Genomic DNA, 117,462 nt, shown 5'->3' with positions numbered 1-117,462 from the left:
TTGGACATGCCCGGAACACCTCCCCAGGGAGGCGTCCAGGAGGCATCCGAAACAGATGCCCGAGTCACCTCAGCTGACCCCTCTCAATGTGGAGGAGCAGCGGCTCTACTCTGAGCTCCTCACCCTATCTCTAAGGGTGCGCCCAGCCACCCTACGGAGGAAACTCATTTCGGCCGCCTGTATCCGGGATCTTGTCCTTTCGGTCATGAGCCAAAGCTCATGACCATAGGTGAGGGTAGGAACGTAGATCGACTGGTAAATAGAGAGTTTCGCCTTGCGGCTCAGCTCTTTCTTCGCCACAACAGATCGGTATTTCGACCGCATCACTGCAGAAGATACACCGATCCGCCTGTCGATCTCCCGCTCCATCCTTCCCTCACTCGTGAACGGGACCCCAAGATACTTAAACTCCTCCACTTGAGGCAGGAGCTCTCCACCAACCTGAAGGGGGCAAGCCACCCTTTTCCGGCTGAGAACCATGGCCTCGGACTTGGAGGTGCTGATTCTCATCCCCGCCGCTTCACACTCGGCTGCAAACCATCCCAGTGCATGCTGAAGGTCCTGATTTGAAGAAGCCAACAGGACAACATCATCTGCAAAAAGCAGTACTGACAATTGTTTTATTAAATTTGAATGCAATATAAAGTTCTTCTAGAGGCGTTTCTCAGTAGTAGTCTCAGACTTTATATGCAGTATATCGGCCTATTCTGGATGGATCATTTCTCTGGATATTTTCACCCTTACAGACTAACAAAGTCATGGATCTGAATGATAATGGCACTAATAAACCTGGACCACACTCTTATAGCACACCTCATGGTCAACCTGCTCACAAATGAATATGCACAGTTAACACCTCCTCCTCATCACTTTCATTGTATACTGTTTATATATTTTGTTTAATATAGTATAGTATAGTATAGTATAGTATAGTATAGTATAGTATAGTATAGTATAGTATAGTACAGCATAGTATACACTACACTTCACTACACTACACTAGAATGCCAGGTTTGTCTAGCTAAATGCTATTGTGTATCATATCACACGGAGCTTTTTTGTAAATACAGATTCAACAGTAAGTAAATGTTTACTGGGAAAAGTCAATGCTGTAGTACGCAAAAGACGAATATGCACATATGTGTATAGACAGTAAATTTATTTGTGTAGCAGTGTGTTACATGTAGACTCATTTATTACATAGCTACAGAAAATAGCCACAAGTCATTTGTTAATTCAGCAGATACTGCATGTCATAGATAGTTATGAAATATTAAAATTTTGATCATTGGTATAGATTTTTGCATGTTATGGCTCACATGATAATATAATATTTAGAAGTTTAGACATTTACTGAGAATCAACTCATTGGATTCATTCCATAAGCATTGTGTATTTAGTTATTTATCAAATTGCAGACAAATGTACTTACTCTTTTGCCAAAATATGTGCAGTTTTCAACAATTAATAAGAAATTCAAATCTGATGCGAACAAGAATGTAATTGTTTAGATATCTTAATGTATCATTCCAATAGTGGAAACAGCAAATGATGGATTCAAAAAATGCAGCTAAAATACACACCTGAGCCGAGACTCAGCTCAGCTAGTTAGCCATGCTTAAATTTGATTATTTGCTGCATTGCACTCTTTAGGTAGTAAAAATCTCTAGGCAGCAAGGTCAATTTCCTTCTGGCACTACAATCAGTGACAGCTGAACAGCATTTTGTTTAATATATGAAACCATTCCCCAAAGTAAAAATAAAACAACATATTTATGAAAAAACTGTAACTGTTCCAGGCCTCTTGTTCTGATGCTCTTGTATGGTGCAAAATAATAATAATAATAATAATAATAATAATAATAATAATAATAATAATAATTATTATTATTATTATTATTATTATTATTATTATGTTCTAAAAATATGTGTTCAAAACTGTCAAAACAGATTAATATTTTTTAAATGATATCTTCAATGTCCTACTTTATTTACAGAAAAATCACTGGTAAAGACTTGTATTGAAACTGTTCAAATATTTAAACCTGTTTCGAATTACACCAGAGAAAGGAAAGACCACATAAGCCACATTTCTGGTTTGTATATAGGTCACTCAGGTGGTGCTGCTTCTCCAAAACTACTGAAGAAAAAAAACTGGGGCAGAATAAATCTGCAAAAGTTCAAAACTGGACCATACAACTCCAGAATTGAACGCTTCTCTCTAGAGGACTGACTAATATCTGCATTTAATTGAAAATCTGACTTTGATGTAATATCTATGACAAAGGGAATGGATGTGCTAATGAAAAACTTTTGAGTACAATTTCAATTGTTGCTAAGTTGTGAATGTAGATTACCGTGAAACAGAGAACATGAGCTCATTTCCATTATGCTGACCTGCCACTAAAGAATATGACAACAAGAGATTTATAATAATCTGAAATTGTGAATAATAACTGGACATAATAATAATAATAATGATAATAATAATAATAATAATAATAATAATAATAATAATAATAATAATAAGAAGAAGAAGAAGAAGAAGAAGAAGAAGAAGAAGAAGAAGAAGAAGAAAATTATTAATAAAAATAATAGAATTACAATAATAATAATAAGAGGAAACTGTAATTTATATGGCAGCATTTATATATTAAAATGCAGGTCATAGTGCTTGGCAATGAAAATAAGAGCCAAAAAACTAAAGCATATGAAGCCTTTCGAAAGGGGATTATATAAATAAATAGAGTGGGGGAAAAAGAAGGTACACAGTATGGGAGCAAACAAAATGAAAAGCATTTCTTTTGTGCTTTGTTCTTGGATCAGAAAGTAAACTGGTTTATGTTTATGACTTTGTCGTGAAGCTTATTCATTTAGACAATCTGACACGAAAGAAAAGATTAGTCTATTTAGATCTTTAAAACAAAAAATGGCTTTAAATGTATTCTGTATTCAACAGGAAGGCAGTGATTTGCTGTCAGCACTGCAGTAATGCGCTCATTCTTCCTTGTTCATGTAGGGACATTACAACTCTAATTTTCTTATAGACTGTAATTAGTTTATAGCAAGTAAGCAATGCCAAGTCAAGTCAAGTCAAGAAATCAAGAAGCTTTTATTTGTCATTTCAACCATATATAGCTGTTGCAGTACTATAGGATCATGGTGCTACATAGAACAAAGACAGAGCTATAAGGACTTAGTAAGTTAGTCCCAGATACATAAAGTGCATCTGTGACAAACAAGACAGACAAGACAGTGCAGTTCAAAAAATTACGAGACAACAAATTACTAGACAATACACAAAAGACAATAAACAGAAACAGCGCCCACCAGTGTAAATCAATATTGCGTGTGCAGAAATACTGGAAAAAACACAGTATTATAGCAGCAGTTACATGAGATATTGTAAAGTATTCTGCAAAACAGCAATCAACTGAAATGTGAGACAGTGGTATAGAAGAGTGTATTTTTTTTTTTTATAGGAAGAGTGTATATTTTTTGTAGGTCTGTGCAGTCCACACAGTTGATGTGCCTGTGTGTGTTGTGCTCAGTACAGTTCAGTTCAGTTATTAAGGAGTCTGATGGCTTGTGGAAAGAAGCTGTTATACAGTCTGGTGGTGAGGGCCCGAATGCTTCGGTACCTTTTTCCAGACGGCAGAAGGGTGAAGAGGGTGTGTGAGGGGTGTGTGGGGTCATCCACAATGCTGTTGGCTTTGCAGATGCAGCGTCTGGTGTAAATGTCCGTGACAGAGGGAAGAGAGACTCCAATGATCTTCTCAGCTGTCCTCACTATCCGCTGCAGGGTCGTGCGATCTGATATGGTGCAGTTCCCAAACCAGACAGTGATGCAGCTGCTCAGAATGCTCTCAATGGTCCCTCTGTAAAACGTAGTCAGGATGGAGGGAGGAAGATGTGCCTTTCTCAGCCTTCGTAAGAAGTAGAGAAGCTTCTGGGCTTTCTTGGAGATGGAGATGGTGTTGAGTGACCAGGTGAAGTTCTCAGCTAGATGAACACCAAGAAATTTAGTGCTCTTGACGATCTCTACAGATGATCCATCGATGTTCAGCAGAGAGAGCTCTCCCTGTGCTCTCCTGGAGTGTATTACATGTATTACAATTATCCGGACAAGAGAAACCAAAAGCAGAAATAAAATTTTTATCATTGTGCAGTGTGAGATGATGCCTGACTGTCAGCAAAAATGCTGTTTTTGTTATCAGAGACATAAAAACAGGGATCTCGTCCAGGTCTCGCATTTGAAAGGTTAGACATATACACATTATGTGTGAATGTCAGTAGTATCTGTTACTACAATGCGAGTGTATTGCAGCAGCAGTGTGTGTTTCAGTCTAATGGGATGTGTGTAATCCTATGAGCAATGCACTGAGCTGTGCACGCTATACACCAACTGCAAAAAGTCAATAAAGGCTTTTACCTCATTCTGTGCACAACCATATATAAATCCACCTGAATAACTTCATGAATCCCTAACAGTGTTTAAATCATTTGCAAAGTCAATTCAGATTAATTCAAGTAAATGATGAATTATAATTCAAGTGAATTCTGAAGAAATATTTTAAAAAGTACTTGTTTCTTTTCTTTTCCCAGTTATTTACTAATTTAACAATAAGCATCTTAACAGTGATTAGTGAAGTTTTACACAGTTTTACACAGATCTAAACTGTAGGGGATAGGTCATGTTTTGTGCATGAAATCTGCTGCTTTTGTTTTGCACTGAAGTGACAAACCTACTAAAGCTGACAAATATGAAATGTCAGGCTATTTGGTAGTACCTCAAGTACAAAAGGCTACAGCAGGGGGCAGAGCTTTTTTCACAGAGCCCCAGAGTTATGGAACAGACTTCCAATTAGTGTTCGAGACTCAGACAAAGTCTCGGTGTTTAAGTCCAGGATAAAAACACATTTGTTTAGTCTAGCTTTTTTTATGTATAGCTTTTCTTAGGTAAAGGAGTAGATCTGGAGGGTTCATAGGCATAGAGCGTTTGGTGAACTGGGACGTCTGGATGCTGTCGGCTTGCCACCCTCGCAAGTCGATCAGGTTTGCAGACTGTGGAGTGGTGGGACGCTTTACATTCCAGGAAGCCCTCATGTCTGTGTCACCTTCTGGCTCTAGCTTTTTAGTTATGCTGTCATAGCTAGACTGGCTGGAGTCCCTGTCTGCACTTTGCGTCGAGCTATATATGCCATTCTCGAGCTCCCAGTGTTCCGAGTTCCTAGCCCGATCGTCTTTTCTTATGGAGCTACTTCATCATGATGTTCTACCGCTGGCTGGAGTCTCGTCGCCTGATGGTCATCTTGCCACGGATTGATCTACATTGTCAGCCAGTGTCATGTCATCCATTGTTGTGGATGGAGGCACCCGGAGATTGTTATGCCTTCTTTTGAACCAATGTTTTGTCAGTCAGCTGTATGGTCTGGTCTTTATCAGCAATCAGGTCTGGGGTGAATTCAGAGTTTGCAGTGACCCATTAGTTCCTCAGGAGCTCTCGGCTGCACTGTTATAAACTGTTGTAGAAAGGAATTTATTTATATTTACATTATTATTTACCTTCTGAGCCTGGTTCCTCTCAAGGTTTCTTACTCATATCACCTCAGGGAGTTTTTCCTTGCTGGCTTGCTTATTAGGTATAGGGAAAGATATGTAGTATTAATTTTAAAGTTAATTTTAAACTTTGATTGTATATATTAATTTATTTATTTTTATCATTTTTTTTCTTATTATTATTATATATATTTTTTCTTTTTTCTCTCTCTTCTGTTTCCATACTTCTGTAAAGCTGCTTTGAGACAATGGGAATTGTTAAAAGCGTTATACAAATTCAAATAAATTTAATTGAAAATTTAATTAAATCTTCATTGACTACATGGCTGGATTAGCAATAAAAGCATGTCCTGTTTTTGTCGTGCCAAGCTGTAAGGCCAACTAACAAACAATAAGATAATTATAACTTTTATTTGGTGTAAAAAAATGCAAAAATTCTGCTATAAAACTCTAAATGACGAGTATCACCCAAAGGTCAGAATGAGAAATCTGCGTTTAAAATGAGTTTTGAGTTTTTCTAGTTTAATGATCTTGCCGCGGTCTTGGAACAAACAGCATTGTGTGTAATAAGCACACTTTATTTGCTCTTTTGAGACTTGTTGTGGTAGGTGGGTTGGTCAGAGAAATATTTAAACTATATACATTTAGGGTTAGTTTGCCCACAGAACCTTCTTTTTTTATTTATGTGGCCAACAAAAGATGTAGACGCACTTAAACTTAACTAAAAACAGAGAGCCAGTGAGCCAGTGGATTCTGGATAATGACCTCAATAAGGGTCTATTTATGGAAGGCATTTGATTGGTTCATTGCAGCAGGTTGATGAGGATGGCTCAGTGGAAATACTTCTTAAATTAGCTTTGATTTCATGTCCTTGGCCATTTAAAACCAGATCCTTTCTAGAATGTACTCATTTTGGCCTTACAAACGACCTGAACTAACTGCCTTAGAGATGTCTAAAGCTCCTCAAATTTGATTATAGTATTAAATAATGCCATCACTGTTGTTTATTGTATTTAGGGTTTGCACATGATAAGTTTATGCTCTTTGTTTAGGACATGTTCAGGGTTTTTAGATGCTCAGGGTTTTTAAATAATTCAGGCAAAATTATTCTGTAAAAGGTATCAGGTGATACTAATTTGGCCTTGAAAAGATAATACCAGCCAATACTGGGGATTGCAGGATACATATTGGTCCATATTGATGAGTCATTTTTAATTTTATTTTTTAAAAGCAGCTCCTATATGAAGATATGATTAATTACACAGAGATTTGTATAATGGACATATCACAGAGATTGTTTAAAAATAACTGTAAATGTTGTTTTCTGTGAGTAGAAGTTGACATCCACAGTCTCCAGTGTCCTCTTCAGGCAACATCACACCACCCTGTACTTGATTAATTTCCTCTCTCAGCATGCCCTATAGTTTTCATAGTGTACATGAACATATTGTATTAATTTGAGCTGTGATGTTAAAAAAAAAAAGACAAGCCAAATAAATAATTAATCTAAGGTTAATAAGTGCTATTAGAATAATATAATTTTAATAGGCTTACTAAAAGCACTATGTAGTGGACAAGTATACCGGACACAGCCCCCGTTTCCCCCTCAGTGATGTTGTGCGTCACTCTGCACCTCTGCCCCTTTTTTAGGAATCACTTCACTGTGAGTCGATTCCTTCATTCCAGCCTACAAGATTCATTTGAATTGAACTATGTGGCGTTTCACTATTTTGATTTGCCAGAGTGATATTATAAAGAGTAAAGCTGTAACACATTCATGACTTTCATCTTTCATTCTACATCTACAATTCTGTCAAATTAATTTATTTTACATATTTAAATGTGAAAAACCTAAATATTAATTTTTATGTAAACTATTGAATATCAGGTAATGTCTTGGTAATGTAAAGGAAGAGCAGATTATATATATATTCATACTGAGCGGATAATGCACTGTAAACAAATAAAAGACCAATACTAACAGGAAGTTGGTGTGCATAGTAACTGGGACCTTGCAGGGCATAACAAAAAACATGTGAGTAGGACGTTTTTACTTTCATGAAGATTCTGGACAAATAGTAACTACATTCACATTCACATAACACCATGGGCAGAATCTTGGTTATTTAAATTAGACTGCAATTTTGCTTATGTTTTAGAGAACAGAACCAACCACATTTACCAGAAAATATTGTGAACAGATACAGACAAAATCAATGACTGCATGAGTTGAATTAAAAAAAGTGTTATCTGCACATCTATTGAAGGATATGGCAAAGGTTTAGGAACTTTTAGATTATGCTGACAGGGCTGGTGGTTCTGACTTCTGGGCTTTTTTACCCAGTGTTACAGGAGTAGAGTCAATATTCAGTTTCATTTTATTTGAATTTCTTTGGTTTTAAGCTATAAACTCCTTGTGTTTAAATCAAAATACAGAAATAAATAGTTATAGCACTAAACAGACACAGATAAATATTAGAGGCATTGCATTACAACCTTAATCCAGCAATAAGAGTTACCTTGATCAGATTTCTAATATCAGTGTTGTTCATTTCATCAAGGAACATTATACAACACTTTATAAAATTCTGACCTGCCAGAACTTTCTGCTGGTTTAATTTTTACATTAAGCTTGGCCAGGGGATCTGTGATAATATAATTATTATAATAATAATATTATGCACATTTAAATAGAGACCCTAATATTTATTTGTTTGCAAAATAAATCTGTACTAATGGGTCCCTATGCCATTATTTTAAAGGTAAAGGAGTTAGGGTTTGTCATGTTCATAACCTTATTCTAAACTCATGGCACAACACATAGATAGATAGATAGATAGATAGATAGATAGATAGATAGATAGATAGATAGATAGATAGATAGATAGATAGATAGACATGCAGACAGACAGGCAGAAAGACAGACAGACAGACAGACAGACAGACAGACAGACAGACAGACAGACAGACAGATAGATAGATAGATAGATAGATAGATAGATAGATAGATAGATAGATAGAAGGACATGCAGACAGAGAGATAGATAGATAGATAGATAGATAGATAGATAGATAGATAGATAGATAGATAGATAGATAGATAGATAGATAGTAGCTTTAATAGTAATTTAAATCGATAATTTTAATGTTATATAACTACATGATCCACGTTGTATCTGGTATGACTGAAACAGTTTCAACATAGTTGTATAAGTGTATAGTTGTAATAGACAAGAGGCAACAATGACCAAAGCTTTTGGTTTATTCGTGAGTGAGAGTCGATTCTCTTGAATCGACTCGCATATGTGAGTCGTTCATAAGGTAAACGGTTCGTTCGCAATTCGCCCATCATTGGTGTCGTTTTTGTTTTTCCCATAGAGGCGATATGGCAACACCCGCCGCTGTTAATCCGTCTGGTAAGTCACAATTTTGGTGCGATCTTGTGTCAAAAAGGGTTTGCGATTCAGGAGAATGGAGTTCGGTTGATCATTTAAACGTGTTTTGAAACAAAAGGGAGCGAATCTTCGGCGTTATTCCGGCTCTTAGCGCCAGCATCCCCCTTCCCCCACGGAGCCTTTAGAGCACTAGGCTGTATTTCAGCCTCCAAATAGATGCTATTTGTATCTTGTGTACGAGTATGTCATGTCTAAAACGTGATCCCTCTATTCTAGGTGTATGTAACACGCTTCATTCATGCTTGGCTTTATTTTGGTAATGCAAATGAGCTGAATTGATTTGCACGCGAGTCGGTACGTGCTGTGATTTGATACCATCCTCTTTGTATCAGTGCAACCAAACTTACTGTTACACTGATGTGCTTTTCGCTCGTGTATTGCTTAAAACTCAGGCTTTGACTTTTGCACGGCGGAGACTTAGAGGTTTGCTTCGGGTTTTGCCTGTTGATTGCATCTTGAACACAGAGAAGCTGAATGTAACGCACACCATGGATGAACTGGAGGAACCCATGGTTGCCAGGTGTTTTAAACCCACCCTTAACGGATACAAATAATCAAATATAAAAAAATAAACATTCTGCACTCGTCATTCCAACACTCTCGATCTGGCAACCCGAGCAGGGTTTGATTTTTAACTTTCAATTAAGTGTTTTAAAATTTTAGGCTGATAATTAAGTGTGTATATTCAATAATGTATCATTTAAATTAGTAACAAATGTCAAGTAAATAATAAAAAATAATTATTTAAATTATCACCACCAATAAAAACTTTGCTCTCAAACCTCAGCAATGTCCATTGCTGGACTTTATTTATTTGTTTGTTTGTTTGTTTGTTTGTTTGTTTGAAGTTTACAGATAATGTCCTGGAAGGTCCAAGAAATACTTTAGGTTCTGTTATCACTTATGTAATATAGACAGAAAATATAAATTTCTTAGAAAACAACCAAAAAAAAAAAAAAGAATCAGCATTGCCTCTGATTACAACAATGCATTGACCTTGAAACCTACTTCTAGCCCTTTAGCTTTACTATATTATTGCTTAAAAGTTAAAAGTTTAGATGTTTTTAATCTGCATATCATTAAGCTTAAGATCATGTGTCAAATGATAAAGAGAACAAATTAATATACACCTATGATTAAAATTTGTTCCAGAACCTTTGTCTGAGCTGCTGATGTAAGGAATGAATCAACACCGTCTGACTAAACAGTTTGATCATTAAAACGGTGCTGTGTATTATAAATACTGTGCTGAGTTCAAATCCCATCATATCAAGAGAACTACTTCTGGGCCTTTGAAGAAACACTGCAAAAAAAAGAAAGAAAGAAATAGAAAACTGCTCAGCTTCTGCTCTTGGCTTGGATTCTTCCCAGTTGTACTTCTGCCAAATGAATAAATGTAAATATGTTCACAAAGTCATTCTCTGTTTGGATTGTAAAGCACCATATGTTTCATTTTCTCAGAAGTTTAGATTGGGTAAAACCTACATGTCACGCACATTCTTCTCAATAACTTCTTGGATTCTTTAGATAATTATGCAGCGGTAACAACTGTAAACAACTGTATATGTGACAGCCTTTTGGTTTAAGATGTGGTCATGTGGCAAAGTGCCACATGTCTGGATTTATAAAGAAAGGAGGCTCCGTTGGCTGCAGTTCAGCTAACGCATTAACGCACCTGATTCAGCTCACGGTGAATGAAATGAAGAGAACGTGTGAAAGCATTGAAGAATCTGAAATAAGCTTTGCCTGCTAGACTGTAGTTTTGTCGGCTAAAATCCCAGGACTGCCAGAGAACCACTTTTGCATGGAAAGGAAGAGACAGATGAATATGGTCTAATTAATTGAAAATTCTTCTTTATTTATACACTGACTGTGGCTCTGGCATATTATCATGCTGTATGTCATGTTGGTCACGATGACGGAGGCGTCTGTGTAGGCCAGTCCTATTTTTGTCTAATACAGTGATGTGGTAGTGATATAACACCCGTAGGATCCAAAACAGATCGATACAGCCTTGTTTTTTTTGTGGTTTTATTGATGGGTTTATATATTATTTATGCAAAATAAAATGTAAAATGGTCCCAATTTTCTTGTTTGACTCTAATATACCTAAGATCTACAGATAATAGTGTACATTACACAGATCAATTACCAGTTAAGGATAATATCTGCATTCATGGAAGGTATATGCGGTGTGATGGACTGAGGTGATAATCCTCTAACTGAGGAGATTTTAAGTGTGTTGGCTAGACAGTGCACAGCGATACATATTTACTAGTCGACACTTCATTTCAAAATTAGTAGTCTTTTATTGTCGTTTTTTTTGTAGTTAAGCCTGAAGTGGACAACATATTTAGAAAGTGTGTACTTTGTGAGGGGGAAAGTCAAATTTTGTAGTATCCAGTTAAAAATGTATCCGGTTGTACTACCTAGTGGAATCAGTGCTAGTCTAACCTGGAATTAGCCTTCTAGCTAAGACAGTAAATGTTTGCAAATTAGTGAAACTTACCTCAAGATGCTTTAGACTGAATTTATGCCTTCTACTGTACAAAGGCAAAGCAGAGACCATGTGCTATAATCATTGCTTACTTTGCTTAGCATATATTAGCAACGTAGAACTAGGGATGCATAGCCTTGTTCAAACACACACATATAGCTATATTGTATATTAGCTATATGTGTATTGTATATAGCTATATTGTATATTATAGTGCTAACCACATTGTGAAGCATGAGAAGGTGATGAACTGATGTTAGTGCACTTATTGGTTGTTTTTATTTAATACTGTTGAGCTTGATTAGATGTTGAACTGATATGGTCAGCTGTAGAACAAAGCCCATTCTATTGTATAGCATATAGCCACTAGCTGGTTTAGAGAAAAAGAGACCTGTTGCATTTGTTTTTGTAACGTAATTGTTCTTTAAAAGTCAAAATAAAAATGTAAACAAAAAAATAAAATAAAATGAAGGGCTTTATTTTTTGAGGGTTTTTTTGCTATTGGAAATCATTAGAAGTATTCAATTTCAGTAATACTCAAGTAAAATATAAATATACCAACGGTATATCAACAAAGTAGATCAACATAGTAGAGTTATACCCAAAAACAAATGAGTAAATTGTACAATTATTGCAAAATGTGTATTTATTGTAATCAAAATTATATATTTAATGGTAAATATGTTTTGTGTTTATTCACTTATCTTTGCTTTTGCTTGCCACTGATCAACAGTTAAATGATAAAACAGTTAAACATAAAACTAAAGCCTTAAGATACTTATGTAGAATTGATATAGAAATTATTGTTTAAGGGTTGCGGCCATTTGTTTTTAATTTTTTTTCCTTAGCTTGAGTTATCTATAGACCACAACATGTCATTCTATACAACCATAATGCCTGGTACTCCTGCCCAAATCCTAAAACAAACCCTAGTCCACCATTTTTATGAGTTTAGAGATAGGTTCCCAGGACTGCATCTGGATTTCAAGCAGCTTTCATCCACGATCATCCTCTGGATGCTAATGGATTTTGGATTTTTAAAAAATTGCAAAAGTATAAGAACTTGCTTTGGGGATTGTTTCATGCATGAATGCAATATACCTGCAAGACAAATACAGAAGTGCTGAACATTCTGGAGCGCTGAGCATTCTTTTCTGTCTGTGGCAGCCAGGCTGATTGCAGTGCGTTCAGGCTAATCAGCATGAGCTGTGTGTTGACCCGGCACACTGACGAGGTTCACTGCCTGCTGGATTTACCTCAGTTTTCTAGAATCAACACTAACACCGTTGCTCAATTCTGAATCTTGAATAAATTATTTATTCTTTGCTGAGTGTCTTGCTGTGTACATGTAAGTCTACTTTGCCAGTGAATTCAAATCCAAAAAAGACTTAAAAAATGATGAAAGAAGCTTTTCTATTTTAGTAAGATTAACCACATTCTAACACTGACAACATAAACAACATGAACAGAAACAAACCACAAACTGGAGGATGAAAGTGTCAGTAGCACAAAGCACTACGGATTCTTACTGATCTAAAGAGCATATAAATATAACAAAGTTCAAATTGCTTTTCATAAGACATATGATAATTATACTTTATACAATATTTATAACCCATGTCCTTTTGTAGGAAAGTAATTATGGGGTGGTGTGTCGCATGTATTTGACCAGTAGCCCACATTTGTTCAGTTTACGGTTAAATATGATGTGCAACATTCATTAAAACAAGGTATTTCCTGTTATTCTTTATGCTACGTTTACACATATAGACTTTTTTGACCAGAGACTTTTCAATGAGAGCTGACGACTTCCTGTGACATGAGCAACAGCAACCTTTGGAGACAAGATGTGGGTGTGAAGTTCACAAAAAGTTTAAACTTCATGCATATATAGACAGACTTGGTTCAGCAACTTGTAAAGACTGTTTATATATATAAAGGCAAGATAACTGAATTGGAAGGCTAGTTGCTACTAGCCACTACTAAAAGTTGTGCTATGGCCACCAGGCATGTTGGTGTACAGCCAAGGGCAACTTGCAAATCCTTGTATGTGTGAACCTGGCATTATGTTACAACAGCTATACACGTGTCATTTGTTTAACAGCCTTTCTCTTGAAGTTAACCAACACAGCTTATGTTACAGTAAAACCACAAAGCAGCCCCATACTTAATTGCAGCTTTAACCGCTACATGGCTCTGAGATTGGAGACTCCTTCCAAAAATGCTGTGTATAAACAGAAATGCCAAATACACACATTTCTTTTCAAATCTGTGTATATGAAATCAGCTCTATACTATGATAAAATATTAGAATGAGTGTATTAAAGATGGCAGTCTAAGCTTCATGATCGACATCACAGTGTTATAAATAATACACACAATATTATCACACTTTATCACGACTTTAAATTATCATGACCAGACTGCAAAAATTTCAAGTTAAACTCTAATCAAATATATTTACTATTTCTTATTACAGGAATGCAATAAACCAAGATTATTAAACCTATTTCAAGAACTATATGACTATTCTTAAATTTTAAGTTCTTTCAGTTCTAGAAATATGCCGAATTATCTGCCAATAGAATAATAAAATGTAATGCTTAAAAACAGTAACGTATGTCTAGATTTCGGTTTAATAATCTTCTACTTGATTTGGTTTATTGTCATTTTAAAATAGAAAATAGTAGATACGTTTGAATAGATTGAAGATATCGAAGAAGTTGCTAAGGTGTTATTTTTTGCAGTTTACTCCTGCATTCTCTTCTCTTCCTGTCGTCTGAACCCCCTTACTTTATTAAATAAAAGTGATCGTCTGAAAATGGTAACGAAGCAGTAGAAGCAGTCAGTTTTATACAAGATTGTGATGAGGCATCCTGGTTTTCTTTATTCTTGTCATCCGCCATTTGTGCTGCAGTCCTTTATAGTACATGAGACTTCTGAAGATCTAATCATTTATTAGAAGTGTTTTAGAGTGCGAGAAGGTTGCATGTATCCTGAGGCTAAGTCGATAAGCACAGGCTGAAAAGTAGGCATAAGGAACACATGAAGCAGAAAATGAAACACCCGCACATGGATTAAAGCTCTCCATCACTACGGCACATTTCTGTTATATTGATCTTTCAGAGGTCATTTTGTTTTAGAGCAACACAGCCGTTTTTCCCAAAAAAGAGTTTTACATGGTAGTGGAGGTTCTTTTTGCCTTGGTGATTTTTATCACATTTTTTATCGCTTGGTAAAGTTTTGTTCACTTTTTTTTAAACGTCCACATTTCACCCGAATAACGAGAAGTTCTTTCTTCGTTTTCCTTTTTTTTGGTTAACGAAGAAAGAACTTCTCGTTGTTCGGGTGAAAAGTGGACGTTAAAAAAAAAAGTGAACAAAACTTTACCAAGCGATAAAAAATGTGATAAAAATCACCAAGGCAAAAAGAACACAAAGTCATTCTGAGTACCTTATCTGAGTACTACTTTAAAACATTGTTTTATTTTTAATTTATTCTCTTTTTTTCCCCCCCAAATCTCCAGAACGCAAGGCTTCTCTGCAGCACTTAGCTCTGTCCTTGGCTTAGTTTGCTGGTGGTTAGAGGGAAGAAATTGGCCATGTCCAAAATTGGGAGATAGATGAGGGTATGAAAACATTCTAACAGTACAAAGTAAAAGGGTAATTAGCAACAGAAGAAGAAATATGTCTTTTTCTACATTTTAAGCTTAATAAAATTACCCCGAATTACATAGCAGGTGTAATATTCGAACTTGGCAGAAAAATGAAGGTCAGAGATGTGTGGAATAAATTTCAGTTTTACATACGCAGTAAACTACATGAAGTAAATTAGAAACACATCCTCTTGGGTCAAAGGCAAAATATATTGCTATTGTTTGTAAAAAGAATAAGTTTAATCATTATAAAAATCATAATAAAAGGAGAAATGAATTTGGATTGTAATGTGAGCTATATGACAGATTTGCATTTGATTTGCAATTTTTTTCCTTTATGAGCAGCAAAGAAATGAACACGTCTAAAACGATTTATACAATATATGTTAATGATCTTTGGACTTTGGAAAAATGTATTTGTTTCACCACATGGATGTGAATAGCAGGAGACAGGAGAATATTTGCTCTTTAAGTCTGTCACCACTGCAGTTTTCCGTCTGATGATATCAAGGGGGGAAAAACAGAAAATCAAGGTTGGGGGAAGGGAGAAAAAAAAAAAAACGTGATTAGAAAGCGTCCTCTGTTTTACGCATTTTGTTGAAACCATTAACGAGGTGAGTTTTTTCCCGCACCAGCTCATTGGAAATGCAAATGATGCGGGAAGAATAAGGAATGCAAGTCTTATTAGCACCTGGTCGAGGCCCCCAGCCGGCGAGCACGATTAGGAATGCGCAGGAGCATTCTGGGAAGAGTCAGCCGTCGACAGGGGGACTGAAGGACACTGTGTTTAAAAGTCAGCCAGCTCGCGTATGCCTGCTCGGCTCGAGCAACCCGGAGACCTAGGCATACACAAGCTCAAACATTAAGCGTGTGCGTTCCTGTTGTGAACATTGCGCCAAGGCTGTGGTTTGCGATTCTAGATATTATTGATTAGCTACTGTTTGCTGACCGTCTGAAGCTTTCTTTCTGAAAGGCCCGGCAGCTTGTGTAACGTTATAAACAATAGAGCGGCCTGTCCCTGGGATTTGCACTCTTTACTCAAAAGGCCTGAGAGTGTTTAAAAAGACATCTTATAAAAATGCATTCGAAAACATAACGTTAAGAAAATGTTACGGTATTGTAACCTGTTCATTAATTTGCTGTATGTTCGTTTGCTTTTTATGGCATACTTTACAGCAGCACCATAAGTAAAGCGTAAGTGATAAAGGTTGATTGAATGATCCTAATCATAGTTCATGCCATGAGCCAGTAATTCTTGGCATGTGAGAGTTAAATGTAAATGACTGTACATGAGCTAAATATTTATTCGTGGCTAAAATTATTAGTTGTGAATCTTTCTCAAGATGCCGTCATGCTAATGGCAGCCTGCTGCATTAGCTCTGTGATAACCAATTTACCCAGTGGAGATAAAATCTATCAAACTGGGAAACATTGTATAAGCACAGCGAGGAATATTCCTTTAAATTAAAGCACAAGGCCAAGGACTGTCTCGAAGTATGGTGTGTTTATTTTAAACAGAAATTTGGAAGCAAAACATGAAAATCTGCCAATAAAACCAAGCAAGATGAGTTTGCAAAGTTTAAAAGAGCAAGCCTCACAGAAACTATAGGAGTAAAAGACACGTATTTTACATACAAACATTCACTTGACGTTAGCCTGCTTAGCATCTCCGGGTGTAGTTGAGGCAAATAAATTAGATAGAAGAGGGTCAGATGATATTTTTAGCGTATGGGGTACATTAGAAAACAGTTAGCAAACAAGCTACATGTAATGATGTAAAGATGTAAATTTGTAGATATTTGAAGGCTGGGTTATTAGCTGTGAGTAAAGAAAGACTTCTCTGAACTGTTTCGCAATGTATACAAGTGCTAATAGATAAAGCTTTTCACAAGATGAGCTTACAATTGCTTCTGGACACTGTAATTGTGGCAACTGTGCCTTGACACAGCATTGATTTGGTTCATATATTCATGCTCCGCTTCATCGCTTGACTGGTGTTTTTTTTCTGTTGAAAAATTCTGTCAATCAGCCATGACACTCTATTCCCGAAGCAGTTTTTTTTAATAATGAAGCGGTGAATATTCATATACAGCGATTCACAGAGGAAACAGAGAGAGAAACACGCATTTTGATTTCGTTGGGAATATCATCATGCGCTCCCATCAGAGTTCACATTTCACTCTGCATGAGCAATGACCTGATCTGCTGGAGAAGACCTGAGGGAGTGCATGTGAGAGCACGTAGGACCGCTCCGATCTGGCTCTGCTGAGGACAGGACAAGGCCCCGCGTTATTATAATTGCCAGAGGCATGGATTTGAGGTTGCAGGGCAGAGGGTCAGGGTAGAGGCGAATGAAAAGGAGACAGGAAGCCGTCCAAACCTTTCAATCTCACATGATGGATTAATGAGTTTGACCTGAGGATCTCATAGAGGTCAGGAAGATGTGCAGGGCACTGAGCAATCAGAATCCACAGGGAATATTATGTGGGTTTTTTGTGTCTGATTATGATTATGCACAGAGTGACACCTAATCAGTCCCTTCCCCAGTTTTTGTGGTTGTTGCAACCAAAAGTCCTTGAATTTCATGCAGCTCATTTTTCTGTAACACTACTTGAATTGGCAAAATTAGGAAAGGTGTACAAGACAGTAGTGAGGCCAGCAGTGAGGAAAAGACATGAGGCAGAGACGGCGGTAGCCGAGATGACGATGTTGAGGTTCTTTTTAGGAGTGATGAGGATGGACAGGATTAGGAACAGGCACATCAGTGGGACAGTGCTGGTTGGCTGTTTTGGGGACAAGGTCAGAGAGACTAGATTGAGATGGTTTGGACATGTACAGAGGAGGGAGATGGTCATATTGGTAGTAGGATGTTGGAGATGGAGCTGTCAGGTAAGAGGTCAAGAGGAAGGCCAAAGAGGAGATATATGGATGTGTTAAAAGAGGACATGAAGGCAATTGGTGAGAGAGTAGAGGATGCCGAGGACAGAGTTAGGTAGAAACAGATGATTCGCTATGATGACACCTAACGGGAAAAGGCGGAAGTAGAAGACTTGAATGGGCAAAATTGCTAGCACGGGATTCTTCTTTTAAGTTACTGCTGCTCTGAATATTGTGGAGTTTGTTTTATTTTGTGTTAATATCTGCAGTTGTGAAATCCTGAAAGGACTGAATAAAAAGCATAGATGGTGGACAGTACCATGAAATATCAGGGTTTCCCGCAGCACTTTGCAGTTCAGGTGGCCCGCCTAACTGGGAAACGGTCGTTTTGTGCACAAAAGGCCGTCAAGTGTGTCTCGGAGAATAGCATGGACGCACTTCACACCGCGAGCGGGCACGCGCGGCACACGGCCGAAATGAGAGAAAGACGTGGTCCGTCACTGTCTGGAGGATAACTTGCCAGTTGACAAAACGCGTGCCCGTGAGAACTGTAAGTGGACTTATGTTTTGGGTTTATTTAAGCCTGTTATTGTATTAGTCTATAGTTATTGCAAATTTAAAGTAAGTTAGCTGGTGATTTTGTTGTTCGAGTTCTTCACATGCTAGCTAGGTTGCACGTGCCTGTTTTTAATAATTGTTAAATGTAGTACAGAGTCTGTGGTCTATGTCACAAAGAACCCTGAAGTCTGAATGTTGGCACTATACACTCCTGTGCACCATTTCAGACGGACAAAAAAATGAGCTTCTTAGAACAAGATATACTCAGTGTGAAAGTTGGAAACTGTTATCTAAGCAATTTGAAACAGTTAGCAGCGGTAAATGAAGTCCTTAGATGTTTTTTCGACATGTTCTGGAGAAGGTTAATTTCCGCTGCTTAATTTCTGTGTGGCTTTAATGACCTCTTTCTGTGAATGTAGGTGAGTCTTTCCCATGTTTAGTGTAGAAACTTACCAGGCTCTCTAGAAAAAGCTTGCAAGACTATTAATGCCTTCAACCAGATACTGTATCTCGTAGTTCTTGAAATTAACAACTTGGAAATCCTCCTCGAGAATCTGCTACAACGTCCTCGAATCCGAGTTCCTCCGGCTTCAATAAGTGACTCTGAATCAATATGGCTGCTCACAAAAAAGTAAATATTACCTGTAAATTAGTTTTTATTATTATTATTCTTAACTGCTGTATAGTTTGTCTGCTTTTTTGTTCTCCTACCAGGGTTAGCAGATGCGCAGCATTTAGCGGTTTTGAATCGAACTCTGGTGTGTTTTCCACTTCTGCACTTTTTTATAAAGACAAGTAAGAAGTCGGCAGTAACACTCAGGTGCACACTAAAACATTGGGTCTGTGAAGGTTGGTTTGATCAACTTTCTCTCTATCCCCCCCCCCCCCGTCCCCCCCCGTCCCCCTGTGGTTTGTTCTTTAGTTAGGATATTGTTTGTGTGGTTCTTTTAATTATATACTGTGTGCAACCAAAGCAAATGAACCGAATGTGTCAGTTTCACTGTACTTTAGACTTAAACTTGGAAACCGTCTTGTGCGCAAGAGACCTAAAACTGAACTACAGAGTTTTTTCAAATTTGTTGGCTGTATTTAGTTGCAGCCGATGAGGCACAAAGTGAACAAGTGTTCACATGAAACCTGAAATTTAAACCTGAAGAGTGGTTACAGGTCTGCTCGTGCCTGTGTATATATTATGAGAGTCTGGAAAATTCAAATACACACCACATAAAATATTAATGGGGATTTTGTGCATTCAGAGGCAAGGGGTAGACTTGGATGGCCTCATTAGTTGCTTTTGACCTGAGGCAGTGCAGCAGTATGAGCTTTCCTGTGACTCTTGCATGTGTGTTTCGTTAGAGCTGTCAATATGTTTCCCAGAACAGTAGTTTAATCTGTGATCAGTGTGTCTGAGCATGCACTACATCCACAAGAACCGTGGTGTTAATGTTGTTTCTTGGTGGGGGTGGGCTGGGGTGGGGCGGGGCATGGAGAAGGGGTAGGGTGCCTCCAGCTAGCATACGTAATGAGAGCATAACTGCTGAATTCTCTACCGAATACTCTGTTGAGTTTTCAGGTATCCAGTAACAGCTGAGTTTTAAATATGCTGGAAAAGTTACGTGTTGCTCCGTAGTTATGTTTTGTTTTAAGCAACCGATTGCTGGGATTTCTACACACTTCCCTGTTTGCACATATATACCAGCATGCCTGAAATTGTTTGGGTAGTGCTGCCATGTCCACCGGTCTCTATAGCACTAACGCAAGCCTGCAGGAATTCAGCTATAGATATGTCAAAGGCCTCGTACCTTTCAACGCCAGCTAGCACACTTATATTTCCAGAGAAATGAAAATACTTTGTAAATATGTTTGCAAACTGTTTAATGCTGTGTCTTTGTTGTTTCTGCTTCAGAGATGGGCACAGATCTTCCTGGGCCGGTGACCATGGCAGGTGCTGTTGCAGGGCAGGTGAGAATGGGGGGCAACATGCCAGGACGAGGGGGCAAGAGGAGATCAACCGGGTGGGTAACCTGTCTTTTATTTTTTGAGCTTGTTGACAGTGATGATGTCATGATGTGTGTTGATGGGACAGCCATGATTTGGAGTCAGTGTGCTGTAATTATATTAGACAATCCCTCCACAATTTTGTGTTTGTGCAGTTGCAGAAAGTAACGTAATGCAGTTTTTGTAGGAGTTTGCAATTCTTTTAAATTACAGCAGATTTTCCTCAGATTTGGGACAAGGCGTGCCATGTGAGCTCATCACAACACATTCAGCCAAAATCCTCTTTCAACACAGAAAGCCACATCGAAAAATCCTGTTCTTGCAATTTTGCCAATTCAAGTAGTTTTCCACATAAAAAAAAAGAGAAAATCTTTGCAAAAGAGTTGCATTGCAAATATTGACAAGCTTCAACAAATTCAAGCACTTTTGACTGTAGTAAAAAAAAAAAGTGAAAATACAGGAAGGACTATATTAATATATTTAATATCTTTATTATTTAATTTTAAGCAAAACAACTGGCTCTTAAGTTTCAAACCTTTTCTATCAACTGTAATATTGTATTACATTGATTATGCCATCATTTAATAATTAATATATGAACATATAAAGCTTCTGAGGGTCCGTATAGGTCCACTATCAGTCTAGCAATCGGCCCCATGTATGGTCTGTCTGTCCACTGAGATAAATCCCATGCTCCTTTAAGATAAATTTACATTGTTACAGCACACAGCCATTTCCTCCAAGTCTCCCAGCTCTGGACAACATAAAGCAGCTGTCCACTTTATTTAACAGCCTTAATCGAATCAGAGGGAGATACTGCTGCTTGTTGGATCTCAGTGGCTGTAAATCTCATCATCACCAGCTCCGTTTAAACACTTCATTCCTTTAACCTGATGAGCAGTGTGTCCTAAGCCTCAGCAATTTAGGCAAAGACAATTTCTGCACACTGTCCAATCTACCAAGCCAAGAGGATGAGGACTTGCGTGTGCTTGATTTGATGCGTAGTGCCAGCCTAGTGATCGGATTGTGCAATAAAACAAATTTGAATGGTACTTGCAGTAAAATCAACTTAACTAAAACTTTATTGCTGTTTTGCACTGAAATAGCCAACAGATGCAGCTCCATCACGTGGCATGTAAGGTTGGAATAAATTCAGCCAATCAGAGGGCACGTTGCTTAATTGCAGGCCCACATGGACAAATGCCGGCAATGACTATTTTTCTGTTTTATTCAATTTTCTTTGTATGGATGCTTTTCACAGTGGACTCAAAGCAGAACACAAGAAATATAGTACAACAAAAGTTCAAGATTAATATTAGACTTAAATGTGTTAGTATTTATCATATCGTATTAAACACATTTAAGTCTAATATTAATCTTGAACTTTTGTTGAACTATATTTCTTGTGTTCTGAAACAGTTTGAAACTGTGACGTGTTGCGTACTTGTGAGAGGGAATTATATAATTCAAGGACCATCACCTTTGCAACCCTTGCTCTGGATGTGGAAGTATTTTAGTGAAATATGCCAAAATGTGTAGAGGTCTAGATCACCATGTGAAAATGGCCGTAGTTCAGTTACTCTTTAGTTCGGTTTTCTGAACATCAACAAGCTCTTCTTCTGTGACAGATCCTCTGTTTGTGGCTTATCCAGTCACATGCGTTTCTGTAATTGATCATACCAGAGAGATGATACACGGCTAAGACATTATCCCAGAGCATCTCGTGATGAACAGACAAAGAAGTACTTGTTTATATCCCACTTTCATTTCTGTGTGGCTTTAATGACCTCTTTCAGTGAATGTAGGCGAGTCTCGCCCATGTTTAATGTAGAAACAGACCAGGCTCTCTAGAAAAAGCTTGCAAGTCTTTTAACGCCTTCAACCAGGTACTGTACCTCACTTTATATCTCTTCTCAAAATATGGTGACTTTCTGACAAGTGCAAAGTTCCACTTTTGAATGATGACTGATACAACACATCAACAGAGAACACATTGTCTTCAACAGTTCACCAAAACACCTCTGATGTGATGGACAGCTAGAGAACTGCTCTGTTACCGTATAGATGTCGGTATTGGTATCGAATCTTACACGGAGCTGTAATTTCCCGATCCTCGTCGTACATTGCATAATAATAATTATGATTTGATCCATTTTTTTGTATATAAATATATATATATATATATATATATATATATAAAATCCAAGTATGAATCACACTGCTTCCAGATTGTTGCTTGCACTTGATTCGGTGGATTAATCAGTGTGCAGAGAATTACTCATACACAGTTTTATAGTCCAAGAAGCAAGCAGCACTAAGCCTACGTTTTGAAGCCAACGCATGTTGAGACAGAACACACTGAAAGAGGCTGAAAGTGTTGTTGCGACGTGCCATATGGCATTCACAACATCCTGTTCAATCTGAACAGTTGCTTTTATTTCTAATAATCGTGTTAACTGAGAAAACACTCATGCACACTGTTTCCATGGATAAACCGCTTCAGCCACAACTGCTGCCACCCACATGCTGGCAGCAGTGACACTATTAGTCAGTGACAATGATGCTGAATTCTACACTACAGCAACACGGTTTTGTGTGTGTGTGTGTGTGTGTGTGTGTGTGTGTGTGTGTGTGTGTGTGTGTGTGTGTACATAAACAGCATGATAAAGAGGTCTAAGTGTTTTACACGCAAGCAAGTATAAAGTCTATGATGGTAACATTGATGTACTGTGCCATGAATATAGCAACGGTGGACAAGCAGAAGTCACATCCATTATTATTATTATTATTATTATTATTATTATTATTATTAGTAGTAGTAGTAGTAGTAGTAGTAGTAGTAGTAGTAGTAGTAGTTGCCTAGTAGACAAATAAGTGCAGCATTTAGAAGATAAAGGAAAACAAGCCCTACTACATAAGTTTTGCACTGTTTTTAGGCAAATGTCACCAAAATTAGTGGAGGAGTGTCTACGGTAGCAGAAAAGGTTCAAACAGCACAAAAGTGGTTTAATCGATGTACAACTTTCTGTAACGTTTCAAAACATCAGCAAATACACCAAAAATTTTCCCCTCTATCCATGTCAGTGATCTTTGTTGACATTTAATAAAAAAAAAGTCCGGAAGCCTTTTATACTTATAAATATGTTCACACAGTTTTATTTCTTGCATTGCAGGATGGACTTCGATGATGAAGATGGAGAAGGACCGAGCAAGTTTTCAAGGTTCGCATTACAAAATATTGAAACATCTTTTTAATCTTTACATTTTAAACATACAGACAGAGTTTATTTCGATTTTTTTTCCATAAATGCAACACTATGAAAACATTTTAAATAGATCCACAGCACTAGCATCCCATACCATGAACCATGTCTTGTCTTTGTTATTTTGCATCGCTTTTGTTCTGTCATATTTTATTTGAGTTTTCCCCAGTGTGTCTCTTTCCCAGATTGAGTTTGTGTCATTTAAAACCATTTAATCATGTTTTTTTTCCCTGCCTCATCGTGTTGTTTTTTTCCAGTTCATGTTCTCTTTAAAGGACGTGTGTCTGTAATTCCCCGGAGTGGAGACACTGCCCTCTGCTGGCCGAGCTACAGCTAATCCCAGCCCTGTTCCTCTCTTCCAGTATCACTACTATAACCCCAACACAGCCATGCAGCCTCGAGCAATATTATAGCAGACAAAATTAGCCAACATGTGCCAGTATTAAATATGCAAATTTTAATATTGCAGTAATTGCCTTGTCACAGTAATCATGCCACTGCTCCAGATAGGAGGAAAAAAGAACATGAAACACTTCTCATCAGTCAGGTTTCTGTTGACTGTTAACCAAATGTGTTTGCTAATCAGAAAAGTAAACATGCGTTTCTGAAACTTTGCGATAATTAAAATGTCTGCCTAGTCCAAGAAAAATGTATGGTGCTTGTTTAAAAGTGTCCCAAACGAAGGGACACCCAAAGAACACTATTCTTATGCTACTTTCTTAGACCTTTATGTGGGACTAAATGTGACTAACATCACATTTGTCCGTTTTAATGCCTCCATCAGATCTAGGGTTAGAATATAGATATTATTATTCCATCATCATGGGGAGTAGGGATACAGCCATCAATCTATGTTTTTAGTTTTGTCATTGATTCTTTTGACACCTTCGTTTGACATTTTTTCCTCACGTACATACAGTGCATACTACATATAAACACACATACATACATACAATGCATACATACACATACATGGCCGTAGTTTTATATAGATATATAAAATAACGCATGCATACATACAGTACTTTTTTTTTTCATTTTATTTATTTCAAGCATAATATAGCTAAGTTAAATCCTTTCTGTTATTCTTACTTATTCCTTTTTTTCTTTCTGTTTGCAGGTATGATGATGAACAAATGCCTGCTGATAAGGAACGTTATGCCAGGTAGGGCAACGTGGCTCTAAAATTCGGTCACTGAGACAGAGGCTCTAAAGCTGAGCCCAGCCAACACCGCTGTCCTGACAAGAAGTCATGAAATTGAGCGAGCGATCAGAGAGATTGATTGAGAAATATATTTAACATTTGGACTGAGACTATAATACAGCTTATAAATGAGGCAGAATTCAAACCAAAATACTGGTTACCAGTTCCCTGACAGGAGAAATGCGGACAGGTCTGCATATTAGTGGAGCAAATTGATAAAAAGCACAATATTCTTTGGTATATTTTTTTTTTTTGTAAAGATAAAGTGATAAAAAGAGAAAGTGTTCTAAGAAGATATAACTAAAGATTTGATTAGGAGGTGCACTAATGTTTGCCTGATTGCCAGATAGATTGAAAGCTTGCAGGAATAGTTCACAAGGCATCTGGACTAGACTGTGAAGAGATTTTCAAGACCGGGATCCCATGGGAGGAGGAGGAGGTCTTTACTTCCTTACTGTTTTGATATTCCTTTCTTTACTTCTCATGTGTCATGAGAGATATTATACATCCCTTGTTTGTGGATATCACTGCGATTCCTCTGTGGATTCGTCTTGCCTAGTGAATTATAAGGCATCCTAAATCAGCAAGGGCTAGTGGTAGCCTAGTGGTTAAGGTGTTGGGCGACCAATCGGAAGGTTGTGAGTTCGATCCCAGGTCCACCATGCTGCCACTTTAAACAAGGCCCTTAAACCTCAATTGCTCAGTTGTTTAAAAAAAATAATAATAATGAGATACTGTAAGTCGCTCTGTATAAGAGTGTCTACAAAATGCTGTTATTTATAAAGGCATAAAATCCACTTCACTTGGATGTGGGACACAAAACAATAGTAGTTCATTTTATTTTACGGTTGATTAAGCCAAATATTTATACTGTTAAACTTTTTTTCCAGTTGTCATAATATTTTTTGTAGCTTTTTGTCTTTATGCAGCCAACTCTGTCCGTGTAAATACATTCCTTGTCTTTAATTATCCCCCAGAGCTACATACATCCATTTCCCATGGAGCCATCACACTCAGATGACTAGTACTACAGATTTATTATATTTCTTTATTGGAGTTCAGTTTATGATTCAGCTTTGAGCGATTTCAAAACAACTATGTGCTCTTTAATGAATGTCTGAGATGAAGACTGAAGAAGGATAATGAACAGTATGAACAGTAGGTACATGGTGATTGATTGTCCAAATTAATGAGGGAATTTCTTGTCTTCACATTCTCAAAAAAATGGGAACTGCAGACTAATGCCAAGATCTAAGACATGCATTACAAGACAGGTATTATTCTTATATATATATATATATATATATATATATATATATATATATATATATATATATATATTCTTGCTTTTAACAGTATACAGATTTAGCTCTCTATCGAGCAAGCCTAAGGTGAGAAACTCTAAGGTGAATAAAACAGGTATCAAAACCCATTAGTGACATTAAAAATCCCAGTTGTATGTTTGCTTGCTCTGTTGTATCAAGCTATTTAGAGCTATAAATAGTAAATAGTATAGTATATAATATATATAATATTATAAATATACTATATAATAGTATAGCTAAAGTTCTTATTGGTATTTGGTTTATATTTGTATCTTCTAAGTGTTGTTGTCCAATGCTGTGCTGAAGAACAAAGCTGGGGCAGTCGTTATCTGATGCCCCTAGAGCAGAGAGAGCTACAGGTCCAACTCAATATCCTGACATGTGGCAGAGCGGCAGTGCAAAGAACAACACAGTTAGATAACAACACAAATGAGTTAGTCCTCATTTCCTCAAGAGGGGGTTATGGATATTATTTTTTGCTCTTTCAGGTTCAAGGTAATGAGTAATGATATGAACATGAGTCAGTTATAGATTTCCTTGCATTCCAGTTTGTGTTAAATAAGTATGAATGAATTAGGGACTCATTCTTTACTTAACACCCTCAGGACAGTCAGACTTTTCCCTGAAGATTTCATGACTAATGAAATTATTATTTGATCTGTTATTACATGCATATAAAACACCAGCTTTTTTCCGCTTTCTCTGTGCAGAGAGAACCACAGTGAGATCGAGCGACGCCGACGCAATAAAATGACGCAGTACATCACCGAGCTGTCGGACATGGTGCCCACTTGCAGTGCGCTGGCACGGAAACCTGACAAGCTCACCATCCTGCGTATGGCCGTGTCACACATGAAGTCCATGAGAGGAACTGGTAACACGTCCACTGATGGAGCATACAAACCCTCCTTCCTCACTGAGCAGGTAGGCAGCGAGGCTTCATCAACACACAAATGAGTCTTTATTTTTTGCCAATTTAGACACCAAATTAAATTAAATTAGATAAACAAAATTTCAATTTATTCAAAAGAATAAATAATCACCTGTTTCAAAGCTTATCATATTCTCTGTTGATATGAATTAAGCAGCAGACAGAAATGATGAAACTTAAAGAGAGGTCAAAATGCTGTGGGCTGCTGTAAGGAGATGCAAAGGAAACAAGCACAAGTAGCACGATTGTCTAATATAGAGCTCTTTATGTCCCTTTATCTTCAAATTCATCATTCCAGTCTTTATTAAAGTAGAAAACTATAAACACCTAAAAAGTAGATGAGGGATTCATAAAAGAAAAAGATTCCTTCCTCAAACCACACAGGTATTTTAGTTACTGATGGTAAATTAGTTCGTCTTTAGGGTCCTCTTTAGGTTTCACCAAGGATATTAGCTAAAGCTAAATAAGAGCAGCTTTCTCTCTAATCTCCAAAAAGTAGTATAAAATGGTAGAAGAGTAGAATATTCTAGAAGTATTAGGTAGAAGATAATGTGAGGTATAGCTGCTTAAAATCCTATCTGAATAGTCATAAGAAATGGTTTTGTAATAATAATATTATAATTGTTTAAATATAAAAAAGTGGGGTTTTTTTTTTTCATTTATTTTTTATTTATTTTTATTCATTTTCAGTCTAATATTTTTCACAGTAAATTAGCCTAAATTGCCTTAAATATGATGGCAAAGCAACAATAACCATGTCCCTGTGACATTAATCATATGAACATTAATAGTATTGACATTTGGAGTAAAATCACTTCAGTCTTTGAAGAATCATAATGGATTCTGACAAACAGAAAAGATGGGCTTCTTCAGCACAATTGTACTCATCTTCCTTTTCATTTATTTATTTATTACTTCTTCTACTTCTTTATTTATTTTCTTCTGAAAATGCTTTCTTCCAAAACAACTTGCAGTTGAGATTAAACAGTGAACAGTAACCAATGAATTATGACTGCCTAATATTCTGTCTGAACTGCTTAAATGGCAATCATAGCATGTGTATACTTACTGAACTGAACCTAAACTGTGGTTGCGTTTTGTCCTGCAGGAGCTGAAGCATTTGATCCTGGAGGCAGCTGATGGCTTCCTGTTTGTGGTGGCAGCTGAGACAGGCCGTGTGATCTACGTGTCGGACTCTGTGACCCCCGTGCTGAACCATCCACAGTCTGAGTGGTTCGGCAGCACCCTGTATGAGCAAGTCCACCCTGACGACGTAGACAAACTCCGCGAGCAGCTCAGCACCTCTGAGAACTCCATGACCGGTGAGACACTTAAAAAGTTCCTCAAATAGACATAGAATACTTGGAGGAACCTCGTTAGGTCTAGCAAACAAAGCAGTGCCAAAAACAAGTGTTTTACGTTCGCTGCCATGCTGCCAAATAGAGGACAGGAAAACCGCTATTACACTATAGCACTCATTCATCCATTCCAGTGTTTGTATTTTTCAGCAGCTGATCTGATGGATCATTATCTAAAGTTACTATTATGAAGAATTATGGAACTACAGTGAATTTAACAGCAAAGGAATATAGTTATAAAAGTGCACGGAATGCAAGAATGGACCTGCTGATGGGGATTCTGGGAGTTGAAGGGCCTTGAATGCGGACTAGACAACAGGCATGCAACAGAGTAATGTTTATTGTTTGACCTATAATAGCATGTTTTATTCCCCCATATACCTGAGCAAATGTGTACTTTATTAAATTGATCAAACTTTTTTATCAGGTTATAGTTTACACATCCACAAACAAGTTTCTGTTAGCACTCAATTCCAGAAGCTGAAATCAGTTCCCTCATTGGCCTTTTTTTTGCATCTTGTTAAGTTACAGCTAAAGCTAGCAGTGTCATAACGAATGCTTTTGGTGTCATTTGACGTTGACTGGGAAATGGCTTACACTTCAGGGTCAGTAAAAAAAAAAGTCAGTGATCAATTTGAGATAATACTACCTTTGAAATATTAACTACTTTGTATGTGTAGTATGCCGTTTCGGACATAGCTAGTTATGGGGTATAAGTGAAAATACTTATATTACGGTTCCCTTAATAGATATTATTGAATATATTAAACTGTGAACTTCACATGAATCCACCATCAAGAACATTTAAATGTATTTTTTGTAATGGTTATTATTTTTTTGTCTGTTTGATTTTTAGCTCAGTGGATCAGTTTCAAATACTCAACAGCTGATTTATCAAGCGTTAGTCATTGAGTAAAATGAAACTCCTAATGAACAACATGAACATTACACCATATGCAGTGATTGTGGTTGTTTACTGACTAAATTCAGAACGCAGGGTGAATAGCAATTTTCATTATATAACAGTAGCGAGACCTTGAGTTCATTTAATTCTCAACATGTAGAATTATGTAGTTATTTGCTTCCTTGGTACTTTGTTACTTATGGTCCTCCACCTGTTCCAGTTTCCACCTCAACACCAGAGACTTGCTTGTTAGACTGATTGGCATCTCTAAAATTGTGTAAATGGGTGTGCAAGTGTGTGAGCGTGTGTGCAATGGTGCCTCGGATGTGAGTGTTTGTACTGTATTAGAGCCTGTTCATGGTGTTCAATCCATCCCTGCCTTATTCTCTGAGTCTCCCAGGGTAGACGCCAGGCGACCAGCAGTACAATGATAGATGGATGGAGGGATTTTGGTAACAATTAAACTTGTAGTTTGACAAAACTGATCCAAATGAAAATGAAGGATGTGGTTTTGTTTCAGCATGCATCAAGATAAATCAACTAAACTCTCTGAGGAAGTGTAATTGTGCTTCTTGGCAGTTGTGGTCAGTGTCCAGTCCAATCTGAGGTCTTTTGTTGATAATGGTTTTTAGAGCTTGAACTAATTTGAATCAATCATTTTAGGTAAATAATACATTGCACAGTAAGCTTTCCACGAATAGCTCATTTGTTCATGTTCTTTTCGAACAGCTTGGGACCTTGGTGCGTTGTTTGAGATCGGAGCCTGTAAAATATTAGCAGGCAAGAATCATTCTGACACACTTCATTGCCTGGAAGCATAAATACTGCTGACTGCTTCGAGCTTCGTGTCTGACGGGAACGATCATATATTTCACATGTCCTCACCAGAGGGCACTCTAAACTAACACATTTCTCAACTCTTTCTCTCTCTCTCTCTCTCTCTCTCTCTCTCTCTCTCTCTCTCTCTCTCTCTCTCTCTCTCTCTCTCTCTCTCTCTCTCCTCCGCCTGCAGCATTCTCTTAACATCTAACCATTTTAAAGAATAGATCTGCTTCCTAACAAGCAAGATAAATTCCAATAGCGCTAACTTGCATTATGCAAATGTGATTGTTCTTGAGTCTGAAAGATTTCTTTTGCTACTTTTAATAGAGAATATATTTATCATTTTCTTTAACATGGCCATTTGAGGTGGCCATGATGCTCATCGGTTACAGTGCTTTATATATTTATATATTATTACAGCTTATGTGTAATAAATGCTGTATTAACAGTCAAATGAACAAGACTGTGGTGCTGACTGAAATCAATACAAGTGCACCAACATACATAATAATTTGTCCAGAAATTTACCCTAAATGAATCAGACAATGGAGAGAATGTTCTCATTGGTGTAATAATCTCAGTGATTAGTTGATGAATGCTTGTCCTGACAGAATCTTGATCCTGCCCACTGTTGTGGTTAATCTTAGCTGTCAAAAGTTAAATAAAATCACATTTATATTTTGTGGTATAGGTAATTCTGTTATGGTCAGTGGGAATGAGCACAATTAGTGCCATGGTTTGCATTTCACTCTCCAGTTCAATTCATTCATTCTTATTCACATCTGTCACATCATGCTCTTTTTTTATTTATTAAAGATGTTAATGAAGCCACAGGGTCATCATAAAATAAGTCATTATGAAGCACTATAGATCAGGCATCCTTTTTCCACGGAAGTCCTCTCATTGAACTAAGGAGGGGTTTAATAATACGCAATGAGCTTCCATTCCCCACGCTCCCCGAATCTGCCATTATAACTGAGCTGCCAGGTCATTCACATGAGTGCATTTTAAGAATTAGTATATGATTGTCATTTGATACACAGTTTTGAAGTGAGTAATGTAATTTTTACATGTTCATTGTTATTCAAATACTTTTTTTAAGTTATTGGTCAACTGACCTTCTGAATGTATTTTTGATCCTTCAGTTAGGTGGTTTTCACATTGCACATGTTTCCTACAGCCCCCACCGACCCACCCACCCTCACACACACACACACACACACACACACACACACACACACACACACACACACACACACACACACACACACACACACACACACACACACACACACACACATTGTCAGTCTGTTTCAGACTCACTATCAATACCTGGTGCCTTTTTGTGTTCATTTTGTATCATCACAAATTTATCATCATAAATGTGCACAACTCCATAAATGTGACTCACCCTATTCTTTTTGATTTTTATTTTGGTGCTATTATGCACAGTAAGGTCATTGATCTTACCTCCTCTATGTCCCACAATGTTTCCGTGCCACTCATGGTACACGTGTGTTGTGGAACCTGATTCATGATTGGATAAAACACATCCTGATCAATGTAGCATTCAAATTCACAGGAATCGCGTGAAAATTTCGGTGCAAACAAACTCACACCACCTCCTATGGGATGTCTCAGGTCCGATACCACAGAATGCTTCAAAGTTTACATGGTAGCTTTCATGTTACCACTTTTTCATGCACACCAGGCTCTGTTTCAGTTTCCGTCATACACTAAACATTTTTTATATTTATATGAATAGCACTGTGTAAAGCATGTTCGCTGTGAGAGCCATTTCAGCACAGTTTACTCAAATCTTACTCAAGCTGTGTAGCTGTTATGGACACTGATTAATTTCATTTAAACCTGAGACGTGAGCTGGCTATTTATGTAGACACATTTTCCATTATTGAAGTCAACATGTTATAAAGGCCAAATTTTAATATCCTCTGTGTTGTATGGTCATATTTAATTCTGTTTAGTAATGATTGTATTTGTTTTTGTCCCGGTTGTTGGTGTAGATTTGTAAGATAAGACACAGAGCTAAATAGCCTTGTGCATTGTGGGTAATGATCATTGAGAAACTAAGGGGTAGCTGTAACCTAGATTATTCTTATTCTCAGGGGTAATTTGATTGAACTCAGCTTGATTATAGTCTCTTGTGAGTTGATGAGGCTCTTGCTTTACACTGCTGGGGGTCTGGATCTCTTCTGAGACAACACAATGCTTGTGATAATGTGAAACCTGGTGATATGATGCATCAGCCAACGTTCCGGGGTGATGCAGTTTAGAGCAGTTTCTGTCCAATATTGTGATTTAGGAATTGTGCAAGTACTTATCAAAGAATACATCTTAATAAAGGAATGGCAATTGAGAAATGGGATGCCATTTTCATTCACCCTGATTAACCAGCACCTTTATTTGTACTGACGGACAAAGAGAAGCTTGGGGAGATGGAGACACTGAAATAGAAAAATACAGAGTGCCAAAGAAAACTGGGTTAGTCATTTTTCTAATGAGAGTATTGGAAAAAAGGGTTCATAATCCCTTTTGTTAATGAGGCACAACATATAAACATTTGTATATTTAGATGTGCTAATAGAATGACACCAAAACAGCATTGTTGCAGTTTTGTTTTGGCATCTACAGCAGTGGTCCCGGACCTTTTTTTCGTTGCGGACCAGTCAATGTTTGATAATTTTACCTCGGCCCGCTGGGGGTGGGGGGTGGCGGCTATACAATTAAATTAAAATGAATCATTTTAATTTAATTGTATTTAAACATGCCTTTTTAACTCACTACAATGCTAAATCAATGAGAACCCTGAGCTTGTTTCTTTGCAACGAGACGGTTCCATCTGGGGTAATAGGAGACAATGACACCCGAAGTGTGCTGCTTATGTCCAGTTTATTCCGTTGGTTTGTTTTGGTTGCTGTCACTGCAGAAAACCCCGCTTCACACAGACAGCATGTCGGAAATGGCAATAGGGATTTAAGTGCTGTGGTGGCAATCTCAGGGTATTCCGCCATGACTTTAATCCAGAACACCGGCAGAGTTTCTAACTTTCTAACGACGTCTGTTTCGTGCTCATTTTTGCTAATTTATTGGTTAAATTTGAGCAAACACAATATACACGTACACCAAGCACTGTTAAACACGCTCAGCTCCAGACGTCACCTAAACCCGGACCGATATCATGATATTTTGCGCATGCGCGGTATTGGTGCGGCTTTAGGTGACGTCTCTCAGCTCCCGGTTAACCTCTCTCCATGGAAAGTTGCACAAACCCGAGAGAAATACACAACAGTAAATAAAATGGAAATAATTTAATGTTCTTGGGCGGCCCGGTACCATTTGGTCCGCGGACCGGGGGTTGGGGACCACTGATCTACAATGTTTGTAGTGGTCTGGGGAAACCTTGAACCACATAGCTAGTACAGGCTTTCTGCAAACATCATGTTCAGTCAATATGGAGGCAGGTTTACTAACAAAGCTGCAAAAATGGCCATGAATAAGCTGGTATAAATGTTGCCACACTACCAGCACATACTGATTGTGGTGCTAATGAAGCTTCAGTGTTGGGTTTGTTGTAGCGCCATTTGGCTTTCCCAAAGACTTTGTCTGAATGTGAGGCAACACACACCACTAATTGGTATAAATGTAGCCTTATTTTTCTTGGTCATTATTTTTAAATTCTACTGTTGTGATAAACACTGTATAAAAATATGTAGGAAAGTATTTCAGTTTGGGATTCAAAACATTTTCATAGTAAAAATGTTAAAAGCTCATCAGCTAAAGGACTTTTTATCATGAGTAGGTAAGACTTCACTTAGAACCATTGTATGGAACCCCAGTGTATGTGGGTGTGGAGGAAGACTCTAGAGACAGGTACAATGTTAGCTAAGCTCCAGGCTCACGTTTATTATGCTCTTAGCGAACTTAAAAAAAAAAACTCAACAAAATCATAGTTCAAAAGAAAAGCAGCTTTCATGCCATCAGATTCACACACACAAACACACACACACACACACACACACACACACACACACACACACACACACACACATATGTGTGTTTGTGTGCATGAGTGTGTGTGTTGCATGATCTGCCCAGATCAGACACTCTATCTCTCTCTCTCTCTTTCTCTCATCACTGAAAGCACAACGATGGTCTGACCTGCCTCCCTTCTGTCCATACACCTAGCCACTCCCCCACTGACACATAATGATAATACTAGAAATTATACTTGATACTTGATGACACTTCCTTGAATCGTGATGTAGAATAGTCAAGTAAAGAAGAATAAGTTTTTATTGTCATTCCAAATATATATAGCTGTTGCAGTACACAGTGAAATAAGACAACATTTCTCAGGGACCATGGTGCTACATAGAACAAAGACAAATCTTTGGGGACTTAGTAAGATGTCCTAGCCACATAAAGTGCAAAAGACAAAAAAGACAGCACAGGACAAAAGACAAAAAAGACAGTGCAGGACAAAAGACAGTGCTGCAAACAAAAAATACAAGGCATTACACAAAAGACAATACACAAAAGCAGTGCAGACTATTGTAAATACTGGAATGAACAAATTAGTATTATAGCAGCAGTTACATGAGGTATTGTAAAGGATTGTGCAAAACAGCAGTCGATTGAGATGTGAGACAGCATGTGCAAAAGGTCATTGAAAGCAAAAATGCTCTGTGGGAGGAATGGGATGAGAGAGCATCACGGACATCTCTGAAGTCATGTATGCGTAAGAGGGCTAATCTCTTTTCCTGTGTTTGAGAAGATTGAGAAGATTTGCTGGCTGGCTTCATGTGTCTTGGAGGAAACATGTTGGTCTTCATCCTCTCAGGTTGCTCTATGTGTGATAGGAGAGGGCTGGCTTGTGGGTGAGAGCCTGAAGACAACTAATGGATTTGTAAAACCCACAACAAAAAAAAACATTCTGATGTTATTCATCTCAATGTTTATTTCATTAGATTGTCCAGCCTGAGTATACTTGTAATAAAAGGAACTGTGTGTGTCAGGCTTTATCAAGAGAGACGCCTCGATTCATTCTGTCACTGTCATCTCTTAACTTTTGCACATTACACACGGTTTTGAATCACCGCAGCATATCATAAACATTGAGATGAATTTCCAGCTATAAAACTATCTCTAAAACTATCCATCATCACTTACCGACAGAGCGGTAAATTTCACAAACATCCCAGCTAAAGTGTGTTATATTAGATGATGGGCATTGAAGAATTTCCCTTCATGTCTGAGGGGAGAAGAAATTAATTCTGCTCACCTCCATCTTTCTAATGTTCTTGTAGCCGGTCCAGCTAAAATATTGAAAAGTTCCTGATGAGGTTTTGATAAGCTCATATTTTTCAGTGATAAAGCGAGCAGCAAAGAGATTTTTCTCTCTTCCCTCTCCATGGCTAATGTGCCTTTCAAAGTTGAACTGTTATATATTGTTCTTGCATGCATAATTGTATTGCGCAATCTGCTGGTTAACGCTTGATTTTGTCTGGAGCGTGAAATGATGGTGAAGTGCTGAGTGGAGGCTCAGCCATCATCAATCAGGCCAAAACATCAGCATCTAATGGTGTAACACACCTCACATTCATTCCTGGTACGTCCGCTCCAGGCTGAGCATGGTACTGGTTACAACACTGCTTTGTTTTCAACACTGAAAATATAATCATCCAAAAACAAAAAACATCAACCCCCTAAACTGATATACACATTTCCATGACGTGTCCTTTTTTAATCCAATTTGATTGTGCGAATGTTGAATTACGATATAATTAAATCACGCGGTAATTGGGCAAACATTGCACAAGTATTAGAACCAAGTATCAATTATGTTCTTGTCTGGATTAAATGTAATCAGGTTTATGCTCTTATATTTAAGTACAATTGATTAATTGAGGGTTTTGCTTCTACAAAATTTAGGCGGAAGTGATTTACAATCATTTGTCACCATGAATTTTCTAGTGTTTATCCTTTAGACAGTGATCAAGCTGAAATACATTTTTAACATGTAAACTTTCACAAGAAGCTGATGAATGTGGTTTTCTATCACATATGAGCACATTTATTTAGTTATTTATTTGTGGTGGCAAACTTTGTGTGTGTGAGAGAGAGAGATAGAGAGAGAGAGTGAGTGAGAGAGAGAGAGAGAGAGAGAGAGAGAGAGAGAGAGAGAGAGAGAGAGAGAGAGAGAGAGAGAGGTGTCTTGCCCTATTCCCAAGACCCTATTGACCCCGATCCACTGTAATTCTAAATCTAAGAAAAATGGTTAAAAAAAACTTCCGATATAAATAATAATAACTGATACTTGTTAGCAATATGCATAATATGTGTAAGGCCATATACAGAAAGCTAAAAGGCATGGCTCAGAAACAAGGATCAGGAATACATAATAATGTCTATTCTTTAGGTCTGTGTTATTTTATGTTGCACCTTGGTCCTGGAGAAACGTTTCATTCCATTATTATACTGTATCAGATATATATGGTTGAAATGACAATAAAAGCCTCTTGACTAACACTGAACACAATTTTGCACAGACACAACAAGGACAAAATAGACAAAATAATCAAGGGCCAAAACAAAACAGGTAAATACAAACAATTAGTAAGCAAATGGCAGGTTGTATTGCTAAAACAGGAGCAAAACAAATGTGAACCATAACACAACTGATGCATCTGTTCCAGTTTGACTGTCCGTGTCAGGATTGTGCTGTGAATGATCTTTTGTTCAAGTAATATCTCCTCACTGCTGGTCCTGTGGTGGCGACGAATGGGGAACAGTATAGTGACGAGCCTTTTGCAAATGACTCCCTGAGTCAGCACTTTTTTAGGTGAAAGTTGAGAACTTTTTTTTTTTTTGTAAATGCAGGCAATTAGGTTATTCCATTTATCAGGATAAGTGGAAATGAATCTTTTTAATGACGCCCAGACACAGCAGGGAAAATAATGTTAACGCAGAAATGCTTCCTCTATTTGTAATGCTTTGCTGATTTTGCAATTACTGAAATAGATTTTATACAATGAAATACAAAGTAGTGTTGTTTTGTTCATTTGAAGGGAGGGAAAGACTTTTTAAAACAATTCCAGCCATAATTAGGCAAAGAAGAACAATCACATATATGGTGGATATTGTAAAGTTTTCTGGCTTTTGAAAAAAAAAAAAGCAGTGAGCCATTTGGTAGAATAAAGTGCCATGCTTTATTGGTGAGCTGAGCCATATCTCTGTTGGTGTTTACGTTGTATTTAATCCTGCCTAGTACAGATAAAAATTTCTAAGCCGGACAAACTTAACAATGTTTCCGGTAGCTTTTTCTTTAACTTTGAAATTGTTTCATGAAGCCATACTCACCCTTCTAATGAACATCATACAGTATCATGAGCCTTATTGAACTGCATGTTACAAAACCTGTTTCAATAATTGCAATTTAAAAGAGCCAGAATTCCAGAATCTTTCTCTCTTTTCATCTCTTTAAATATGTGCAATTTTAATCAACTCTCATAATTACACATGTGTAACATTTCCCCCAAAGTCATTTCCCAAACTAATTTAATTTAGAAACATTATTCTTTGTCAAAATGCAATCTGGTGTTGCTTTCACCAAATATTAGTTCGGTGACGAAAAGAAACATTTTGTCCATTGCTTGTTTTGCCCTCGAAGGGCCCCGTTACGCTTTGTTGTGTTTCCCACCCTTTTATCTGCTCGACACGTGTGGAAGACAAGTTCTGCCTAAATATTTTCCCTAGCTGTCTTTTAATGCCACGCAATAATTGCTGTTTGTTTCTTCGTATCTTTCTCTGGATATAGAGAATAGCTCTTCCATGGAAGTGCACGGCAAAGCCAAGAGGAGGTCATGTAGAATGAGTGTAAGCTATTTACACCAAACCAAAATGTCCCATGAAGCCAAACACGTTGGCAGAGGAAATGCTTCCTCGAGTGGAAGGGATTTGACCCTTTTCTCTAAATGATTGCTGCTTTGCTTGGTCTTGTTCCCGATGCCATCTTCCAGGCCAAACTGGCACTTAGTCCTTTCCATTTGAGACTAAATCAAAGCGATTTAAATTATCAGAGCCTGTGACTAGGGGAGCTGAACCGGTCATGGGTTGCAGGAGGTTACACATTTCAGCTGTGCTTTTAGCTCTCTCCATTTCCCCCCTGTTTTTTCCTCTTCCTCCTCTGCCAAGATTTTCACTCCAAAGTAAACTTCACCTGCAGTGCCTCTTTGCTGGGAACAGTGGAAGCTCTTTGGACCCACACCACACCATAAAACAACAACTGAGCATGTTAAACACGAGTGCTGCTTACTCATCCCACTCCAAACAGACATGGGTCACAAGTGACGTCCAGACAAACTTACCGTAACCACAATCGTCATGTTTTTATTGTGTGAACGGGGAAAAGCTTGTAGATGATTAAAAGCTTGTATTTATTATTGCGAGGCTATTCAGGTTAACGCAATAACAGTTTGTTTATGCTCGTCATCTCGTTCATTTGGAGAATTTATCTTAAACCTCAGATTTATATAAACCTCCTGGTTTCTTTTACAATGAACCACACAACCTCTGTTCTGCCGCCGCTCTTTTTCCAATATTTATCTCTTGTCTCTGTTGTCCAAAAATAACACATTTGTGTGTAATCTGGATGGAGGCTTTCTCTAGAGCGTCCCTCAATGAGCTTATTTTATGATAAGCTCATATTTTTATGCCATTTGAACTCTGTAGCAAGTTCCCATCAGACTGCTGTAAGTCATTAAAGCCAAGTGTGTTTCCACGTAACCGAAGTTAAGAGGTCAGAGTTATTGGACAGGTTACACGTGGCATGTCTGAATTTCTGGGCAGCAGATTGTGTGGAAAATCCCCTTTATGCCATGAGCAGTTTAGCACTGTTGGGCTGAAAATGTGGCCCAGTGTATCTGTTGTATATCATTCAATGTCTGCACACACACACACACACTCGGAATTAAAATAAGAAATCAGAGATCCTTCCTTGTCATAGTGAACAAAATGGTCAGAATATTAACAGTAGAAAGAAACAAGATGATATCAATGCAAAAGATTGTATTTCCATTTCTAAATGTCATATAAATATTATGTAATAAGGTGCACTGCAGCCCAGAGGGCATTGGCAGTCTCTGCTCATTATTGCTTCCTGGAATTCTGTATATTTTTGTACATTCATTTATTTTTCGGTATTACTTTCTTCTGGTCAAAGTCATAGTGGCTCTGAAGCCTATACTGAGAACTCTGGGTGCCAGACAGAAATAAGATATTAAAAAAAAAAAGATCAGCCAAATGGTCTGCAGCTCCCACTCTGAATGTGATAAGTATTCTCTAATAATTTGCAGCTTTATTAAATTTATTGCAACCTTTTGTCTCTATATATTTAAGAGCTTGGTTCCTACACTTCAATACAGGAAGTATGAAACCCTGATCTGTAAAATTCTTATCCTTGATCTGCAGAGAACTACGTCTTTTACTGAAGATATCAGTAACTTACTCTGTGCTTGTTGTTTGACATTTTGCACTTTACAATTCTTCCTTATTAACACTATATGAAATTATTGTGAAACAATTCATTTATATATGAAAGTGTTTTTTTCTATATTAACAACTTACACATGGGTTTCTTCAACTTACACATTGGTTGAGGATGTTAGAAGGGTGTGTAGCCATTGATGATTTCTGAGGAGACATTTATTTAGCTTTTTTGACAGAGTCTCTTCTCCACTACCCAAGCACTTAAACTGTCAGTGGCAAAGCTGTATCTTCTCAAGAGCTCTACATCTTTAGGACTGAGGGCTTTGTGCTTTCTCGGTAACATGCCAAGCTCCTTTATATCCCATTAACCTCAAGAGAGAAGAAAAAGAGACCTGAGAGGAAAAGGCTATAGAAATATGTCTCTTGTAATGAAACTATTATGACGTAAAGAACATGTATGTATAAATGGATAAAATGCAAAATAATTAGTTCCTTACTTATTAGGCTAGGAGTAATGTTCATCTGCAGAAATGGTGATGAAATAAGAGGAAATTTAAAAGGATCATGTGCACATTGCTATTTGTTGTTAAGAAGGAATACATTGAAGCAATTAGCTGGAAATTTCTGCTATTTCTATCTTTATTTAACTCTATTTATTTGTGGAGGAATGCTAATAGCTTGTGGAGGATTTAGTGTCATCGCTTTAGTGTAGAAAGCTGGTCGGTGGGGTGGGATCTGGAAACAGCTGACAGCTGCTTGTTTTTGGTAACTTCTATCTCTTTCTCTCTCTTTTATTTTTAACCAGGTTTTCTTTCATTTGTTTATGGAAATGGCTTTAGACTTAGAACATAGACGCTCGCCAGTCCTGCAGCTATGACTATTACTTTGTTACTCAATAATAATAGCACATGATTCACCGACTGCTGGGTTTGACCGGGAGACATGTTTGCATGCTTTGGTTCTCAGTGGTGTCGCTCTGTTAGCTGTTCTAAAAAGAAAATGCATTCACGGAGTTATTTGAGTGCAAAGCCTCCAGTAAAGAACTAAAATAGTAGGCGTCAGACAGCATTGTAATGATAACTTTATTCAGATGTAGTACTTCCTGCTTGTTTCATTCAGTGTGTGCATGTGTGTGTGTTGCAGGCCGGATTCTAGACCTGAAGACTGGGACAGTGAAGAAGGAGGGACAGCAGTCCTCAATGAGGATGTGTATGGGCTCCAGACGCTCCTTTATCTGCAGGATGAGGTATAAAATTCAAAGCTGGGATCTAACAGATCCTCTTTTACAGGACCTTTCACAGCCACGTCTGTAGGAACTTTCAGAGCCATTTTATTCGGAACTTTGAGCTCCACCATCAAAAGAACTTTCAGAACTACTATTAAAGGAAGTTTTTGAGCTGCTTACTTGGGAAATTTTAGTGCCGCTTCCCTACGAACTTTCAGAAACAGTCTCTTAATTATTTTCAGAAACAATTTCTTCACAATCACATTCATAGGAACTTGAGAACCATTTCCCTACTTCTGTTATTCACATAGTCTACTTCAGGGGTTCTTCTTTTATCATTTGTATCATCATTTAACTGTAAATTACCTGGACACCTATTTTACATATATATGGTCAGCTATTTTACATATATAAAACATTTTTGTCTACTTATTAGATCCATACAGTTTTTCCCAGTTTTTACTCAATAGGAACACAATAGGTCCTAACGTGTTACTTCACGAGATTCTTTATTTCTAGACTGATGTTAGGATAAAGCTCTTTCAATTCAAAGGACTAGCCAAATTACTTTATAATTAGCCATCGTGATGTTAATATAAGAACTTTTATAATGGTTAGTAATGGTGAGAATAAAAATGAAAGGTATCTGAGAGAAATCTCTGCCTGATACACAATGCGCTACACTTGTCTGTCGACTGTATAGTTTAAAAGATAGCACCCAAGACCCATAAGGCACTATGAGTGTGACTGTTTAATGAACAGAGTGTGGGTTCGGACACAATCTGTGATTCTGCTTCATAACACCTCACATAATCTATACCCTTCTTCGCATTCTGATAAGATTCTCATGGTTTATGTCAATGTGTAATTAACAGGCATCACAGTGTTTTAAATGCACATCACTCTTTTATTTTATACTATCCAACCATAGCCATTCCTACTTGGAAAAAATAAATTACCTGACAAGGACAACATACAAATATGAGCCATATATTGCCCCCTTTATTTACCCTTTTAATTTTATAACAGCAGTTAAATTGCTAAAGCTGTGATGCTGACTGATGTTGTTCTTGCTTTATGCCTGCACCTTCAGAGTTATAAAGCTTCTTACTTTCTGACTGCTCCGAAAGTCAAAATGCTTTCATTAGAGGAGATTGAAAATACAATCAAGTAATTAGCCACAGAATCTTTTGTCCTACAAAATAGGTTACTTTTAGTGTCTGGCCTCTTCGTGCTTGTGCATATATATATAGCTTCTTGAGGTGTAAAGAAAAAGTAATTTGTATCAGAAAATGTGCACACAACAGTTGTAAAGAGTGGCTATCAAAGACATGCCACTCTCCTATGGTTTTGCTCATCAGGCTCATTCTGTTCTGGAGATTTATGCCTGTAAAGGTGCCAACATTTTGCTGTTTGCTCTGTAAGAAATAAATGGCTGGTAGCCTTCATTTATGTTAGCTTTCATCCTAAGTGCCATCTACCTAGATTAGTAGCTGTTTTATGAGCAGGTGACCAGATTAGCCCCTTTTGCACAACAACCTTAGAAAAAATAAAAAGCTACAAATTCGGCACGGTTTAATTGCTATGTTGTTTTCAGGGATAAGAACCTGGAATAAAATCAAATTAAATACTTCACTAGTATAAGTGAATTAAGTGAAACCTGACTTTCTGTACGTGGAAGCCTGGACTGTTTTCTTGTTTGCTTCCTTTAAACCTTGCTTGAACCTTCATGTTGTCCAAAAATGGGTTCTAATATACCAGTGTTGCACATATCTAAGGCATGACCTAGCAGTGTCTCAGTGTTTATCCCCCAAAATATGTCCCAAACAATGCTTTGTTTTTCACAAGAAGATACAGATCCTCAGGAAAATTCCTGTACTTCCCACAGAATAATGAAGAGGTATTTTCTGCTCGCAAGCCCTCTTTGAATAATGGCTAGCTTTCTGTTTTTGTCTACAAAGACACGTTGTTTGGTTCATGTTCGAAATCAGCCGTCGTCTCTGTTTATTCTGCCTGTGTGTTTTTACATACTTCAGCATGAACTAATAACTGTCAGAAACGTCATCCAGGAATGTGCATGCGTTTCAGTTTTTCTATTTGTGTCTGTTTGAAAATTAGAACAGTATGTCAGGGTTGCGATGGTACGTAGCACTGATGAGAAACATACGTCCATAACAAAATTCCTTCTAATGACTGTAGACTGCAAAGCTGTAAAGAACAGAAGTGATTATGTAATGTTTAGCCAACTGCATTTACTCATCTTGAGTAGACTTCAGGGAAAAAGAGATATTTTTTGTTTTGTTCTAGATTTGTGCACAAGGACTGCTAAATAACATGTTTAGCCCTGATGATCAAAGGAAACACTTATGTTACCTTGATAAGGGTGACCTTTTGAATGGGAAATTCCATGCGTGTGGTTCAAATTATTCCTGATGGAAATTTTTTCGCAGCTTAAAAAATATTCCCAAGATGTCAGAGACCTCATGCTGGTTCGCATAGTGAGTCATTAGCAAAGACAAGTAACATAAGCGTTAGTTGGTTTTAACGGGATGTGGTTTAATAATACATGTTCAGAAAGTCCTTTCTCACATTGCATTGCATTGCACTGTAAATTCCCAAATGGGTCTCAGGGTGTATTCAATCAACCAAGGTACAGTACAATTATTTTGCTTTATAACACTATAGCTATTGTGATACTGTCTCAATTTCATTTTTTCAGTGTTTGATCCGTACCTGTTTGAGACGGTACCTTAATATTGACTTTTTAAAAATTAAATATATGATAATAAACTCTTCATAAATACAGATAAAATGTCTTTTCTCTCAGCCCCTCTCTCATTCATCTTATAATGACATGATAAATACTGCCAATAGAAAAGGTTTCATGGAAAAGCCATTCTCAGGAATGTACTATGTGGGGTTATATAATTATTACTGGAGTGCATACTTAGATTATGTTCGCATCATTTTGTAGAGACCCTTATCCAAAGCAACTACATTTGGCAGCTTGGTGGTCCTGAGATTTGTGCTCACAAGCTTTCAGGCAAACATCTCAAAAACTGAGCTACCTATTGTTAGGGATCAGCGCGGATCCGTTAGGGATCAGCGCAGACTTGGTGCCATGTGCGTTTGTTGTTTGTTTGTGTCACGTGATTGCCCCGTCCACGTCTGCTCCTCCCCGGTCATCACACCTGTTTCCCTTTGTGTGTGATTATCCGTGTCGCTATAAACGTGAGCCGCGTTGCATTAGGCAGCGCGGCTTCATTGATAATATTGTTAGTTCCCCTTGTGTTGTGGTTTATGTTTGTCTTCCTAGTGTATTAAACCCCTTTCATTTGAAGCTATCCTGCGTACGGGTCTGTTCCAAGCCACCACTGCCAGGGTATTGACACCTATCTTGTCCACCTTATAATCTTTACTCCTTATCTTTGGGGTATTTCTGGGAGTTTAGACAAATCCATGAAAGTTTTTATTTAGCATATATTTATCCTCTCAGGGTTTTCTGAAAAAGGGCCATACCTCAAGGAACCATGCAAGGAGTGTATGCAGTATAGTAGAAGTCCTTTGCATATACTGTACTTTCTGGCCACATGACAGCATATGTGTGTCTTCTTCAAGCTGTTATCACAAATTTGGAAGCACAACAACAACTGTCTAGACTGTATGCAATAGCAATTAAATTTCCTTAGGTGGCCTGAAAACAGAGCACCGAACCCTGGTCTAAACCCCAGTGAACATCATTGGGTTGAACTGAAACAGTGACTGCTCACCTTTTCTCACTCTGGTTTCATTAATGCTCTTCTGGCTGAATGATCACAGATCTCCAGAGACATGTTTCAAAATCTAGTGGAAATGCTTCACAGACCTCCATTTTGAAATATGTGAAACATACGTGTGATAGCTTGTGACTACACACGTTTGGCTATATGGTGGATTTATCAAAAACTTTTAACTAAACTGGAAAGTATGGTGCTGCGTGTTTATGTTCTTGCTGTGACGAACTTGGGTTTCCTTAGTTTTCTCGTTCCTCTGAACTAATCCTTCATCTGCCAAATGTGGTAAATGTAATCCTAACAGCATATCTGTAGGTGGATCTAGGTTTTCCTATGGGTCTTACTCATGACCCCAGTAGGGACAGCATGGTGGTGATAGGAAGGATTTGAAATGGCATCCACTGGCACTGGTACACCTTCAGCATGCAAGGATCCTCTTAAATGAACCTGGTTTCCTTCAGGGGACGGTAAAGATCCATCCATCCATACCGTTTGTGCATTTGTGGTGTGTAGTTGATAGCATTTTCATGCATTCATGTTGAAAAAAATGAAATAACAAAAAATGTAACCATATGTTCACCGTTTCTGAGCTAGCTCTATGGAATTAATTTCCACATTTCTACAAATATCTGTTTTTTCCAATGCTTGTGAGTGGGTAAACTCTTTCCAATGACTTTGGTTTTACACAATTTGTAGTCTTTCCTGTGTTTTAAATAAAAAAGCACTCTGTAAGTAAACTGTTTCTTTTCTTTTATTTCCTGTGATTTCAGGTGCGGCAGCGCTCCACTGGATCACATCTCACTCAACCGCCTGTCGAGCATGAGGAAGAGATACAGGCAAGCATACAAACACGCACTCTCCGTCTTCTGTCACTCCAACTATAACTATGACATGTTACTATAGTAATCACGCTAATAATAGTTATTTTATTATAAGGATATACACTCTGACTGCACACTAGGAAACAGTATAGGACACAGTAATGACATGTTTTGTGTAAAAATCTGTAATAAATGAGGTACTCAGGTAAAGAGCGAATAACATGGGAGTAATCTTTACACAACCTGATTGTTACACTCCTACCTCAGTTGCCTGGTGTTTTCAATTTCTAATATATCAGCACTATAAAATGTTTTTTTTAACAATATGAATAAAAATAGCTTGGAATAGTTTATATACAAAGCGTCAATATTTGTAGTCAGTACTTTTCTATAATGGAAAGCATACGAGGAAAGCATTTTTGCTTTGTTGATGCGAAGTTTAATCCACTGTCCATGTTCTGTCTTTTGTAAATTTGCCCTTTTGACTCATCATGTTTAACTCTCATCTGTCACACACATTTCTGACAGAACCCTGACTCAAGGACATACACATTTTCAGCCCACAAAGGCTTTGGAATGCGCTTCAATCTCAGCCAAAGATCTCAGCCCATATTCCCTAAAACAAATTAACACCAGCACCGAAGCAGAACTGCTTTTGTCCGAGTTATAATCAGGAAGCTTTTAAAGTGAATGTAAACCGAATTTCATGTAGATACACATAATGTCAGTTTAACGTCCATCCAGTCCAGGAATAATCCATCAATTATTCAGTCTGATCAAAATGTCCGGCTGAATTATTGATGAAAGGCGTACTGCCAAATGATTTCAGAGGAAATCAGATGTTTAAATTGCCATAGCATGTACTCTTTGAGGAGGAATGTAGGTGATTACAAGCACCTTTCCAAATGAACCTATATAAAATATTATAAAGATTTCTTTGGAATTTTTTTTTTTTTGTATTCTTGATTTTTGTCTGCTTCAAAAAAAAAAAATACTGCTGGCAGGCACAGAACTGGTAAATGCAAGTTGATGGAGTTTAATGTTGCTTTATGCATAGGGCGCAGACACATTAACCACTCGTAACCTTCTAGATTCTGTAAAACTCTCCCATCAACCACAAGGTCAGGTACGGTTTAGCACATAGCAAACCATAGCAACAGGATTTCTCTGCACCTGCGTTTACCTTTATGGATGATTTTAATTTTTTTTTAATTGAATTGTGTGCTCTTTATTCTGTGAGGTTTTATAGATTTTTTTACAGCCATATTTCAAATCACACTTTTGGGATCCTTTTACTATTAAAATATAATAGTACAAAAACACAAAAATATAATAGTACAAAAATACAAAAACACGTAAAAAATATATATTATGCTACGGAAAACTACATAATAGGACAATAAATAGAACGTGTATTTTGTATCAATTCAATAATTATCATGCATATTATCTCAGAAATAGGGAGACATGCCACTGTGTTTAGTAGTTGTCATTAATTTCAGATTAAAGCAAGAACTTGACTTGTTTTTGAAGAAAGATGTGAAGTTTTGAAAGTGAGCACTTCCGTGGCTGCCTAATACACACATGCTTGTGTATCAGCAGCTTTGTAGGAAAGAGTAATCCTTTTATAATATGCATGTTGTGTCACAGTGCAGTGAAACCCGTGTCTCTCCTACAGGAACGGACTCGGACCGTCAAAGGAAGGCGAGGCTCAGTATTCAGTGGTGCATTGCACTGGCTACATCAAGGCTTGGCCCCCGGCAGGTATTTACTGTACATACACACAGCATATCTACTTCCAATTCATGTGGCAAACCAGTGTGTATCTGTGTGTGGGTGAGAGAGGGATGGAGGAAGGGAGGGGGAGGTAGGGTTGCCAGAATATATTTACCGTTTTCAAAACAGTCATGGGTTAAAACATCACAGACTGTGTGATTATAATTATATGTACAATGGTATTTATTACAAGAACAATTGGCTTAAAAATATCCCAGTTTTTGAGATGGACAGTCTGGTAATAAATGTAGTGTTTAAACTGTATTTTAAACACTCACGGTTGATATAAATTTGAAACTAAACACATTTCAGTGGCAAAAAAAAACTCTCTTAGATGATATGAGGAAGAACTCTTATTAGGAAATGGACTCAAAAGGGAACATGTCCTCATCTGGGTGACACTGGATAATGCAATTATAAAAATGTTCCTTCTGTAAATGTGCACTACATGCTCAAAAAGTGCAATTCTGTCACCAGGAAATTCATTCTACTGCAGCTTTAACACAAAGTTTATTTTTGCTATTTTCCATGAAGTGTCTATTTCAACTGGACACTTGCATGCATGACTGTCCAAAAGATTTATCGAGCAGATGTTCAGAGTAAGCTTAAATATTTGTTTCAATCCGTCATCTGCCTTGAAACATCTAAACTAATTTAACAGTCAGTTTGTCCGCATGTCTGAAGTCTTACATTGGTGTAGATTTCCTTCTCTGCCCATTTAACTCACATTAGGTTTTCACAGAGACTGCCACCCCACTGTTCATTAATATTTCTAAGCAACACACACACACACACACACACACACACACACACACACACACACACACACACACACACACACCAGTTCATTAACATACATTATTCCACAGTGCTGTTGAATTCTAAACTCTGAATGGTCAGATGGTGTAGATTAGTTTTCTATAACAGCAGCTCTGACAATAGTGTGGAGTTAAAGAAAAAACACATCTTTATATTAATTTGCTCATTGGGATACGCTATTGTTTTTATAGTAACAGCAATATCACAGTGGTTTGTATGCCTGTAGCTCAGTAGAACCCGGATAACAAATGCATAAGCTTAATAATAAAAAATGACATTGACCTGATAATAAGCACATACTTGTAATACTAGTCATATAAGGCTTGTCTAAAACACACAATCCTAATCATAGAACCAATTATAAACACAAAATAATATAATACTAATAATAAAAATATGAGACATGTGAACCAAATAACAAAAACCGAAGTCTAATAATAAATGCATAAACAACTATATTACTGTAGTAGCCTCTACTACCACCACTACTACTAATAATAATAATAATATTTGACACACAAGCTTAATAATATATCTTATCATAAATGGATTTTAAAAAGTTATATAACAAAGAACAATGTCATTGATCATTTTTTAGGAGGCATTTATGTATTTGTTTATTTATTGGACAGAATAGATCTTTATTGTCATTAAAAAAAAAAACTATGAAAAACCATTTAACAGCTTACAAAAACTGCAAATGTAAATGAGGCATACATATGAAACAAAATAAACACATAATATAATAGCGTAATGTAGTATAAATAAGCAGCATGGTGTTAGTTTAAAGGTAGGGGTTTTATTGCACCTTAGTTTTGGGATTGAGGGAAGGAGGAGGGTTTCTGTATTCGACTGCCAGTGGGAAGACATTGGTTTTTAATCTGTTCTTTATTATTATTATTATTATTATTATTATTATTATTATTATTATTATTATTATTATTAGTCTGTATTACTTCCCATAGGCAGGGGAAGAATAGGTGATGTCCAGGGTGAGTGGGGTCCTTTAGAATACAGCTGGATCTGTGTGGAGTCGGATTGTGTATATATTCAATTCAATTCAAGTTTATTTGTATAGTGCTTTTTACAATGGGTTTTGTCTCAAAGCAGCTTTACAGAACAAAAACATAGAACAAAAGGTAAACATAAAGAGAAATATAGAGAATTAATATAGAAAAATTCAAGATATACAGTATATAGTTCAGTGTGTATGTATGTATGTATGTATGTATATGTATTTATCCCCAATGCGCAAGGTTGAGGTGACTCAGGCAGCAGTGGCAAGGAAAAACTCCCTTAAATTGGTAAGGAAGAAACCTTGAGAGGAACCAGACACAATATATCTCTGAGGGGTTGTAGTGTCATACTGAGGAGATGCTCTGCTGCCCTCACCACTCACTGCAGCTCCTTCCTGTTCTTTTTTTGGAAGGAGTCTCCAGTGTGAATAATTTGTCAGTAATTTTCTATGCCAAAGTCTTTATGCCAAAAGCCCAGTTTCTCTGTAGCATGAAAAACAACCTTTTATGATAATTTTTTCAAGAGGGAGAAAAAAAACGACAGACTAGTAACGGAATGACTTCCATTCCAATGATCTTGTGGCTGTAATATAAGTGACTAACTACTTTTAAACTAGTAAAATGTATGATGTTACTTTCCTGGATACCTAAAAATGCAATTATTGACAAGTTACTGTGGTATAAGAGGAATAGCAAACACTTTGGGTGGTTACAGTAACTGCTCTTCTCCCTGGATATGGAAAGTTTTGTTTTTTTGGGACAAATAAAAGGGATTTATATGGCAAGTTTTCCATCCCCTGTCGATTAGTATGAATCTTTTTAGTCTTTGTCTGTTGGCTAATGCATACATGAAGCTCAAACTGCAAAAAAGTTGTAGTGCTGAAGTCTCATTAGTGTTCGATCTCTTAGATGCAAAGCTACACAGCGATGTACAGCTAGTGGCTAGGATTGACAGACTGCCAAAATGAAATGTACAAAAAATATATTTAAAAGTACTTGAATACAGAGGATTTTGAAATGGAAACTCCACAGTAGGTATCCACATGTCATCTTTTTATAGTGTAATCCCCTAAGACAGAAAAGAAAGGCACCTTCCACAGTCAAACACTTACCTTAAAGCACATGGAAAAGACAGTATAGCCGAGTTAATAGACATGCAAGTGATCTTGCAGGTCCACAAAGGAATTTGGTGTTAAATGACCGAAGTCTTTGGATTAATCTCGTATCCCAGAGTTCATTGAGACATCTGAGGTTCCCTTTAGCCTGTGATTGTCATCAGCATTGTAGCAGCAGGTGTAGAACGAGAATTGTGCAACGTCCTAAAATCGAGTTCGTCGCTTCGCTTCTCGTTCCGGGTGTCAAATAAACTGCTCATATGCACGTGTGCCTGCGTTTCATTACATTAAACCCACATGTTTTTCCTGTTTATGATTAAATCTTAAAATAGCACATTCCTCTAACGGACTGTCATGTCTGCAGGGAATCATTTTTGTTGCTCAGATGGTTTCCAATGTTTTTTTCTTTTCTTCACCCAAAGGAAAAAAGACCTGTTTCTTTATGACAGGAGACAGCTGTGTTGTGCAGCTTAATTGAGTGCAAATATTTACCTCCAGAGCAATTCGGACATCAGGATTTTGTAATCTGTACTTCCCGTGTAGCGTAATTTGGAAAGTAACTAATGATCGGAATGATTACTACAGCAATAATGAGAGATTTCCTGCATAACGCAATGTTTAGCACAGGTTATTGAGCACTTGAGTCCACATCACACGGCAGGGTCTCATTGCTATTCAGCCCTACAACTAATGCCAAGTAGGAATAAATACCAGTTTGATGTCGTCCTTCCAATTATGGGTGAATTGGTTTCCAGTCTGTTCATGAACAACGCTGAAAATACCACTTTGTTGTTTATTTACAAAAGAGTAAGATAAAACAGAAACTACCATTTTCCAGTTTTTATTTTTAGAGAGTCTCTTCTTCATCCGTCTCCTCCATTATGCTGAATGCGTTCCAAGTGATGCGTGTCCAAGAGCAATTTGTTTGCATTTTTCGAACATATTGTTCTGATGATTTATTTTTTTCCTAGCTCCAGGCATTTCTTCTTGAACAACTCTCCCAATTTAATACTTAATCTCTTCAACGTCCATGTCAGCAGATGGGGTTAAAGTCTCCCTCATGAGTAGTACACATGATGTTCATTCAGATTTGTTCAAAATCAGACATTATACTAGCTTACAAGCTTAAACCCTGCCAGAAACTCTCAATCGCAATGAATGCTGAAGTGTTCATGGTAAATATTGCATCGGACAATTTGTTTTATTTGTACAGGAGAATCGTTGATCGGTTCTGACATGCTGTAAGACAAGCACGGTCGATGCACCAAATTAATTGGATTAGAATCAAAATGCATTATTATTAACATGGTGACTTTTTCTAGGAGACGTTGAACGTTGTTTGGAAGGGGCCTCCAGTGTCAGTGGCATTTAGTATTCAGAACTTTGTGTTTTGGGGGGCACGGTGGCTTAGTGGTTAGCATGTTCGCCTCACACCTCCAGGGTTGGGGGTTCAATTCCCGCCTCTGCCTTGTGTGTGTGGAGTTTGCATGTTCTCCCCCTGCCTCGGGGGTTTCCTCCGGGTACTCCGGTTTCCTCCCCCGGTCCAAAGACATGCATGGTAGGTTGAATGGTATCTCTGGAAAATTGTCCGTAGTGTGTGAGTGTGTGAGTGAATGAGAGTGTGTGTGCCCTGTGATGGGTTTGCAGTCTGTCGAGGGTGTATCCTGCCTTGATGCCCGATGACACCTGAGATGGGCACAGGCTCCCCGTGACCCGAGGTAGTTCGGATAAGCGGTAGAAAATGAATGAATGAACTTTGTGTTTTTTTTAATAAATGGATGAGCTGTGTTGTCTTATTCATTTCAAGAGAGAGAAAAAGGAGGCTGGTGAGGAAATGACTATTTATAGCTGTATAAATAATGAAAATAAAGGTAACAATCAGCAGTTCAAATACATAATTAAATTGAAAAAGTCTAAATCATTGGCAAATCGCTGCCATATAAGAGTATAAATAAGAGAGAATAAAACATGGTTATTAGAACATGGTTATTAGAAAAAAAATCTATTTGTGGCAATGGAATTATTTTTTTCTCTTTAGGATCATGTCATCAGTACTGTAATATGACTACTACTACTGCTAAGAATAAGAATAAGGATAGTGTGGTCAGAGATTACAGCAGCAGCTGTTGTTAGTGCATTTTCATGCTGTACAATTTCATTACTATAAGTGAAGAACTTACCTTAAGCATGTAAAACCTACTAGTAAACGTTGTACAAAAATTCTGAAACTTAAGCTGTATGCATTATACTATTGTATGTTTTATGATCTTCTGCCTCCAGTTTAAAAGACCTCGTTCATGGACTTGGCTTATATTTTACTGAAATAACGTGGCTCAGACATTCCTGCTTAAATGTTGGTTAAATTGGAAGCCAGTGATTGTAAACAACAGTCCTAGTTGTGCGTAGCTCAGTCCTAAGCCAAATTCTGACTGGTTCAAATTCTAAACCTTTGTCCGTGGGCTCAAGGCTGGTTTACGCAGAAATGTACACAACTTGTCATCTTGTCTGGTGGGTGTTCTCCATGTATTTCATTGTTCTCTCATTACTGCTCCATGTTGAAAATTTAAATCAAACTAAACCAAGATTTATATAAGGATGTGTCCGGGTTTACACGGCCACAGGCTGTTGCAAACGTTCTTGTCTGTATGTCGCTGGTGTTACATCCAGCGATTCGTTTGCCAGGAAGCTGATTTCCAAATAGGGTTTGTTGTGTTTGTCTCCTGAAAACAGGCAGAACACAAAGCAGATGATTTTCAACAAAAACAAGAAGCATTGGTTCTTGTTTAATGAAAGTGAAAAGCAGGTCTGCAAGTGAAAGTTATTTAGAATTTATCTGGTGTTTTTCATTAAGCATCTCCAGTATTATTTCTCGGCGAGGCAAAACACGAGCAATCATTCGATCGACAGCTTTCATAAAGTGGCATCAGAGCTCATTTTTTTCACCATATGCTTGTCAGCAATGGGCCATTTACCTGAGATGTGTGTATGTGTTATTTGAAGGGCATAAATGAAGCATGCCCAATTTGTCTGAATTTCATTCTGTCTGACTGGTGTCTTTTTCAGGAATGACAATCCCGGAAGAGGATTCAGAATCAGGCCAGACAAGTAAATACTGCCTGGTGGCAATTGGAAGACTTCAGGTAAGTAAAGAGATCGTAGCAGCTGCTTTAATAGCCAAGTCTTTCAGCGATCCCAGGATGATTGGGCATCACTGAGACAGAAAAATTATCTTCAGCACCGGGACACCATTCACTATCGTACATTGCTATTGTCAGTATGTTGCGCATACATTTATTTATTCTCTATCTCTCGTCCCTATAGAATCTTACCGCAAGGATGGATAGCAAATTAACGCCAGCTGTTGTTTTGGAGCTAAACACAGATCTAACTCACAAGAACGTTATCTGTTTAAGCTGTCGAGTATTTGGCAAATATTTAATGTAACTTGACTCTAGTGAATAGAATCGTAATCAGAATACATTTTTGTTATTAATCTGAAAAGATTATCCAGACTGCATTTGCAAATGTAGGTTAAATACGACTTTATGCAGTTCATTTAGTTCATAATGAAAGAGGAAGGGTTTTGAAACGGAAAACCGGTGATTTATGTTTATAGTATTTGGCAGACACTGTTACTCAGGGTGACATGCTTTGAAGTCTTTATCAATAAATACATGCTGATAACGGTTCACTAGGTCATGACTAAGACTACCATTAATATGCTAGGAGGTAATATAGTAGGAACAGCACACAGCCATTAGACACCGTTTGAAGACAGCCAGTGACTGTTCAAACAGCATTGGGAGGTTCTTTGCACCTCCTAGGTGCCAAAACAGATACAGAGAGAAGAGTCTTGATGCTTGTATCCCTTGTACTGTTAGAGATGGTGGGATAATTCTTGCGATGCTGGAGGACTTGGAGCCTGGTGCAGTACATAGTCCATGAAAAATTGCAAATTTGGCCAGAAGAAGGGTGGTACTGTGTGAGTTTGTGTGTGACTTGGTGACTGAGTTACTGTTACCACCCAAGAGTCAAATAATTTCCAAGAACAGCACGTCTTAAAGTGTTTTATTCCTCTTACGCCAAGGCAGTTTGTGGACACTGACCATGTTTTGTTCATTGAAGAAGGAGTCATTTCTTTTTATCTATTAATGTTGTGCAAAGCCTGAGGTCTAACACTGGCACTGGAAGCACGTTCTAAAAATGCTAAATAAATGTCTGTTCACTGAAAACTTTCCCATGTCAACAATTAGACATGTTTTAAATACATTTATGTGAGCACCCACCATAAGTCCTGGTGAAGGAGATATCGCTATGGAAACATGTGATTTGGAATCTTTCCATCTTTCTGCTGACCAAACAGCATTGAGATTCAACAACACTGTGGTATTATAAAACAAAAGAAAACACAAGGAATAGTAAGGAAGCTGGGGAAAAAATGTAATTCTTGAGGTCACATGGTCCAGCGAGCATGTGCGTTAGTGCGTGTATATAGGATTAGACTAATGGATGAACGTGAAAGAGCTTCATCTGCTCCTTTCATCTCGTTTCATCTTGTTTCAATCTTTTATCTTTTGCTCCTTGCTCTGAATCAGCCAGGGATGATTAAAGCCAGAAATTCGTATGGCAAAACTATTTCTCAGACTTGCATTCATATGGATTCAGTCTTGCAGAATAGTATTTTGATGGCCTTTGATAAATATCAGGGAACATGTTTAACTTATTTTATTCTTTTTGTCTTTTATTCAAAGGAAAGGAATTAAGTAGTTTATGAAAGTGCGTGATTTGAGTGTGACATGACAAAATGGCCGTAAAGGGCAAGGGATGTCAAACATTATAATAATGAGAAAAAGAAAACAGTTCTAATAAACAACATTTGTACATTTGATGGAAAAAAGGTGTAGCAAAATGTAGAGTGTAATACCACTGTGTTGAGACATTGTTATCAAAGATGATTTCATTTGCTGTAGCTTGTGATAACGAAGGTCAGTTACTGTTACCCTTAGCTAGTTCACATAACATCAACAATATAACAAACTACAGTGCCACTGTTGAATTTTGGAATCTGATTGGTCAGAAGATGCTGGTCATTTTTCTGTAACAGAAGAAATGGTTTCTATAGCAACAGCTCATTCCCCAGGACCTGTGTGGCAGACCCACATAAATAACATCTAATAAAAATGTATTTAAAAATGTTTGATCTCACAATATTTATAGAATTGTTGATGGGGTGCAGTCCTCGCTTGAGAGGATGTTATACTTTTTGAAGTAACTTCCACAGAGCTAGGCAAAAAAGAGCCTTGTGTCTTTTTATAGCTGTTATAACAGGATGTAATTTGCTTTGTGAATGTTCCACTACACTGGATTAAAAAAAGGTACAAGTCTAAATGGATAAATTATATGACATGCCATACTTTAATACAGTAAATTGCTCTGGTATAGAAGGAAGAAAAGTTTTTTTTTGTTGGTTTTTTTTTGTGGTATGCTGTTATAGGACAATAATCCAAAACAATCAAGAGGTCACAATCAGGAAGTAAACATATGATGCCAAAGGCTTAGTAACGTCAGCACGGCAAAGAACCTGGACATATACTTTGTGATGCACAAAAAACACGAGTTTAAATGAACAAACTAATCAAGGGGTAAACTACCGTTGACGAGACATGAGTGCAGACAGGACATGAACTAAAAGAAAACACGTGGTGATGTAAACAAAACAAACACATGGAAACATGCATATTAGCGCTCGTAGCACTACAGGGAGATTTGTGACATAACTTATTTTTGGGGCATATTTTTTAGCTAAACTTATGTTGGCATTTAACAGAGAAATGGAAGAAATATGCTTTTTATTTTGTAGGTTAGCTAATTACTTTGTACAAACCATAACTGGATTTTAACTTTGATAATTTTGCAAGGTTAAGTTGTGAAGCTATGGGCTAAAAGTGGCATCTGTTACATTAATGTTGCCTTGTTGTGTAAAATGTATTAAAAGTTCAGTTAAAAGTTAATCACCAACTAAAGGCTGTTAATAATCTTCTGTGTTTTTTCCTCTTTTGTAGCTAGGATAATTAATGGGAAATAAATTCCTCTACATTACATGCAAAAGTCCTGAGACCTTGATGATGTTGCATTTTCGGCTAGCTCATGGCTTGTTGGTTAATGTTAATAGCCAAATAATAGCTCTTGTTTTGTTGTGCTGGAACCAGATTTATTCAGTAAAAATGATAATGATGGTAATTAAAACTAAATGCCCTGAACACACAGTATATTGAGTGCGTCAGAGATTTTATTTTTTTTTTTAATGAAAATGGATTTTCTTTCTCCCCCTCAGGTGACGAGTTCTCCAGTCTCCATGGACATGAACGGGCTCTCTGTACCGACAGAGTTCCTGTCTCGTCACAACTCGGACGGCATTATTACCTTTGTGGACCCCCGCTGCATTAACGTGATTGGCTACCAGCCGCAGGTGAGTACACTCCATTGGTCAGCAAAGCACTGTTTAACATGCAATTAGTCTGAAGAAATTTTATAGCTCTAACAAGTTGAAATAGAGAAATCTAACAGCTAGCTAATTAGTTATTGAACTTCAGATGAACTGACACGTGTTTTATATAGTTGTGTCATATCACTTCATATCAAAGCCGTTTTTTGAAATTCAAATACCATGCTGATCCCCTGGGAAGCTGATCCGCCTCGGTCTTTAAGATATTACACTATTCGAATACTAATATTAATAATTACTTATTAAACATAATATTCGGCTCAGGATAAAGTATATTATCCTCACACATAAAAGACTGAGCAAAAATCAAGCATTATATAGTTAATACTAGCATGTTTGCACACCTCTGTTCAGTAGTTTGAACTCTTAGAGTATTTGTTCAAGCAGAGAAAATCTGAGGGGAAAAGAAATGATGGCTATTGCAGATCATATTTTCAGTCCTTAAAAAAATAAATTCTTTAATGTTATTCTAAACAATCATTAAAAAAACAGAGACGAGCCAATGGAGCCATTAAACTTTAACTCTCAGTTTATCCAAATTCTGTAATGATCGGAAACGAACCCAGTCCAGAATATTCTCTGTATTGTGCTTCAGGCTTCATAGGACCCTGTGAAACACCCGGAATCTTGTATGTCTCATCTCTTCATTTGCTAAACTAATGTAATAATGTCATAAATTCCTTCTGCTTGATTCCCTGCATGGGGAGTTGTGTTTTCTCTATGTGCTTTTGTTTGGCCTTATGTCTTTGTTTTGGTTTTTGTCCCTGTTTTATCATTGGGTTGTTACCCATATGTGTTCACCTATTTTGTGTTCCATTTTAAGTCTGTCTATCTATCTATCTATCTATCTATCTATCTATCTATCTATCTATCTATCTATCTATCTATCTATCTATCTATCTATCGCTCTCTCTCTCTCTCTCTCTCTCTATATATATATATATATATATATATATATATATATTATATATACTATCTATCTATCTATCTATCTATCTATCTATCTATCTATCTATCGCTCTCTCTCTCTCTCTCTCTCTATATATATATATAGATAGATAGATAGATAGATAGATAGATAGATAGATAGATAGATTATAGATATCCATCCATCTATCCATCCATCCATCCCTCAGATATTCTTAATAGCATATGAGAGTTAGTTTCTGCTCCGTGTTTTTTGTGTATTTTCAGAATTTGTCACGTGTATTAATGCCTGCTGTGGTTATTACCTTTGAGTTTTAAATTTAAACCAAATAAAGAACATGCTTTGCATAACAAATAGCATCCTGTCTCACTGGTTTGTGTGGTATACAGAAGATGGTTGTGTATTGCAAAATAGTAGGTTCTTCAGTTTGAGGCTCTTTCAAATGAATTTGCCAAAATGATCGCTTGATAACCCCCACAGTAACGTGCAGTCCTCACTGACAGTCTACTGACTTTTTTGTATCTTTCCGTCGGGTGCAAAATACAGGGAGGCAGCAGTTCATATAGATTAATTGGAATCTGCAGTGGATTTAGACTGAAAAATAATTCAGGAAAGGTGGATGCACTAATCAGTGCAACTGAAGGGCAGGTATTAAATAAAAACTCAATTAAAATGGCAAAATTGATTCTTGATAATGAAAAATCTATCGTAATTTTGCCTTATTTTATCAATATGTTTAGTTTTTTACCTGCACACCCACTAAAGTATATCAGCTTATGGTTCTTGGCAAATCCAAGCCGCATTACAGTCTCTAAATCTTTTGGTTTTTTAGAAAATACCTATTTAACACTTGGGATTTTAGCTTCATGTATTGCATATATAAATTATTGGACATTTGAAGATTGCTTGTTTATCTGACTGTGTTTACTACTGTGTTTCAGGACTTGCTTGGTAAAGATATTCTAGAATTTTGTCATCCTGAGGATCAGAGCCACCTAAGGGAGAGCTTCCAACAGGTACGGTATTTTCTTTTCCCATTAAAGTACAAATTTTCTTCAAAGTGGTGAGGAAAAGGTGCAGAAACTTTATCTCCTACTAATGTGATGCCTGGTGCACTTGTCTTTCAGTTATTGTTCGGTGTCCATAGGAAGGGAATGGGTTTGCTTTTGAGTTTGGTTCCTCTCAAAATTTCATGCTCATGACTTCTCAGGAAGTTTTAACTTGCTTTTTGTGTGACCTTTATCAGCCAGGGCAGTGCTATGTAGAAATAATACAGAAATACCGATGTGTGATCCACATTGAAGAGAACTATTCCTTACCCACATTGTCTACAACGACCAAACAAATGTAATAATAGCACAGATATTTTTGTGTTAATGATATTGGAGGCAGAACTAAAAGTTTGTTATTGTCTACTGTTAGATAATTGAATTTGTAACACTAGTATGTATCATAAGATGTAGCCTAAAGTTATATTAGCTACAATTGTTTTGTAGCTTGTTTTGGTGTGTGCAAGCAACTGATGTAAAATAATTTATAGATTCCCTACAGATACTAGATTCCCTAAACTTATCATTTGGACAATGGTTCATCCTGGTTCTCACACTGTTGCCCCTTGTGAGTTTATAGACATGAAGTGGCTATTAGACACCATACTGTCCTACTGAAAACCGTAATTCATAGCATACGACCTTTACTGTGACTCAGTAGAGCTCATGCATTTCTGCTATCAGGCGCCCACTTTGATTTGAGTTATGTTCAGAAACCTTCAAAGTGACATTCACTGTATGATCTGATATCTCTGTCCTCTGAAGTGGTGGATTTGGATTTGTCACATTCGCCTATTTGATGTTTTAAAGCACAAACTGAGAGAAGGCGAACAGTAGCAGTTTGTGCTCAGAGAGGCTGATCATTATGCAGCTCAGTGACATTCCAGCTCAGGAAGATAGACCCATGGTGGCACGATTGGGAAAAAGAAGTGATCGTGATTAAAGATGCTGGCTTTCTTTTCTTTCTTTTTATATTTCCTTCATTAGCTTCATACAATTCATTCTCTCTCACTCTGTAGTTGCTAATTAAACCATTGTGGTTTCTCGTATACTCAACATGACCCTTTTGTTTTCATTCTTTTTTTCACTGACTCCATCGTTTGCCATTTGTCTCTGTGTTACCTTGTGGGGTTTTCTCACTGATCTTAGCTCCTAAGCTGTATGTTCTGTTAGAGCACTTTTCCCTGCTGTGTTGCTTTTCTCTGGAACTTTGCAAGAAATCCTGGCAGCTTGTAGCTTGATGAAAAATAGAGTTTATTTGCTGACACACTGGGCCAGCAAAGGAACTGTAATGTGGATAACAGTGCTGCACAATTTCTACTGACTTCTAATAGGCAGGTGTGAAATAGCACTCACAAAATACAGTTTATGCTCAAGTCTCACCCTTGAGGGCTTTTCACACTTCAGACAGTTAACATTCGAACAATGTAAAGCCCAGCTAAAGAAATCCTGGGTTTTCTTCTTTCAAATTGCCCATACTTTATCCAGGGTTAACTTTTAATCCTGGATATAATTATAATTGACGTTTCAGACTGTATAGAACATGGCTGCTTTAATTAATGGCTTGTCTTCGACAGGACAGGACGTTCACAGTATTCTAATCTTTTTAGACTTTTTAAATTTTGTCATATAGTTGACCAGTTGTTTGTTGATATCCAACTACCACAAATTTTTCAGTGTCTGGTGTTTCTCATTCACTATGGCACACCCTTCCGTGATGTTTAGTGTTTTTTGTCATCTGACTCTACATCCTGGTTTTCATGTGATATGAGGCATATGCTTTTTCGTTTCTCATTGGATTTCTGCTTCCAAGCATCTAGCTTTAGAGTCTGCTTTCTCAGATTTTCATTCCAATCTAACAGGAGTCACATCTGATTCCCCCTGTTTAATCAGCTGATCTTTCAGTAGACTCAGATGTGGCTTTGGCTCAGTTGAAATAAAACCTACCGCCTACACCAGCACTTTCCAGATAATATTGGACACCCCTTCAATAGAGGAATCAGATGGTCAGAGCTCCTAAATCAAATACCATGATACTGAATATACAGTTTACAAGAGATAAAGCAAGACTACAGTTTATCTCCGGTGTTCAACTCAAGAGTTTCATCTCAGGTGCAAGATGAAAATTATTGAGATTTTTTGTAAATTCATTAAGCAAAAAAATATATTAATTGACTTCCTCAGACTGATCACATGGTGCAAGCTTTTTCATGTCACCAGTTCTCTACTCTACTATTATGCCCCTTTTACACCAAGGCAGTTTGAGTGCTGGTTCAGAGCCAGAGCCTAATTTAAAATCAGTTCTTTCTTTTTCGACACCCAAAGCACCGGCTCTGAACCAGGAAAAGTGGTTCTTAAGCAGCACCAAAACATTGCTGGTCCATATTTAAGAACCGCTTGCTTACTGTGACCAACAAGACAAAAAAGAATGTAGTTAGCGCCATTTTTACATCATTTTAAATCAGGATTCGCCACGTTTGGATACCAGTGTAGGTTCGCAAAGCCATGAGCATTAACAGTAAAGCAACATCCCCCATTGTTGATGTTGTGTTTGTGTTTGTTGCTGCTGCGCTAACGTTGCTGTATAACGTTATATACAGTGACGTAAGACTTAGCTCTGTGATGGCTCGCTGGCCAATGGAAAAGCAAACCAGTTCTTAGAAGGAAACAACTTTGAACTAGCACCAGTACCCGGTTCTTTCTGGTGGAAAGGGGGCATTAGTTTCCAAATACCTTTAGCAGGATTGGCTTAGCCTATGAATTTTATGTTATAAAGGTCATTGTGACTCAATTGAAAGCCCAGATAAAGCTCAATAAAAGTCACCAGACTTCTAAACTTTGTTTTCACTAAATTAAAGCCTTGTGCTTGGCTACTGACTTGCAACATTACCAGGATTAGCAGCAGTGAGCCTCATTTTTCAATCTGGATAGGAACAGATTTATTCGTTATTCATTCAGATGAGAATTTTACGCAGGATATTTGGTCATGCTAAAAATTGTCAAAATTCATAAAAATGTTTGGATTCTGCTCCTGAATGTGAGCAAATGTGTTAGAATTTGCACGGATACTGCACTTTTATTATATAGAGTTTGCTTATTTTAATTAAAACTAAATCATGTTTAAGTGTTTGGAGAGCTTTAATATTAGAAAAGCAAATGTTTTATCATTCATTTTTATTCTTTTTATTACAGGGGCATACATAATTTGTTTCAGGCAGTTTAATCTTTTATTCACTACAGACCTTCAAAATCTTTTAACAGTTTCCAACTTCAAGCATCGACTATAACACTTATAACAATCATTTCTGGAGGAGATTGTTGACAGATCTATAAAGGTTGATCCTGAGATATAGTTAAACACCAGAAATCTGCTCCTTGATTGATGAGCAGTACACTGCTGCTGTTCATAATAACAATTAGAAAAAACAGCAGATGTTTTTTTTTTCTTTCTCCGAGGCCATTAATCAGTTTCTTTGCACTTGCTCTTCCACTGCATATTTATGAGTTTATTTAATACTGTTCCTATAAAAGAAACAGAAGCAACATGTTTTTATTCATAGTGTGTATAAGGTTATTGAGGCAACAGATGCGGAGTTGTGGAAATGCATGTTTCTTTCTCTAAATTTTTTCCCACTCACCATGTTTACATGTTAAAGACCTCAACTGGTAACATCCAAAAGCTTGAAGTTTTCTGAGTTTTTAAACTGTTATCCACATGATGACAGTTTGAAATCTTGAGGCCGCACACTCGTACACAAACCACATTCTTACACTCGCTACACGTCACAGCCACGTACATCAGGTACAGAGCTTTAGTAGATGTTTCGAGCTACTTCTACATGAGCTGGCAATTAAAGACTTTATCAGAAGCGATTATGTGTTTTTCTTGGCATCGACTCTCAAAATCTCTCATCTCATAATCGTTGGTTATTTTCCCTGAACTTGGACAGACTTGAAGTTGGAGACTCCTTAAAGTTCTGTGCTTCTCACAGCTCATTTCAGGTACAGAAAGAGAATCAAGAGGCCATTATTTAATTTCCCAAAAGAGTCACACTTGCTGTTAACTTCCTGTTCATCAGTTTTGTTTTGTTTTAGTTGGTAAAGCCAGGTTATTACTATTTTGCTGTCATAGACAAAAATTGCATTTCATGTGAGAATAATTCAATCTCTAGTTGAGATCAGTGGCCTTGAACACATCATAGTTCCATTGTGACCAAAGAGAGCCAGTAACATCTCATCACATCTCACACATTCATGGTATTTGGCAGATGCCCTTAACCAGTGCGATGTACAAAAGTGCTTTTAAGCCTTTATTGATGAGTACGTTAACAATGGTTCACTGGGTTACAAACTTAGGTTATTATCAACCTGATACTTGAGTTTTTATTTCTTAATTAATTGATTGATTGATTGATTAATTAACGTGTGTGTGTGTGTGTGTGTGTGTGTGTGTGTGTGTGTGTGTGTGTGTGTGTGTGTGTGTGTATATATATATATATATATGGGTAGTTGACGTGACGGCTTTTTCACTGTCACAGAAGATAAAACATAATTAATTTCACATTTTCATAATTTAGAATACTGTAAATGATTAAACATTTTCTTGTTTTATATGAATTTGTTGGTTTAATACCCAAGTTATTGTTAGTTTGAGCCAAATCTCAAAATTGTCCTATGGTGTGATGGTAGACAACATTATTTCATAAATATTACATTTTATAAATAAAGAAAATAATGTAAAAATCTTAATGAACACTCCTGGCATAATTGTGCAAGTGTCTATTTCACTAAGTGGCCATCACTTTTCATATACATACATTTCTAAAAGTGTAGGAATTTCATAAAGTTTGTCACAGAAAAAAATGTCCTTTGGTGTTATGCAAAAACCTAATTTTAATTTGGGCAATATCATGGACAACTACATTTAATTGAAAGACCCCACTCAAGGTCATGTGACTGAAGACCCCTATGAAGGCCATGAGAAGTGCACATGGTAAGTATTTCTCTCAGAATTGTTTAAATATTTAACTATGTTTTAAGACCACTGAAGTTGTTAAGTTTTTTGTCCTTTGGTGTGACACCATTCATCTATTCATGGTGAAAATGATTCTAATTAGTACTTTCATGTAAAATAAATATCACTTTAAGAAAATAATGTTTTAATAATGTGAACAATTCTGTCTCAAGTATTTATTTTATGTTATTTAATATAATTTCTTAGTACTTTTTTAAATGTCACACCATAGGACACATTTACAGTATTGTTGAGTGAAAAAGTGAAAAAAATATGTGAAGTCATTGACAAAATGAGTGACCAGTACTATTTTCTGAAACTTCAGTTTTCATACTCCACAAATATATGTAACTTACAAATATATGTAACTTATATGTATCTTAAAAAGTTATGCTTTCCAAAAAAAGTACTTTTTCTTGGTCATTTGTCAACTACCCATATATATATATATATATATATATATATATATATATATATATATATATATATATGACACATAAAACAAACGGGGAGGGGATAGTACTAATTTAAGTGTTTTAGTAAAAGGTAGGTCTTCACCCGTTGTTTGAAGCCAGTTACTCAACTGTACGGACATCAAGGGGAAGTACAGTAAAAGAGTCTTGCTGTATATCTACCTCTTACCCTGAGAGATGGTCTGACAAGTCGAGCAATGGAGCAGCGTGAAGAGTGATAACAGCTTTGAGCTAAGAGGGAGCTGGTCCATTTTTGCTTTGTCGGCAAGCATCTGTGTTTTGAATCTGACACGTGCAGCTACTGGAAGCCATTAGAGGGAGCACAGCAGTGGTGTGGTATGTGAGAATTTAGGCAGGTTGAAAACAAGTCATGCAGCTGCATTTTGAATCATTTGCAGAGGATGAGTTGCGTTCATATGTAGTCTTGAAATGACAAGAGACTGAACAAGTACCTGAGCAGCCTGTGTGGACAAAAATCACCAAATTCTTCTGATGTTGTAGAGAAGAAAATGACGAGCTTGTCACATTTAGCAGCCTGCGAGGAAAAGGATAGTTGATTGTCCATGGTTACCTCAAGGTTGTGACCCGGGATCGAAGGGGAGATCAGGTATGTTATGTAGAGATATTGCAAGATACTGACCAGGGGATGACTCACCTGGGATGACCAGCAGTTCAGTTTTGCTTGGATTGAGTTTCATTTGATGAGCTGTCATACATAATGATTTGTCTGCCAGACATGCTGAGATCTAAGCATAGGATGTGATATCTGAGGGAGGAAAGGAGAATTTAAGTTGAGTATCATCAGCATAGCAGTGGTAAGAGACTCCGTGTGAGGAAATAACCACCAAAAGAGTGAGTATACAGGGAGAAAAGGTGAGGACCACGTTTTTGAAAAGACAAAGGAGAAATGACACCGGTCTATAGTTACTGATGTCTGATGGATCCAGAAGGAAGATGGACTAGTAAGATGATCTAGTGTATAGTGGAAGGGACTGAATCCAGTGGGCAGGTGGTAGGATTGCAAGACTGGAAGTGCTGTAAAATCTCTTCCGCTGCTACAGTTGAAACTTGTGACAGTGAAGGAGTTGGGGAATCCTGGCTGTGAAATGTAGGTATAGTCGGGGCAGAAGTGAAGGTCTGGCATGTTTTCTCCTTGTAAAAGTGAGCAAAATCTTCAACAGTCAGGGAGGATGAAACAGGTGGAGTCGAGTTGAGTAGTGAAGAAAAGATGTCGAGCTTATGATTAGGATGGAGACATTGTTTTCAGGTTGTACATGCATCCATTGTGTTAATTAACACAATGTAACATTACATTCTTGGCCCCATGTATAGTGAGGTACAAAGTTACCCCACAGGCAAATGCACAGACATAATATTCTTGTTAATTTTGAAAAATTGCATTCTGCATTGTCCACTTTAACCCATAGAATTCATTGCTTGGTATAACATTGCTAAAATTGTAGCTTGCTTCTGTTTGTCACCACATTTTCTGCATGCACAAGCCTTGGATTGCTCTAAATGATGACTTAAACAGAACATAGTGATTTTTTTAATCTCATAGATTGTGACAGATAATCATCTTAAACCACTGCTGAAAACACACACTGTAATACAGGCTTAATATGACAATAATGAAAATAATAATGAGGGACACATTCAAAATGGGATTAGAGGTATTAATGTTGGAGCCCGAGCAGAAGCGCGGAACAACTGAAACGAGTTTAAATGGGTAAGAGCTGCGGGGAAAAACTGGGGCACGAACAGGAAGTAAACTTTTGTGAGAAACAGAAAGGCTTTGGTCCATTGATCAGTGATGAAAGGCCTTTATGGGCCTTCAAATGGATGTTTTTGATGGGGACACCTGATAGAAAATCACTTCCCCTTAGGTTCTTTGCACTGTTTTATATGGAATTGAAAATTGGCCTGGTGGATTCGTATAAAAATGTAAGTCAAGTTCAAGTAGAAAAAAATAAGATTTGCTTCAGCAAATAAGTTATTGAAGTAGGTTATGAGCTTAGCATATGTGTTTGGAATTGTTTGTGTTTAGAATTGTTCAAACTGTGAAACTGCTGAAGTGAACTGTGCCTGGTAACTGAATTTGGTGGAAGTGGAAGTTGTTTTTGCTGCTTGGAGAATTCTTAAATTGAGATGCTTGTTTTCGTTCACATTGTCAGCAGTTGTGCAACAACGAAACGCTGACATCAGTCTTAATAAACGACTTGTGATGGAACTATGGCATAATCATGACCACTTCAAATAGACAGCCAAAAGGACGTTGCAGATAGTGACTTTTTAATACCGTATGTATGTCTTGCCATTTCTTTAGTTGGGTTTAGTCGGCTGGCTGCCTTTATACTGGTAATGGATCTCCCTGTGTTAATCCTGTCAGTTATTTGACATTCTGTGGATTACGGTGATGAGTGATTATTATGGCAGCCTGGGCTATTGCAGTTCAGTGGTTAAGGTCTTGTTCTTGTAACCACAAGGTTGTGAGGTCAAACTTCAAGAGCCCTGTGTTAAGCCCTTCATTCTTAACTGTTCTTGTGTTTCAATTGGATTCTGCCCCAGTCCAGTTGCTACCACATGAATAAATAGAAATGTACTAAATAAACTCATATGAAGAGCAAATATGTCTTACTGACTCTGGCTTAATACTGTAGAATTGTAACTGTTAATGACAGTTTGATCCTTTTTAAAAGACTCATCTGAAAAAGATCAGAATCTGTTTTTTGTCTTTAACGTTCAACCTATGGTCGAGAATAGCACATGGCATCCACTCTACTCTCTCTGTGGTGTTTTTCTTTGTGGTCTGAGGTGTGGTGAGCCGTTTGATTTGTTTAATCAAGGCATTCCTCGAAATGCAAATGAGCTTTGTTTTACCCAAGAGAAGCTGCTTTGCTTTCTTGGAAATAAAAAAAAACCCAACAGTCTCTCATCATCATTTTTCTCTTTATTTATAGCAATAGGAAACATAAGCTGCTTGTGCTGATGTTCGCGGTCTCTAGACGGAAAGAATGCAGACGTTAAATAGTGCTCCGAAGTTACTAAGTTGAGATCTTGGATCAAAGCCAAGCAGTTGTCATGGGTTGATGCAGGGTCATGTTAAAGTGGCATTTGTATGTAGAACAAAAATAAAACACAGAGATTAAATAAGTGCATGGGTCTTTGATGGGTTTTTTTTGTATTTATATAATATTTTTTGGTTAAGATGTTTTTCTGGGATCTCAATAGCTGCACTGGTACCATCGCACTGGTATAAAAAAGTGTGTATCAAAATGTTAGTTGACATTTAGTGTCAGTTAATGACAGACAAGATCATATGACTTTTCTTTGCCACTTTATATTTATTGATTGATAAAGGAGGTGTGGCTTTTGTACCTGTCTCTGTGAAGGAGGTGTGCCTTTTGTACCTGTCTCTGTGAAGGAGGTGTGGCTTTTGTACCTGTCTCTGTGAACGAGGTGTGGCCTTTGTACCTGTCTCTGTGAAGGAGGTGTGGCCTTTGTACCTGTCTCTGTGAAGGAGGTGTGGCTTTTGTACCTGTCTCTGTGAAGGGGGTGTGGCTTTTGTACCTGTCTCTGTGAAGGAGGTGTGGCCTTTGTACCTGTCTCTGTGAAGGAGGTGTGGCCTTTGTACCTGTCTCTGTGAAGGAGGTGTGGCTTTTGTACCTGTCTCTGTGAAGGGGGTGTGGCTTTTGTACCTGTCTCTGTGAAGGAGGTGTGGCTTTTGTACCTGTCTCTGTGAAGGAGGTGTGGCTTTTGTACCTGTCTTGGTGACTGATATGTGGTCTATAACTTTCAACACAGTAAAGAAGGTGTGGCCCCAGTGCTTGTTAGTCCCGGTGAAGCAAACATGGCCTCTGCGTCTGTCATTTCGAGTAAAGAATATATGGCCTCTGTTAATCTGTTAGTTCCATCTCCTTCTAGTCTTCAAAAGAAAACTCAAAACACTAATTTCCTTTTATACTGAAGCTTTTTACATGAAATGGAAACAAGTTGCATCGTGTCAAAGGACATCATGTCATGGTAAACAGCTTTTTGTCATATGTATGTATAAATATGTATGTTTTCAATCTACTGCTTCAACCGTATATTTGTCTGATCATTAGTAATGGGATGACATTGGCCTGATCTCTTGGTATCTGATAGTTTTTTAGATATTTTCTGATAAATCCCAGAACATGAAAACAGGTCCTGCAGATAATCACAAGATGCACTAGATCATTCCTATGATGTGTCATTTAGCAGCAGAGGTAGTACTTTTAGTTAGTTTACTTAGCACAGGGATATTTTCTAGTATAAGATTCTAAATGTTACTTTTTCTCCACTTTTTAAATCCCATTTTCCACAAACCTGGTCTAAACCTGCTTGTTTGTTTTCATGCATGTTTTTAATGAGATATTTGTTCTTTTGTTACTCCACAGGTTGTGAAGCTGAAAGGTCAGGTCTTATCGGTTATGTATCGTTTCCGGATGAAGAATCGTGAGTGGATGCTGATCAGAACCAGCAGCTTCACCTTCCAGAATCCATACTCGGACGAGATTGAGTACATCATCTGCACTAACACGAACGTCAAGTACGTATTTTTGTTTTGTTTTTTACTCACATTCTTGTCTTTCTTGTGAAAAAGAAGGGCTTGAAGTTTGTTTCCGACAGCTTGAAGGGTGTGTAACAAATTATGGCTCTTGGTCCTCTTCCAAGTGGACTATGTTTTACTTTGTTGTTTAGTGGTGACACTTTTATAATTGTCTGGACCAAAAGCTCTACTTGTATACTATAAGTAGGTCATTCCAAAGAGAAGACAACTAGAAAGATATCATTTTTGGACAGTGTTAGTGGAGTCATTGGTGCTAGTTGGGGAGCTATTCTCACTTTTCACGGTTGATAAACTAGTGTGTAGTTATAAACACAAACTATTGAGCTGTCAGAAGAAATTGTGCCTCGGGTGCCCTTGTCCTTTAGCAGTTAATGTGCAAACACCACAAGATTCTCTCTCTCTCTCTCTCTCTCTCTCTCTCTCTCTCTCTCTCTCTCTCTCTCTCTCTCTCTCTCTCTCCTCTTATTTTCGTTCCTTTAAGCATCCCTAAATAAAATTCTCTCTCTGTTGTCAACAACTTAAGTACACTAGATTATGAGCCAGATTCCAGAAGTTTGTTTTTCTTCCACGGTGCCTTGCTTTGAAACCAAATCTGCATGATTTCTCCCAAGCTGAATAACACGGGCTGTTTTGAACAGTGAGTCCATCCAGACATCCTCATCCTCCATAACGGACATTTAGGAGGAGCTTTCCATAATCAGTGCCAGTAGTCTGGAGCTTGCACAAAAACAGTCCAGTGCGTGCTTCGGGGTGGAACCCCTTACATAATGTCAGGTAATATTTAGTTGAAATTGATTTATTTGGGTGAGTTAAACACACCCCCTTATTTTTCTTCACTCTGGGTCATGTTTGCTTTGGTCCCTCTGGAGCACACGTTTCTTTGTTACATAAACAGCAGAATCTCGCTTTGACTCCCTTACCTGTTAGTTTCCTTCTACCATAATATACCTCGGAAAGTATGTCAAATTATTAAATAGCATATTGTAAGGCAGTGCATGTCTCTGTGGAAGGAAAAGACATGACATTTAGACCATTCACTCACTTTCTTTCCTGTAATGTGGTTAGTGTGTGTGGGAAAATGCCTGAAACTAGAACTTCTCAGACTGGAATAATTAATATTTTACAGTCCAGTATCAGGGCTTCAGTCCAGTATCAGTGAGTCTGTGCCTACTGTAGCCTCAGAGTCCTGTTCTTAGCTTACAGAAATGGAAACCAGGATCATTTTTGCTAACCATGTTAGCAATGAGGGCTTTTTATAGCTACTGTCAGCTTCCTTCTCATGTCGAATGTACAATATGATTAAATAAGGCTCTTCTGTATTTTAAGCATTGTACCTCTGATTGGCTGAATGAATAATTGCATGATTGAATGTTCATCCAGTCAACAAGTGATGATCAGTGATCAGATGATCAACCTGATGGTCATTAAGTGCATTTAATGTGTTTCAGGGTGGACTTTTCCTTTATGGTGTTATATATGAATGGGGTAGCATACTTACCCCACCACTAAACAAGTTACGATTGTAAATGTTATATATGCTAAAGTAGTGTCTGGTAAAGATGCTTGAAATGGCCACTGTATTGATGGAGGATACAGGAACATATACAGGCTAGGTGGTGTGACGCACTAAGCCAACTTCAAAGAAATAACAAAAACGAATGATGACTGATATTTTCCCACACTGTCTCGCTATTTTTAATTCCATTTAAAATGGTGGGAAAGAAATCTGAAAAATGCATTATCCCAAATGCTTTAGCCTTTTTAAAAATTAATTAATTTGTTTGTGTCTTCCTTTTTTTCTTAATAATATTTTTGAACAATTCAATGCTCTGTCTGTGTGGAAGCCAGGGAAAACCCTTTTCTAGCATTTTCTACCATATACAGATTATATTGAAAATGAAAAACTTCTGAATGTACCACATATTTTAAAAGCAGCGCAAAAGGGAGAAAATAACATGTTTAACCCACATCCCCCGAGATCAAGCTTACTTGCAGCATTGAAACACATGCCTCATCATGCTTGATAAATTCGGCGACTTATGTTGTATTAGCTAACTTCCTTTCATTGATGTCTTTAATTAAAAAAATGTTTGTCCATAGTGTTGCTTTGCTACTCTTCTCTGTTTTAAGGATGGTACGACTTTGCAGGAGCAAAATAAACATATTGACTGTGTATTGTTATAAAATTAACATACATTATATATTGTTATATAAACTCAACTCGATTTTCTTTGTATTCCACAATTCAGCCACGTATTTTTTAGGTACTTTACTAGCCGTTCTGTCTTAAAAACGGTTTGTGTTAAACTACTAGCATAAATCACTACAGCGTATCGTCAAATCATCGCAGCCGTATGTTTCTCATACGTCTCATTCACAGTACAAGGCTTTGGATGTTCTGACTTCTGGCTAGATTTCTTTCATTTCTTTTCTTTTGTTATTCAACACCAGCTTATCTAGTGTTCCTGTGATAATATCACTAGCTTAATATATTAGTAGCAAAAATGGCTGCAGCCATGAAAATTCGAATCTTCCTGCAATCAGATCAAATCAGCTGTGTGGGAGTATTTTATTACCTTAAAGAAGCCAAAGCTGAAATTAAAGCTGATAGCAATCCTTTCCTCCCCCACTGGTCTTTCAGTGTTGGTACTTTTTCCATCAGTGCTGAATAAGCACAGAAAATCTCTCACTCACATTTCAGTACCATGAGGTATTGAAGGATTCAATCTTTTAGTTCTCTTTTCCCTTTTTGTTCTTTTTCATACCCAGGGACCTCCATCCTGAAGAAATGAATCGAAGATGATAAGCATATATATTTGTATAAATTGTTTAAAACTTTCGCTCGAGGATAAAACTCCAGCGTATCATGTTCAATTCAAGACATATCTACCAGAGTGCTGTTTGGAATTTAAAATCGATTTGTACTTTAATGCTTACTACCTAACCACCTAAGCATTTGCACTTTAATACTTGGTTTGAATGTGGTAGCATAATGTCATGTTTAAGTGAAATTCTCCTTGTGTGTAACAAAATGTCAAACTACATCCATGTTTCAACATGAAAATTAGCAATATAGAACAATAAATAAACAGTAGAGTTCTGTGCATGTGAACTTTATACCCCGGTTTGTCTCTCTTCAGCAAGAAGATATCTAAGGTCGGTGGTCACGCTGATGGCATCACACATTTTCTGGAGTCAGTGCTTACTGGAAACCACTTTGGTGCCAGTTCTGAGTAACACCCTGATAGCTACATAAAATATTGATGTATTATTTTATCATATGGTGAGGCATGTATCTAAACAAACATAGCTAAAGATAGATTTTAACACCACTGAGAATACATTAACACATTCTGTTTGACATGAAATGCACTGCTCAGTATAGAAGGTGAGATATGTCAAGGAGAGATGCACTAAATAAGCAGAATTTTGTGGACACTTGACCATCACACCCACAAGTGCATTTTTGAACATCCCATTCCAGCTGTTATAACAACCTCTACTCTTCTGGAAAGGCTTTCCACTAGAGTGAGGCTGTGGGGATTTTTGCTCTTTCAGACATACAAGCATTACTGAGGCCAGGCTCTGATGTTGAGTGAGAATGCCCTGGGTTCGGTCGGTGTTCTAGTTTAACTCTGAGGGGTTCAGAGGGGTTAAGGACAGGGATCTGTGCAGGACGCTCACAATCTTTCGTTTCAACGTTGACGAATCATCCGTTCATGAAGCTTGCTTTGTGCACAGATGATTCTGGAACAGGTTTGGGGTTCTTTGTTTTGAAGGGAAATTCTAATGTTTCATCCTACAAGATTGTTCTCAACGGTTGTGTGCTTCAAACTAACTTTGTGGCAACAGTTTGGAGAAGAATCTCTTATAAGTGTGACAGTCAGGTTTCCAGATACTTTTGTAAAGTGGTGTTTTGGTTTTTTTTTGCTTGCTGTGCTCACTTCAGTTTCTTTCACTTCTGAACCGATATGCTGAGCTGAACAACCAACCAAAAGAGCTCCACTTCAGCTCTCTATCTGTGTCCTATTTGAGAACGCAGTAGGAAGCTCATAAGCTCACACTGAGAGTGAATCGTAGCAGATCCATATGCACTGATGTCTAACTGATACACTGATACACCAGAGTGATTCCTTTACTTAACTCTTTCAGACCAGATGTGTAATCTCCATATAATCCAGCAAGATTTCTATGTAAACATTTACATTATATTGAATTAGTTTAGCTTTTTTGGTAGACGTTTTTGTTAACGACTTGCAACAAATCACAGGTATGCAGTCAAAGGCCATACTTAAAGATATAGCAATGGCTTTCTGAGAGTAAGTTTTAGGCTTCGCATACTTTTTGAATGCAGAGTCCTAACTAATATATTTATATGTTTCTATGAAAACAAAAGAAAATTCTGTTAATTAATTATTTTATAGTACTTGGTAATAACATCACAATGAGCATTGCCCTACCAAACATCAGCTGAAGAGAAAGGGATATTTAACAAGACAAGAACTTCATGAGAGTGCTCATAATGTATGATCTGCGTGTCTTTGACCGTGGCCTGGTTGATTTGAGGTATTTCAGAAACCGCTGATCTCCTGGGATTTTTGTGTGTAATATTCTCTAGAATTTATACAGATTAGTGTAAAAGGCAAAAAATAAACACCCAGTGAGAGAAGAAAGAGGGCAGATGAGAATGCCCTGGAAGGCTAGGGTAACTAAAATAATCACAGCTGTGGTGAGTAGAAAAGCATCTGTTTTTCTAACCTTTAGTTGTTGAGTTTTAGTGAGTCTGCACCCGTTGTCTCCAACCAACCAAAGATTCTTGTTCTTGGTTAACAGCCATGGATCATTATTTGGATTTTCCACTGTTGTTGCCCTTTAGGCTCAAGATTCAACTCGTTCTGCTCTCTGAGATGCTAGCTCATTTATATTAGCTGCTCCTGACTTGTTTTTATTTTATTCATATTTTTTTTTAATTAGACTTACACCTAATAGTCTGCTGATGTTTTATTTACCACTCTTGTGAACGCAGGTAACAGTTTTAGGCTCTCTGACTCATTCCACTTGATATATTGTGTGTGTGTACTGGCAAAGACCAACACAGTCCTAGACTTGTGCAGACAGGGGAAAAAATATGAACAATATTCACATTATTTATCATCTTCCACCTCAGGCTTACTCTCTGATAATGAGAAATAGCTATAGCTCAGTGTCATGGAGCGAGAGGGTGTATGCAGTCAGGTTTATACAGCTGCTGAGACTGTTTGCCAAGGTTTACAGGTTTAGCAGATATCATGTAGAATGGCACCAAACTAGAGAATAATGGAGATTAATATTACATTTGTGTTTATCATTGGCAGAAGGGTATATCCAATTGAAATGAAATTACAAATGAGACAGAATGTAATGCAAGCAGTTGTTTTTTTTTTTTTTTTTTTGGGAAATGGTAGCTAAAAGGAATAGGTTAGCCAAGCCATATTTGGTTTCTGTTGTTTACGTTTTAGCACTGAATTTATGAGCTCTTGAATCTTCTAACAAGTAATTGATGTTTTTGGATGATATCATCTAAAATCTTTCTTTGTTATTCCTTTAATAAATATTTTAACCACATTCTCTTATTCGTTAACGTCACATAGTCTGGATGATGTCATTTAGGACAATGTCTGACTTATTGTGATCTATAAACATGAACAAATATTCAGCTGTGGCTGATTAATGGGGGGTGTTTTCATTGTCTCTGACAAAGTTTAAAAGATTTGTAAGTATTTACATTGGACGGTTGTCTAGCGTCATAGCTGAGATATGCAGGTGTGCAAGTAGATTTTCTGGCTGGTCTGTTCAGATTATTGAAAACACATATGTGTAGCTTATACGTCAGACTTCGCTCGAGTGGAGGTATCACAGGACTGCATGTCTCATAGTTCTTGAAGGTCAGCTCTAGGGGATGTTATAGAAATTTTGCTTTTATAATAATGTCCACTGGCTAGAAAGTGTATAGACCACTGCTTTTAGGTGGAAGGTGGTTGCTTAGTTAGTCATGAGTTCAAATCCCAGGATCACCAATGTGCTACTATTGGGCCCTTGAGCAATGCCATTAACTCTCAGCTACTCATTTGAATAAATGAGATCAATGAAAGTTGCTCTGAATAAGGGTGTCTGCCAAATGCTATTAAACACAAGGCTTTATGGACGGAAGGAGCAGTTTTGTTTTGTTTCATTTTTGTTTTTTGAATAATGTACACTATATGGCCAAATGTTTGTGGACAACTGACCATCACACTCCTTTTGTAGACTTTGTAGATATGTTATGGAATTGCAATTTCCCTTCACCGAAACCAAGCGGCCCAATCCTGTTCCAGCAGCACAGTACCCTTGTACTAAACCAAGCTCCATGAACACATGTTTTGCTTTAACTGGTGTGAAAGAATTCAACTGTCCTGCACCGAGTCCTGACAGCAACCAAACTGAACACCTTTGGGATGAACTGTGACACCAACTATGTGCCAGGCCTCCACGCCCAACATCACGCCTGACCACACTAATGCTATGGATGAGCAAAGATCTCTAGGATAATGCTGCAGAATCTAGTGCAAAGAGGTTATAACAACAAAGTTTTTATAGCACCCCTTCGGCCGACCTTTAAGGATGAGATGCAATCTTGTGAATCAGAGGATGGCTAAGAAAGCACCATTTTCAGTTCACTACCAACACGTGAACTCTGGATCACATCGGATTTGATATTGTTCTAAACTACAGGCCAGTATTATCTGTGATGAATCCCAGTCAATAATCACTGCAGCATTCAGCTATTTTGTAGGACAGAAGATCGAGTTGCTATGTTGCAGCTGACACTGCAGGGAGGATTGTGCAGACTGAATGGGTTGTGCCATGGAATTCATATGAGATCTTGGTGTTTTTTTTTCTAATGCATTTCTGTTTGTTCTGGGTTCATTTTTAGGTATGTGTATTAGAGGAGGGGTGGTGTTGAATTTGATTACAGGAATTTCCTGGACTGGAATAGTAGAGATAAATTAATAAATATATTAAATATGGAAAACAGTTTGGGAAAATATGTACAGGTCTATGAGCAGTATCTATAATAGTGCATTTTTTAGCTCCATACCAGATATGATCCGATATGATGTGATTTGTTTATGATTACTTTAAATCGAAAGTGTGTGTTAGTGTGCGGATCCGGCTAAATTAAGTTTCCCATAAGCAATGAAATCATGCGTTGTCAAGAAACATAATATTTTTATGTAAACTACAGTATACATCATATTTTTTGTTTAAATCAGACTGCTCACATATTCCTTTTTTTTCCCCATTGCTTGGATTTATACTCATGTGCAATATCTCTGGAATGGCAATTAACTGCTGAATGTTTGCGTTTGCGAAACTAAAGTGGAGTAGGTGATACTAGGCACCGTTTCTTTGTGGAATCTGATGGATGATGAGCCCAAAGATCCTCCCAGACTTCTCGAGGCACGTGACTGGATGAATCTCAATCTGAGCTTCGCATAGAGAGGGGGATTTTCTGTGAAAGCGTTCATCACCCCGTCACTGATTATTTTCTTATAACAGCACTGCCTGTAGCATTTTATTCCTTACATAACATTTGTCCAGGCATTAAGAATTGGTGTAACACAAGGGCTGAAGGTAGAGTTTATTAGCCACATTTGAGGTGGCACATGCACTCTTGCCCTGCTTAGGGTGTGTTGATTTTTTTGTTTTTCTTGCACTTTTTGAGTCCACACAGAATGATGCAACTGCTTATAATAAGCACAAATGTTTATTGCATAAGGTATGTGACTGTGTCAAAATCCCTTGGTCAAATTATCTCGAGCATTTGTTCTACCTTCCTGTTGTTCAGAAAGAGGATATGTCTGAAAGCACTGCATACTTTGATACTTTGTACTTTGATCTAGTTGGGAAGGGGAAAAAAACCCATCAAAACGAAAGAAGCCAGAATGCATAGTGTTCAGCCAGCAGCATGAAGGGGTTCTTAAACGGCTTTTGGTTTTGCGGTGGGTGTAAGAGATGAAATGGAAGTGTGTAAGAGATGATGTTTCAGCTGTATGTGGGCAGGAAGGCGTCTTGGTGGCTCAGTATATCAGCAGAGATGCCGCTGTTTCGGTTTAGGCCGTGCAAAAGATGGAGTTGCGTTCCTGCTGAGAGTCTTAGCGTTACAGCAGCTTCACAGTGAGACCTGCTTACTGTCTCCCAGCATGGCACTGATGCTCCCACACACACACACACACACACAGGCATAAACACTGTTCTCCTTTTGGCTCTTTGTCTCAGAGGTTCGTCCAGATCAGTTTCACTTGGAGCCAGCTTTGTCGATGAGACATATTAGTTGTCGTACTGTCAGAGAGTAGAAAAAAAAAAGCTTGGAAGTTTGGCATGATATTAAATGCATAAGCAAAGCAAATCCATTTGAATTTTAATCCCTTTTCAGTACATGTAAAAAGTGTATTTTTCTCTAGCATCCTAATGCAGAAAATGTTGTAAGGAGTGCATCTTGGAGATATGGAGATGCTCCTGGGAAAAAATATGGTAATCAACACCCACTAGTGATTGATGTAGCACAGCATGATTGACATGGTGCTAAAAGTCAGGCTCTTGCAGCATCTTCATGAACTACGACTTCCCATGGTCCTCCCTTGGTAAAAGTTCACACCAGCAAGCTAACATTTCAGATATTTGCTGCATCATTACCTAAACTCTTCAAGAATCACAAACCAGTAAGAAATAACAACAGTAACAGCACATCACCTAGAATGTTTCCATTTGTTGTGTCATTCAGTATATATTATATTTATAGTTACCTTTAATGCTTTTTGGCTTTCTCTTAAGGTTAAAATGACTAAAAAAGTTTGACAAAATTTGTCATGTTACTGGAAACCCAGAAGTCTCACATTCAAAATTTTGACGAGTTTTTTGATTTGATTTCTTGCAAATCTATTCATCAAGCTATGCTATTATAGAAAATCGAAACAGTACACCAATTGTATGGAAATGTTCTGTTTGGCTAGCATCTTTACATGCTCAAATTTAAACTTATTCCTAGCAAAAATAGTGTGTTGTTTCAGTAATAGTGGCCAGTGGTGGTCAAAGTGCTGAGCTACTAACTAAACCTCCAGAACTGCCTGAGAACCGGCGATGCTCTCTAGATGAAGGTCGGGATGGACTCTGCTCTGTAGTTAGATCGAGTTTTGCTTTAGCTGTGGATAAATGCATTATGAAGAGTAAAGTTATTTGACAGCTTTGCGGTGCACTGCACTGTATTTTGAATCATTTGTCAGTCTTTTCACCTCACTGTGCATCTCCGTGCCATCATTAGCTAGCTCAGGAAACAGGCTTTGATCTCAAATAACGGGGCTCCAGCTCTGCAGTTTCTGATCACCAGCGGTGTCACTGTAACTGATCAGATCATGTTCAATGAAAAACATTTAGTCACTACTATCAAGAAGAAGAAGTAAACAACTTCTGGTGAACTCTTTCCATATGCTTGGGTCATTAGGGTCAGAGGGCCATGTTTTTCTCACTTTTTTCTTTTTTCTCTATGCATGCCTATTGTAAACCCACATGGAACTCATACAAACTTTTTGGACACGCTGTCAAGATGCTGTGTCCTGCTCTCTGATCCCTTGTTTTCTATTTCACTCATTCTTCTTTCTCTCTTCTCTCATGCAATCTCATGCAAGCATTGATTAGTAAGCATGACTGCAGTAAGTGCAACATCCTACAGAGTACAAAATATAACCATGCTAACTAAGGTTATAATAATCGGTGATGGTGTTGTTGAGGAGATGCTGATGCATTAAATCTTAAAGGGCAGGCTGAAATGGATACAGAAAGAGTTTATTATGACAAACAAAATTGTTAATCGTTTAACACCGACACATGGCTGCGGATGCAGTACTCACAATCTGAGTACAATGTGTTGATCCATAGATTAGAGTGGCAAGAGCAATAGCCTCAGGGCAAACAAAATCTGTCACGCTGAGAGATGCATTTTGAACACTTGGAAACAAGAGAGTGGTTGTGGAAATATGCTTCTCCTCAAACAAAGGAATTGTCGTATGTTGCTTCTGCCCCCATCTGTTTCCATGACAATCCACTACTTCCCATCATGTGGTGGAATGTAGCACCATATGATATTTGGGCCTGGCGTCATGCCAATCACCGTTCCCCGTCTCTCATCTCATGAGCCCCTGTCCATCCAGACACCCACACACACCGCGTTTTATGAGCTTCTATTTTCACGCTGAGATAAAAGCAGCCGCGCCTTATCCGAGTCATTTTTCATACCGTGAGATCACAGCAAGTTTTACTTATTTATTTATTTATTTTGTCTTGGAGAGGAGGCTGCTTCAGAGCTTGGGCTTTCTCTGGAAACTTGGATGTGCTTGTGTTTTTGCTCTCTCTGATTCATCTTTTCTTTTTCTCCCTGAGGTTCAAGTGGGGTTCAGTATGTTGGGTGCTATCCATGGAGGTCCATGTTCCTTCCAGGTGACCCAGTGTCCTTTGCTGTTTTTTTAACCCCCTTCCCCTCCTGGCATGCATTGCCTGTCCTTACGGGTTCATGTTGGGTCTGTGTCTGTCTTCAGGAGGAAATGTAAAAAGAGCACTTGACATTATGTGGTTTTGGAAGTGCACCACTTTTTCCATCAATTTGAATACTTGAGTTTGTCATCAGGTGTTTCGATCTGCAGCGTTTTAGAATTTCTGTACATAGCTTACGGTTGTACTTCAAGAATGCATAGATTTTTTTTTCTTCAGTCAACACTGTGTATCCAAATCTGCTCAAGCTTTGAAAAGTCATAAGTGTTTTTCTTCCATTTGGGTTTTTTTTTCCAGATGAGCCTCCAGAATGTTCGTGAGGAGACAGAGAGAGCGTTGTGGTGTTATGGCTAGTTTATTGTTTTTGAATCATGTGGTGCACAAATGCAGTTTTTGGCTCTAGATGAAAAGTCTACAATGCAGTTACATTTGTACACTTACTAATACAGAGATTTATTATATGCTCTAGAAGTAGATTTATGTAAATACATTACTACAATTGACCTGGAAAATCGGGTTATTTCCATGCCGAATTTATACTTTTTAGTGTTTCCTGTACTTTTCTTCCACATATAAACCACCATCTGTTTGTCTCTATGAATGAGTCATGCAGATACCAACATTTTTGTATTTGTTACCAGATTCTGTACAGAATATTCTGTTGAAGGCCAAACCTTTGCACGCCTGCCCGGTTGTGTAGTCACCGATATGAGATGTTGTCACCCTGTGTAGTGTGTCGAGGCTCAATAACTCTGAGATGACCAGGATCTCGTATTCTATTCTTGTATGTGAGGCTATTGAAACATGCACAATGTTTTATTCACAGTATGTATGTTTTTTCCTTCTGGCTGAGGTCATCAAATGCCATAAGTTCCAATTGCAATGCTGAGCAATTCCGATCAAACTGGGAGCTAAATCTCTCCAGAACCAGTGTGACTTTTCACACTATTTGCATGAGTGTTTTGCAGCTATAAAATAAAAAGCTATGATATGGGCTGAGCTGATGGTTCAGTACGGTTTATGCTTTAAAATCAGCGAAACAATACACACTAAATGCTTAAAACATACCCAAAACTTAACCTACAAGGCACCATGTTAATGACTTTTATCGATATTAATGCCTTTCATTGAGCTTGTTGGTTATCAATTGTTTTTTTTTCCCAACAACTAGATAGGAAAAATCACAGGATAGCTGACATCCCCCCACATCTCATTAAACATGGGCTAGGGTTAGGACAGGGCTTAAAAATTTCCAGCATTTTCTATCATTTTATCATTTTCTATTCAGCAAACAAGAGGCTGTTGTGGATAAGATACTTTAGCTGCTAGAACATAAGCAATGACTAACACTAAAGCTTCATCACAGATGCATCCATAGCCTTAAAGTGTCTTTTTATTAATAAATAAAAAAGATTTGATTGTAAGTTAGAATTGCTGTGGGTTAAGCAACACCTGTCTTGCTCACTTATTTTTGCTATATATTTGTTATGGAATATGAAGCCATTTACCCATTTGAGTAACTCAATAGTGCCATGTTATAAGACTGGATTATATATATAAAGCCATACAACATAATAATCTTATATAAATCTTTATTTGGCAGATTCTTTTATATAATGCAACTTGATGGCTGTGCAGTGGCAGCTTGAAAATTTTGGCTTGGAGTTGCTTGAAGATGACCTTGCATGGCCTTACAATCAATAGTCCAAGAACATCAACACTGAGCCAACACTGTGTTGGTTTCCCTCCCTCGTCATCACTAGAGCTAGAATAAATCCCAAAGCCATTCATTTCATGTCACTATTGGACCATTGGTGTATTTTACACATAAATACACTGTTTGCTACATAATTTTTAGTCTGCAACCCTGCTGAGCAAAGCACAATCCATTTCCTACAGGCAGATTAACACTGAGCCAGGTTCACCTCTGGCACACTTGCCTCCCTTTGGGCCATGTCCTATCACTGCTACTGTTAGCTGAACTGGGACCCAGCACTGTCCTGCCAACTGCAGATGATTTATTGTTATCAGACAGCTGAGGTTATAGATAAAACTGAGCCCCATGCTGGGTCTACATAAGGAAATCTGTATTCTGGCTCCTGCCCCAATGTCATGAAAATCATAGCTAGCAGGAGAAAGCAGTCAGAAATCAGATTTGGGATAAAGCTGGACTGTTGCCTCCATGTGTCTGGCAACTATAATATCTTCAATAAAAAAAAAATCTTCGAATTGGAGAGATACTGCCAACATCGTTTTAGTGCTCATGTGGAAATGTGTTTTTTTGGTAGAAGCTGTGGATGTTCTTGCCTGTGGATCCTCTAAGTTGTGCTACAGTGGTAATGAGTATGTTTTCCTGATGGAGAAAAAAACACCTTGTGGTATCAATCATTATTTTCGAGAGATGTGTCCATTTACCCCCTAATGTGGACTGTTATAGGATTTTTTTTCCCCCTCAGTTACTATGTTTAAAGTTCAGAGTTTTGTCACCTCTTTGGTGTGTGGAGAGCTGCAGGGATCCCACAGAGCAGGTCTGATTCTCATTCTGTTGCCCCTTTCTCCACAGACACACTGCTACAAAGAACCACCTTGCATTTCTACGGTGGAATGCATTTGTGCAAAAAAGATAAAAGTCCCTTAGCTCCTATTCAGTTCATTGAGAGAGTGCCAGTTCAATGGTTATTTCTTCCTCAAGCCAATGATTGATCAGTAAAAAATGAATTCTATTCAATTCAATTCAAGTTTATTTGTATAGCGCTTTTTACAATAGTCATTGTCTCAAAGAAGCTTTACAGAACATAAACATAGAGCAGAAGGTAGACATAATTAATGATAAAGGAAATAACGAATAATAAAAGAAATAAGAATTAACAGAATAAAAATTCTAGGTTATTATTAGATGTATATAGTTCACAATGTGTATGTATTTATTCCCCTATGAGCAAGTATTTATTATGTATTTATTCCCCTATGAGCTAGTCTGATTCTGAGCAAGCAAATTCTACACGTACTGTAATAAAGATGGTCATGTAAATGATTTCAGATGCTTAAGCTAGAGTTCCAGTGTTCATGGAGACAGAATGACAGAGCGATGTCTGCTTCTGCTGGGACCTTTCCACACTTTCTGTTGTGGATGATCCACATTATCCAGATTCCTGAAAGACTTGCACTTACTTCACTGGATAATCTCACCTCAGTAATGTATGCTTGTGCCTGACAACAGTGACTATAATAATAAAAGTCCTTCCTGTGTTAATCCCACGACTCATATTTACAACAGGTTCATAGCGTACATCCTTTAAACATTCTCAGTACTGTTTGACTTTCCAGTATGCATCTGTAGAAGACTAATGGTTTATAATCGTACTATCCGTGTAACCTAGAAAAAAGATGCATTCTCTTTTGAGTCTGGTTCCTCACAAGTTTTCTTCCTCATTTTTCACCAGTAGATTTTACTTGCTGCTAAAATGAGAACCTAAAATGAAATCAGGGAGATCCTTTTTAGTAATTTTTATTTATTTTTTTTTACAAAAAGCTGTTGGAAGTGGAACGGATTTGCCGGTCATGAACCAACTCTTTCTTAGAGAAAAACAGAAAAATGTGGAATAGCTTCAAATCCAGCACCTGCATTTTGTCAGTGGAAAAATATGTCAGCTCAGTGGTTCTGCGATGGGTAACTTGAAGGAACTGCTAAATGCATTTGATGGTCAGATTAACAAAGGACCCGATTTTAGTATCAGAATATCATCCTTATTGACTTTGAGTAGAATGGTATTGAGGAAGTCCAAGTTCAAGATCAACCCATATTTATGGAAGGAGGACTTTTACAGTTGTGTGCTCTCCAGAGTCACATTAATGTCCAAAACATTTACATGTATCATATATAAAAGACTTGCAATTGAGGCAGAGCACAATTCAAGTGTTGAACCGAGCAGATCAGGGTTTACAGGTCTTGCTTGAGGCAAAGTAGAAGCTCACTGGCAAATTTCCAGTTTTCTAGCTCAGGACATGTATGTTATAGCACAGCGCTGTTGATTTCTCTATATAACATGAAGGCTGAGACAGTACTTTGGCTACAGTAGTAAAGTTTTCTGTGTGGAGATTTAAATGTTTTTAGAGGTTAAAGCTTCTTCAGTTGCAGCACATGGTAGCAGTCACAGGTAAGACTTTTCTTTAAGGTTTTGTGACCCTGAGGGCCTTGTGGAGTCTCTGAAATGTGACCAGCTGCATTTTTTTTCTTAATTAATTCAGAGAGTTGTTTGTTTCCTGTGAGCAATTATTGACCTCTCCAGTTGTCACTAGAGGGCCTAGGCTGTCCAAGGAGGTATTTAGTTTCAATGAGAAAGGGCAGTAGCCAAAATGTACAGCCTACAGCACGTGATGTACTACATTATACGTTTAACTTTTCTTTAAAACTTTTACAGAATATATTCTAATATTTTTAATAGGAACAAATACAAATACAGCAACAACACTCAGAGATGTTGTATGAAAAAAAATGAAAGGTTGGGTTCATGTGTTTGAACACTGTAACAACAGTGAAAACTTTTGCAAGGCAAACTTTGATCATTGAAGAAATTTGTTTTGTCTGTAGATGTTGGAGGTTTTTGCTTGTGGATCATATAACAGAGTTGTGCTACAATGGTCATGACCATGTTGTATTGACAAAGGAAAAAACAAGGCGATGCTTGTGGAATCAATCATTATTAACGAGAGATGTGCCCATTTACCCCCTCATGTGGACTATTATAGGATTTTTTTCCTCCACAGTCAATATGAAAAAAGTCCAGAGATTAGTCACCTCTTCTAAGTTTGTAGAGCTGCAGGGGTCTCACAGGACAGGTCTGATTCTCACTCCGTTGAATTTTCTCACATTTCCACCAGCGGACTGCGTTGGTGCTCAGAGATAAAGTTTGTTAGCTTTTGAAATATAGCTCCAATTCAGTTCTGTCAGGACCACTTTGTCACAAGGGAATTAGATGATATGCATACAGTTAGTGTTGGCGGTATGGTTCTGTTCTGGGCAAGAATCCACGTGCCCGTCCATGCGCATGCATGGACAGAGCGGGGAGAGCAGCGACTAGAAAATAGAATAGACCCCCCCGTATAACAGAACCACTAGCATGCATGTATTGATAAGCTCACTTACACGTTTTTGGAAAGTAATAAATGAATGGATAGATAGATAATCAAATAATTAGAGAGAGAGGGAGAGAGAGAGAAAAAATATGTGGAGATTTAAGACAACTGGTACAGCGAACACGGGTTCCGGCGTGGTGGAGTCGGGGTTGGAGGAGGGAGTTTAGATCGCGGCAGCAGCGAAGCGCTGAACGGCTCTATGAATGGGAATTTAAATGGTCGGGTAATACGGATGTCGTAACCGGATTGGTGCACGTCGTGGACAGCTGATTAACAGCTGATGCACGCTTGACGATGTGGCCTGCCAGAACTAACGCGATGCTTGATTTCTTTGAGATTGCCAGTCTAATGGATTTACAATTAATTCTTTTCACACTGTAATGATGGTGGTAATATACTGTAAGTGATTTCAGGATGCTCATTGGTACAGTTCAGATTGTTTGTTTGATGTCCATTAGGTGCTAGGATTTTTTAGCAGGTTATCAGCACAAGCTATGTGTGCTAGAAAAGAGGCATCAGCATACAGTATATAACTCTATATTTATATATATTTTTGTATTTAAACACAGATTAATGAATGCACTAATTAGTGTGAAAATTGCAAGAGGAATGAAACTGTAGCTTTTATCCTATAACAGCAGTACTATCTTATTTTATTACTTATTTAGAGCGTTTTGTCTAGTTTTGGCAATTAGTTGTGTTGTAATGTAAACGTTTTGTCTACAGTGAATATATGTCTAGATTGAGTAAGAGTTTATTTATTGAAAGCCTATGTTTTGGTGACCTTTGCGTTGTTTTGGTGCAGCAGAATCAGTGTAGCTGTGTGAGGAAAGTGAGCATTGGAGTTCATTTTAAGCACTACTATATTTCAGAAGCTGACTAAAACATTTTTTTTCTTCACTATGGATTGATGTTTGAATCCAGAGTGGTTAAATTGTAGGGGAGGATGCACTGTGACAGCGCTAGTATAATTTGACAGAAATGATCCCTTAGTAAATGATATCATGGGGAAAAAAGTGGTGGTGGTTATGATAATGATAGTTATACAATAGTTTCATACTTATTTATGGGGAAATGCTTTCATTTCAAATGTGTAGAATATATTCAGAGTCAAGGCATTTACAAACTGTAGGTTAAAGATCATTTAACTTGTATTCATTTTGCTATTAAAGCAAAAAGCAGCGGATCGTACTGAGGCTACGAATCGGAAGAATACATGTTTTCTTAATACGTACAGTTTATATAATCATATTTGACATTATGTTGAGTTAAAGTAAAACGTGTCTTTAACTTTGAGAAGAATCTGAATTTGTCAGAAAATCTGAGAATCTGAAAATGTATATACAGAGTACTGTGATGTCATAGGGCAAAAAAATACATGCAATACATCTCTTTTTTTGTTTGTTTTTTATAATTGATTCGTTAAATATATTGAAAGAACAACATGATGCTGATGTTGTGGTGCAGCTGGATTTGTCTTGACTGTGTTTTATATGTATATGTGTTGTGTGTGCTTATTTTAGGCAACTCCAGCAACAGCAGCAGGCAGAACTGGAAGTTCACCAGAGGGACGGCCTGACAGCGTATGATCTCTCACAGGTACTGTCTCATATAGACATGCCTACACACAGACACAACTCAGCAGAAAACAAAATTATTAGTAGTCATATTTTTTTAAATTACACCAGCTTTGCTTAGGTAATGTTTTCTGTAAATTCTGTAAACCTCAATCAAAGCAGAGTATTATTTTGGAGCCATCACATTTATTGACATATGATTTGTGTGTGTGTGTGTGTGTGTGTGTGTGTGTGTGTGTGTGTGTGTGTGTGTGTGTGTGTGTGTGTGTGTGTGTGTGTGTGTGTGTGTGTGTGTGTGTGTGTGTGTGTGTGTGTGTGTGTGTGTGTGTGTGTGTGTGTGTGTGTGTTATTTTTGTGTGAATTTGCCTGACTTGAAATTCTTGCATTATAGGCAATTAATGGTCTAAAGCGAGAATAACATCTCACGTTTGTAGGCTAGCCATGAAGAATTAATATAATTCTGCAAAATATTTAATCTCTTGTATCATAACATCATTAAGTTCTATTTATTCTATAGAATTATATCCTTTACTATGAGCCAAACCTCCCAGTGAAAGCCACCCGCATGCAAGGTTCGTTATTCTCTGTGCATTCAGAGCGTGCTACTAAAGTCGCATGAGACACACGCTATGGAGTATCTGCTCTAATCTGAAACATGCCGCTAGGATATAGCACTGAAATTGGGGCATAGCCATGTAGTGAAGTCATGTGGTGGTAATCCGTTTTCGACATGCGTGTCCTCTGGCATCTGTTTGATGCATGCTTCTAAGTGTTTGGACGTATTTGAAATTGTTTCAGGGCTCTCCTAGAGCTTTGTTTGTACGCCGTAACCAGGTAACACTATCAGAAGGATTGTGCGTGTTAGGGCTCGCGGTGTGCCAATGCTAATTTTCAGCCCCTGATGCTACTTTGGATTAACAAACCCAGACTTCATAAAAGCTGTAAATCCATAAAGCTTTGTAATTCCTTGAGAAGCAACAATACGTATAGTGACCCTGCAATGTGTGTTTTAGCCTCACAAATCCTAAACAGGATTGTGTTGTATTCTAAATAAGGTAAGTCATGTGTTGATGGGTTACACGTTTGGAAGAAAATAGCCCTTAGTGGTTATGACTTCTTGTGCAGCATTAAAAATAAATGACTAGTTTTCCAAATGATTTTGCTTTTTTACACACATTTTCGAACAGTGAGGCTTTTTCAAAAAGGAAACAACACTGTGAAACACCTCCATCATAGTTTATACACTGGATTTCCAAAACTAATCCAATCCAGGTGATTTCCAGGTGTATCCGAATTTGCCCTCAGCCATGGAAGCTGCACCACAAACACTTTTGAGAGGCAACTCAACTACGCCATCTCTATCGGCCTTATTTCCCCCTCTGTTTGATGGGATTTCCATGCCTAATTAAAAAAAAACAACACTTAAACACAGCTTCTTAAAGCTAACAACATGGCTGCTATTGATGAGCACTGTAAGCTTTAAGAGCTTATGTCATCTTTGTAGGCTTTGTGTAATAGGTTTTACTTGAATTAAAGTTTACTTAACAACGCAGACAAGACAGTGTAGACACAAAAACTGGCACATAAGCATCACTAAACCTTGGCTAATAATGGTTTTCTTTAATAGGAAGAGAGCAGTTCAATAGCCAGCCATGTTAAAACGAGAATGTGTTTACATTTGCAGTTCACTGATTAGCCCTTATCTCTAAAGCTCATTGTGTCACACTCTAAAAGGTTACTTTTTCATACAACAGACCAGTATACAAAAGTTTTACAGATTGCTGGCCAAAAGCTTCATAATCTAAAGTAAGTCCTGCAAAGTAAACTTACTGTAAGGTCACATACACTCTGAGGCTGAGACTAGGGTCAGTGTTAAATTAGCTGTTTGAGAAATCCTGATGTGAAATCCAGATATCCTGTTCACTTACTCTATTATAAGTAAGGGGAATCGGGACACACTGTTGTCAGATAATGATTTATGCTAAGCTGGTGTGATGTGATGTGATCTGACGCTGAAGTTGAAGTGTTTTATTGGTTTTATACCACTGCAATTTGCAATGCTAAAAGGATTGTACCTTTTATAGTTTGTAGTTTTTACAGTTGCATTTAATGTCACTTATAACAGCTATAACTTTATAATAGCTATTCACTCTCAGGCTTAGTTGACAAAACAATCAATGATTAAATAAATCGGATGGATGGATGGATGGATGGATGGATGGTTGGATGGATGGATGGATGGATGGATGGATAAAAATATAGCTTATAGCTTTACTTCTGACTGTTACAAAGCATTTACCATGGACACAGTTTCCGGAAACATGTCACCATGCTAGAAACTTCACCATTCCACATTGGACACATTTTTAATCATTATATGTGGAGCACCATTATATGTCTTTTCATTAGTTAATGTGAGAGAAAAGAAGTATTACAATGTGTACATCAGTATAAATCCATGATATGCCTTGCTTTCCGGTTAGAGTTCATTAAGCTCCACCTTCTGAAGGAACAGAAATCAGCATTGTGTATTTTATTCCACATGTTAACACCAAACTCCTGACACATGCAGGTAACGTGCTTTACAGTTGAGCCATTGTGTGGCTGTGTATGATGTTTGTGTTTGTGTTTTCTGTGCTTGCAGGTGCCGGTGGGAAACGTGGCGGGCAGCGTTCATGAAACAGGAAAGAGCATTGACAAAACAGAGACACTCTTCTCTCAGGAGAGAGATCCACGTTTCAGTGACATGTACACAGGCATCTCTGGCTGTACGTACCAAAAATCTACTGTTTTTTCTTCACATGCTGTTTGTAATTCTGGGAAAGTTTAATGCCCTAAGGTGTGTTACAAAAGGTGGCCCGAGCTGAGTTTCTACCGTCACGGACATTGTGAGATTCCCCAAGTGGTTTAATAATGAGGATTCTTTCTTTGTATGTATTTTTTCTCCTCCGTGCTACAAGGTCTTTCTCCTCCTGTCTTCTGACCTTAAGGTTTTACTGAGGAGCCAAGAATCCGACATGCAGGTCATTTGAATTTTTAAGTAGCATCTAAGAGAGCAAGTTGTAAAGAATCCACAAGAAGAAAGTGAGAACCAGTTTTGTGCAATATAAGAAAGACCTGAGCAGGGAGAAGTCTATAACTCTGTCTCTTATTTTATAGCAACCACAGTCAAGATCATTATTTTCATAGTGTATATTAGGAATCCTGCTAAGAAGTACTTTTAAGAACTGGCTTTTTTTCTAAAGACAAATAAATTCAATACAGAACTTGAGCAACCCAAAACAGGCAGAAATTTCATTTTTTGGCCTCTGATACGAAGAACCTTGTGATAGCTTCCCGATCCAGCCATGTGAATGATTTCAGTATGTTGTTCTTTTGTCGAACGCATTATTACAGGCTGTGAAAATTTTATGGGGAGAATTTTACTAAAAAGTATTACTTTCCATTGGGCGTGTATTTTACATTGTTCTGTATGCAACTAGATATTTTACTACTTTTTCAATTCTGTAAACTTTCTTTGCTTTAAGTTCATACATTTAGCTAATTTTCTTTCTTTTAAGTCAAAATGATTTTATATTTTTTTGACGCTCGTCAAGTAATGAGCGAATCATCAAAGGTATTTTGAGTGTTGTGCGAAGTAAACAATAGGGTTTGTAATAAGTTCATGTTATACGTGAATTATGGTTATTACCAGTTGTCAAATCTGACATCATGTTAAACAGTTTCACAGCAGCTTTCTATGTTTATGTGATTTAACACTCTTTAGAGCACAATGTGAGCTAAAATAATGCAGATATGTTTAAAAGCTGAACTGTGGCAGAAACTGCTGTTCACTAACCCAGATCCTTAACTGTTAAGCCAATATTCACATAAATTTCTAGCAAAATACACATAAGAACATGGCTTTGCCGGTCAGAACTAAAGAAAAGGGGTCAGCCTAGTTCTCTTTTTCTTTTCTTCTCCTCATCCAGTGTTCCATTTTTCCTCTCATACACTCTCTTTTTTAGCTTAGCTTATACTATAACGTGATACTTACTGACTCTGTAAACACATTCTCAATAATGTCTTTCTGATAAATAACACATTTAATGGATTTGGCCTTGGTTTCATTTTGGATTTTGCTCTGTATAAAAAATAACTTTTTATGCATTCCTTTCATTTTCTCCACCGTTTTTAACCAGTAATTAATACATTGATGCCAGAAAGCTGCAACATGTTCTGAACTAGGTTATCATAGCAGTTATTGAAACTCTTCCTTTGTTCCTTAATGATGCTGATGTCATGTGCTAGAATTAAGAGAAATGAGCTTCCAAGAAATCCCATTCACATCCACAGTCACGTAATTCACTTTTAGTTTAATAAATCCCAAGCAATAACTCAATCCCTGCCCTTAAATGATAATCGCAAGGGAGTTTATAAAAAAAAAAAAGTCAGTAAGGAATGCTGTATTATTTCCTCTGTAAAATGAGCTGCTGGGTATCTGATCTCTGTGCTTCCTGTCGGTGTGATATATCTGTGCTCCTGATGCAGATCGTCCTTGATTGTGCTGCATGGACCATGATGCAAAGCCTGTTTTATGAGCTATGATCTGTCCTCTGTGAGCTGATAAGCCGGTGGTGTATTGCGTTAGGCAGCAGGATCATTTACTTGCTGTGTGTGTGTGTGTGTGTGTGTGTGTGTGTGTGTGTGTGTGTGTGTGTGTGTGTGTGTGTAGCGGATAAGAAGATGATGGTGCCCTCGTCCACTGCAGGAGGACAACAGCTATATTCCCAAGGCAGTCCTTTCCAGCCAGGACACTCTGCCAAGAACTTCAGGTAGGGTGTGAGTGTGAGTGTCAGTGTGAGTGTGTGTGTGCACTTTCAGCTAGTGTGTTTCCATGAGCTCCTTTTTATAGGGTATTATCTTTTAACTTGCACACCCTACTGTTGTTTGTTCTGCCTTAGACGTAAATGAAGGGATAATGGATTTTATTATTTTAGCGCACATCATCCACTGTGCATATTCTATTATTAGTCACTAAATAATGACAGGATTTATTCTTGAGTCAGGGACTCTACAGGGAAACAGATGCTCAGTGGAAATCCCTGTAGATGAATGAAACCCACGCAGAGTGCATAAAAACCCTAATTCACTACCACATATAGGATTTTCAGGGGATTCTTTTTAAACAGCTTTTTATCTAAATTTGTAAGGTAGAGCTGTGATCAGGACTTTTTTCCCCCTAAATCTAACAAACTTAGCCTGCTCCGGCAGCTATTTCTGTTTGTTCACTCACAGCATTATTATTTCAAATCAATTAGTTCAATTCCTCTAAGATATAAACAAACCAGTTCTTTAAACTTGGGGTAAATCTGAAACATTAAATAGTGTTTACAGCAGCTATGTACTGTAGACTACGAGACTCTCCTGCTTGAAAATATGAAATTTGTTAACCTGCACTGCTAGTATCAGTTTTTGCGATGAAGAAACGGTGCATTATGGGACTTCCTCAGCCATCCAGTCTACAGAATATGAACAATTGTGATCCTTCCTCTGTGTAATGTGTGTGTTTCAGCTCTTCGGTAATCCACGTTCCTGGAGTAAATGACATCCAATCATCCGCCGGTTCAGCCGGGCAGAATTTGGCTCAGATTTCCCGTCAGATTAACTCCAGTCAGGTGCAGTGGTCAGGCAGCAGGCCACCGTTCTCTGGTCAGGTGAGAGTCAAACTACAAAGTGCCCTGTATTACCTTAATGGTCCATGTCTTTTATTTTCACTCTGCCATACTGTTCATTCATTATTAACTAATGTACAGAGGTCTGTCACACTTCCCTCCCATTCACCTCTGCACTATTACGTTCCAAAGGACTTTTACAAAATCCCATGCCATTTCCTGCTGTGATATTTTGCCATTTCCTGCTGTGATATTTTGCCATTTCCTGCTGTGATATTTCCACATAAACTTTCGTCCCTGCTACATCATTCTCTTCCACACTTTCCCGCCAAACAGCCACATTTCCTTCCTGTTTGCTATTTGCTAATGTTTCAGAATTCCCTGACATGTTTGGGTTACATTTAACCAATATGTTTCAGTAAAGTTGTAAATGTTTTTGTAGACCAAATCAAACTAGAACATTTTTGCCAGATTTTCATCTTTTGTTAAAGCCGATTTTGTTAAAGATAGATACAGATTCAGCTGTTTTGCAATTATCGATGTCCACAAAACTCCATAAGCAGAAAATCTCACAGAGCACTGAAAACAACCAAATAATTACCAACGTGTGTGCTCTAAATCTTTCCATAATGCAGCTCAGCCATTGTAGATGCTCAACTCCTCCTCCTTTCATACAATAACAATTCTTTTGCTTTTGCGAACTAACTGGAACAAACAATTCTCCGTTTTTTTTTTCCGAACTTACTGGATTTTCATGAATACCACATTTCTGTGGTGGTTTTGGTTCTCCTGCAAAGAATTAAAGAATAAATTTGTTTAAATACATTTGATAAATGTGGTCCATTGAAACATCTATGACTTTTCCCATCCACAACATTTCCCTCCACACATCCCTACTCTTGGCGTATTCTGCCGCATTTCCATCTAACTCTCCACACTTCCATCTTTAGAGCCTCGAGTAGCAGAACATTGCATTAATCGCTCGGTGTGACAGTTTCATTGGATCCAGACGCTCACGTGGGCAGAGAGTGACGGTTGATCGGATTGTTTGCCTTAAAAAAAGCTTGCGTTAGATCTGTTTTCATTCACCTGTGTGCATATAAGAACACACTTTCACATTCTTATTCTTTAACTTAATGGAGTTTTGAATTAAGATCTGGGAAGCGATGGTAATAAACTGCAGCCGCAATTTAAAGCCGTGTTAATCACTTAATACTGAGTCAGACTGTCTGTTTTTGTTACATGTATTATGTCACAGCTGGTTAATTGTGGTGCAGTTTGTAAAAAAAAAAAAAAAAAGATCAATATCTCATAGAAGATTATTCACTTCACAGCTTCTAGCCATAACTTCTGAAAGCTTCCTGCGATTGCTCTACTCCCACAACAGATGGGATACAAAGTGCTTTGTGCACTTCAGAACTGAATCTAGTTTACTGTAATTCCTGTGAGATTCAAGCCAGGCATGGTAAATATAACGTGCTGAAGTGAGTGAGTGTGATTAAACGCATGCTAAACGACTGCCTCCATGCTTTTTTTTTCAACAGCAGCAGCTCCCGGCTCAGTCCAGTAAAGCTCAATCTTCCCCATTCGCCATCGGCTCAAGCCACAGCTACCAGGCCGACCCGTCTTCTTACAGCCCGCTGTCCAGTCCAGCCACTTCCTCTCCCAGCGGCAACGCCTACTCCAGCCTGACCAATCGCAGCACTGCATTTGGTAAGACCTTATCTTCATTCCATTAGGAACGACTGTGTCACAACAGTTTAGTGAAAATCTAATTTACTCTAATTCAAAAATTTAAATCTAATCAAATTTTCCACTTCCTAAATGGCGTCAATCAGCCAAGTCATGTTCGCTGTCCAAAATGGTGTTTCTTTTGCACTTCAGGTAGCAAACCAATGTTGTTAAGTACTGGATATCTTACACTCAAACTGTTATCCGACATGTTATCTTACATTCTGTACTGCTTTACCCGACATAGGGTAGACAAGTACTCAAAAACAAGGGAAATGCTGCGTACCAAAGTTTCAGCATGATTTTAATATTCCAGGCATTATTACATCAATCATTTATAACAGCAACATATTTAGGCTAGGAAAATAACATAATATACTTTAAATATTTGATTTATTCCTTATTTGTTTTTTTTGACACACACATCGCTGTCTTCTAAAATCAGACTTGACTACAAGAAGCCTCTAGTGCACACTTGAAACCTCGAGAAATTAACCATTTTGTAGCACAGTTGGCTTAAAATGTCAACATTTCATGACTCAGTATCTGCCATCGCTACCAGGAAAATCAAAGCAAATGTTAAAAAACAGAAGAGAGATAAATAAAAGTGACTAAAAGTGTTTAGTAACTTTTGTAGGCTGGGATAAGTGAGTTAAGGCTTGGCAGTGAGTAGATGTTTATCTAGATGAGGTAAATAAGCAGCGGATGCAGGTAAGAGCGTGCAGCTTGGACAGAGGTGAGTGCCACACAACTCCCTTTTTTCTCGTATAATTCGGGCTTCAACTTTGGAAAGCAGGGCCTTGCAAACAGTGGGATATTACTGAAAAACTGACGGCAGTTCAGGGCAAATCAGCTCGGAAGATATGTTAGGTTAGAGACTTCCATTATTTGCTAGCTACAGTTGTAAACAAAAGCAAATGTTGGACAACAAGCATGTCATGGCCGATTGAGTATTACTGGATAAAGTGTCATTTCTTGACTGAACTCTTATTATATGGTTCCTATGATACAGTCCATAAAGACGCAAAGCTTATAGCACTTTTGACGTATAGTTTTCTACATCAACACATCCCGAGGTTCTTTATTCTTCTGTCCTAAAGTCTCTGCCATGATGGAAAATTTGCTGATTCTGACACTGGAGACTCCTTCCATAAGTGTATAAAACACTGAACTGTTCTTAGTTAAATAACACATTCTTATCCCTCACACCAGTCTGTAGTTACTATAGAAACAATAACGTATTTGTATTTGTTAGCATTATTGTAAATAGAAAATTAATCAACACCTTCTGACTAGAACTCGGTTGCACCTATTAAGCTGAATAATGTGTTAATTATTTCTCCACCTATAGAAAATACATCATTAGAAACTAAACGGCTTAAGATTTTCTGACATCACATCAGCAGTGTTATTGAAGGAATATTATAAAGCTAATGAACATGATCCTACTTCTTAGAGTAAAACAGAAGCTTGGATCATATTTTCTCTCTTCATAGCCTAAAATGTCCACTTGGATAGACTACACTGGACTAATCCCAGATCAGGACTCTTAACTGAGAGCAGATTTCCACATACGGTCACCGTTCTCGTGCCGAGTGCAAGCCTAGCAGATGCGAACCGTGTGTGTGGAAAAGCCGATTAAGGATTACTGCACCGCTGGGAGACGAACACACTCTCAAACCTGCTCTCAAGCTATCAGAGCTATCAAACTGTCTGTCATAAGCAGGCTCATTTACAAGCTGGAACCACGAGCACACTTTCCGTATTATCCGAGCAACGGCTAGCCAGACTGCATGTTAAACTCTAAACCTGAGATATTTCTGAAATGAATCATTCCTTTGTCCAAAATGCTGGTATTAGCAGTTTATTTGTATATTTTTATGCTTGAAATGCCTGGAAGTATTTATTATTCATATACTGCATCTGGTAAACTACAAACATCCTTGAAAAAAATCATGCCATGTTTTGAGTTTCTGCTCAAAATTTTTTACCAGGAAATTAGCTTTGGTGGCAGACTTTATTGAGTACATCATAGAGACATGCTGAAATTGAAGGGAATAAGGTATGATGGATTAGATGGTCAAATGTATGTGAACACTAGACCATCACACCCATATGCAGGTCTTCTTCAAACTCAGCAAAGTTGGAAGCATGCGGTTTTATAGGTTGTTTTTGGATGCTGTAGCTTTACAAATCTACCCTGGGATTTGAACTCACAACATTCCGATCAGTAGTCCAACACCTTAACCATTAAGCTACTACGTCCTCGAATTTTATTGCGTTCATTATTCCAATTTATTCATTATATTTTGACCCAAATTCCTTGTAAATTCCTTTCAATCAATTGTTGCTAGAGAAACGCTAACGTGTTAGCTGTCGCTAGAATATTAATTGGCACCTTCTTACCAATCAGATATGAGACTTTGAGATATGAAAACATTGCAGAGACATAATTAAAAGCAGTGCTGATGCAGTGAGGTACAGAACCGTGTGAGTCTGTATTGTCTAAATAAAATAATTTTTCATTGATTGAAGGCTACACCTTGTTCACCAAGATTGATGGACAGCCTGGCATTCAAACTTTATAAACTTGCTTCACAAAGCCTCAACACATTGAATAAGAAAACAATGTTAGGGAGAAGTTAGCCTTATCAGATCAGCTGCTGAACTGCGAGGATGAAATTCCACTTTAGGGCATTGCTGCTTCTCAGTGCTTTGAGTGAACGAGACAGTTTGTTTCCTCCGAAAGAGGAAAGAGATATGGAGCTTCAGCTTCAACCATTTCCCCCTGTTATCTAACTGCCTCGGAAATTGAAAGAACAGATAGTACGCCTGCTGATGGGTGCATTGCTCCTTCTGTCGTGTTGTGTACAGATCAGAGAGCTGCCATCTTTGTCAAGGACGTAAAGAGTGATGGGTTTTTCAGTCTTTTTAGCTTTGGTAGGTTGCACCAGCTAATCAGAAAACTGAAGGTGTGTTTTATCAGCTGTAGCCTCTGTATCACGGTTAATATTCTTATGATTACCTGAAAGAACTTTATCTGCCAATGTGGTTTGTATGGAAATTATACAACACCTTAATATACACCATATGACCAAAAGTGTGCACACACCGGACCATCATGTTTATGAGTTGTTGGTTTTTTTTTTTCCAAAACCGTGGGCATTAATTTGGAGATGTGGCCCAACTTTACTAAATGCACTATGCATTTCAGCATGTAGCAATCTCCTGGCATTCATCCATCATACTGTGAACATATGGCAGTGAATCATGATTCATGTATTTTCATAATTAACTTCAGCAAGATAAACTTCATGTAATAACTAGAATAAATCTCAGGTTGTGCAGTTGATATATCTATATCCATTGTAAGCTGCTTTGCGTCAATGTCCATTGTTAAAAGTTCTATGTGAATAGAATAGAATGAATAAAGTTCCTACTGCTTCAGAGTTCACTGGTTGTTTGCTTTACACCACATTAACTGACAATTGGTTGGTGTGACCTTACTGACATTAGGCTTGTGTACAGATGCTCAGCCATGGAAACCCATTTCACAGTGTTCTGATGTAACAGTGGATAAGAGATTTTTACGTACCGTGTGCTTCGGCACTGAGAGGCTCCTGCTCTGTGAGCCAATTTATGGCTAGACTCTTTTATTTCACAATAATAGTACTTACATTTAAACATGGAAGAACTAGCAGGGCAGAATTTTCATGAAAGGTAAAAGGTAACGTCCAAAGACAGTGCCAGGTTTAAAGTAACTGACCCATTCTATTGCCACTGTCTAAATCTATGATGGAATCATGTGTACTTCAAAATTTGGAGGGGAGTCCACGTACCTTTGGCCATAAAGTGTATTAAGCTAAGGACAGGGGCTTTCCAGGTTTACGTCTATGAGAGGCATTTCTTTTCCTCTGCACTTGTTGCCATTGGCTGAAAACACACCACCTTTCAGTCATTAATTAGCGCATCCATTTAATAATATGCGATCAAGGGTGGTATTTATATTCTGCTTTGATTCAGAGTGTCTGACTCCTTGAATGCCCGGAGCGCCCTCACACACTCGGCGGAAATGAGCCTAGCCATGTCCAGATAATTCCCTTTTAATGTGTTTGTCATAAAAAGAAATGGAGCATTGCTCGCACTCTCCACACACAGCAGGGCTCCGAACACACAGCAGGAGTGCGAGGCGATGCAGGGAAAGGAGGACCAAATTGAAACGTTACCCTTTTCTCTGATGGGATTAACAGAAGGGATTTTGTTCTGCCCAGCTGAGATATTAATTTGCATTGTTTTAAATTTTCCCATTTCTTTCGATCTTGTTGCACGAATACAAGTATTATAATGTCTCTGGTGTTTGTATCATTCTGTCAGGGCCAGAAAAAATACAGAGGAAATGCTCATTTCAAAGCGAGTCTGTACTCCTGTGAGTGCAATAGAGGAAGAATCTCCACATAGATCAATAGAGCTGCTATACAGTTTAAAAATGCATTTGAATATTAATCACTTAAGAGATTTGGAATTTTAATCTGCCTTTCATTTGATGCTTATGCAAAAACAATGAACATCAGTAACACTGCGATTTGTAATGCATAAACCTCAAAGTGAGTACTGTGTCAATTTTTTCAAGCAAATAAAATCAGAATGCAAACCCCTCATATTCAATATACTCTAATCTCTTTGTCTATGATTTTTGGCTTGGTTTTAGATTCATGTTGGAGCCATGTAACAATCCACAACAATCCAATTTTCAACTCATTTCTACTCGTTTATAAATAAATATTTTTGCTTTCTCTTTTAACACAAAGCTAAACCAAATCCAAAATGGCTTTCTAGGCTTCATTATGTAGGACCTTAGTGGCATTGCAGATATTACAGAGGCGGCATTAGCTATAGCATTAACTGTATGGCAGACGTGTAAATAGAAAGCTAGTTTTTCTGCTAAAGCGACTGTCCGATCAGAATTCACTCGGCTCAGAAGCCATTGGGAGCTGTTATTTTCAAGGTAGCTTTATCTGGGTATGTTCACAACCATCGGTCATGTGAGCCTAGAAAAGGCAAATGAGCGAGACTTTGAACTCTTTAGATGCACCAACTACTTATTATATTAATTAGCAGCACCACCTGATTTGTGCCTTGTTATTTTCTTACTGTTGCTTAGAGAAAAATTATATACAGACATTTGCATTCCTTATATTTGAATACCGGACAGATGCAAAAAGCATTTCACTGCATGTCGTACTCCGCATGTACCGGTATGTGTATGTGACAAATAAAATTTGAATTTAATTTGAATTTGAATTTTTTTGGCCACTGACGTGCACTAGATAATTTTTTATTTATTCATTTATTTATTTATTTTCTGCTTACTGGGATCTTGTTACAGTAGCAATGTTGGCTCTTGTGCATCTTAGTTCATGTCTAATAAATCCATCTATTAGGAAAAATAGATAATAGATCCACAAATAATCTTTTGATCATTCATAACTACTTGTATGTTAATATTTTTTAAGAACAAACAAAAACAACTCAGATGGTTTGTGCTTGCGCTAATAAGTTATTGTATCTTTATTAACAACTCTACCTGAGACAAAGAAAGACTGGTGAGGAAATAGCTGTTTATTGGTGCTATAAATGGATTATAAAGAAATGTCTGTCTTTAATTGATAAAAAAGTAAATGGCAGTGATATAAGAGGAATCAAACACTTTGGTACATGCTGGAATAAGAAACTAATCGGCTACAGAATGGCTTTGTTTTCTGGTTGCATCGAATGTTGCTTATTTTATTTTAACGATTTACCCTATTGTGCTTTATCCTTATCTTATACAGATATTTAGTGTCATGTAGTAATTGAAATATGAATATTGAGTAATAATGCGTTTATTCAGAGCCATCTTCTTACATACAGTGCCAAGAGTCATTTAGCTCAAAGATCAATTTACATTAAATGACAAAAAGTAGATTGTTGTTTTGTTTTTTCTACGAATGCAAATGTAATAAAAGTTTTAATAGGACTTGAACACTGAAATTTGTTCTGACAGCTGTTATACACTTTCATGCCTTTAAAATAAGAGTGGACAGATTTTGGCCATATGGGTGATTTTTCCACTTTCTCCACATCATCTTGCTTTCTCACAAACCAGCACGCATTCACACACACACACACACTTACACAAACACTTATCTCTGTGAGTGGAACTGAAAGATGGAGATAGATGGTTGAGGCAGATGGGGAGTGAAGAGAGGCACGGAGAGTGTGCTGCTGAATGATAAACGAGAAGAACAAGAGAGAGATTTACGACAGGGCACATCAGCGAGCCTTCAATGAGTGTTACCGCTGTAAGGAAATGAGGAGCTTGACCTCACATCAGTCAGTCATCAGTGGGGACCATGGGAAATGGCCTACAGGCTGGCGCCCACACTGAGATCGGGTCTTCACGCGCCATCACTTTTCCTCTGTCTCGCAGCAGCCTCAGGCCTCAAACATGAAGTAGGAGATAATGTACGTGATTAAATGATCATGTCAGCTTGAGACAAATGGCCTTGACTAGTAAGGAAGAAAAAAAAATGTGTTCAATACATTCTACCAAGGAAGAAAAAGAAGACAGTCGAGGTGTCTCAGTCGTTGTAATATGGTTTCAGCGATTCATGTACATACTGAGAGACTGCTTCATGAATTTTAAAAACATATCGCGAAAGTTGGCTTAGCGGCTGAATAGCTTTTACTATCCTTCTTACTTACCTTCTGCATAGTGAAGGAGGCGTGGCTTCTGTCTCTGTCAGAAAGGAGGTGTGGTCTGTGTATCTGTCAGTCTCAGTAAATGAAGAAGGCATGGTCTATATTGTCTGTTGCTGCCACTGAAGGAAGGAGGTGCGACCTCTGACAATTCCAGTGAGGAAAGGAGGCGTCGTCTCTTTATCCATGCAATTCGGTCAAGAATTAAAACCTCGTAAAACAGGTAATTGAACCTCGATTGGTAAACTGCTGGTAAACTGCTGTGGTATTAGACAAATAAGAGAAAGTATTGAGAAAGTTGGATTCGCAACTTAATAGCTCTTTGGCATTATATTTTTCAGTCCACGTGAAGGAGGCATGGCTTTTGTCTTAGTGCGGTAGGTGCGGCACACGTACCTGTCGGATCTTGATTAAGGAAGGAGGCGTGGTCTCTGTGTTTTAGTAAAGGATGGAGGCGTGGCCTATGTTTCTGTACATTTCAGTGAAAGAGGGAGGCATGGTCTCTCTGTCTGTGAAGGAATTTGTAAATGTAAATCTAAACAACTCAAAGCTAACACATTTTTTTCCTTAATTTAAGATCGAATGCTTTACACAACACTGAATCAGATGGTATCGCATCACAACCAGCTCTACATCCTACTGCACTGAATCTCAAACCTGCTTTATACCTATATTGCTCATACAGCACATTGTTGCTCACACATCATTGAACATTGTACCGCCTTGAACAGAGCCACAGTAGAATTTACAAGGCTTTTATCAGCTGGATCAGGTGTTAGAGCAGGAAAATCACCGGGACTGAGAGTGCGGGGCTGGAGATAAAGTACACAATTAAACATCATGTCATTTGAAGGTGAATGTCTTTTCTAGTAAGGAAGAAAAGAAAGAAAAAAGAGGTGTTTCCAGTACATTAAGCAGAGACATTTTAACAGAAACGACTGTATATTATCGGGACTGATAATATTATCTGCTGAGGAGTAAGAGGCCTGAAATCACTGGGATCTAGCCTGATGTACATGATTAAGAATTAGATTAAGGATAGTCGGTGATCTCAGTAGCAGATGTCAGCGCGGGTGTTATTTGTGTTCTCGCCTCCTCTTGCACAGTGTTAACTCCTAGGGCAATTATGAAGCCCGTCATCATCTGAGTCAGATTTGCTGAAGATGTAAAACTTGGCATATGGATTAAAGTAGGTGTGATAACATGATGGAAATGTATTTTTAAATAAATCATCACTAGGCAAGTATGTGCCAGTCTGTCCTTGATCGTGGTATTTGGCTGGACTTATTTTGTGACTTCATCTCCTATTGAGTCATCAGAGTGCTGGTACATAATGGAAAGATGAGTTCCACTTATGTTTTGTTTAGATGAATTGTCTTCAAAGGAATTGCTTAAAATGTTCTATTTTGTTTATGTCCAGCTGACTCAAATGTGTGTGTGGGTGTTATGTAGATGTTGCAGGCGAGGGCAGTCAGAGCGGCGCTCAGTTCCCGGGTCGGCCGTCTGAGGTTTGGTCTCAGTGGCAGAGTCAGCATCACAGCCAGCAGAGCGGAGAGCAACACACACATACTCAGCCCAGCCAGTCTGAGGTGTTCCAGGTACTCTTACTCTCTCTCTCTTTCTCTCTCTCTCTCTCTCTCTCTCTCTCTCTCTCTCTCCCCCTCCCTCCCTCCCTCCCTCCCACACACTCTCATACACAACACACATACACATCAAGACCAAATTTGACACGTCATCCTAATGTTGCTTTTTTTTAGTACTACTAACGTTGTAGTACTTTTCGAGGCTGAACTTAGTCTACTGTTTGCTTATTTAGTGTTGCACTGGAACTACGAGCAAGTATTCGGTAGCAGCATAAAAAGTCCATGGAGTGTGCAGGGTCAGATCAAGCCGCTTTTACCTGAGAGGTTAAGACACGGTGTATTTCCTGTTGTACAGGAACATTGTGAGATTCGAGCTGACTTATAGAAGGAGGTGCACCATGTCCAGTTCCACCCTCTGAGAGGACTTTTTTGTCCAATTTTTAAATACTGAACAGTTGAATGCTGATGAAAGAGGAATGTGCAATGATATTGACTTGTGATTTGCACAGTGCTTTATTGGAGACTATGAGCTTTACGTACTTGTTAGCTGCATTAACCTTGCAGCTCCAGTGCAAATCTAATAAGCAAACATGTTTTGGCTAGTTGACAAATAATTTGAGTTAAGCATGGAAGTATGTGTATTTTGGGTTGGTTTTTTTTGCAGATGAAAATAAGAGGTCTTTTATGTTGGGTTTTTCTTGTTTGTTTGTTTTTTTGTTTTTTTTTTCTTTAGGACATGTTGCCTATGACTGGAGACCCAACGCAAGGAACCGCCAACTACAACATTGAAGATTTTGCTGATTTGGGCATGTTCCCTCCGTTTTCTGAGTAACAGCAGACTAAATTGCTCTCTGGGTCATTTTTATTTTCTTGACTTTTTATGATTATCATCTCAAACGTTGTCATCATTACGATCAGTAAAACATATACACTGCCATGTTATGCATCTCTTGAAACAAAATGAACATCTTCCTGTAAATGTACACAAAGAAAATGTCCTGTTTCTTTTTCGGGCAATCTATAAGCAGTCTATCTTGTGACTGATTTATCTAGTACGCGCTAGACATGTGCCGATATATTCTTTGCACAAACCCTGCAATGATCATATGAATCGCAAATCCATAAATATACACAGAGCTACGCAGCCTTATCATGTGTGGGTCAGGATCAAGTGATAGCTGGAGTAGCTTTAGGGGCAAATCTGAGTGGAGGCTGCAGATTCCATGCAGAACCATAAGCAGTGTTGTGTAAAAACAAATGAATTACCTTTACACACAGATATTTTAACACTAAATCTACATAGAATAAATAATTATGGTTTTTAATCTTATCTTGTTTTTTGTTGTTTTTTTTTTTTTTTGGAGAAGTTATTTGTGTGATTGGTTAAATAAAAAAGGAGCCTAACATTCATGATTTTGTGCTTTTGAAACAGGACGTTACACACAGACTGCACATGCCAATCAAGTGCTCTCTATTCAGGTGAGAACACTGTTGCTAGGAAACCAGTAAATATGGACACCAGCTAATGGCTGAAGTTAACAGTTTTGCTAACAAGTTAACACCACTGGAAGTATTAACATTTATATTACATGTATTTGTTAAGTACTGAAACACTGAAAGCATTAGTAGTGAAAGCAAGAGCATTAGTAAATATCAGACTGATACCAGGATCATTGTTGATGCAACCCTATTCCAGTGGTTTAAAGCCTAAAATTGAAGGGAAATTGTTCAATGAAGGGGAGTGGTGGCTCAAGCAAGTAAGGATCGGTCACTGTGCCGAAAGTCAGGGGTTCAAGCACTGCCAAGCTATACTGTTGGAGGCCCTTAACCCTTTCTGCTCCAGGGTTGATTGGGGTTCAAGCCCTAGTACATCCAAGCTGCCACCTCTGGTCCCTGATCAGAGTTCTTAACCCTCTACACTCCTGGGACCCTGTATGCACCCTGCGCTCTGACCCCAACGTCCCCAACAAGTTAGGATATGCAAAGAAATATTTTCACTGTGCTGTAATGTATATGTGACAAAAATAAAGGCTTCTTCTTCTAAAGTAAAGAGGAACATCCAAAGCTAAAAAAAGAAAAAACAAACCTTAGTGAAGACTGCTGTACATTTGCTGCTTTCTAGATTGGACAGTTAGTGCACCTTACGCCAAAAACAAGCTCCTCCCACACGAACAGGGAAGATACTGCGTAACAAAATAATATTAACAATAAAGATTGCAATTTATCACTTGTTCAAATATCGGCACATGCCTAGCATACATATTTAAACACTCCTCAAGACAGATGGCTTAATGAGAGTCTCTGCTGTAATATCATGTATGATAAAGTATTTTTAGTGTCTCCTGTGATCTCTATACTGCACCAGCATTCTGCTTAGTGTGGCATATGTAGTCTGTATGTAGTGATGTCCACAATATAGATGATCTAATAATAGTCGTAGATGGTTATGTAAACAAAACGTGTTCCATTTCTAGCATCGAATGTGATGCTTTTTTTTTTTTTTTTTTTTTTTTTTTTTAAAACATTCAAGTGCTCTTCATCAGCAGCCTCAGTGCAGGATCTCAGCATTGCGTGTAAAGCATTTATGATCATCTCTGTGGCTGCAGCAATTCTTCACTTTCCTTTTTAAACTAACAGATATTTTATGGTTTCAATCTTTTACACAAAGAGTGTAATACAACTGAATGAAGGACTGAACGGAAGGAAAAAAAACTTTTTGCTAAATGAATATGGGCGTTTTTATGTAAATACTGTGATTTTTAAGTCTGTTCACATACACAGCTCTGTGTGCTTGTGTAGGTTTAATATCATTATGTGCAATGTCCGTGCGTATTTAACTCGGTATTTAGTTAGCCTGGTTATTGTACAATGAGTTTAGACTTGTATACACTGTGTAAATGTGTCCTGTTCATTTTTGTGACAAATTGTGCTTGTGACAATAAATGCTCAATGAATATGTGGATTTCAAAAACAGGCTCAATTGTGTTCTGTGGGCATATTTATTTATTTATTTATCTTTATTATTAATGTTTCTCAGAAAAAGAAAGAAATTAAAAAATGTTTATTCAACGCAACCCACAAATCAGACAGAATCCAAGGCCACATTCACACTTAGTCTTAACGCTCAATTCGGATATTTTGCTCAGATCTGATTTTTTTGTTTGGCTGTTCACATTACCTTTTAAAATGTGGCCTATATCAGATACCAGTGTGAACTGTTTGCTCTTTCGAACTGACCCACATGCACACACGAACAATAGCAATGATGTCACACGCAGCACACCGTTGCGCTAAAAAACTTGGCGAGGTTATGGAGGAAGTATTGTATCATCTGGTGCAAGCAAACATATCATGTAATGCTATAATGTGATGTATTCAATGCAAACATTATGAGCTGGTTCACGTAACCACTTTATATAACATTCTTAACACACACGTTACCAGTCACGTTTGTGTCACGTTTTTGCGGGCGCAAAAAAAAAAAATGTAAAAGTATCATTGTGACGAATGTCGATGTAGATTGACGTAAAAGTCGCATCAAATCCGCCTTGGTTGTTCACACTGCGGCCACATTGGGAAAAAATCTGATTTGGGTCTGATTCAGGACCACATATGGAAGTGGCCCAGATCTGATTTGAAAAAAATTTTATTTGAGTGTTCATACTACCCCTGAAGAAGTCTGACCTGGTCACTTGACCCCAAAAAATCGGATTTAGGCCACTTTTACCTGCATTGTGAACGGGGGCCTTAAGTCACTTAACATTCCCTTGAAATAAATCAAAATAGGTCTTTCAGAGCTTTTTGTACCTTATTGTCTCTTAGTGTCACGGACAATATATCTAAAGAAAATACATTGTTGATATTCACATTTTTAATTTAACCGTTCAAGATTTTCATGATGAATTCCTGTATTAGCCTTGTGCTTTTCTAATGAAATGTTCCCTAGAACATTCTGGCCCAATATCAGCTCAACAGTAACCATCATTAATTAGTCTTCATTATTGCATTTTGTACAAATTCCAATTATTTATTCAATTTAAAAAAAAAGGAACAGTGTCTAAGAAGACTCACAATGATAAATATTAATCATTTTGCTGTTTTGATTTCAGGGGCACTTTATGGGCCTGCTACTGGCTCTCAAGGCATCCTGATATATGAACATACTACTTCGTGATCTTTCCTGACAGAGGAATATCCAAAGGGGAGCAGATTTTGGATTTACTTTACTTTATTGTCCCCAAAGGGAAAATTCTTTTCCACAACACTGCACTTGTTTGACACACACAACATTAACATAAACAGTCGTAATACACACATGTCAAGAAACATTCAAAATAACACTCAGCGATGTCTGTTGTTAAGGTACTTAATGACTGAGGGAAACGGGCTTCTTCCAAAGCGGGCCCTCCTGCACCTCAGAGCCCTGTACCTACGCCCTGAGGGCAGTGGTGCTAGATACTCATTTAGTGGATGTGTGGAATCCCGTTCTATTGAAATGGCAAAGCGTCCGATAGCTGTGTTATTGAGTTCTATAAGGTTAGGTGATGGAAGACCTATAACTTTTGCAGCAATATAGGACACCTTTCTGAGTTTGACCGTATTTTTAACAAAAAAAATTTTTAGCATGTGCCTATCTCAGGCATAGCTAATAACAGTAGCTAATCCACATATGAGCTTGTTTTGAAGGTTGGATAACCTGTAGCTTCAAAACAAGTCACGTGAAGAATCTTTTATAGCCATTTCAACCATATATAGCTGACACAGTTCATAGTGATATGAGACAACGATTCTTCAGGACCATGGTGCTACATATAACACCACAGAGCTAAGGACATAAGTAAATTAGTCCTAGCCATATAAAGAACAAACCTGGGACCACAGTGGAGTTCCAGTAAAGTCTCAGCACTGCTGAATCTTTCTGAAACTTTTGGAAAAGAAACGATATTTAAGTTGATCCTTTTGGCCTCAAAGAGAATATGACTGAATCGTTGTATCCTGAAGGAAGCAGGATGGAGGGGTAGGATGTGTTTCAGCTTTGTCACACCAGCTAAGACATTTTGTCAGAAGGATGTAGAATGTTTGTGAGAACGCAGAAACACATCCCAGATTCCCATCCTGCTTCCTTTGATCAATTGTATGGTCCATGAAAAGTTAAAAAGAGTACAAAAATATTCACTGATTCCGCTCAGGTTTCCCAACCTTGCCATGGCAGACTTCCTTGCTTCCTTCCTTCCATCAGATGTAGAACACTGATGCTTGCTTGCAAAGCCAAAAATGGACCAGCGAGCACTTATCTCACCCTACACTCTACCATGCACCCTCTGTTCCTCAAGTACTGCTCGATCGATCCCACCATCTATCAGGGTACATTGAAGGTATGCTTCAAGACACTTCTCTGTTCTGGCTTCTAGGTGGTGGAATATATTTCCCCTTGATTACTTGAGCTCTTCCTCACTGTGTCTAAAGACCTACCTCTACCTGAAGTACTTAAATTAGCACTTTAATTTCAAATATGATTTTTGATATGAATTACATCCCAACAGAGGTTTTATACTGATGGTACCCTTAGTCAGTGACCTTCTGTAAGTTTCTGCATAAGGGCTTCTGCCAAATGTTGTACATGTAAATAAAGCTTATATTTTACAAAGGACAGACTCAAAATATTTCTGTTTGTTCTTGTACTGAAAAGGTTCCTGTAATTGTGGAGCGAACACAGTTCATTTTATCCTGGATCATCTCATGGAAAACATTTAAAATCCATACATTAAACATACATGGGACATTTAAAAAAAATCTTGCTTTTAGTTTTATCAGGCTTTTATTGGATTCTGGTTTGTAATAGTACATTTTCCATAAAAAAAATATAATAAAATCAAGTTCATGCAGACAAAGAGGTTATATCAGTTCTGTTTTTTCCTTCTCATTGCCCTGGTTGATGTGCACACCTGAGAGGACTTGTTATAATTGGGTTTTCATGGAGCATCAAGTACTTTCCTCCATTTGTTCCATTGCAGTGAAGGGCGGCATGCCACAGCTCGTTCCCACCATTAACTGGAGGTCAGTGGAATCAGCTTGGATGCGTGACTTCCCTTAATTTCATAGTGAGTTCATTTCAGATTGCATCCACATTCCTGTGTGGGTTGATGGCGTCCTGGATCGAGCTCCTTAAATTTGTGCTTGACATTTGCCAAGTGCTTCTGCAATGCTGCTGATGGACTGTACTTGAAGTAAGAGAAGTAGAAATACACTCTGCAGCTGCTTTTGCAATTTATTTCTTTCACATGTCATGCTTGATTTCCTTTGACTCTGTTTTTACTCAATAAATTCCCCTCCACCTTGCTGCCCCAACCCCTTTCTGCATTATAAATGTATTTATGTCTAACAGTTCAAGCTGTAAGGTTGTAAAGAGTGTGGTAAAAATGGAGGGCCCTTGGAGCTGTGTTTTCTGATTTAGAGGGCACAGGGAGGGCACCGAATGTCTGCACTCTCTTCTGACAGCACTTTAGTCGTGCCCACTTGGGCTTCATACATTTCTGCCAAGGCCGTTTCTAAACAAATCAAATTGCACTGGCAGCCTGTCATCAAGATCTCGGTTGGTGTGAACAAGCCATAATCATTTGTTTTGTTCCTGAATGTTTTGTTTTGGTGAGATAGGGCATTGAGAGGACAAAGGCTGGAGAGGCAGTTTCCCAGCTAAAAATATTATCCAAACATTCAGTGATCATTAAATTATACATGTTTTAAGTTAGTTAGGGTGGAATTTTACAAAAAGAATATACTTGCAATTTTCTGGAAACAGGTACTAGTAACATTTTTTGGAAGTTAGACAAATAACAACATGGAAACATTAGTGTTGACTTTAGTGCAGTTAAAAATGTTTCAGAAATGGTGCAGAAGTTAGTATAGACCACATAAACCTTTGTTTAAAACAAAGAACACTTACCAAAAAGATTTAATACCTTAAGGTATTTTGAGAGTTGCCATTGGCCCACTGAACATTTGATTAAAATCTGAGAACCCAGAAAAAACACACATGGATACTGGGAGAACATGGGATACTTCACACAGACTTTAACCCCAGCCCATGAGCCTCACAGTAGCACATGGCATGCGCTATGGTTTCACCTTTGGTGAACACAAAGCTTAAGCGTTATTCAACTATAGCAGTCGTGGGCTTGTTTATCATGCCCAGTCATTATTCTTTAAGGCCACTTTTCCCAGTATTCTTTCCTCTGGGACTGATTACAGATCAGGTTAAAAGAGCCAGTCATCAGGGTACCTGAGACCGATCCTCAGCAAAATACACTCTCCAATCTGCATTGGCTACAGTGTGACATGAGGCATAATATGACATGAATTAACATAGATTTTTAAAAAGCATTTCATTGCAGTGATTTCTTTATCCTTACAGTTATAACAAACTTAACATGCGATGGTCCTGTTTTATGACGATCTTTAACATAGTGTGTAAATTTATTCACTAATATCACTAATATGAGACAAAGAAAAGATACATAAAGTATATTCATTATATTAGGACTGTACTGGTGCTCACAAGGCATTGAGCATTGTCTGTTTATTCATCTCCAGTAACTATGGATGTGTCACAGGGATTAAAACTGCTAGTGTGTTTGCATTTGGGGAAAAGACTCATCTATGTTGATTAGAATAAATCGCAGACCTGAACAAGAAAATAACTGCAGGGGCGGGTTGGAGCAGTCAGGCTTTCTGTGGCAGGTTTGGCAGAATTCCTTCAGAGAGAGAGAGAGAGTTCAATTAAATTAAACAGTCCTGTACACACCTCTGTCTTGTATAATAATAATCTTTAGGCACTCTTTGGTGAGTCATGCTGCTACAGTGCTATTATAATAATTTTACTCTTTCACTAACATGGGGTTAAAGAGAAACTACAGAAGTTATACATGAATTTAGAAAGACCTGCGGCTTTTTAATAAGATAATTAAATAAATATATTAATTGTGAAATTAATCATATAAATAAACCGGTACTTATATAATAATTATATAAATAATCATCATCATAATCATCATTATCATCATCATCATCAAAGTGCAATCGGAGCATATTTGTGCTTGATTAAAAGGCATATTTATGCCTTTTTGACTCAATATAGGTTCATTTACTACTCATTTAATTTCAGTAATACCAGCACAATAAAATTGGAACTGTATTTTTTTCATGGTTTATTCATATAGTGTCAAAGGTTCTAACTCAAGGTTCTAACTGAATTTTGCTCAAGACAGGCACCAATAAAACAGTATTTGCTGGAGAAGCAAGCAGCACTTGTCTTTGCTAGTTTATATCATACAGCTGTGATCTTTTATTCTGCATCTGCAATGGACTTGCAATGGTGTGATCTTACCAAGTTATAAAAGATTAAAAAGTCACAATATTAGCTTGCAGTTGCAAGATAGAAAGTTTTATATTTATACACAACTGTGGGAAAAAAAGGTGTGCAATATTCTCTTATGTGGGGAAACCACTGCTTCAGAAGTATTTCTTCTTGGAAAACTGACATGCAGAAGTGTGTACACACAGAAGTGTGGCAGGTCAATCGGAATGCGACCTTAACGTTTCTAAATGTTGTGTCCAGAAAAGTAGAGAAAAGGTTGAGGCTAGTGAAAATTGAACAAGAAATAAAACCATCATTTCTGGTTCTTTTCTTAAATGTGAGGTAGAAATTGGCTGTTCAACTTTTGAACCAAAATTGTAACCGGAGATAAACTCAGAGTAGAACACAAACACATCATTATGTTTATTCTGTGTGCTTGTATCTAAAATCGAAATTCAATCCAAGTATACACCTGAGCAACTCAGAGTTAAAAGCCAGTATTATCTCTGTTTCAGTTCTGGTATTTAATCCGAGAAAGGCAAGTGAAAAGAAAAGATATATCACGATTTAGACTTAATCTCATGTACAGTATCTGCCCATGACTCCATATATATATGCTAACAACATATGTGCTAACAAGCTTTTTCATCTTTAGCTTAAAAACGGCAGGTATTTGTAACTCTTCATGATTCCTGCCACTTTCATCAAAAAAAACCTAGTTCAGAAACCATCATGCTGCCTCCACCCTTATGCACTGTCAGTATGGTGTTCATTCTGAACACAGCCACCTCTCCGATTATAAAAGGATTTGCAAATTTATGCAACCAGGTTATTACATTTTTTTGTCATTTAATTAGGGCTGTGTAGACTTTTTAGAGCCATTGTAGCACTGACTCCTTTATGAATAGTTATTTACCCATTTGCACATTCAGTAACCTATTTTTTTTTTTTGCCATTCTAAAATATATTCAGAAACTTGTTTACACTCATTGCCTATAGCATTTGGAAGCTCTATCTGACCCAGATAGATAGTACTGCAGTATAGCATAAATATCATCTCCGGCGATGCGTCAGAGCTATATATCATATAAACTATTCGGGAACTTCTCAAAGTGAAATAATAAAAATCAGTGATAGTGTTTTTGCCAGTACTACATATCCTCACCCCAGCAGGTCTACATCCTAACTTGCAAAACAAAGGTGCCTCTGACACTTTTATGTGCCCTAGTTGTTTCGGACAGTGCTATTAGTCTTAAGCAGCCATACTGAAAGTGGACTTCAGTTGGCGAGGTGAAGGATCTCTCTTAAATCTGCCTGAAGTGGGTATTTAATATAGAAACAAAATACAGATCAATAAATTCCATCTCTTGTATAAGTGGTAGCTTGGCGGTTCTATTGTGACAATCAGCACAATCAGGTTCTGGCTGGAAGCTTGTGTTCAAAACTCAAGAGGCACTTTTGGGCCCTTATGCAAGGCATTTAATCCTCAGCTGCTAAGCTCTGTGACCTGCCCTTGCTAGGACATTTCTTTATCGACATGCTTACTAAATAAGCATTTGGGGAATGTATAGATGTAAATCATAATGCATTTAGCATGAGAGTTATGCTAAAAAAATTAACACTCTTCGGTAGCATCTTTATAGATTCTATAGATTCCCCTACACAGAACCTGTACTTGAGGCACAAAGATAGACAGAACCTTTATTTATTTTTTTTTACTATTCATATTAATCATCAAGTTTACAAAGAGTAAGAACAGATAAAAGCTTCAATGCAATAAATTGCTTGAAGAATGTGTTTTTGGGAAATGTGGAGTTGATAACTTCAAACAGAGAATAAGGTGTTTGTAGAGCCTGTGTGTGTGTGTGTGTGTGTGTGTGTGTGTGTGTGTGTGTGTGTGTGTGTGTGTGTGTGTGTGTGTGTGTGTGTGTGTGTGTGTGTGTGTGTGTGTGTGTGTGTTGGGGGTGGGGGGCATAAGCAATAAACGACAATAAACAGAAATACAAATAAGTCATTTATTTTAAAGTGGGGGTTTTTTTTTGGAAGGATTGGTTACAACTGGACATTTGGAATGGAAGAGGATGATTATTGCACCATTGAGGATTGAGGAAACAAGACACTAAAGTAGTGTGATCTTGCCTTACCGTGCATATTTGGTCTAAGGGAAGGACATTCAAAGAAATTCTTTGTTCTGAACCAAGGTTTGCAGCTAATGTGCTACAGAGGATAATGTGCCAAAGAGTACCAAGAAAATCAAATTTGCTTTATCAAGTTCAAGAAGATGAATTTTGGATTTGGATATTAATTCTTGAAGGTCATAAAGCTGGTAAGCAGCAACATTCAGATGCTCTGGAAAGGTGATATAGCATGCAAGGTGTGGCTAGTAACTAGACCAGTAGTCTGGAAATAGATAATGATTGTATTAGAATTTTAACTTCTGAGAGATCATGTGATTTGATCACTAAGCTCTAGTGTATACTGAGATCAAGAATGGACCAATAATTGGCCCCATAAATGTAAATCGGTGCTTTGAATCTGTATGATAATTACTTTTGAACAGAAGGTTGAATGTGAAGGATCTGAGTGAAAGATCTCCTGTGGTTGTTAAATATCCACTTTTGACAGATGATGCAACCTGATTTAAAACCAGAACAGAAAAGAAGCAGAGCAGTTTTTTTTCACACATTCAAATAAGCATGAAACACTACATTAATAGTCACTTTTAAACCACTGATTTCATCCCTTGTTTAATAAATGCACCTTCTTTCATTTTCTATAACCTTTATCCTAGTCAAGGTCACAGTGGATAGGGAACATATCCTGGGAACTCTGGACACAAGGCCTGGATGGGCCGCCAGTCCATTGCAGGGCATCATGAACACACATTTGTTCTGTCATTCTACTTATTCACTCTATTACAGTCATCAATCCATATACTGGAATGTTCTTTGGGAAGAAGGAAAAGGAAACGAGAGAACATAGCAGAAACCCATGTGGGTGTGAATACGTGAAACACCGTGGTCAGGATACAACTAGTAATCGTAGAGCTGAAAAAATGGCAATGCTACTCACCGCACAACATAAAAAAAAAATCCGACTACTTGAATGGAAAAAGAGTATTTCAGCTTTAATGACACACTTCTTGTACGTCTTAATCTTAGGAAATGGCAATGTTTTCAGAGGTAAACATGGGAAAATGAATCAAACAATTGTGTTTTATCAAAAAAATAGTGAATTCTTGGACACAATGGTGGGAAGAATGTATGTGTAAACCTTACAGAAAGTTTGATGGAGCATATAATCCTAATTGCGAGTTGTGTCTCACTCTGCTGCCTCTAAGTCCCAAGGTTTCCTTCAAAACCATGCAACCGTTCACTCTGAAAGGAAATGCACATATGCGGAGGACCTATCAAAACTTCTAGCATTGTTCAGATGAATGGTAGCCCCACAGTGCCTTTCTCACTGGGTCTTTCCACTAGCAATAACCTTTTGCTAGCTTCACAGAGAGCACTTTAGCACCCAGGAGAGCCTGTTTTCAAGTATTCCTGTTTTTAATCTCCAATAACACATAGATCTGCCTTTCCAGAGGCGGTAATAGCTGATAGCAGAGAGCCACAGCTCACCAATTAAATAAGCACTACTGTGCCGAAGCGGCTCTTAGAGCACATCCAAGAATGCTGTTTGTTTTTGACAAAGTATCAGTTTTGGGTTGCTATGTTCCCAAAAGCAGGACATGAATCGGGTGGGTTTTGTCCAGGTTCGACTCATCACACTGGATGGCTCCCACCAGTGCTGCTCTAAACCATCCAGAAGCCTTTTGTTGTTATTGCCATCTCTGTTTTGTTTAGCAGCGGCCCATGAGCATTCTGGTCATTGTTAACTTGAGCTCTCCAGCAACTGCTCTTCATTTGCACAAAGCCATTAATGCAAGGCCATCTGGAGATCTGTGTCTTGTTATGTTAATGAAATACGGAAAATGCGAGGGAGCCAAATAAAAAAAGAGCTGTGATCTACAATGGTCGATCAGGGTACAGTTGAAGGAGGTTTAGGCTGCACCTAACTCTAGATTTGTTCATTTGGAAAAATAAAGAACATTTGCTTGTGTTCAAAATAAGTTACAAATGAGGCAGAACCATATAAAGTAATCCTAGTATTTAGAGGTGCTACAGTCTAGCAGAGATGGGGGACTCGAGTCATATGACTTGACTCGAGTCAGACTTAAGTCCCAAATTTGAGACTTGAGACTTGCTCGACAAATATTCATAAAAGACTCGACTTGACTTTGACTTGACGTTCATGACTTGAGACTTACTTGTGACTTGCACATGTGTGACTTACTCCCACCTCTGCAGTCTAGTTAGGTTCTGTCACTCAGAATACAAACGATATAACCTTGTGAGTGAAGGATGTAATTGTGAAATCGTATAAAATAATGAAAGAATGAAATAGTAATACACAGTAAATATTCTTTCAAGCAAATCATTTTTAGGAAGCACCATATTCTGGTCAAAGTTATGTTAGATCTAGAGGCTATCCTAGGAGCAGTGAGCATAAGGGAACAGGCTATGAATGGGATACCAGTCCATCGCAAGGCACCACACATACAAACAAATTCACACAGTTCTTACCTAGGGGTAATTTTAGAGCTGCCAACCCACCTACTGGCAGTAGAAAACTGGGGAAACTGGAATAAACCCACACAAACATATAAATACAGTACCATGCAAACCTCTGTACAGACTGGGACACAAGCTAAGGAATGAACCTGAACCTAGAGCATTGCAAAAATATTAGATTAATTTACTGTCTTCACAAAAGTTCACAGTATGCTGAAAGAACACACATCTAGACATTGAGTTTGTGCTCCAATGTTCAATTAAGTTCTATGCAAAGGGATACTGCTGAGACTCAAGCTGAAATAGAAGAGGTGAGAACAAATGCAGGAAAAAATGGATGACAGGAAGATTTGTCATTTCTCCCCATTCTTTCCCCAATACAACCTGTTGTTTCACTTCCTGCCATTAAATCCCAGTTGACCTTTACTATAGACGTCTGAGTACAAATGTAGGAACGAGACACAATTGCACAAGTGCATGCCGAGAACTCAAGTGGCTCTTATGACACACTCAGACTCTGCAATCTAGCAAAAGTGGGTCTACTACACACAGCAATTTGTTGTAATCTAAAGTTGTCAACCTTTGATTAGGATTTCACCACAAATGACTTTTTGACATGATTTATTAGAAATCGGAAAATGGGCTCACTGATATTTCCAAAGGATCAAACATTGTTTTTTCTTCAAGTAGTACTATTGGAAAATATTTGATTCTCACAAGTAGAATTGATCCTTCTTACTTTGCACTCTCCAAAGATAAAAATAAACCTTCTGACTCTGAGACTTTGAATATAACTTTAATATATTCGCAGCAGAAGGTGCATGTGTGAGGGATAAAAGAGAAGTGCTGAAATAGCATAAACATTATAATCTGCTAGGTTATAAAAGAGCATCTGTTCTGATAATAAGTTGCAGTAAATAGGTGTTACCTCTGGAAATCTGATTAAACCAACAGTTCCTTTTTATTTTGCTTGTTGTAAGATTTTTGTTGCTGCACTCATAGGTAATAACACGTCGGAGCCTGAGGCGGTTGTGGAGAACTAGTAAAACAGGAGGCCTCTGTGAGACAGTCCATATACCACTACTCTTAGGACTCAAATACATCAAGAAACAAATTAAAGTCAGAACGGGAAAATGTCTGTTGAAATCCAAAGCACAGACTGTTGTTTCTTTTAGTGGACCGTGACTGAAGAAACCAAAGTCTCTGACCAACGTATCTGAAATTTAATAACAATCTGAGATGTCCATTGGTTCATTCTTTTGCATGTCTCATCCATCTGTCCTGCCACAAGCCTGGATATCACACTAAATGCATTGCGTATATAATCTGAAAGAAACAGTGTTCCAGTTTGGTCATTTACCAACTATGCCTTTGAAACTGTGAACGTCTGATTGCCTTACTGTGGTTTTAGCATTTTGTCCAAAGTTCCTGCTGATTTCTTGGCTTATCCTTGTTGAGAATATTAGGTTAGACAAGCCTATGCAAAAACAGTGAAGCACAGATTGAGAATCTGGGTAAAGATTGAGTGCTGAAAAATAAACATTTAACCTTATTATTCAAAAATCATCCCATTAATTCATTTGTTATTGGCTTAGTAATATATAGTCCTATTTCCATTCCATTAACCCAGAAAGAAACTTATTTTACTAAAGATATAATGTTACTTTAGGATGTTATTCATGTAAATTACTTAGTTTGGTATGTACCATTTTGAGTATGCATGGATATTTAGATGAATGTCGTTATTTTCTTATATCAACATTTGTGGTTACAAAGTGAGTTTAGATTTTTCCACAGTTCCAGAGTTGGGATGATGTTCCAGAGGTCAGAGTGACATATGAGCTAATGAGTACTAATATGATCATGTATCACTGAGCTGATGTACTTAACAAAGACTCAGTGACCCAGAGTCCTGATTAGGTAGCATTTTAAGTAGAGCAGTGACTTTTTTTCAAAAAAAAAAAAAAAAAAGCAGTGACTTTTTTCAATCAAGACAAGAGCACTACATAGTACATCCTTTCAGAGGCCAGGGTTCAGAAAAACAGACTTTTTTTTAAATATTTAAAAAAAATGTTTTTCAGTTTTGAGTGAAACTATTTAAAGTGAAATTATTAAAATAATTACAATAATACAGATTGTTCTCAATGTATATATTACTCATACTACTCAAAATCAGCCAAAAATCAGCAGCACAGTGCAAAAATTATACAGGTACATCAAGTGAAATAAGACAACGTTTCTACAGTACCATGGTGCTACATACTGTAGAACAAAGAGCTAAGGACTTAGTAAGTAGTCCTAGCCACATAAAGTGCAACTGTGCAACCTGATGCAAACAGTGCAGGACAAGACAAACAAGACAAAAAAGACAAAAAAAGGACAAAAAACAAAAAAACAAAAAACAGCACGACCAGTGTAAATACTGTATGTTCAATCCACATTGTGTGTGCAGAAATACTGGAATGAACACTTTATTATAGCAGCAGTTAC

General features: G+C 37.7%; 1 protein-coding gene across 4 annotated transcripts; it reads left to right on the top strand.

Annotated features, from left to right (window-relative positions):
- The first annotated feature begins 8,859 nt into the window (after positions 1-8,859).
- arnt2 (aryl-hydrocarbon receptor nuclear translocator 2) lies at positions 8,860-104,974 on the top strand. 4 transcript variants are annotated; one of them, XM_027162132.2, is made up of 20 exons: positions 8,860-8,975; positions 20,508-20,616; positions 23,773-23,820; positions 24,983-25,027; positions 27,102-27,315; positions 28,431-28,644; positions 41,057-41,159; positions 45,682-45,747; positions 47,411-47,496; positions 53,522-53,598; positions 56,793-56,927; positions 58,833-58,907; positions 68,849-69,000; positions 86,244-86,319; positions 88,942-89,065; positions 91,012-91,111; positions 91,852-91,993; positions 93,499-93,664; positions 101,873-102,018; positions 102,737-104,974. In XM_027162132.2, exons 1-20 carry the CDS (start codon positions 8,945-8,947, stop codon positions 102,833-102,835), a joined length of 2,208 nt encoding a protein of 735 aa, XP_027017933.1. In that variant the 5' UTR covers positions 8,860-8,944; the 3' UTR covers positions 102,836-104,974. The 4 variants fall into 4 exon arrangements, with proteins under 4 accessions (XP_027017933.1, XP_027017924.1, XP_027017953.1 ...); XM_027162123.2 differs by having other exon boundaries at positions 93,496-93,664; XM_027162152.2 differs by lacking the exon at positions 24,983-25,027.
- The last annotated feature ends 12,488 nt before the right edge of the window (positions 104,975-117,462 follow it).

Source organism: Tachysurus fulvidraco, chromosome 2, assembly GCF_022655615.1.
Source record: "Tachysurus fulvidraco isolate hzauxx_2018 chromosome 2, HZAU_PFXX_2.0, whole genome shotgun sequence".
NCBI classification, from domain to species: domain Eukaryota; kingdom Metazoa; phylum Chordata; class Actinopteri; order Siluriformes; family Bagridae; genus Tachysurus; species Tachysurus fulvidraco.
Note: the sequence above shows the minus strand (reverse complement) of the source record. Positions and strands in the feature narration are given on the sequence as shown.

Coding starts and splice junctions, on each gene's coding strand:
- arnt2 (XM_027162123.2), top strand. CDS start 8,945: ATGGCAACACCCGCCGCTGTTAATCCGTCTG. Junction 47,497..53,521: donor CAAGGCTTGGCCCCCGGCAG/GTATTTACTGTA, acceptor TGTCTTTTTCAG/GAATGACAATCCCGGAAGAG. Junction 91,994..93,495: donor GGCCACCGTTCTCTGGTCAG/GTGAGAGTCAAA, acceptor TTTTTTCAACAG/CAGCAGCTCCCGGCTCAGTC.